Below are 144,179 nucleotides of genomic sequence, written 5' to 3'. Positions count from 1 at the left end.
AACAAGATAGATTTGACTCTCGCAAGTTGTCGCAAGGTTCCTTGTCTCTACTGCCACGCCTTTACAGGACACGCTTTTAAAATAAGCTGTTTATTAGTGATAAAATCTGGAAAAATGTAAATTTCGTACTCAAATATCTAACAGTTAAAAGAACAGGGAAGATGCTCCTAGTGTGTCTCCTCATCATACAACTGCTGTGGCCCCAGAGGAGCATCTTTCCTGCTCTTTTAACTTGTGGACATTTGAAAAAAGCAAATCCTCCAAATCCATGCGACACAAGTGGTCGTTTGTTTTGTCCCTGAATTACGACCATATAAGACGTCTAATTAAACAGTGCCCCCAAGCCCCCATTGAGGGTACGTATATTACATTTAACCCAATTCAGAAACGACTTTATGTAGTATATCTGACTAATTGCGATAACGACTCCAAATGAATCACAAGCTTGCAATAATGAGAGGGCAAATAGCAGTCTCAGATCTTCAGCCCTGCCACACCTGTGGAGGAACTGAACGTCCAGCTGTGCCAAAGGCTCTCCAAGCGCGCACTCCGCGCTATTAAGCATCACACCTTCCCAACCGCAGCAGCATCACAATTCACCTCTCTCCTATTATATTATATGGGTAGGCTAGGTTATCGTCATTTTACTCACAACAACAGCGACACCATAGCATTACTTACCATTGGTGTCTCCGTGAGTCCTTCTTCTCCTCCATAGCTCATCAGTCCGCTTCCATCGCTGTCCTCAAACGTCCTCGTGTTGTCAGACTCGTACGTCCGGTTGTTCGGTGACCGCTGCGAGCCTCGGATCCGCGCCGGGTTCCAGTCCGTCTGATGCGGGGAAACTCCTCACGTCATCCCGGCAAAGTCTGGCCTCGGCTCCGCAGCTGTTATTCACAAAGTCCTGAGTCTTTTTTAGAGTTCCTCTTGAGAACGTAGTGCCAAATGTCCATGAAGAAACTGATGTAGTTAATTTCTCCGCAGTATCGTAATTTAAGGATAAAAAAAAGATAGAACATTACAGCTGTGTTTAGCTCGCGGGTTTTTTCCAACTAGATTTGACGACACTCGCTCCGTCCAATAGAAGCACGTGAATCAGCGAGAGGGCGTTTGGGCAGGTGAGCCTGCGCCTCTGATTGACTGAAGGGTCAGCTATGTCATAATGCTTGTCATATCCAGTAGATATTCTTAATCATTATTATAATTATATTATAAACAATCTGAAATAAACGGCTGTAAAGCACTTCTTCTGATGCCTGTGATTTATATGGACTGAAGCAGAATTTTTGTAGAAAAAGGTGTACAGGTATATGGTATAGAGTAGTTTAATGATGGAAAGAAAAAAGAAGGAAAAAGAAAGGGGTCTATGTATTTGATTCTATTTATTTGTTTATTTATTTATTTATGCATTTATGCATTTATGTATTTACCACAGCAATAACTATTCTTCCTGGCATCCTTTTATTTGTATGTTTAACTGTTACTTGAGTTTATCACAATTTTTACCCAAAGAATTGGACAAAATTAGACTGTCCAGAAGTCCATGAAGCAAATCTGTCCCTGCAGCTCTTCATTAGATTAATACATCATAGGGAACAATGATTGTGTCCCTCTGCACAAAACAGATCAGAAATAATGCAACACCGTCATGCTGCTATTTGATAAAGTCATATGTTTACATTTCAATGTTTTATTAAAACACACTTGACAGTAGCCTTCCAGCAAGAGGGTCCTGGGTTAAATTCCCCTTGAGTGTGGAGTTTGCCTGCACCCCGACATAAGATAAGATACGATAAACGTTATTAGCCCCAGAGGGGGATTTGTCTTGGGCTACAGTGCCACTCATCTGCGCACACAGTACATACAATCGGACATGACAAAACACTCACACTGAACACAAAGTGCCACATCTACAGTGTCTCTGTTACATTTGTTTAAAACATAAACAATGTCCCAGAGCACATGTGCATGATGTGAATCCTCCAGCTGGTGATTCTGACCATCAGCCTGGCTCCATGAGATGGGTCCCCAGATGCTACACGCTCCTGCCCACTGCTTCAGACGGGTCGTCCCAGTCGAAAGAGGGGGCAAATGCAGAGGACACATTTTGTAATGACAAATGATCTTTATTTCTTTATTTCTTTATTTAACCTTTAATCTGCACTAATGTGTTTAGCCCATCATGTCATGCATAGAAACACATATAGGTATAATGATTATTATGAGCATTATTCTATTTTTAATAGAAACTTAATAAAATGTGTAATATTGTCCAGATAAATCAGCAAAGGCATCAGCAAAAATGCTTCACAGCAGTTTATTTCACACTGTTTATAATACATTGATGATAGTTATTAAGAAATATTTCTGAATATGACAAGCATTATGACGTTATAGACCCTTCAGCCCAAACGCCCTGTAGCTGATACACGTGTTTTAATTGGACGGAATGAGTGTCCGTCAAATCTAGTTTGAAAACCTGCGAGCTAAACACAGCTGTAATGTTTTATATTGATAATCCTTAAATGACAATGTGCAATTGTGGCTAATTTTGCAAGTTTGTTATTAGGCCCGAGCGCCATCAGTGCTGGTGAAGGGGCTCTTGAAATCGTATAGAGTGGAGCGCACAAAATGAGCGCGAATTGCTCGCCTCCTATCAAACACTCACTAATGCACTCCTCTTGTCATGCACATGCTGTGCACATACATATATAATGCAAAAATCAACACTGTAATTGTACAGAGTCCATAGAAGTCGATGGGCGACTGAGAGCCCTGGGTCACTGACAGGCACTTCGTGAAGCCATGGATGGAAGAGGCGGTGAAGGGGTGGAGGCGGATCACGGCACAGCTGGGAAGCTGACGAGCCATGTTGGATGGAGGCTTAAAAGCAGGACTGAGGGCGATGATTGGCTGCTCTGGAGTAAGTGAGTAAATTTAACATGCCAAGATCCCACTTTTTTATTTTATTTGTTGTTTTCTGATGGATATGGAGCCATTTGGCTTGTACACAACACAAATGCCAACACAAGTCCCCTTTGCTCCTCTTCGTCCCCCTTCTCTCTTTCTCTCCCCTCTAAATAAAATATATAATCTATCAGAAGTGCTGTTACTCCTGCGCCTGAGCCCTGGGCGCATGAAACACAGAGCCCCAGAATATTTATGATTATTGAATGCCATCCACTGTCAACAATAGGAAGTGTTTACCAACTTCCTGCCTATTAGCGCGCCACTGTACCCAGCGCTATCTGGGAAGCGCTCGCAGCATATGCAGTCGATATATTCCACTCTTATACATTTAATATTTCATAGCTTATCTTCCTAACTTTACCAATTAGGCTCGCCCTGGGGGGGAAGTGGAAGGACGGCTGGGGTGTCTTCCTCTGCTCTCTCCTCTCCTTTGGCACAGTGTCAATTAGAATGACATTTGCTGTCAATGTCACTGCTGTGGATGGGATGACATGCCCCTTCCATAAGCCGTAATAGGACCTGGGCGCCTCCACTCAATTCAAATCTCTGCCATAATTGTTCGGTATTCAGTCAAGAGCCACCGTTTGAAACTTTGCCTCACCGGTTTTATTCTATTCTATTCTTTTTTTTTTTTTTTAAGCCTCCTTTTTTGCATTAGACATCTCCCGCACATCTTTCTCTGCTGCAGACTGAAGTTGTCACGGGATTTTTCTTTTTTTTTTACTCCCAAAAAAATAATATTTCTTTCAACTGTGACACTGTGAGTTTGACATCTATTTCACTGCTCTATTCAAAAACAAACTTGAAGTGCATTGCGAGAAAATGGAGTGTCAATACAATTAGAGCATGTGGAAGAAAATATGTAAATATCATCATTCTTACTAGTTGTAGTCGTAGCAATAGCAGTAGCAGGGTTGGTATAGTAGCAGCAGTCGTTGAAATAGGGAGGACTTTAAAGGCCACAAATCGGAGTGAATGCTACGTGAGTTAAAGATATACGCAAATGAGTAGGGGTCGTACTAAAGTGACGGTGCAAGTTTTTGTGTATATTATTTTTATTTATAAGCTCCGTGGTGTGTGTCATGTGTATGAGGCACCCAAACACTTTATGTGTCGTCGTCACTTACCGTTAAAGTGAAGGCTGCAGACACTGAAGACTTGCAAAGTTACATCCTCCAAAAACACATCTGTGTCTTTGTAATGGCTTCTCCTGCAGATGACCAGGCTGTGCTGAATGAGAGATCTAGTGCACCGCACATCGTCAGAGGTGTAGACTTATGTTTAAGGTCCAATCTTGGTCATAATAACGCTTCAAAAACTTATTGCATCTTTGTGAATGAGTTTATAAAGTCCCATATCTTACTTTCAATGCAGGCTCCACTTTTACACATGCACCTCCTTTTATATGCGATAACTGACCCCCAAGGTATATCTGTTCCAGGCAAGGTGGATAAAAAGGCATTAGACTACGATGACTGAGAATTAGGACTAAATAGCTTAGTTAGGACCATGATGCATACATCAGACTTTAGTTATCAGATGGTCATGTTTTTGTACTTGTCCCTATCAAATAAACCAAATAAATAAAGTAAACAAAGATTTAGACAACAATAAATGGGGAAAGATAGAAGTGGGGGTACACACTAGCTATTGCCACTTCTTTCCAGAAAACCTTTAACCCTACTTTTACGGAACATGTTGCTTTGCGATGGAACCAGAATCAGAATCAGAATTGGTTTTATTGCAGTATCAGTGGACAGGTTCACAAACTAAGAATTTCTTTCGGTGCAATCGTGTAACATGAAACATATAACATAATAATCAACTATAGAAACTTTAGACCTTTAAAACTTTTTAAAATCTTTTTATATCTTCCACACTTTGCCTGAACGACCCTAGTCATTCTATAGAGTCTACGACCAGCAACATATGCGATAAGTAGTTTTACAAGTCTTTAACAGCAATTATTTCATTTTTTTCCTTCATGTAAATAAACTGAGCAACTTCTACTTCTACTGGTGTGATATTAGCTGTCACTCAAGTGATGAAATCAAGCACTTTGACCACCACTGCTTAAAACTGGCGCTCAGAAGTATAATAACGGCTGTCGAGTGGGTGTATATTTCGCAAATCTCCCTTCGAATGATCTGAGAGAGAAGACTTGCAGCTGTGTGGATTGTGACTTGAATTTGGTGAGCGCCTGACAGTGTTCCCCATCAGCACCACATGTCTTTGCCATGTCGTTATGTCGCTTTTTTATGTCTCTTTGGTGTTTCAGCGCAATTGAAGTGTCACAGGCTGCGACGGGACCCACGGCTGCTCTCTCTCAAACACGGAGGAGACACAGGAGGAAGTGTCTGGGGGAGAGGGAAGCTCCGGGCGATCGACTTGTGCTTCATCATGTCAGTGGAACGAGCGACACCGAGACAACACACAGTCAGGAGGGAGACGGTCACATTACAAAGAACAGGCGAAGAAGTGACCTGATTGTTTGGTGTCTTAAAATAAACTGTACCTTAAGGCCTCAAAGGTCATCAAAAAGCATTTATTCTGATCCTAAAGGGCATTCAATATCATTTGCTTCATAAAAATTACATGCCTCAACTGTTTTAATCCATAAATTCATGGAAATATGAAAGGAAATATGGTCCCAAGCACATGCAACTGCAGTTTTTGCTCACATTTTCTGCCAATTTTACAGACATTTTTGTAGCCCGTTTCCAATTTGCCTTTTAAAATCCAAAGTTCCCCTCACTCCTCTGTTTAGTGGATTGTTTTCAAATCTTTAAAAATAGTAAATGTGTCAATCTTATGCATGTGTTCTCCCTGTGCCAGCATGGGTTTCCGCCTGGTGCTCCTGCTTCAGTTAAACCCAAGAATCTACTGCAGGATGAGCCTAAATTTGTACCATCCAGCTGTTTGCAGCTTATAATTTTGGAGTTTATTAGTATATTTATGATTTGTATAGTTTTTGCTATTCATTGATCTTTTAAAATGTTGCACATATTTGTTCTTTCTGTACAGCAGACTGAATAACCTGGCCCACTTGACTCCACGCTTTTCCAATTCTGTACTGAGACATCAACTCAAACAAATGTGGTATGGGATTTAAAAATAATAATAATAATAATACCTGTAATGCATCGGTTTTATATAGCGCTTTTCTGGACACTCAAAGATGCTATACATTGCATTATTCATTCACTGTGTAGCCACAGCTGCCCTGGGGTAGACTAACGAAAGCGAGGTTAGGGAGTACGCGCCATCAGCCAAACGGTCTCCCATCCAAATACCGACCAGGCCCTTCCCTGCTTAGCTTCTGAGGGGATCGGGCAGAGCAAAGGTGGTATGGCCACCAATTTGCCATTGCTTCTGTGAACTTTTAAGGGCATTAATCGCAGGAGGGCCCCGGTCCCCATACTCCCAGTATGTGACTGTAGTCCCAGAATGGACCACCCATTTGTCTAAGGGCAGTCCGTTCCCTGTATGACCGCAGCAGGAGCTTGGTTCGCATTGCCTTTGTCACCTCTAGAGAGTTACTTATGCTTCAAAGACACTGGGGTAAAATGCAACGTTAAAATGTTTGAAATGAAATAAGTAATAAAGTATTTGGTTTATAGTGCTTTTCTGGACACTCAAAGACGCTTTACATTGCAAATCTGCGCCATCGGCCCCTCCGACCACCACCAACCACTCACTCACTCACTACATTCTGCTTAGCTTCCGAGATTTTGTGGGATCGGGCAGAGCAAAGGCGGTATGGCCTGTAAAATGTGTTCAACACGTTCAGAGTAAAAAGAACAAATCTAAATATGAGTCAACAAGAGGTGTTGAAATGTAGCAAGTCTTTGGCGACAGGGAGCTACTTGGAAAGTGCTGGAGATTCTTAAACAGGAAATCTCAGACATGCAGGTAGATACATGAGTAAAGTCAGTTGAAACTTTTGCAGCAGGACATTTCTCGACTTGGACGGCCGACAGAGCTCACCACTGCAGCGAGACGATGGCTCACTGTGCGACCTGTATTCCAAAATATCAGACATTTCTTGATATCTGTTGCTGCTCGTCTTTGGGTCATACGCCGGTTTTATATTCTGTCCCTGTCTCACTGTAAGACCTGAGACATGCATTTTCTTTTCTTGGACGGGCCAAAATCATATTATGACCACACGGCTTAAGTCAAGAAATGTCCATCTGCACAGTCTTTATTTATGCCCTGGATGCCTGACATTTCCTGCTCAAAAGGATTAAACCTATTTCTCCTATAATTTATTAAAACAATTCTTAGCAAATGTTTCAAATACCTCCATAGACACTGACAGAAACCCACACAAGACACTCACTCTTTCTACATCGCTGTCCTCCCTCTGTCTTTCCCTCTCTCACCTATCTGCCCCATTATTACCCCTTCCTCCTGTCCCCTTTGGGAATGGGCCAGTCCCCTGTCACCCATGACATGTCTCCCATGGGTGCCTAATGGTCTAAGCCCTACAGCCAAATCCTATGAGCTGTCAGAGTATCCCTGGCCAGAGGTATCCAATCCATACAACTTACTGCTTATGTGTGCTGCAAAAGAGAGTTAAAAAATAAAATAACCTAAATTTAAATTCTTTTGACACCGCTTGATCCGCCTGACACGTTTTAAGCCCGCAATGGACAGCGGTGTTTTTTTTTATGGTGAAAATTGAAACTAAATAAAAATAAAAATATATATATATAAGCGAGTGGTGTCTTCTGGGGATCGGTGTGGAAGTGATTGGCAGAAATCCTCCAGGGACCGAGAGGGGGAAAAGAGAGAGAAAAAAAGCCCCCAATGTGACACCTTTTTTTTAGGCTGGGAGTGAGCGGTCGTGATGGACATATTTCCTGAAGGCGTTATTGACACTTTGCCTGATAATGGTGCGCATTTAAGCAAAAGCTGAACTGAAGGAAATAAGGGGCCCGCCTTTTTTAGAGGCCTAATGTAGGTCAACTGTGGGCTTTTTTGAATGCTGTTGCAATGATGATGTTTTCATAGTCAAACTGTGTCACAGAATAAATAGAAAAACAAAAACGGGAGATTTTTTCACTAGTGCAAAAAGTAAATCTAAAATATTAGTAGCATTTTCTTGAAAAATAGAAAAATAAAATGGATGAAAACGCAACAAAAAGCAACAAGAAAGCCATGAAAGAGCGACAAAAACGTGCCGGAACAATAGCAAATTAAAAAGTGGCACACAAGGGACAAAAACAAGACAGAAAAGCAAAGGACGAAAATGGATGAAAAAGCCACAAATAAGTTAGAAAAGAAGCAACAACAAAAACTGACAAAAACACATTAAAAAAATACGAAAAAACTTCAAAAACGCGTCGAATATGTGACAATACCCGGTGACAACGCAACAATAAAACATACATCAGTTTTGTAGGACCGTAGCTTTCAAATTAGGCATTACACTGTTGCTTTCCAGTTGAGAAGCTTTTAGATTGGGGTAAAGCCGAACTGGAGAAAATGCCTCCAGTTCGAGGTTAAGTGCAAATAACGTGCCTTTAAAAAAATTTTTAAAAATGTGTCTTTGCAGGCTCTCCATCCTTAAGTCTTTAGTTAGGAGCTAGATAACAATCACAATAGTAATACTGCCCAGTTCCCAGTTTCAGTTTTATGCAGCTGAAATCTGGAGCAGACTCAAATCTATCTAACCGAAAACGGTTATGCCCATATGACACTGAAATTATTTTACCCTTCGCTTTTAATGTAGATTATCGATAATATCATTTATCTTTTATAGATTGATTTAATTTGCATTTGCAGTAATGTAATTTGTTGTCTCTTTTGATTTTCATCCTTATTTAGGTTTTGTTTTTTATCAAGATTTTGGTGAGGTCAGACTGGAGAAAATGTGCTCGGTTAAGGCAGGGGTTAAGAGGTTAAAAGATATTTGATCCCTGATTTATGTAGTAATATTAAAAATCATCTTCAGGTCCAGAACTTCTAAGCTGGAGGGCCACACTATTCATTCCCTCCAGACTCAGTGGTGGTTCAATGATATCACTAGAGATCGCTTTTCCTCTTCTCAGTCAGTCCGTTAGATTAATATTAGTGTGGCGACAATGTGACCTTCTGCTTGCTCAGCTCAATATATATATTTATACATTGTTTTGGTGGTTCAGTTGTTCGACTAAGCAACCGCCAACCTTCCAGCTTGAAGATGAGGTTCAAATAAATCAGTTTTCTCTTTTTATTATTTCTGGATGCGCTCTAAAATACATGAAAAGGACTAGTTTGAACCCCTTTAACGCCAACGGGGCAGTGAGTGAGACTCCCGGTGAGTGAGACTTCCTCCAAAACATAAACATAACTGACCCAACATCACTATCTACAGGCGTCCTAACATATATCACTATCTCTCCTCTGTGCACGTCCAAACAATCTCAATCTGGCATCCAACTTTCCAAACTACCGAGATAATGAAATTCACCAATCGTTGGGAAACTTTTAGAAACAGAGATTGCACCCAATTTCTTCACAAACCAATATGTCCGTCCTCGCCCTGTCTGCCGCTTGTTTGACGGGGTAACTTCGGGGCAGAGGCGGTTTGTATCATCGATCATGTGTTTTGAAGCTCGTCTCTCTGATGGCCCTGACAGCGCCTGCTGGTCGGCCGGCTGTGGATGGCTCCGTTTTGTTTTGTCATTGGCTGCTGTGGGGAAACACCTGGGCCCAGTCTGAGCTCTGAAAGAGGAGGACGTGTAGCTCCACAGAGACATGACCGCCCCCTGCTGACGGGGTAAGAAAGTTCAAAAAGGTCAAAGAGGGAAAATAAAGTGTAAAGCAGGATGGAATACACTGGTCCTTTGTGTTGATTCATGCTACGGCTGCAGCATTTTGACAGTCCTATAGCTCATGTAATAAAGGATCTCATCTGATCTCAGAAGCTATAAAGGTTTGGCTTGAGTAGTGTCAGGCTGCAAAAGGTGAGAATATCCAGTGCTTTGGTGAGCGATGTGTAATAACATGGGTGCCATGCATTGACATACTGAATTCAATTAGTTAAGGTTTTATGAACAAATAAAGCAGTGCCATCTTTTACAGAGTGGTGTGCTGGGGAGGTGGACTGAAAGCAACGGACACCAGCAGGTCAAAAAGGCTGGATCAGTGCTGGAGCCTGTCAGGGAAATGGCAGAGTGGAGGATGCTGGGGAATCTGCTCAGCATCTGAGGCAAAGCATCCCTCACCCTGCATGAAACCCTGCTCTCCTGCAAGAGCACATTCAGCAGGAGGCTCAGGATGCCTCGGTGCAGCACAGCACGCCATGGAAGGTCCTTTCCACCGGTTGCTTTTTGGACTGTTCAACTTTTCACTGTTAGGAAGGAGGGATAGGCATAACATCGTCATGTTATAGTTTCTCTGTATTGACTGTATATTCATATTAATTTACATGAATATTCACATGCATAATAAAGTTTAATCTCATACTATCTTGTGTTGCCCGCATGGTAGCGCAGCAGTTAGTGCTCGTGCTTCACAGCAAGAAGGTCTCAAGTTTGATCCCCGGTCGGGCAGGGCCTTTATATGTGGAGTTTGGATGTTTGGATAGGTTTCCTCTGGGTATACTCCGATTTCCCCTACCTCTAAAAACATGTGTCATACACTAAACTCTTTTGTAAAAAAAAAAAAAGAAAAAAGAGATGTAACATCTTGTTTGCACACAAAACAAATAAACATAAGAATATCTAACACACAGTTCCACAAAACATAATGAACATACAGAGAAACAAAACAATAACAAAACATTAATCTTGCTCGCACAACCCTCGCCCCTTCCCAAATATTAAAAAAACAGAATTATAGTATATCATAATTACAAACTTTTCAAATTACAGTTTTTTCAGGACAGCTTTGACAGAGATCTGATCTAATTAGCTGATCCAGCTTAAACACATTGCACTGGCCATATTACAAAGCTAAACATGCCGCATGTGGCCCCCAGGCCTTAGCTTGCTCACCCATGGACAATATCAATGGGTCTACTTAACTATAAAACCACTGTGTGCTGGGATAAGGGTTGAATCTTGCTCTCCTCTGTGCAGGGCTGGAAAAAGGAGTCCATCCCAGTGTGTGCCGGTGTCTGCGTGGCCCCATGTGTGTCTGCGGCCCCAAAGCTGCGATTGATCATTAATATTTGATTTCTCCAGGCTTCTGCAGGCCCCCGAGGAGAAAAACACATTGTTATTATTCAGCCTTCTCTCCCTCTCTCGAGAAAACCACACACGTACATAGACACACGCTGGCATACCCATGTACAGTCCAATTTGTCAGCTGGGGATGAGTGCTTTCAGATGGGGCGTCTGAGGCCTCCATGGCGCGACCCGCGGCCTTTTTGACGGGGACGGAGGGGGCATGCATGACAAAAGAAACCGCAGGGAGGGCTATAATGAAGGGGGTCAGGTTGATTTTTATGGGTTGGAAGTGTCAACTGTGCTCATGTGGTCGTTCATTGGTCGGGCAAAGTTGCGTGTAAAGCATATTTCTGCGGGCCTCAACTCCATCTAGTGGTGAAAAGGTGGAATGGCACAGATGGCAGGACAGACCTTAGTGGAAATTGAGCCTCAACTAGTGATGGGTCGATTGCGAGTCAAGAGTCGGTCTTTGCGTACAAAGCTCATTGATCGCTGCACTGCCACTTGAGAGGAGTGCACTGTACCAGAAGAAGCGTTTAGAGAACACAAAAACATAATGTCACATAAAATAAAGCTGTCGTATCGTGGAGGGTCGACAAGCAAGCAGCGTCACTCCCGGGACGAGGAAGCCCCCTCAATAACAATCCACGGATGGTGCACGGGAGACATGAGGGTTTTTTTACCCAATCTGTGGTAAATGACCCAAAAAACATCAACAGTAGGTGAGTTTTGTGATTCATAATCCTGTTAGAATATTAGTGCAGAACCGCTAACACCATTGCAACAACGACACACGTCCGGGGGCGGACTGGGACTGAAAAACGACCCTGGACTGGACTCAAATTAGCTTAAATGTGCACATCCACTGTGTAACACCTCATTTTGAAGCTGAGACCTAGGTTTTTTTTTTTGGTAGATCAACAATCGTAATTTTTTTTGTCGATTTTCTAAGTGGTCAAAAAAGGGCTTACCATTTTGTTAATGGCTAAATAGGACCACTTCGATGTCCGCGCAGTAAAATTGAAGTAGCCTACTCCTAATATTATTACGCCTTACAATATAGTACCCCTTTTTATCTGCTTAGAACATCGACATGTTTAATTTTGTGTAACTAGACTTGGATTGTGCAACTTTTCACGTAGCTGTATATAGATACACGTGGAAGAGCTAGCTTGGTAGCTTCTAACTTCACCCCAGTTTGGGGCTTTCCCTATGCTAGGAGAGGCTAAATGCTAACAACATTTGCGTGACTGAGCGCACGCACAAAGACCAGACAGGTACGCATCAACTCGTCTAAGCTCAGGTAAGACATTTCTCAGTATGTAAAAATGGTGGCCTATTCCTTTAAGGGCTGGTGCCTAATCTTAATTGTGCTCCTCCAGAATGGACATATGGCCAGTCCGCCCCTGCACACCCACCCTTCGACGATTGGTTCCTTCGCTCTTTTGCTCCCCCTCAGATCACGGTTGATGCCACAGTCAGACTAAAATTACCTTTTCCCTGTAGGTGAAGTAAATGTTGAAGTAAAAACTGTCCACAGCAGCTAAAATGCCCAAGAAAACTTTCATATTACTTCATGTAATATTAATGCGTGTACAGAAATATTTTCTTCTTTGTAAAGTTTTAAAGAAATTCTTTCGAGAGTTTAACAAGGCCGTGAAGTGATGATGGAATGTCAATATGAGCAGCAGCGCTCAGAAAAACCTCTTGTAAATTATAAAGTAAGAAAACACTCATAACTGTCTTGGTACGTTGTGAAAGGCCATGATAGAGTCCATGATGTCTATAATAAGAGCAACGTGCTGTTTGCTTTAAAGTACATAGATTTAACATTTAAATTCCGTCCCTTTAGTGTAATGTACGGACACAGGCCAAAGCAATTCACTCTTTTTCACACAAAAGGCCTGAGATTTGCCTGCACAAAGAAAAAAAAAAAAAAAGTTTCGATAAAGCTGAAAAATATTATTATGTTTGTGTTCATGGTGGCAACTGACTGGTCATTCAAAGGAGGTACACAGACTACTTTATAAATACAAGAAAAAGCCCATAATGGTCCAATTTATCACTGTCTGGGGCTGGGCAAACACTCCATTACCTCTGTATTGACAAACAGTGCATAAACTCACAAATTGATAACAGTGTAACTACTGAAAAGTTATCAACCAAGTTTGAACCACACAAACACAATTGCGGAGTGCCATCAGCCTAAATGCCACAGCGATATTTCACCTCTGAATGGACCGGTTTGTCCCGACCGATTATTACCCATTGAAATTGTGTTGGAATATGTTTCGTTCAACCACCTCCTGCTTAACAACGCAGACGCACACAAGCCTTTTCTTTCTTTGTCAACGCATCTGGCATATAATCGACTCTTTTTCCACCCCCATTCACTGTTTTCCTGTTTCCTACTGGCTAAGGTGAAGCACTTTTCGAGTGTCTATGTGCGCCATTGTCACAGTAATTGCCGGGCTCATGTCATGTGCTAAGCTACAGGGAGCCGAGATACAAATTCGCTTTATTTCGGCCTATTCTTCTAGACTCCCGCCTACAAGGGGCGCTAAGCATTGTCCTGACATCTGGTTTCCTGTGTCGACGACTTGGCAGTGCCGACGTATGTGCATTATGGGGTGCGGGGCGGGTGCTTGCGAGAGAGTTTATGTAAGATCTCCTCGGGGAAAAGCGGATTGTTCGAGCTGGCAAGAATGCAGGAAAATGGCGCGCTCATGTGGGTAGATTGAGGTGTTTGTTCCCCGCTCAATGGGGAGTGGAAATTACGACTTGGCTTGGCAGGTTCGACGCACTTGACAAAAATAAGACCACTCCAACGGTTGGGGGATAAATCTGAACCAGAACAGAATAAAGGTTATTGGGAAAGTTATGAAATGATTGTGTCAAAACAGAAAACAAAACAACACTGCGTTAAATTTACAACTTTACAACTTATAATGACTGTAAGATACTGGGCCAGATTTTGTGTTTCTAAATGTAGACTATGTCACTTTTTGGGCTTAGTAGGAGTGCACTTTGAGACCTGGCACATTAAGTGGCTGGAAGTGGCCAGGACAGACTCCCATGGCCAATGGCGATGTTCTTTTTCCCCCGACCAAACTCCCCGGCAGTGAGGGAGAAGGTGCAAGGGACAGAGGTGGTGGGGGAATGGGGGTCAACACGTTCTTTTGTTTGGGTCGCGTAACACAGTTACGGCTGAGTGCAGACTGGCATCACAGCGGGACTGGCTGTAGCTCAATCTCTTTCAAAGGACACGGACAGTGTTCAACTCAAGTTCCTAGTTTGACCTGATATAGCTTAAAAATCCCTATAATGCTGGCCCATTGTCATTCTTGGTATCCATGTATAGCACGAAAGGAGACCGAGATGACACAATGATTCAAATATGGTAATTTCCTTTCTAGGAGAAAGTGTGGTCAAAGAGGATCACAGGTATACAGGTGCAAAAATCTAAACAAACAAAACATCAGGCCCGTTTTCTCGTAACATTTACACTCTTGTAACAATATCTCCACTTTACTGGCTCTTGCAGACTCCAAACTTTCTAATCTTGCACTTTTTTGTTTTTCAGAACAAGCTTAGCCCTAAATGCAAATTTGATGAAACGTGCTTAGCATCCCTACGAAGCCGGCGTTTTGAGGGTCTGTAAACAATCATTTTTGAAGCAAGCAAGATTTAAAAATGCCATTTACGTGACTGAGCCTTTTCAAAGCATTTCCTCAAACAATGGCATCACAGAGCCTGCGTTGTGTCTTCTCTGCATGATCTGCTGACCTTCTGTTGATTGTAAATCCATGGAGCAGTTTCGATTCACACCAGGGCCTTTCTGTGGTGCATGTTTTCCCCTTGTCTGTGTAGGTTTCCTCCGGGTACTCTGGTTTCCCCTACCACAAAAACATGTGCAATAGGTGAATCCTCCAGCCAGGTGTTTCTGACCACCAGCCTGCCTCCACATCATGGAGCTGGGTCCCCGGACGCAGCACTGCCTCTGCCCACTGCTCCCCACGGGTCGTCCAGTGGCGTTGAGGGATGAGCTAAATGCAGAGGACAAATTCCATTGTACAGTTCATGTATAATGACAAATAAAGCAACAAACAAATATACTTTGTAGAGAACCTGTTTAAGTGTTTAGTACTTATATGGATATAGAGTGTCGTGCTTATAGGTTTTCGTAGCATTATGTAGTACCAAGTGAAAGAGGGATGAAGTCGACCTCATTGCAATAACAATGTCAACTTGGGGCAAAGTGCTGACAGCGACAAGAGGCCATTAACCGTGAGCTCCATAAATATTTCTGTGAATCTGACCACGCAGCTAAATGTCCAACCTATACTGCTGCTGCGTCAAAAATACGATAAACAATGGAACCGGGGAAATCATTCAACTAGCAATGAGTTTAGCAAAATGAGAAGGAAATGTAGGGTGTAAATATCAAATATATTTATTCTGCAACTAAACACAGATAAATAAGTGAATTGAACTGATACACTTTGAGACGACGATGCATAAGAGAATGGAGTGGTCAGTACGCTCATGTTTTCCTTGGAATCTCGGGAAAACTGCGCAACATTTCAACCCATAAAAGGCATTCAAGTGTATTTTATTACAGATATTTACCTTAAACAAGAAAAAGGTGTCTTTCCTGTGAGCCGCTCTGCTCTCCTCAGACCTGACTTGTAATTTTTACCAGGAGCGGGACGTCCCCAGCTCGTCTCCATGGATATGTCGACTAAAAGGAGCCAAATATGCTCATATAAGCTAGGACTAATTGATCTCGCAATGGAGAAATTCATCCGTTACATTAGCTCTTAACCCTCTTGTCCCTCACCTCCTCCACAGAGTCCAGTCTGTTCTTTTCCCGCTTTGGGCTGCCTGGGGCCCAGCAGAGGCTTCCACAGAGTCATAAGAAGTCACACATATTTATCCACAAAGATTCATATTGCAGAAATCCATCAGTTCCGGAGTTTATCGACCATAGTAGATCGCTATTTTCGCCACAGATCACGTGACTTCGCAAGCATCATGTGATCAGCAGCATGGAGAAAGTAGTGAGCCGTGTGTCTGAATCGAAACAGAGTGAGTGCACAACTATATAGTGAACTTTATCTAGTTTATTATGTACTGTTGTAGGATATTGAAGTTCATACTGCAGCCATTAACCACCAGGAGTCGGTTATTGTAGTTTAAGTTGATTTATTCCTCCAAGTTTAAATTAGCTGCCATGGTTCTGCAACAATATCAGTTTCAACGTAAGTTTCAACATACAGTAAGTTCACAAATGTATGTACAGACATAACTTTGCAAAACATCAAAGAAAGTATTACTCACATTTGAGGAGAACAAAGGATGCATGGACAAACAAACAGAAGGAGGAGAACAAAGGCTAGAAGCTCAGAAAGGCGTCCGAAACCATCAAATTATAGCCTCTAAGTACTAACACTAGCAACTAATCCTTAACCTTTCATGGGGTCAACTGTTAGACCTCGCAGTTAGTGAACTAGTGCTTGAGCAACATTATTGCTGCGTCCGAAACGAGCAGATTGGTAAGAGCTCTTACGCCAAACCGGATGTGCGTCAGCGTCCGCCATGGCAAGTTGCCTCCGAATTGGTCTGTCAGTTAGGAAGTAGTTAGGAAAAGGAGCCTTGATGCTAACTATCATGGCCACTTTAGCATAGGGACCTCTGATGCTAACTAACCGGTGATTAGGAGCTATGTGCCATCCCACAAGCCACTGCGCAGGGGAAGGGAAAGTGACATCACCAACAGCTGTTTTTCTTCTTCTTTAAAGTTATTGGTGGAGTGCAGGCTAAACAAAAGTGCATGTCGCCCCCTACTGTATAGTGTCCAACAACAACATAGTGGCCGAACAAAGACATTTAAAGGCATTAGAGAGGTTTCTGCGGTTTAAGATTTGTCCAACGGCTGTTTGTGTATGTTTGAATAGTGCGCATGCGTCAGAGCCCCCTCCTTCGCATTAGCTCCCTACGTAAGATTCGCCGTTGCATTCACTTTGTTGTAAACATACAACTTTATGAGTTTTCTACTTCACATGTTTCTTAAAGAGCTAAGTACAGTACTTACTCAACAATTAAACAGAATTTACCTGTCCAGCAGAAGTTTAGCGACCAAAGCATCCGTTTTAAGATTCTTTCGCACCTTCAGCGCTCGAAACAATCTCCCAGACAGACGCTTACTCGGCTCCGCTCTCTCGCAGTTTCTCTCTTCCTTTCAACCACCTCAAACAGTGGCTTTCTTTTTCGGTTAGTTTTTTCAGGGTTCTTTTCTGCCATTTCTGAAATAATTCTAAATACCAGGAGTACAGAACTAGGTGGTAGTGTATCCGTCGTCCTCGGCGTAATGGCGGACTGCTGGCCAAACTGCGTGAGAGTTACGCTTGGAGCCTACGTAAATAACGTACTTGGGGCATGTACGCTAAATGTTTGATTGACAAACCAGTAGCCAATCGACTTTGGAAAGGTGACAAAGTCGATTGGCTAATGTTTTCCAGGCCCCACTACGGCCACAGTTTAGGGATATTAATTTTTTTGTTTTGGGGAACCATAATTACAAGAGTGCCATCGATCAATCACATCTGCTTTGGCGTAAGACCTCTTACCAATTCACTGGTTTCGGACGCAGCACCAGCGTGCGGTTCCAGTGTGTGGTGTGGCAGGGCGGTCGCAGGTACCACCATCTTGTGGAGAAGACAAGTACTAGAGTTCATTGATTTGTTTCTTGTGTAGTTTCTGACAACTGTAGTAAAGTATTGTAAATATAGTATAGATTATGTAGTAGATGAAGCATTAAGGGCTAAAGTGGACATTTGGAATTCACCCCAGTGACAACTCAACCAAAAAAACTCTTTGAATTTGCTTGGTGCCCATTGCAGATAAATACGACATGAGTGCGAGTTTCGTCTGATAATCTCGGGAAATGTCACCTGTTTGAGAATGAAGCGCGAACGCAAAGCTAAATGTCAGAGAGGGCGGTGCGCTTTGACTGTAAAACCACTGGTCATGCGATAAAGGACAACACTATCGGCCCAGAATGTCGCGAAATGTCACTAAATTCGACGCAGGCCTCGCATTCCAGATGAAAATTTCACGGAGCGCACGTCGCTGATGTCGGAACGGGACTTGGATCAATTCAGCATCAGATGTGCTTTGTCGCTGCGTTTCTAATTCAGAGTTTTTCAAAAGAGGTGCTTTGTTTGAAGAAGAAAGAGAGGCACTTCTGAAGGCTTATCAGAACACATTCTGGCTTTTGGCTTTTTGTTTCATTACTGTCAGGATTGTTAAGAAGAAAAATTGCACACGCAGACATTTTAGTGCCTGCTTTACAATCTGGGAGTGACTGAACTGACTGGCTTTGAATATTTATTTGTCTAAATGTAATTCATTTTTATTTTTAGAAGAATATAATCCCAGTGGCTTTCAAAATGTGCTATTTGGGCTTCTTCAGGTGGTGCAGCTTTATTCAGTTTGGTTAGAGATAATTCAATTCATACTTTATTGCGTTTCGTTTAGGGATTTTTCTGGTTTAGACATTGTTTACCCCCAGTTTACACCAAATTTAGTCCACAGAGTCTTAAAAAGTCAAACAGTGCATCTGTATGTTTTATCAACAAAACTTTTCCATTGACTTCCGTTGCCGCCGCACTAAACCTTCTATAGCTTGTATGTGCTCCGCTGTGTGTGGCCTACTCCTTATTCAAAGTGACATTTTTAAGCCGTTTAGCTGTCACTCAGAGGCGCAGCGGCACGGTGCTGATGACCACCACCACCACCCCCGCCGGGACTTTGGTACGACCCACTGAAGCCTTGCCTGTTAATAAGGGCCCCGCCATGTCCGGAGGGCAGGGGGAGGGCTGACAGGATAAGTGGCTGTCCTGGTGGGGAGTGACACAGCTGAATAAACCCACAGTCAGTGATGTCTAATAAGACTCTAAAGCAGTGAGCGGGGAGCAGAGTGGAGGCACACAGGGCCACTTAAGTGCTAGTCATCTGAAGCTCTTTTGACGTTTGAGTTTTTTTTATTTTTCCTCTTTTTTGTGCGACAAGGGAACAACAGAGAGGCGTCTGAACTCAAGCCGCAGAAAGCAAAAGAGACTGAAGCAGAGCCGAGGGAGATGAGATGATGATGACACAAGTAACCAATACTATACGGCCGAGCCAGCTCATGCGAGAAGAGCTGCTTATTTGTACACAAACCCCCCACTTTTCACACTCGGAGAAGATACTTCCAGGACCTTAGTATTGAGTGCTGCTCAGTGGATTATGCGCATAAAAAATAAGGAAGGTGTTTTAGGGGCGGAGTGGGCTTCATAAAGTCAAGCCTTTAGCTCATTATGTACGTGTTTTGACAATTTCTCAGACTCTTGGGCTTCACGTCCTGCATGACACACATGTTTTCTTTTTAAATTGTGTTTTCATGTGTTTGTGACAGTATTCGTGTTTTAGGAAGGGAAAGGAGTTTTAGGAGGAAAAGTCGCGCTTTACATGGGTCAATTTGCCATCACTCTATACTCAGTGGTGGGAAGCTACCATAGTGGCCTCAGCTGCCCTGGGGTAGACTGATGCACTCACACACACACATATACACCTTTATGCTGTGAAGCATAAGTGTTAACAACTGCACCAGGGTGGCCGGAGGCAGAGCTACACGAAAGCAGGTAAAGACTATCTTCCATTCATCCCAAATAATTAGCCCTGATCAAAGCCATCCCTTGTAGTATTGCCTCATGCCGAATCCGACAGCAGCTGTAGATTGGACGTGTGGTTCCCCATGGTTCAGCGCTGAGCTCTGCACTTTCCCTGTAAACAGACAAGGGATGAGGTACATTGCCTGTGTCATCTCCTTGTTAGGTCAGTGGGCAGGCAGGCTGCAAACAAAACGTTTGTAATTCATTCGAATCTGCCTTATTTGAGCCCTGCTCCCAGCGCAGAAAGCCATGACTGCCTTGTACCTGCAACTTGCATGTCCAGTTCTACATAGAAGATGCTTAGAATATGAGAAATGGTTATGAATATGAACACATATTAAAACTGAATAGAAACAACATTTTCTTTTCTCTACAAATAAGTTGTGGTGACATGGTAGCCTGGCTAACACCAGACTAAAATCACAAGTGATATTTATTCTGGGGACCACCAATTCATTTTCTCGTTGGAGAGGTGTGGTTTACGAATGTCTATCATGCGTCTGCACGTAGCCACAGCCAATCGTATCATCGTATCAGATGACGTACGACGTACCCGCTGTAAACCTTTGAGCTAAACTGTTTAGAACAAGGTCTAAAGCTTGATCGAAAAATACCCCCTGCTGCTGCCATGTTTGATCCGTAAATAAACGTTTTATTTTTTATCCGTAAATAAACTACAAGCTTCCGTATATCGAATAGCGCGTCATCATCTTGCCGTCCCTCCTCGTTCTGTGATTGGTTGGTGATTGGTTCCCAAATCCATGCGAAAATTTCGGCCATGGTCCCCAGGCTGCTGTGCAGTTCGAAATGATTCGAGCGCACACAGCAGTCTGGCGTTAGCCAGGTTAGTTACGTGGTGCATTTTGTGCTTATTTATTTTACTGTGACAGCTAACTGAAACGAAGCCTCTGTGCGTGCGCCTATAGCTTAGTATCGGTCAATCCATTCATCTCTCCAATGTCCCGTTGGGCACTGCGCCTCTGCATCTGTTGCATCTGTTCAAAGAGTTGTGGAGTATATGAAGCCTTCCCTAGTTTGATGTTTCCCGTATCTTGATGGGGTGCCTCTTGATACTCCTGTTTCCCATATCAACCATTGACAAACTCTGGTTGTTACGGGAAGCAGTATATCAAGTGATGCAAGCGACCATGGAATACTGGGTCTCACTTCTTTGCCAATCTCAGCCTTTCGATGTTGTCTATTACAGTCCAGGCAGCAACACTCAGCAGGAGAGTTGTTCTTTACCTTCAAAGTGAGCTGATCCTCCTGCAACATACTCCTGTTCGGGACTCTGGAGAGGAATGCAGAGGTCCTCTTTTCAAAAATGTGTCAGTCTGTTACAAAAGGAACTACTTCAAGCAATATAAAATAACAGATGTAATTATTTCTTCAATCAATATGTGATGTGTTGTTTTTTTTGTTTTTTTGGTGTTTTGTTGTCCCCAGTTAATGTCACCACTTTCTCAGATTTCCACGGCTCTCATACTCATGTCATTTGGTGCGATTGGGCGCGTTTTCCGCTGGCTCGGCGGACGTTCGGGATCTTGGCGGCGCGTTCGGCTGCCTGTCTCTGCCTGTCTGTGTCTGGCAGCGTGGATGAGCTGCCCGCTGGACCACAGAAAGGAAAGAAGCTCGCGCTGACGTTAATCCCCCACAAACTTCAAATGTGGCCCGTATCGCGACCACTGCAGGGCTGTCTGCACCACCGCACGCATCATTCACAACACACGAGTGCAGAGGGGAGTTTTGGAGGGAGAGCGCGTGTTTTTGTAATGCAGTGTTTACCTTTGTATCCATTTACAGCAGTGAAAACCAAACCGGGCGGATTTCGATAAGTTATTTAGGATTCCCATAAAGTCAGCACTCACAAGCAGTTAAAGATGTGGTATTATCATTTCTTACAAGCACTTAGTAAAAATTCCAATCACATCTTGATCACTGTCTTTCAGTTCCTTGGCTAGAAATTACCATAATGATCTAAAACAGCAAATTCAAAGTTGCCCGGTCTTGGTTTTCCTGTCTGACATGTGCTGCTGCAAACTGGTTCTGATCCTTGTAAGACCTTCCTCTTACCTTACCTTCCGCTCCCCATCAAAACAAACCTCTGCCAGCTCAGCAGACGCAGCTGCAGTCGGATCAGCGAGTTTGTCAAGAAGCTAAAGGCTCACATTAATTTGATGAATTATTAATTATATAAAATTGCTGCAAATGTGAACCAATCTCCATAAACACAATCGTCTTGTCATTTTAATTTTATTTAGTTACTTCTTTTTACTGACATGAAAAACATTCACTGCCTTTCCTTACAGCAGTATTCGCCGTGGCATAGTTGCAATGACAAAAGATCCAGTGTCACCAACATCTTGTATTGATGATGAGAAAGTGTGACCACCGCGCAAAGCCTTGTCCAGCACATCCCTAAGAGTCTCAATGGGGTTAAGGTCTGGACCAGAGACGCAATAAAGAGTAGTCTCCTCGCTCCTCCCCGTTTACCATAATGACCACGTTCGAAAGGGAATCCATGGCGGATTTACAGACCCTGCTCTGACGGAGCATGTTCCTAAAATGGTCAAATGGGCAGGATCTTCACTTAGACTCGGCCCTCACGTGACGTGTTGTTAAGTTGTAGCCACGCCCACGCCCTAAAACATGTGCAAAGTGCAATGCTTTTTAATGGAAAACTAGCTTGTTTTGCCACCCATATAGGGAGGTACTACAGCAATGGTGGCCCTTAGTGTCGGTGTCATAAAGCAGAGGAACCAGCAGCCATTGGTCTGGACTCTGTTGTGGACAATCCATGTGTGAAAATGACGTCTAATGCTCCCTGATCCACTCTTTTACAATGTGAGCCCGATGAGTCCTGGGACTTAGGCAATACTGAACACTTTATTCATGTATTGATTTTAGCCGCACACACACAATTTCCTCTGATCTAGCACGTTGACGGCTCACTAACAATCAGAGCCTTGTGTTAAAGCAGGTTCCAAAAAACAAAAAAAGAAAGATTAGGAGTGGAAACGGATGCAGTGATTTGCCCTAAAGGAGGACTTCGAGAACAGAACAGAAGGAAGCTGCGATGGCACGTGGTGGACAAGTTGGCAAAAGGAACTTGGCAGAAAGATTCGTGTGTACTGTATGTAAACGGCGCTCGGCAGCTTCAAACAGATCCCAAATCAACAACAAACACTCATCAGGCACATTATCTTCCATGGAAGTTCATAAACCTTGTTCTTGTTTTTATTTTCATTGCTATTTTTTTTTTAACTATTCATTGACGCCTCACTTTCGTCAGTCAGTGCCAGCGGCCTCTCCAACCCGTCTCTCAAACACCACAAATATTAAAACAGGATTTCTGCGAGGATTTCAAAAGCAATACAAGTCAATAAACAAGCTGTGCAAAATGAAGGCCTTAAATGTCATTAGAAAGCATTACATTTGATTCCAATATGGCATGAAAAATCTTACATTTTTTGCTGAAAATTTTACACACCTGTCCTTGTTTATCGGACATCATGGAGCTTTCCCTAAGTGAGTTTTTGGGAGGGTTTTGCTCGAGTGTGGGTCGGTGTTTTTCCCCCATTTACCCAAAACATGTACAATCGGCTGAATCCTCCAGCAAATTGTCTTTTTGTAGGACAAGTAAAAGCTGTAATTTCATCCCACTTTCAAACATTTCCTTATGTGTACATACGGTAAAGCACATATCTTATAGTGTCTGTGACGGGGGCGACATAAAAGGGTTCCCAGGATTCTCTCTAGAGGCTCCTCTGTGTGCTCATATCCTTCGCAAGTGTGTTTTTCTATAGGATCCACGCAGCAAGCGGCCAACCAATTAAAAGCGGTACTGAAGCTATAAATAAGACTGGATTGGTGTCTGGCTGCAGCTAATCTTCAAGGAGTGGATTTTTAGATACATTTCTTAAACCTTACCCATCTGCGCAAATTTGACCTCAAACAAACTTTAATTATCTTCATTTTATTTACTTATTTCAATCAAAAGTGACATTGAAATATATACAGCAAAACTCCTGGTTCTTGAATAAGGAGCAGAAAGATGAGCAATGTTAGTGCAGTTCCGGTCAAAAGTTTTCTTTCATTTCAAGACATTGTAGATTCTCACTGAAAGCATTCATTTATGAATAACAACATGTGGAATTATGTTTTAAACAAAAAAAAAAAGGTGAAATGAATTCTTCCACATATCCGCCCCTTACTTTGATTACTTTGCACTTTTGATATTTTCTCATGACCTTCACAAATGAAAACCATTTCAGGGACGACCTTATGAAGCTTGTTAAGAAAATGCCAAAAATAAAGGATGACATTCATGAAGACTTTTAAATATGAAACATATTTTTGAGTTATTTCACTCTATTTTGTGTTCATTCATAGTTAAATGTCTTCAATGAGAATCGCACAATGGATATAATGTTGAAAATAAAGAAAAGCTGATACATATAAAGTGCTTCCAAACTTTATATAACAATAATTGCTATTTAAATATTAATCTTTGGTAACCCTTATCATGAAGAGTTTTACAAATACTCATGTTAAGTATAAGCTAATATTCCTGCTCACAAAATGCCACTGATATAAGGACAACAGTGTGAAGTGTGTGAAGAGTCGCTGCTCCTTCACGTTGAAAGGAGCCAGCTGAGGTGGCTCGGGCATCTGTTCCGGATGCCTCCTGGTCGCCTCCCGCGGGAGGTGTTCCAGGCATGTCCTAGTGGGACAAGGCCTCGTGGAAGGCCCAGGACACGGTGGTGGGACTATGTCTCCGAGCTGGCCTGGTGTCGCCTAGGGGTCCCCCCAGAACAGCTGGAGGAAGTGTGTGTGGACCGGGAAGTTTGGGCATCTCTGCTGAGACTGCTGCCCCCACGACCCGGCCCCGGATAAAGCGGAAGAAAATGGATGGATGGATGGAGTGTGAAGTGTAAAGTGTGAAATAACAAAAGGGGCAGATATTATAAGACTTGTTCTTCTCCTCTGCTCCGTTTCATTCATACTGTGTTGGCTTGGCGGTTTTATTGTGATTGCATAACATCACTTTTGAATGAAATAAATAAATAAAATGAAAAAAATGAAATGAAATTATATACTAAGATAATACTAAGATAATACTAAGGGTGCTGTGTAGTAAAGAGAATTGAAATGATATATATGAAGATAAAGTGGATCTATTATGCATAAAAACATTCTTTCAGGACTCAGGTCTCATACATTTTCAAATTTGGGCCAGTCAGGATTTCAAACTGGCCTGGTGAGCCCTCTGCAGGCAGCAGCATGAATGTCATGGTGCAGAACAGTGAATACAAGCTTCACTTTCAACTAACGGCATGCTAGCAAATCGGTGGCGCTGTGAAGAACACACCTTGAGCACAGAACTCATCAGAACGGGTTCAGTGATGGATTATGGGCTTTGAAAATGTGGTGAACAGTTTCGTGTTCGATCGGCGATGCAGGATGCAGGATTCAGAAAATAGTGATTCGAGTAGTTCACTTGTAGAAGAGGAAACGACCAAGTTGAACAGGATTACTCAAACCTGAATGAAAAGATGTTCCACTCCATATACGTTTGTGTCGACCGAAAAACGTTATAACATGGTTAAAAGTATTTTTTAAATGCTAAGTCTCCTTATAAAACAGGGAAAAGACAAACTTCCCCTTGACATCATCAGCTCTTTAGAAAGGCAGCTTAAATATTCCATGATTTCACAAGCAAAAATACATTTGAATGAAGCATATTCTACTCTGGGTAAGATTTTTCATAAGGGAACACTAATATAGCATGGATTAAAGCTGAAATAAGTCAGTTTACAGGAAAGTAAGTACAGTAACGGCTTTTTAACGATCCACCAGAATATGGCCTTGGTAAAATAGATGTGTGTGTTTGTGCATGCGACAGGTGTGCAATCTACAGAAGAAAGCGGTCAATAAAAGTGTTTGGAAATAGGAGGAGGCTTGCTCACAGTCCGTGTGCGGTCACAACCATCAGAGCTTTCACAAACATGCGGCAGACATGTTGAAAATACGTTTGGAGTTGTCAGAAATCAGCACGGACTGCTGCTGCTCAGGGTGAACTGGGGGGGTTGCTGAGTGAAGGAAAACTTCCGCTTACATGAAAGTCAAGGTTAAACTGGTCTCTAGGTGGAATCTGGTTTTATTTAAATCCATATGACACTAGATATCGGGATTGAACTAATGCTATGGGCAATATCTGCCATGTGTGTAGACAGCAGTATGTAACATCCATTGATTTGCAGCAACCAAGTTTATACCTTTCTGTGTGGAGTCCACATATTCTCCCCATATCTGGTGGGTGTCCTGTGGGTGCTCTGGATCCCCTCATCAACCTAAAACATGCATAAAACATGCACTGCAGTCGTCTGCTCTGCTCCTGACAGGACGTCCTGAGGCACTGGTTTATGGGTCAAATTTAGCCAGCATATTTTTTACGGGAACAATTAAGTCAAAATACACACTTTTGTCTTGAGTAAAACACAAAGCTTTACAGGAGCTGCTCTCGTCCTCCTTATTACTGGACAATGTTGACACTTTTAAAGAGAAATGGTCTGATCAGTTTCACAGCGGTTTGTTGAGCTGCAGCTGTCGTTACATCAGCTGGCCTCGTGTTCTCAAAGAGTGATCATGGGGGCCATGACGAAACACAAAAAAGAAAATAATTTAAAGAACTGTGGTTTCTGTCAAAAAGTCACTGGAGAGGAGGAAACGAAAGGGAGTCAGCCAGGACCAGTCATCGACTGTCTCTGCCAAATATGTTCTTATCCCCAAATCACATGGATTTTAGTTTGTGTACACTGGCAATAACTCATCAAAGCATGTTTGCAATGTCTAAAATAACCACTTGTGTAAACCAAATGCAGAGGTTTAAATCATGTAACCACACCTTCAGTTTGGTCTGGAACCTTGATCCCAGCTCTGTCTCAGGCACCGCTGGTGTAGACCATTTTGTTGAATGTTCTTTACCACTGTTGTTAGAATTACTCCATAAAAAACATGACAACTCCATCTAAAAGTAATCTTGATACTTCTTTAATGACTTTATTTCAAAAGTTATTAAATGACTGATTATTAGTTACTGTCTTGAAAAAAGATCAAGCCAGGCTGCTTTAGACAAGAAGAAGTCATGTCTGTATTTACAGCCTGACTTTGTACTTTTCTGAGGTTTTTCTAAATTTCTGAGATTTTATGGAGGAGGATTTTATTCAGCTGTCAAAATATTACAAAAAGCATCATCAATATTTATTATGAAATGACCTATTTTGCAATTGTAATCCTGTTAACCTTACTCTGTTTACTGTCCTTGACTTCTGGTATGCTCCACATTGTATCAAAACAAACTAAACGCTGTTAATCAGAGCTGAGAGAAATCAATAAAAGCCTGCCTTGCCTTGAGAAGTGCATTGCAAAAAACACCTTTTGTTAGGTTCTTTTCTTCCATTCGCAGTGGGGGGAGCGCAGTGCGGACCCGGCTCTTCCTCTGCAGACGCATGCATGTATGTGAGAGTATGCGCGGCCGCTAATGTCGGGGAACTAAATATTCCTGTGGTTATCGCCCCGTTGGGAAAGGCGGCTCTATGGAGTGTGTAAGCTGCTCAGTGCGTGCGTTTGGGGGTGAAAGGCCGTGACGAAGCCGCCTCTTCTCTCCCGCGCTCAGTCTCCTCTGCTCGCCGCGGATCTGACAGCGCCGCGGATCAATCAAACACTTCCGGGACGGGAATGTTGAGGAAGCAGGAAAACATGACGCGCTTCCCTGGGTTTACACTCGCGCGGACAGACGCAGCGGAGATCGAGCCAGGACTGTCGGCCCGCGCTGTTGCATCTCAAAGAGGATTCAGATTTTTTTTGGCACTTTTTACACACAGTTTTAAGGAGGTGGGATTTTTTTTGGTTTGGTAAAGTCGACGAGATCTCGAATTATGCCATACTCTTTATATGTTGTGCGTCCATTTAGTCTCCTCAAGAGCTAAAAACGCTTCTCCTCACCTGCTGAGGTCATGATGTGGCGCTCCGCTGTGACAAGAAGGTCCCAGGTTTCATTCCCGGGCAGCGTGAGGCCTTTCTGTGTGGATTCTGCATGTTCTCCCATTGTCTGGTTTCACCTACCACTACAAACATATACATTAGGCTGTGTTTCCACCTACTAGCGCATCTTTGAGTGATCTTTCATTCTTCCGGCTGGTCTAAGCAGCGCAGTGACATCTCCAAAAAATCTCCCTCTGAGGTCCTACGTATCCAGAAAATATAAACCTCTTGATCTTTTAATCTCAGTCCATTCATCGCAAAGTAAAAACCCTTTTTTTCTATTGAAACAGACAGTAAAAGGACAATGGGTGGGAATCAGTGAAACTCCTGGATATATTGTTACAGCTGTTTTAGATCAATAGAGCATGTTCTTCATGCAAGATAGTTTTAGATATTTTAATTTGATTTATATTCGCTTTCTTCTTAAAATGATTGTTCCTTGTCTTCAAAAGGGATGTCGTATTCGGTAGCCAGGTTTCTTGAAAGTATCGTATTAAATGTGTTGCGATCCACCAAAAGACTGCCATGAATCTGCGGTCCTAAATTTTCAGTCCTGAATTTGCTGCAGCTGCGTAGCTTGAACATTTACGGATAATGCTAAAAACATAATAATGGCGGAGAAAGGTTTCTTGTTTCTTGATGAAAGCTCTCCTAGGTGCGCACTTAATGCAAAATAATTAGCCACGTTGCTTATGTCTTTTACAGACATAATGTAGCAAACCTGGCCTTTAGAAGCAAATAAAGCTGAAACAATTATATATCTTACTTTGGTTGCTTTGTGATGAAATGCTGCGATCATAACACTTTTTTTTTATTATAATGTAAAAAGCCCATTTTAGCCTGTATTCACATTACTCTGCCCCGCCCACTTCTGGCTCTTTTTGCTTTGTCTCGGCACTTCCTTTGTATTGACCTTTCATTGAAATGGAGAACAAGGGAAAATGTTCACCACTAAAATCTAATGTTTAGTAGATTGATTTGTGTAAATGTCTAATGTTCATTTGCACCAACATGTCAACACTGCAACGTCACTCTGCGCGGCCTAAAAACGGCTTTATTTTCGTGTAGTGACTGATTTTATCTGGGCTTCTCCAGTCCCATGTTAACTGATAGGAGAAAAGTGGCGGGCACAATTCATGGCAGCGCCCACGCGAACTTCTGGAATAAGGTAAATATTTCTCAACATTACCTTATTCAAAATTCAATGCTTTTCCATACTGAGATATGTTCTTACCTGAGCTCAGACGAGTTTATACACCTGTCTGGTCTTTTTGCCCGTGGAAGAGCTTGGTCGCTTCTAATTTCACCCCGTTTGGGGCTATAGGAATATACTGGAACAGGCCAAATGCTAACAACATCTTGTTGTTTTGTGTGACTGAGCACACGCACAAAGACCAGACATGTACGCATCAACTCGTCTAAGCTCAGGTAACTGACTGTTCCAAAACATAAGGTCCAAAAAGAGAGAATTAAAGCATTTCTTTACCACTATTCACTTCTGTTTCAATTCTATGTTGATTATTTGTTTCATTGGTTTTATTTGCCTTCAGAGTGTAATTTGACTACACTCCCTTATTGATCTGTGAAACACTTTAATTCACTTTGTTCTCCAAAACTGAACTTGAAAATGTCCATTTCATAAAGTTGCCCATGCTCAGGTGATACATAAGTGTGCTCCGGCCCCCGCTCTTCCTCCCGATAACTCCCCTGTCAGCGTCGGGTGGAAGTTGCCGAGTGCCACAGGTCCTGCCCTCTGCGGTCGTTAGCCCGGGATTAGCTCGCGCTGATTGGGAACAGGGGCTATTACACGCCGCGCTCCAAGTGTGAAATCTCCTGATTGCCGCTCGAGGGGACGATGGTAATGACTCTGGATCTCCATTTGCACCCACCTTCTCCACAGTCACGAGAGATCAGTGTCAGGACAGAGCCAGGATGACCTCAGACACAAATACTATCAAAGTTTTTGATTTGAAGGAGTCAAAATGTCGCATTGTGCCAGCGCTTTATGAGGGTTGAAACCACACACACAAGGCACTGCCTTTGTAGCTGCAGTCAAGGCAGATTTAAATATTTTATTTCATAATTTTATTGTTAATTAAAAAGGACAAATAATTCATATTAGACAATACAGTTCATAATTCATATTTATATTTCATTGTTTTTTAATTTCTTAAAACTATGTAAAATAGGGAAGAATGTATTTTTGGTTCAGCTTTAATTTGAGTTGCTACGGGGACAGCATAGGCGTGGCACAGAGCAACATGAGGCCACCGGCACCCACATGAAGCAGAGTCCGAGAGAGAAGCCAATTAAGATTTTATCTTTATTTCCTTGGAGTTTAAGCGGCCAATAAGGTACTTTATTTAAGTTTTGTGATATTTTGTGATTATCTGTGACATTATTTTAAGTTTATTGTCTTTACTTTTTAGTTCTGACGGCATTGTACTGGCATTGTGACGGCAATACTGGCATGATTAAGGCATGTGAAGACATGATAGCCAAATAAATGTCTGTGGAAACCAAAGGATGACTTGAGCCTTGATTAACTCTGAGGGAGTAACAGCCTTTTTTAAAGATGAAATACTGTATCATGCAACTTCAATGATGTCTTTGTGTGGAAAAGATACACTGCCTGACCAAGAAAGAAGAAGTCTCTGCCTGGATTAAACTGTTATGATCTGACAGGGTTTATACAGGAAGCAGCAAGGCAAGTTTAATGCTTTTTGATGCCCAACTACTATATCTTAAACGCAAAAAAAATCGGGTGCATAAATGAATGAGGAGAAATCTCAATATTCAAAATCCAAAGGGAAACAACAGAATTTTTTAAGTAAATAATTGTGTACAATTTCAGCCAAAACATTTGCTGAATTTGTTTTGGACCATAATGTCTGTATTTCTGATGAACTTGTGCAGCAAATTTAGACGAGCAATGACATTATTTTCCTCAAAAATTTGATTAAATGCCAGTTTGAATCCAATTCAATGCTTTTTAAAGTGCATATGACAGGTTTTAATGCTTTTGAAAATATGACTTTTTTAGAAGAACAACATCAATTATAATTTTATAATTTTACTTCAGTGAAGCAGCAATTTTAATGAGGAAATGCAGGACAGTTATTTTCATTAGAATGTTTAAGCTGCTGACAGGAAGCGACATAGAAGAAGGTAACATTCCATAGCTGTTTGACTCATTTCCCTTTGACTTAACATGGTCGGCACGGCAACAGTTTAAAATTGTTTGCCTTCCTCTATGTCACTTCCTGTCAGTGTCCAATAAGGAAGTGAAACTACAAACATCACAAAAATGGTCAAACTAAAAAAAGCTGGGCACAATCTTTAGCAAAATCTTAAATCGTGTTAACTATGTGTGTCTAATGTGTCATAATGCACTTTAAGGCCTTAATTTTCGCATAATTCATTCAATTACTTTCAATGCTTTTTAATGCTCCTGGGTTTTTGGTCAGGTCTATGTTCAGCAACACAATGTGCCCAGAGAATGAGATCTGCTGATGGCCAGAATGACCATGTCCATTCCATCAATGGATTAAATCCAAATTAGAGCCCTATCTGCTGCACAAGAAGAAACTTCTGAAGTACAAACTATCCTTGTAGGTATGTGTATAATGAAGGGGGAAAGGTAATATTTGTATTTACTTTTCCTCTATTGAATGTGTTGACGCAAGCTCAAGCTCTCTATACCACTGCGGAGATACTCGTCATTCAGCCCCTGTTTACTGCCTGACCCCGAAACACCTGAAAAACACATTCAACTTTTGGGTTTCTTGATTTTCTTTTTCTCTTGTTCTTTGTTGCTGTTGCTCTGAAGGGGATGACCGCCCCTGACCCGACCATCACCTCTGATAATGGCTCCATCAGCACCAAACTCTTCGACAAAACAGTCTTTAGCTGCAGAGCGACCCGGCCTTTGTGCCTGTGTCTGAGTGGAAAACAGACTTGAACCGTGTTTTTTGGGATCCCTTAAAAGCACTTTGAAGATTTCGATATAGCTTTTAATGGTTTGAACTTCTCTGTTTATCTTCCACTTCTTGAAACAGTAAAAAAAAATGAAAGGGTAGCCTGTTATTGGGGGGAATTTATCCTGCGGTTCTTGAAGTGTACTTAATTTCAGATAGATGCAGATACTCCTGGTCAAATATTACTCCTGTATGTTAAAATCTGCTCTGTCAATTTATTACTTGAAATTGCTGTAGCATTTGCAGTAGAAAATACTTAATAATCAAAATAAATGAATTTGCGGCTTCAAAAACATACAAATTGTGCCCGAATCCCCCTCTGTACGGCAACACGACGGGGACAAACCTTCTTCCTTGTTGCGATACAATGGTATTTACACCAGTACATCTGCACAGCGCCGCCTACTGCTCTTTGAGTGTGCACTGACAGGCTTTTAAAATGAACAAAACACATGGACAAATTGACTTTGTCTTTGAAACGTAGTGGCGTAAAAGTCAAAAGTTCTCAACTAAAATACTATCCCATTCAAGTACAGGGGGAAACTAAAGGAAGTGGTGGTGGGCCGGTGATGTAGTGAGGTTGTTGTGCGGGGGGCGCTGTGTCTGTCACTTGTTGGAGGGAGGTTTGTGCGTCACTGGCTCGGCGGCTTTGGTGCGTTGCTGGTGTGTTGTTGCGTTGTCGTCCTGCTGCAGCTGGGATTGGCTGGGATGGTTGTGCTGACTGTTGCCATCAGGTTGTTTTGCATTGCTCTGCTACTGGCCAACCACATTAATGACATGATGATACTTACAGGGGTGGGAACTTATAAGTTATACTTCCTCCCACTCCATTTCGAGTTTATGTACAGCATTATGTATCAATGGAAGCGTGTGAACATGTCATGAATGCATGTTAAAATGTCGTAAAGCTGCACATGTTAATGTAAAAAAAATAGATGTGTGTATAGTGTACATTGAACTCGGATTAAACAATCAAACTGGATGCACCCTTCGAGATTGGGTGAGGAGTTCAGTCACCCGGGAGGAGCTTGGAGTAGAGTCGTTCCAGAGAGGTGTTCCAGGCATGGCCTATTGGGAGGAGGCCTCGTGGAAGGCCCAGGACACGCTGGTGGGACTATGTCTCCGAGCTGGCCTGGTGTCGCCTCGATGGATGGATGGATGGATGGATGGATGGATGGATGGATGGATGGATGGATGGACGGACAATCAATCTGTTCAGTAAATTTACTTTGTTACTGACCACCTCTGCATTTGACCCGATGCTTCAATGCAGCTGTGGTCAAATCTGAATCAGATCTTGGCCTCCAAAAGTCTCCACTCAAGTACAAGTAAAATGTTGTGACCGAAATAAGTACTCACGTAAGAGTAAAAAAAAAAAAGTGCTTGGAGAAAATGTCACTTGAGCACTGCGAGTACTGAGTAACTGTTTGAGTGTAAAAGTCTGATTTATGTGTCAGTTTTGACATAAATTACGAGAAACAAAACTTGTTACATAACAGTATACAGTACATCTGAAGAAAAGGGGGCAAGAAACACAAGCTACATATATTTTCGACATGAAACTTTTGGTACTTAAAAATTGACTCACAGTGGCACAAACATTTCTTTTAGAGTAAAGATGCTTTATTACAATGTTAAATCAAAAGTACCGGGTTATATACTCAATTGCGCTCACTTTCTCAAAAAGTTACTCTCAAGTAAACTACCCAGACAATACTCTTAATACATCATATTAACAGTTTATCTGCAGAAACTCATTGGTTCGGCGTTTAGTTGCACCTTAAAACGACACCCTTATCATCATTAATCCGCATATTTGTTTCTCACCAGGGAAAGTCAGAGCCACAGTCACAAACCACCTGGCTGCATATTTGGTGATGTTTATTATGTAAGTGTACATTTTGTATTATTCAAAGATTCACATGCAAACATCAAGCATCCAGCGACATCAGGTCTCCTCACACCGTTTTGGAAGGGGAAAAAGTGCATACACTCATAGGTCTATATATGTCTCAATGTTATTTGAAATATTGAATATATATAGAGATATTTACGTGTGTGAGAGTGTGTCAAAATATAACCTTAAAAAAATTACAAAAAAATAGAGTGTGAAACGATTGCATAAGTAAACTCACTTCTCTCTCTAGTTGTAGATTCAGTATTTGTCCACTTGGGGTCAGCATTGCAACGCTTTAGATCTATTTCTGACATGCAAAGCGCTGTTCAAAGACGCCTGATAAACCTTCTGTGTCATATAAATACAGCTCATAAGAAATCTAGCAAAAAAAAAGAAAAGCCTGCACCTCTCTCTATGTTTTGTTTTGATTGACACGTAAAAATGGCTGCTTTGCAAATGTATTATTCTGTATAATATCGGATCATGGGGACAGGAACAGTGACAAGTTCCCAGCTATAAAAAGTCTATTTATACCAAAGCGCCGTCTTCAGCCTGAGAGCATGCGTCACCGCTGTCTCATTATTTCATCTTCACTCACAGATTTAGAGAGGGTTTAAGTGGGACAGTCGCCTGGTCTGAGGGACGTCTGCGTGGACCACATGTTGTTAATGCACACACAGCAGGTCTGGGGGGGAATTTCAATGGGTCTATTATATAAAACGGGATGTGGCTCAGATAGTAGGGCGGTTGAGTGGCACGTGAGTCCTTGGGCAAGACACTTCAACATATCTGTGTGAATGGGGTTCTGTGAGTGAATGTTTGTGATCATTGGTGGCTGGTTCAAATGTACTCATAAAGGACATTTAAAACAGCCAAAACACAACAAAGTACTTGCAACAATATACAGAGTCCTGGGAACTTCCTTTTTAGTTTGTACATGTTTCAAAACTCTTTCCAGGAGTCAAAAAGCGTCTTGGCCAGTGCAACAGCTCATTTGAAAGCTAAGACCTGAGACCTTTTTTGCCGCTTTTTTATCCAATTTTTGTAGCAGTTTCGTTGTGTTTTCGTCTCTTTTTTAAAAATCTCTTTATTTGTTGTGTTTTCGTTGTTTTCTTGTTGTGTTTTTATTGTGTATTTGTTGCTTTGTCGTTGTTGTTTTTTTCATTCCTTTTTTGGCGGTCTTGTTGCATTTTCGTCAGTTTTTCATCGCATTCTTGTGGCTTTTTGTTGCGTTTTTGTCATGTTTTTTGTCCCTCTTTGTTGCTTTTTCATCACTCTTCAGTCGTGTTTTTGCCACTCTTTTTTTTTTTTTTTTTTACTTTTTTTTGTTGTGTTTTCATCCTCGTTTCCGTTGCTGTTTTGACACCTTTTTCCAGAAGCTTTTAGATTTGGGTAAAGCCAAACTGGAGAAACTGCACTTGAGTTAAGAGGTTTAATGTCAGCCTCAGTTGTTATTATTCAGACGATTTCTTTTTGATTCACTCCTTCAAGCATACTGACCGGTGTACTGTATGTGCAGTTTTGGTTCGGATGTTATCCTGTATAGTCTTCCAGGGTCAAAGATCAAAAGTTTAAGGCAACTTAATCCACAGCTGATCTACAGTGGATTCGAAAATGTACAAGGAGCCGATGTAAAGATTCAAGAACAGGTGTGATATAGTCCCTGCCTGCGCTTATTTGGACTTCTTCAGGTGGTACTCACTCTCATTTGCATCAGTATTTTTATTTATTTCGGTTTAAAATGTGTTTTGGTAAAGAGCTTAAAGCAGTACTAAGCAATTCATGCCCCTAGAGGCCATAAGCACCACTGCAGGTGTCATAGCATGTTGCGTTTTTTTACTCATTAATTGTCTGTGAGAGTAAATACTACGCTGACATAAAAGACAAAGTGAGAGAGGGATATTGTACATCCAATTACACAATGAAGATATTTTTTTTCCACTCAAACTTGGCTGTAAACACTGCTAAAGTGGTGCTGGCTCGCAGTTAGCTTTGTCCGTTAGCCTGTTAGCTTCTTCTTGGTGATTCTATTAGTGTGTATTTGGGCCTCCGACCGGGTTGTTTTCTGGCCAGGGACATCAGGGGAGATGAAAGATTCCCCGATCATGCCATTAACACTTGTATTAACCCCAGAGGGACTACGAAAAGGATTCATTAAGGTAAACAAGTTACTTAGTACTGCTTTAAGTTAGGTGTTTATTAGGTTTTGAGTCTACATCAAATTTAGGTTAATTTTAGATCTTTTATGGATTTTGTCTTTGATATTCTGAGCTAAAGCCAAAGTCACTGACAAGAGTTGATCCTCCCGGTGCCAAACCTCAGATCATGGGTGTAATCAGTCAGTCTCAAAGGTCACACTGAACTGTTTTACTTTTCATAGCATTTGGCGAAAGACGACACTGAGGCTTTTGTCAATTGCCAGAAGCACTAAACTGCAGGATGGAAGTGACTCTGCCCAGTCTGGTAAAAGATCCATTTAATAAAACCAAATGTAAACGTGACTTTGGGGTCAAATCAAGACACATTTCATCCACTTAGAATTACAAGGTTATTTGAGTTGTTCTGAGATATGTATGTCAAAAGTTTTGACCACTCGTTGAATATAATAGGTTTTAGCACATAAAAACTTAAAAATTGCACCATGGGTCCAGGACCAAGACGATACAGTGTGAAAACTTCAATTTCGGTCAGATGGAACCGTATGATGTTTTTGTGGCAAAAACATCATACATCTCTGTTCTTCTGGCTGATGTACCGGAAAAAACACTATTTCCTTCACATTTTCTCTGATTAGTGCTTGTCGATCACGGCCATCGGGAATTTGAAGGAATCATCTCTGATTCCAGATACACGGGTTTGTAAAGAATAGGAAAAGCCTGTATTCTGGCTGGCCAGTATATTACTAAAATAATTATTTACATAAGTTTAAAGCAGTACTAAGTCGCTTGTTAACCTTAATAAATCCTTTCCGTATTCCCTCTGGGGTAATACAAGTGTAAAGGGAAGATTGGGGGGTCTTTCATCTCCCCCTGGTGTCTCTGGCCAGAAAACCATGCTTGCAACTTTCCTGCACCGGGTCGGAGTCACCAATACACACTAATAGAATCACGAAGAAGGAGCTAGCGCCACTTAAACATATTTACAGCCAAGTTTCAGTGAAATAAATTATCTCCATTGTGTAATTGGATGTACAATATCCCTCTCTCCCTTATAAAGTAGTAATGGTAATATACAGTAGTTATCTAATAAAAAATAAAACGGATATCGGACCTTTAAAGGCACTTCCCGGAGAGCTGGATGCACCTTATGACATCAATGCCTGTAACAAGATGTTATCCACACTTGCGAAAAAGACAGACTTACAATCACACTTAAAGTGCTATATAATGGCTAAAAGCAAAGATTTTGAAGAGTTTAAGCAACTTAAAATGCACATGTGCTTCACAAACCACAGCTTTCATTAAATACTTCACATCTGGAGTGATGGACTGCCCCATTCCTCACTGTTTGGACATGGGAGCGAGCCTTATATAGAAAATGTGTGATGTCCAACCTGAGTTTTAATATTAGCGAGCCCCAGCGTCTGGCAGAGGCTGTGTTTTCTTTACCAGAGGAGAGGAGCGCGGCGAGGCACACACACAAGAGCAGGAATCGCTTCAAAGATGTTGCACCAAATGACATGGCCGTGATGAGTTGCAGTTTGACAGGCTGCAGGAGGTGAGCGGTGGGGCAGATGTTGTAGTTATTATATTGTATTAGTGGTGACATTATTTTCATTATTGGAAAGAATAAGACGGAAAGCAGATATAGCCACTCAAACCCCCAAACAACATGTCTTACCGAGTTATTTCATCCCATATCGCGAGACAAGATGGAAAGCATAAAAAGCCAACATAGCAACAAATCTACAAGTCTTTTTTTTTTTTTCAAATTAAATGTAGGTTTGTGGTTAGATCTTGCCATTAAAAGGACCAAGATTTGTTATGTAGAGTAATAAGGCAAATACACAAACCTCTTGGACAATATGCATAGGTGTTCTCAAGTTCTCAAGTAATTTCTCAAATGTACTTCAAATGGAGTGGGACTTTGTGGAGTGCTTTCTATATTACTATAAAGACTCAGAGAAAAAGTATTTTGTTTATTTATTAGTTTAGTTAAGGCACAGAGCACGTAAACGAACATTTCTGTAAACGTGTCAGTATGAGCTGCAGATGTTACTGGTTGTTACTGATATTTAAAAAAATGTCTATTGTTCTACAGAAAATGCTATTTGACTCAACAGCCGTTACTTTTATTGGAGTAATATTTGACCAGTAGTATCTGTACTGTCACTAAAGTAATGAAATCAAGTAGAACAAGAGCTTTATTTATATAGCTCCACACAGACATGGTCACAAAGCACTTTTACGTCCACTCCATACTTGAGATGCTGTCGCGACTGCACACATCTGCGCCAACGATCCCTCTGCCCACCATCATTTATTCACACATCATTCGTCCTGGCCTATTGTACATGTTTTCAGTGGTCAGGGAACCCGGAGGAAACCTACGCAGCCACAGGGAGAACATGCAAGCTCAGCACAGAAAGGCCCTGTCCTGGTGGTAATCGAACTTGGGACCTTCTTTCTGTGAAGCATGTTATATTATACCGTGCAGCCCAAAAGTACTTAAATACAGTATAAAGTACTTTGAAAACCACTGACGATATCCATATTCGAGATAGAGTTACTGGAACATCCTGCCAGGATCAGTAGGCAACATGCGGGATTTTCCTTATGGTTTGTGTGTGTTTTTAATTGATTTGGGGAAAATGTGAGCCTTTCAAGAGTGTCGAACTCGTTTGCGTCGAGGGTCGAAATTCAGACCCAACGGCAGGTCGTGGGCAGCATTTATTGTAAATGACTGTGGCCTCATAGACTGACCATTTACCACGTGGCTGTAATATGCTGTTTATATCCTGAGCAAACTGGTTATTTCATTAACCCTAACCCTAACTCCGCACAGGAATGGGCTAGAGACTTAGACTTAGACACATTTGCTTTACTGCATTTCCCCTACCACTAAAAACATGCACAATAGGTTTAGTTTAACATCATTAAGTTTTATTAACAGGATCGCAATTCTTCCAGGGGTCCAACATACAGTTTAAAACAATTTTCCTTTCATAGTTTATGCCGTCCATGTCCAGTCATTTCCACATCCAGATGATCAAATCTAGGTGCCATATCCTGATTTTTTGGGGAATTTTCTCTACCGGGATCAAAAAACCTTACATTTGACCATTCAAAGACAGAATATTTGATTCAGAATTCAAACAGTCCTCATATTTCAACCTGTGTGTAGCCTGGAAACCCTTCACTGTATACCATGACATTTCAATGCCATTTAGGTACCTGGTTATGCTTGTCCCGAAATATTTCAATCACTCGATCCAACAAAGACACATTTCCCCTCCTGACCTCGTCTCCGCTCCCGTCACTGACACGTTCATTGGCCGAGCTGCTACACATTGTTACGAACAGCTTTAACCGCTTACATGCGCCGTAGATCACTGTCCGTCGCCTCCATCAAAGCACGAGTGTAATCAATTCACACTGACCACAGGTTCGTGGAAGGGCAGCAGGTGTTTTCCATTGCGACGGCTTTGATAGTGTAATTGATAACATGAGGGCACATCGGTGTCGACCTGTTATAGTTACAAAGTCGTGCGTCAAAATGAATCCCTCCTGTGCGCGATTGTCACGTAATGATCAGCCTTTCAACCCTTCACCCCGATCGCTCTGGGCCATCTTGTTTCAATATTTGCAATTTGTATTCGAGTAGATTTGAATCGCAAAGTTGTAGGTGGTGTCCTATTGCTATGAAAGTGATCTTCTTCGACTAGATCAGGGGTTTCCAAACTTTTCATCATTTGACGTCAATTCACAAACCTTTGCTCTTTTCATTTGAGTAAACAGTTGGGGGACAGTTGCACAGGGTTTCCAGTTATTATCAGCAGCCAGAAATATCTCAAAAAGTGTCCAAAATCCTTCTCTGATGATACGGGACCGCTCCTTTCTCCTTCTCTTGCTGAAAAAGCTGAAGGGCCTTGGATTTGTGGTTTTGTCATTCGAAATGGTAATGTTTTATCAAGAAATAAGCTAAATATAAACAAATCTGCATAACAGCACCACTAAACTCTGCATGCAGCTTTTTTCACCTGGAGAAAAGCTTAAAAAGTCGCCTGTGATGGACCTGCCAACCCTGCAGCCCCTCCTGCCTTTTCTGCTCATATGCTGACTCAACCATGCCACATTTTATTGGTGATCAGCGGGGAAACACTAATCTAACACATGTTAAAGTCTTTAAAGGTGCAGCATTAAAATTAACATTTTAGAGCTTTTTATCACGTTAAGCCACTTGCGAATGTTTGACAAATATTTGGATCTTCACCCAGTGGCTATTTTCAGCAGCACCAAAAAGCTCCTCCTGAGGCCCTACGTATCCAGGAAGTGCTTTCCTCACATCGCCATCTCTTGCTAAGCTTAATCCTTTCATCAGTAAGTAAAAACGCTCGCCACATCTTCACTACAGCAAGGTCTACTTTCTAGTTCTCTTTGATAATGTCAAACCCATCTTTATGGGCCTGTAAATACTCTCTGTCACTGCATCCAACAGATCAGTTTGTGGATGCAAAACAACTTTCTCCAACTAAACTCAGACAAAACTGAGATCATTGTTTTTGGCCCACAGGCACAAAGACAAAGTGTTATCAGTCACCTTGAGTCTCTCTCTCTAAAACCCCAAAATCAGGTTAGAAATATAGGAGTAATCATGGACTCAGACCTGAACTTAAACAGCCACATCAAAGCAACAACATCAGCAGCTTTTTACCATCTGAAAAACATTGCTAAGATCAGAGGAATAGTGTCAAAACCAGACTTAGAGAGACTTATCCATGCATTTGTCTCCAGCAGGTTAGACTACTGTAACGGCCTACTCACTGGCCTCTCTAAACGAGCTATCAGACAGCTACAGTACATCCAGAACGCTGCTGCTCGAGTCCTGACAAGAACCAGGAAATACGACCATATTAGTCCAGTGCTCCGGTCTCTGCACTGGCTTCCTGTCACTCAGAGAATAGACTTTAAAACAGCTCTGCTTGTGTACAAGTCTTTTCATGGTTTAGCTCCAAAGTACATCTCTGACATGTTAGAGCCGTATGAACCATCTCGGGCCCTGAGAACTTCAGGGAGGGGCCTCCTGGTGGTTCCCAGAGTCAATAATAAACACGGTGAGGCTGCGTTTCAGTTTCATGCAGCTAAAATCTGGAACAGTCTTCACGAGGATGCGAGACAAGCCTCAACTCTGACAATGTTCAAATCCAGGCTGAAAACAGTTCTTTTTACCAATGCATATGACTGAAAGTATTTTATCTGCACTCTCGCCTTTTACTGTAATTGATTAATTTGATGTTGATGTTTTTATTGATTCTATTTGTTTTCTTGTAACTGTGAAGCACTTTGAATTGCCTTGTGTATGAATTGTGCTCTACAAATAAACTTGCCTTGCCTTGCCTTGCCTTGCCTTTATCTCAATCTCTTAAAGGAACACCATTTTTCCATACTGAGATATGTTCTTACCGGAGGTTAGACAAGTTGATACGTACCAGTCTGGTCTTGGTGCGTCCCCGTGGAAGAGCTTGGCAGCTTCCATCTTCACCCCGTTTGGAGCTATAGGAATACATTGGGAGAGGCTAAGTGCAAACAACATCTTTGGTCATTTTGCGTGACTGAGGGCACGCACAAAGACCACACAAGTACGCATCAATTCGTCTAAGCTCAGGTAAGAACATATCTCAGTATGGAAAAATGGTGGCCTGTTTCCTTTAACACTGTATTATAATTCTAAAAAAAAAAGTAAAACAATAAAGAGCTTTAAAAAGCCTGTGTGGCTCGTGCTGCTGTAGTGAAGCTATGGCCAGTGTTTTTACTTTGTGATGAAAGGATTAAGCTGAGCAACAGAACGAGAGGTGAGGAAAGTATTTCCTGGGACCTCAGGAGGACATGTCTCTGAGCTTTTGCCGTGCTGATAAGAACGGCCTCTGGAGAAGACTCAAAGATGAATCAAAGATACGTGAATCGGTCGGAACACATCTCCAGGTCTGTTTTTGATGAGAGACCACCATTGTAACTTGGTGAAAAGCTCTAATAAGTCTATTTCTACCCATCAAACGTCATAAAGTGATACAAAGTTAAACAACAAATGCATAAACAGTACAAAAGGACACATGATAATTACCTTTTTTTTTTAAACAGACCCTGCACTCAGACCACATTTATCACAGCGTCCTCGACTCTGTATAATGCCATCCGTTTGAAAATGTGATTTGTGACATTTATTACTGACATTTCTTACTCCTGTCTGCAGAAACCAAACAACTTGATACAAAGTCACGATTATGCACGATGTGTCTGCTTTAAAATAACTTTACAACATTTTTTCTTTTCCTTTTATAACTAGAATATTTAAAGAATGCCCGTCTACGCTTCCTGGAGGCCATTTCCGTCTCTGGGGCAACTCGGCGTAGCGGCATTCACAATCGCACAAATACACAGGCAGCGTTGCATTGTGTCTAAACAGTTTGGCACACCCTGAATTCTCCGTCGAACTCGCAGACCCACACAGACGCGGGTCATAAGTCAGACGGGCCCTGAATGGCAGGAAGGGAGTGGGGGGCGCAATATTGTACTTGAGGGTAATATATGGTGTGAACTGCTCTCCGTCGCGTTTTGTTTTTTGGCTGCGTTGGTTTTTCTCGTTCGAGCTTTCGACGCGCTGGAAATCGGCAAAATCTTATCTGGCGATCGGCAGACGGGGGCAGCTCCGGTCACTTCCTTCCACAGCGATGCAGGGAGTCGAAGGTGCGGACCGCAAGTGCAGGACGGAGGGTTTCATTCATTGCGATCAAATCACAATTTGAATGGACTGCGTTTATTTACTTTAGACTACAGTGGAAAACATCTCTACAGTTTTAGTTGACAAATATTTCATGTAGATTAAGTCGACTCAGTCCGAAATGAATGTGGTAAACTTTAAATGTGTCTTGTATTCAAACATATCTGATGATAAGGCATTGTTTCATGGAGGGACAAAGCTCGACTTGTTCCTCTAGCAGTGAATTTGAGACTCTTTCAAACCATCACTGGAAGTTTAGATGTTTTTAATCCTTTCTTTTCATTTTTTTTGCTTCCCTATGCTTCAACAAAGACTATATGGAGATTGTAGTACTAGCTTTAGTCTCGTTAACTACTTATAACTCAATGTTAATCAAATTTTAGCATGGATGTAACTTCAGAAGCAGAACTGAGCAACTTTTGCCCCTAGAGGCCACAAGCGCCACTACAGCTATGTCATATTGTGTTTTTTACTCATTAATTGTCCCCTGATTGGATTACTGACTAGATTATGCAATGGAGATATTTTTTTCCCACTCAAACTTGGCTGTAAATACTGCTACAGTTAGCTTTGTCTGTTAACCTGTTAGTCTCTTCTGATCGTGATAATCCAAGTAACGTTTTGCAAAATGTTCATCGGCAAACTGAAAGCTATAGACAGTCAGGACTCACTTGTCTGCCATGTCATAAACCTCAGAAATGCGAGCTAAAAGTGATTTTGTAAATAACTGAGAAAAGCGAGGGAGGGATATTTTCCGTTTGTGAGTATTGGGGGTGCCGGGTCGGAGGCAGAGAAAGTTGAAAGTGTGGTTTTCTGGCAAGAGACATCAGGGGGAGATGAAAGACCCCCCCCCAATCATCCCATTAACACTTGTATTGCCCCCAGAGTGACTATGAAAAGGATTCATTAAGGTAAAAAAAGGACAGGTGGACATGTCCTGGGACAGTCCTCACCAATATTTCGCACCATTGCCTTTTCGAGCATTTTCATTTGCGGACAGTGACTCGGGCGGCAGCGGCTGTGCAGTGTTCATAGCGTTTTTGGATGGGTCAAATATAAAAGGTTTCAACCAAATAACAAGCCCGATCCAAGCTGGACATTGATGCGCGGAGACAGGATGAATGAGGAAGAAAAATCACTCTTATATGATCCATTTGTTCCCAGCCTGACCCTCGTCTGTGGGTCAAAGTCCTGCTGTGAATTCACATATCGCCACTCAACATGCAGCCGCTGCGTCTGGCTGTGAGAGCTCGCGTCTGGGATGGTATTTAATGTCCGTCCAAGCAAAGGTTAACTGTTTCCTGCTATGGCACATTGCAATGTTTTCCCATAATATGTCATGTTATCATCGGTTTTCAAGGATTGTGCTGTAAGTTTTGAGTTTAGGGCTGGACAGCTTTAAGGGATGGATGGATGTATGATTGTTTATTCTGGTTTATAAAATATTCTTGACGCTGAACTTAAAATAATGTATAAGTGCAGTGGTGGAAGAAGAACTCAAATGGTTTACTTAACCAAAAGTACAGATGCATGATGGGAAAAAAAACACTTTATTTAGAGATATCAATTTTGCTGTCTGACATGAATATGAGGAAAAAGTGTATTGCAAGTTTTTTGTCATGTTGTGTTTTTGTATTAAAATTTTACCCCCCCCCAAAAAAAAACAGTAAGTAAAGTTTATTTCTAACGCGCTTTTCACAGATCAAATTACAAAGTTCTTTACAAAACATGGGTGAATTAAAACAACAGAAGAAACCACATAAAATAGATAACAAAAGTAAAATGCCTTTCAGCAGCAAAATCTAAATAATGGATTGAGTCAGGTTTAAAATTAATTTAGAATTTTGCCTGTTTATTACGGTTCAAAGCTCAGTGAATCAGGCCAAGAATGAAATATTAATAAATCCCTCAAAATATTATTAAATACAAGACTGGCAAGTTTGGGAGCAACTAAAGTGAAGATTTGTTTGCCACAGTGTAAAGAGAAAACAGGTCAGGTCTGTATGCCCCTGTATATTTCTCCCGTTTTTAGCTGTGGCTGTCTCCCAAAAGGAAATGTATGGACCATATTTGGATACTGCGTCCTCTCAGCCTTTCACAGCACATGGGGATTGTGGATAAACTAAACATGTCAATAATTATAAAAGTAGAAGGTCCGAGGCATGTCTGCTCTTAGAAGAAACGGCAACGCTTTTCGACTTAATCAGTCTTCATCAGGGCAATGTCGATCCCCGGGCGGGGCCTTTCTGTGTGGAGTTTGAATGTTCGACCCGTGTTTGTATATTTCCTCCGGGTACTCCGTTCTCCCCACCACTAAAAACATGTACAATAGGTTCATCTTCCAGCCATGTGTTTCTGACCATCATCCATGGCTCCACATCAGGAGATGGGTCACTCCTCCTACGGGTCGCCCCAGCGGCATTGAGGACGAGTGAAATGCAGAGAACGAATTCCCTACAGGGATGAATACAGTATTACTTCACCTTAACTCAGCCACGCTGTTGTAGGTATTTGCTGGAAATATCTGAAGCGCAACAAAATTAAAATAGGAATAGGAATATACGAATATTGCTGTAAATGAGCTGTTTCTGATCAGAACAGCTTTAGTTTCACCGACTGCGCGTCAACAACGAGGTCGCTGCAAAAATCAATGTGTTCAAACCACAATTCACATCACTTTTACTTACATAGCCAAAAGTCCAGACACAGGCTCCTCATCAAGACAACCAGTCAGATACGGGGCCTTTAATCTGCTCAGAAAACAGGTATTGTAAGTCTGACATCTTCCTCCACTTTTCCCTCGTGAATGTTTTCATATTTGTGTGAACACAGGAAGAGCAAGTCATCGCTCAAGAATTTAAGGAGGGATAATCTGATCACTTTTGATGATAACAGTGACTCATTTTCTGCAGAAAACTCTTGAGTGATGGAAGTTGTGTGGTCAGTGAAATCAAAATAGCATGAGTAAGAGGAACACGCGCTGGGCCTTTGGGGGGTTAGTGTTTGCAACATCACATTAGTCAATGTACCTGACAGAAGTCTCATGGAGGTCTTACGGATATTCATACTTTACTCTAATCATTCATCCTCTAATCACACTCATGCTGGATGAAATAAAAGCATGGCATGACAGCAGGGTGGTTTTTCCCGGGTCATGAAGGCAGCAGTCTGAGCAGAGATGCCCAGACTTCCTCCAGTTCTTCCCAAAGCGTTCCAAGGCCAGCCTGACCACACTAGCCTGGGACTGGGCTTGATTTCTTCGAGTTCCCGATGGCTGTGGTTAACAAGCATGTTATCTGGATATGACATTTTGTAAACAAGAAAGTTAGTGGTTTTACAAAGGTACAAAGGTAATAGAGCAGAGACAAATGTGAACAATGTAGTTTTGCCACGCAACTTAAGGATATAAAGGGTCATTATTGGGACAAGGCCTCGTGGAAGACCCAGGACACGCTGGTGGGACTATGTCTCCGAGCTGGCCTGGTGTCGCATCGGGGTCCCACCAGAACAGCTGGAGGAGGTGTGCGTGGATCGGGAAGTCTGGGCATCTCTGCTGAGACTGCTGCCCCCGCGACCCGGCCCCGGATAAAGCGGAAGAAAATGGATGGATTGATGGATGGATGGATGGATGGATGGATGGATGGATGGATGGTCCTTAGCAACTCGGTTCAGATTTATAATAGAAGTCAGGGTGACAAACCTCCTTTTAAAAGAATAGCGGACTTGGGTTTGTCATTACTGAAGAGTTCCAACAGGTCAGAACAATTGTGAAACGGCTGTCTCAATGTATTTACACCTTTAGAATGGGACAAAAATACGGTCTGTGATTGCATTGATAAAAACCTTTCTAGATATGATGGGTTGTTAGCAAAGTTCCAGACAGTCCTGCTTTTGAACTGTATAGGTTGGCCGAGAGATGTAGTCCTATAGGTCTTCCCTGGGGCTTCACGGTGGTGCGTACTCAGAAACCCTGGTCAAGGAGGTGACCAGGAGGCAAAATAGATGTCTGAGTCATTTCAGTTGGCTTCTCTCGATGACAAAGGAGCAGTGGCTCTACACCGAGCTCCTCACCTGACCAAAACCCTGCGTTGAGATCTGGGTCCCAGGACACAGCAACCTATTTGAAGTAATTCCTTATTAAGCGTCTAATACTTCTACTATACAGCTCAATAAAAGGCTACTTTATCAAATATTTTAGTGTCCGTTGTTTGGAATGTGAAAAAATTTCCCGCCCCTTCTCTCCTTAAAGAAATCAAATAGATACAAGATTAGAGACGACAAATATTGTAAAATAAATGTCAGTGCTTGCTCAAGTTCAGTCAAGTCAAATGATTCAAATAGACAATGTTTTCATTGAGTGTAATAAGATAATACTTTTTGGCTACTTCATATTCTACTTGAGAAATTATTTGGACTATAATTTCATGCTTTTAATTTAAAGTGACATTATTCTTAGTTCCCGATTTTCGTATCTTCAAAAACGGCACTGATCTGGCGTAACCTGTTGCCGTGGTTACATGTCTCAATCCCGTTCTTCTGTCTTCAGTCGGTCGGACACATCAGCAGCTTAACCTCGGAGGTGAAGCGTCAGGCTGACAACATCTGGACTGCGTTTAACACTCAGACCTCCTTTGGATTTGTGTTTCTGCACGTTCGAGACACTGGTAAGACATTTAAACCTGCGCATATTTGGCGAAATTGTTCTTCTCTTCAGCTTTTAACCAAGCGCTAATTTTCCTTTAAATAATCCCAACATTGATCACTGCACAGTTATCAGGTTGTGGACGACTGACAAAGTCTAATTTCAACATCCAGTATGTTTTATTTTCCATCATATACTTTACATGATACAAAAATAATAATAATCACAGTGTATTTCCATGAAAAATCTCCATAAACAGGCGGACAATAACATTTAATAAATTATATAACCCAAATCTGACATAAGAATACTGTGACAAATTAATAAGGACACATTTAAAATTATTTAGGCAATATTTCAAACAAATCAAAAGTCTTTCTTTCCCTTCCGGCTCCGATCTCCCGCGGTAAGTCCGTTTAAGTCAGTGCATTTCCACCTTCATTTGACCAGAGTCCGTTTCTCCATGAATGAAAGTCTCCCGTTCGGTAAAGGGTCCTGAGCTGCCACCACAGCAGGCTGGTTTGGGCGGATGGTTTTGTGAGAATAGTTTATTATACGTGGGTTATTTTTGGTTGGTGTTTGTTTAGTCCAGCCGCCTCCAGTGCGACGGTATACAGCGGCAAACTTCTTCACTGAAGGAGAATCCCGGTTCACAGCGCCGCCTCCGCACTTCACACGGAGGCCGGACACAACTGCAAAACAGAAAATAAGAACAGGGTTTAGCAGCAAATAATGCACTTATTTCCTCATTTCAAATACGGCTAAACAAATGCATGGATGAAACTATGAAATGTCTAACATGTTGCTGTGGAAAGTACAACTTTTCAGCACTTTTTGATGAGCCGGATCAATTGGATCGGCTCAAAATGGCTTTTCATTTAAATTTCAGATTTAGATTCATGACTTGTTGATTGAACCATTGTGCTACTCCCCGCACATAACACAACTATAGTGAAGCATGAAATGAAAAAGAACAAAAGAGTTTCCTCTTTCATTCAATATAATCTCTGTTGTTCTCTAAAATAACAAGTAACCTTACGCAGTACTATTACCAAATCAGTTATCAGATTTAGATCAGATCTAAGTCAATAAGAGCTAGCATATTTGTCATTTTACTGAGTAAAAGGATTTATTTGCTTTCTTCTTGTGTCTTGGGGAGTGACGTAGCGTATTGTCATTTGTATGATGAGGCGTTGGAGGTATTGCTGCTGAATGTAACTAGTAATAAACTAAATAATAATAAACTCGTAATAATAATCAAAGTAATTAATTTACTTTATAAAAGAGTAATCAGAATTCAATAATAAGATTACTTTTTCAAGGTAACTGTGCTAACACTGTTCTTTGTTGTCTTCCAAAGCTGACTTGAGGAGGTGCTGCAACCATTGTTTTTAGCAACACGCACACTATTAAATCTGGTATTACTTATTATTATATCTAGTATTTATCTCAATTTTCAAATTTAGTAAAAATCCTGTGTGAGTTTTTAAGTGGGGCACCCGAGCACCTCTGGTGTGGGGCCCCAGTCCCCCTGCTGCCTGTGTCAGCTGCGCCCCTGTTCCTCCTCCTGTCCCACCTGTGAGCTACAGCCTCGCACTGAGAGTGGAATGGACACAGATCACAAAAGTCAAAACTTTTGCCTGGACCCTTGTACCTCTGCTTTTGTTGCTTTTATAATGGGCTGTGCAGATGATCGTATTGTTTAATTTTCACTACATACATACCCAGCATAATTTAACCACAAAAACGAAAAGGCTGATTGTTGTTAAATAAAAAGTGGCTAAAATTCTGTGTTAAATGGCATTGAACTTTACTTAAACAAAGCTGTATAGAAAAGCTGAGGCACTCTGAATTTTCGTGAATGTTATTAACAACGCGTTTCGACTCACAGGGTCTTCATCGGGATTAGTGAGGAAACACAGGCGTGTGCCACTTTTATGCCCATGTGACCAGAATCACGTGACAATAAATTAAATATCTAAAAAATGTACAATATTTACATAAGAGACAGTACAAAGAAAACGGACCAGACTGGACATCACTTCTAACTTTGTTCACTTAAAAGATCTGGTTCTTTGCATGGACTCATTCACGACCAACCCATCACTCGTGGAAATGGGACAAAGAATTGAGGCTTGAGGTTTTTCAATAAATGGCTTGAGAAATTGTTCAAATGGTCTTTTTAAATGAAACGTTTTCATCACTTGTTCCTTAAAACTGAGGATTGACAGCGCTCTGGTGTGGAAACGGTCTGCACCTCCGAAGCCTCATGAAGACAAACGGCGAGGCCTCTGTGTGTTCGGGGTCAGAGGTCAGAGCCACGGTTTGGATTTCAGTGAAAACTCCAGTCTCCATCAGGACAACACTGATTTACAGCTGAAGCAACAGAGCCTCCGCTGAGCAGGAGGTTACACTTAGGACAGGGTTACCAGCTCCACGACAGTTCTCTGCGTATTATCTGCCACTCTGTCCTCCACAGAAATGTACTTTGATATTCTCAGTATCAACCAGTTCATTTCCAATTATCTGTTATACATCTTCAACACGTCCCAGGACTATGACTCAAGGACAACATAATGAATATCAATAGAACCACAAAGGTTTGCCCACACCTGTAATTTAGACACTATTAATCAATCATAAACGTTTGAAGTGAAATCTAAGAAATTGTAACAACAGCCTTCGCCAAATTTGACTGGAGATCACGGTTTGTTTTGTTGAACTCCCAAATCCTTGCATCATCCCTCTGACAAACCCCATACTTCCTGGTCTGCCGTATAGTTGTCAGTGTGAACCGAGAGTAATACAAACTGCTCAAGCCGCTAATGACTTCTGTGAGCTGTCACTTAACCATTTCCTCTCCTCTCACGAAGGAAACTCTCGCTCTCTCTCACATCCATCGAGCCTGTCCCTCGCTGACCCCTCGCGACCCCGCACCGCTGTGATTTATGAAGCCGACAGCACCGGAGGAATCCAGGCTTTGGGGTCTGGTTTAGGGACGTCGTGTTTGACTGAGCAGAAGTGAATGTGAAGAACGGCGGTCATTACAGCTACTTACTCTGTGACGTAAATGTTTGGGGCGTTTGACGTTGACCCCAAGCTACTATGAGGTTCAGCGTGGCAATTTTTCAAAACAATGTCACGATATTAGAAGTAAAATCATTAGCACTATGAAACTTCAGAAGACTTACAGAGCTCAAAGTATCTCATTGTTACGTTCCTGAGTGACGATAGGGTGTGAGATTCACAGACAGATTGATCAGCATCGAACAAAAAGAGGGCTGAGCTAAAATACAGAGCTCACAAATTATCATTCAATGTTTTTATTCAGCAAAAAATAATTTTCATGATTTCAGAGAGAATTACAAGCAGGCACTGATTTCTTTCATTGGCGCTTATCTGTTTTGGAAGATGAACTCTTATTTATTTTTATTTTTTTGTAGTCACTTGTTAGCCTATTAGCTTTGCATCAAACTTACTATATAGTATAATCAGTATAGTGTACGAATAAATAAAGTCTAATCTAAATCTCACCCATGACTGAAGGGTCAGGAGCCCATACACAAGCAGTCAAGATATTTTCTCTATGTCACTTTGGTGAAGCACAGAGTAGAGCCGCTGCTCCTTCATGTTGAGAGGAGTCAGTGGGACATGTGTTGCAGATGCTGCCTGGATGTCTCCATCAGGTGATACTTTCAGGGCTGTCCCACTGAGGGGATGGGCAAGACCAAGTCCAGCTAGAGGCAACCACTATCTTAAGAGCCACATGCTTTTGAGCCTCTGGTGCGGCTCTTTTGAGGTTTGATCAAGAAAAAAAAAGTGCAAAAAATTAGCTTCTCTGAAATATTACCTCTAAAACAGTGGTCCTCAACCACAGACAGTAAAACAGCGAGTGAGGGTGGCTTTACCCATAGCGTTCACCGTGGTGAACGCTATGTTCCTATATTTCGTCCTGATGTAGTCCTGATTTGATCTGGTGGTACTTGGAAGGTAAAATATTTTATGAAGTGGGATTTAGGGTTGAAAGCTTGAAAACCAATGCACCAATTACCATAATATGTTTGGTGGTCTGAAATTTCAATCTTTTAGACCATTTTGCTGATTTCAATCATTTTATCACATTTGGATCGGCGCTCAACCTTTGAAAGTGACCGAAAACATTTCTTTTTATTTGCTTTTTATAAACTCAGTGCCCAGCCCTCTCACCTGCACGAGGCCTGGTGGAAGCGTCTCCCCCTGAGGAAGCACTTGTTTGGCGACTCGTTACATTCGCACAAACACTTGGACTTGTTGAGCGGCTGGTGCCTGGGGCAGGACTTGGCGCAGGTGCATTGGCAGGTCTGTCTGTCGAAGGTGAAGTGCGCGGGGCAGGAGTGGCCGGGGTTCCCGCTGCAGACGCAACGGCACGAGCTTCGGTCCCAGCGGTGGTTCGGGCCACAGCTTTGGGCGTCTCCGTGGCGACACACACACTGGCACGTCTCTGAGTCGAGCTGTTTGTCGGGGCCACACACGTCAGAGGAGAACAGGTCTGTAGAGAGGAAAGGAAGTTTTCAAGTTTTCTATACACACACATTGTTTAGAACATCTCCCCCCCCTCGCTACTGCCCTACTAATATATTCAAGTCCAAATGGCACTGGCTCTGTGTGCACACAACAGCAGCAGACTCATTATGTGGTCCACGATAACCCCCGGACCGCCGTTTAAACTTTTGTCCAGTACAAGCACGGTGATTTTCCGGCAATAAATTCCCAAAGTGGCGTCAGTGATAAACTATGACACTGAGACATTCTTCAAATAGGCTCTTAATGCGTTTAGTTTCCTTTGAGAAAACACAGATGGTTTCTTTTCTGAATCTGGCTGATCTTTTTAAGCCCGTGCATGTTGTGCCGCGTAGGAATTTACTCTAACAAATACCACAGCATCCTTCAGCGTAATCCTGGCTCTAAATCTAAACCATGACTCCAAATGACCCATTAAGTGACTCTAGGAAAAACAGTTTAAACTATCTGTGCTAATTAATCACTAATGGCGTCAAGACGGAATAAATGGGCTCCTATTGGTTGGTCTAAATCCTTTGGCAAACAACCAGGATTTTGAGTATTTCCATGGTTGGGGGAAAAAGGGCTTTGGCAGAGCTATTGCCTGGGTCAAATATGTTAATATAATGTAGCCTAATTCTTCATGAAAATCCTTATTTCAGATGACAAATCTTCAAAGAGAAAGTGGGTTATTGAAGGAGCAAAATAGTATTCAAAACTATTAAAAATACATAAAAAATAATGTCCACTGGTTTTCAGAAAAGGCAAACGCACAACGCTGTGACGTATGGCAAAAATACCACGTCCATTATTTTCTATGACAGAATGCACACCGAGGTTGCAGCTAAGCTCAACCTTGCTCCACGATTCACAACTGCTGAATTAACTTTGTTTGGAGGGATGAGGGGAGCAGTGCAGACAGAGAAACCATCGTCAGGGCTCATGCGTCAGTACGAGTGTGTAAACTCGTGTCTGGGGCACTGTCTGGTGTGCACTGGCCTTTGATATGGCAAACACATAAATATAAACAACAGTGAATATATCAAAAACTCAAAGTTCTCTGGAAGTTTCTGTCAAATAATTATTCTGTGACAAGGTGCTCGTTGGTGTTTAGGGACAAAATAATATTGGTCAGAGCATTTTGATGTAGGAAAAGTGCCTTGATTTGCCTTTGTCCAAGATTCATTATGTTGGAGAAATTAGGTTCAAAATGAAGTGAATGCAAGTGAATTCACAGTATAGCAACGGCATGATTATCAAAACAAACTGGATTTTCTAACGTTTTGCTGAAGAACATGCAGCTTCTTCACAAGCTATAGTTCTGTGACTGTGTCCCGCAAGATCCAACAGTAAGGACAGTGCACAAGTGTTACAAATCTCCACAGTCACAAAGCAATCTCCTCTTCGGTCTGTTGATTTAAGCATCGATCTAAAGGCTGACTATAAAGAAATACACTAAAACTACTTGGCAAAGGCCCACAACCCCCCAAAACTAAACCTGCATCCCACTTTTGTGATGTGTGATGAAGTATATGTAATTCTCTTCTGCTTTGCTGTTTCGTTTGATTCATCATGGGGCAATTTTCAAGTCTATTTTCAAACAGAATATGTTTTTTCTCTCACGTAAGCGTTTTTCCCAGGGCTCATTTTCATGTGATATTTTGCCTGTTTTGACAGATCGGCCGTGTCAGTTACAACATTATGCAGATGGCTTTGTACTGATACACTGCGGCGATGACTCAAAGCGCTGATTCTGACTGAGTGTGACAGTTATGGCGCGGGTCAGGCCTTTAGATCCACCACGACAAGCGGCTGGATTCGTATCTTCTGGCCACAGTCACAGTGAGGGCTGTTGTGAGTGAATCGTCTTTATTGTTTTTGGAGGGCTTTGTTCCTTTTGTTGCGAACGGGGAAAAACTCGAGAAGGAAAACTGAAAGCGTTTCTCTAAATATAGCCGTGAAGAGTTAGTGGCCGCAGCTGTGCCCTGTAATAGAAGTCAAGGGAAAGTGTGTCAGGGGGAAAATGGTGGAAGCTGAAGGGTTTTGGCTCAAAGGGACAGTATTCCATGATCACACTGCTGGAGTTCATGACAAGAACTACTCTAGTTTGATTTACTGTGAGACTGATAGACACTATGGACAATGAGAGCTCTCGGTTGTGCACCAGGAAAAATACAGGACTTCATTCAATTTTATGGCAATGACAGCGTCTGTAACTGAAAACCAAGTGACTTCAGGTCTTGGTCACATCCGCACTTCGATGTGAGCGTTTAGCCGCTTCTAACACATCTGCAGTGAAAGTAAAAAACTAAATAGGCTTGTATTAACAGTCTGCAGTGTTGTTTATGTCAACAAGGGAGAAAATTATTTCAATGAAACGCTGACGGCCTAAAAATGGCTTTTTGGTGACTAAAACAAGAACATATGTTTGTTATGAGTTTTCGTTGAAGGAAACGAAAATGTGGGGGAAATGTTTGTCAGACGTTTGCGATCAGTTAGCCTGGTCAGCCGTCCACTCCTGCTTTTTATATCTGTTCAAAAGCGTCTCTGGAACTTTGATAACAGCCAATCAAATTTCATAAAGTTTTATATTGATCCAATCACAGACAGGAACCCAGTTAACCACTAGTAAAATATTTTCTTACTGTACTTAACAAGAATGTACCTGTGTAGATGTTGATGATTAATATTCTCCCACAGTATTTTCTTCCTGTTGCCATCTATCGAAATCATTTTTTGCAGCAAAATCAATAGAGCAAAATCAATAGAGTGTTCACATTTGTCTCCGCTCTTCCGGCGGATGCATCGTAAAACCACTAACTTCTTTGTTTACAAAACACGCCAAATGCGCTTTTCTCCGATTGGTTAATTCACCTTATTCGCCGCCATCAATTATTGGTGCGTTCATGTGGTCCTCGGGAACTCGGCCGAACGACTTCTCCCGTTGGGGAATGCACGTGAACGCTCGCTCAACTGGGGAAAACGACTGGGGAACTCGGGTCAAGACGAGCTTCCCGACTTCCACACCTGACTGTGAAAAATAGCTGATTTGTTCTTTTATTGTTTAATGTCAATGTCAATGTCAACTTTATTTGTATAGCACGTTTACAGCAACACTAGGTGCCCAAAGTGCTTCACATACAGTTACAATAGTCGAGACGCGACGATATAAACATATATAATTCTAAGCTGGAAGAAGCTGGCTTTTATCACAGAATTAATTTGTTTGTCAAACCCCAAGGTTTCTGGCAGAGGCTCGAAGATGAGAAGCCAGAGAACCAAGAGCGTCATGCGGGTCATTTGCAGATTTGCTGTTGTTAAAATAACAATAATATAACAATAACTTCTGTCTTTTTCTCATTAAGACTTAGGAAGTTCTGTGCCAACCACGTTTTTACTTCTTGCAGACACTTTAAGAGGGATTCAATTGTGTTTGGTTTTGCTGGAATGTATATCTGAACATCATCAGCAAAACAATAAAAAGCGATGTTGTATCTTTCAAATATTTCTCCAAGTGGCAGCAGATACAAGGAGAAGAGGGCAGGGCCCAGAACTGAACCTTGAGGAACTCCACAGTTTAGAGGAACTACATTTGACTCGTGAGAGCCGAGGTAATGTGAGCTTTTTAGTTAAACACTGCTACTTTTTTTGAGTTTAGTGTGAGCTGTCGTCATCCTTGTAGTAACAAAATTGCGAGTGAAATGCCTGACATCAATGCCAGCAAAAAGTGTTTTTTAGACGTTTAGCTTTTGAGACGCTAACAACATATTTAAATGATTTGATGAGCTAAGCGCTAATCAATGATTAAAGAATTTTATTGATGACATCAAAATCCCCACTTTCCCACATAAAAAACCACATGAACACAAACCAACTGGGGACAATGATGTCACATCTCGGGAAAACGAGCACCCCAGTCCACATGAATGCACCATATGCCCGCCCCTTCTCTCCTATTAGATTACATGAGACTGGAGAAGTCAAGATAAAATCAGTTTCTACAGGAGTACAAAGCCATTTTTTCGGCCGTGAAGAGAAACGGTGCAGTGTTGACATGTTGGTGCAAATGAAAATTGGACATTTTACACAAATCAATCTACTAAACATCAGATTTCAGGGGCGAACATTCTCCCTCGTTCTCCGCTTATTGAACGGACTTAGCGCTCTACTTGAAGTGTCAATACAAAGGAAGTGCCGAAAGCAAAAAGAGGCAAATGTGGGCAGGGCTGAATAAGGTGAATATGCTTGTTAATTAACGCCCATCGAGAATTCGATTGTACTACAGTGATGTCACAGGGCCTTTTTCTCCCCAATTAAATGCAGTATGAACAAAGAAAGCATGATCAAAGGATGAGGAGAGCGGCCGCTGTAGAGAAAAGCCTTTTTCACAATATTATCTCTGCATATTGTGGTGTAATGGTCTGTCAAAAGCTTGATACAGCCTGTCAACCTTCATCCAAACAAAAATACCGTAACTGAATAAAACGTTTTGAGATTTGTCAACTAAAACTGGACTGAAACTGTCACATATACAAATGACTACATGTGATTTTGCCCAGAAGACAAACTAAAACTAAGCTTCTAAATAGAAAAAGTATACATCCATCACGGTCAGAAATCATTCAAACGTCAAAATAATGGAACAGGGAAACGTTGCACTGATCGCAACAGTAAATGTATATTTTCTGTTTTGCTTGAATGGAACAGCTCCCACTGTCCGGCCGCTTGTTTGACACAACCAAACAGCTTAAATTTTGATTTGATTTTGATGGTTCGTGTTATTGCAAAATGATGATAAAACAACGTATGCACATTCTCAATAGAGCAGTGTGTCATACATTTAAGAGCAGTGGTTCCCGACCTTTATTCTGGATGTAAAAGCCATACAAAAATTCCGAAAGAGCCTTGGGTTACTCACAAGCACAACATGCTCGAATATCCACACTGTCCGATAACACACGTTGCACAATAATGATGATTTTGGCCGCCACATTCCTGTTCTCTCAAATCAAACTATTGCTAACATCTCCAGGCTCTTCTCACCGTTTCATAACCTGCCGACCCCCATCCGTCTTCCTCCCTCTCACTTGCCGCCTCTCCTCTCTCAGCCTCACGACGGAGGGTCAAGGTAATTTCATTTGCTCACACTTCAACACGTCCCAGGACCTCTGCCACGCCGCATTACGGGGGTAATATTTCCTCATATTCTGTTCTCTCCGACTGGATTTGGGCCACAGTCTGTCAGGGGGGCTTGCCAAAGTCCGCTGATGTTAGAACACTTGTGGGGTGACGCTCGGGTCTCGTTTCACCGCAAGGTGTCTGTTTCTAGGGTCGGCTTTATGCGTTTTGGCCAGTTGGGATTCCCACTTCAGCAGATGAGCTTCTGGGTGATTTTAGAGAGAGACTAACTTTTGCTGTTCTCCGCAAAAAAACTTTTAGGTACTCCTTTTGTTGATGAGAAAGAACTTGTTGGACACGGGGAGGGAGCAGAGAAGAGCTGCAAAAACATGTATTCTGTGGATGTAAAGCATTTGCAAGTCCGGGACATCATGGCCCCTTTCTCGATCTGAAAATCCCTCAATATTCCAATAATTACTGAAAAAGTTAAGGTTTTCTTCCCCCCATTTGTTTTCTGCATTTGACCAATCCTTCAGGGTCGTCATCTGAGCGCTTTACCCTGATTCTTTGTTAGAACTGGATGTTCCAGCACAGAGACAAGCCTGCGAGGTGGCTGTGGGCTACAAAAACTCCACCTCACAGGCTTCTCAAACTCAGAACTGGAGGGCGTCTGATCCCAGGTTTTATGTAGAGCGGGTCATCTCGTGATCGGATTGTCGGGGGTTCGAATCCCAGCTCCCACAAATGCACATGTCGTTGTGTCCTTGGGCAAGACACCCACCTTGCCTCCAGTGTCTGCGTACACTGGTGTATGAATGAGAGTGTAAATGGGTGACTGGTTCCTTGCATTAAAGCGCTTTGGGCCTGATTATGGTAGAAAAACGCTATATAAGTCCATTAGAGTTCATTTACCATTGACCATTGCCCCGTCAGCTCTGCCATGATGCCCCAATGTCCACAGCCTGAGGTAAGACCACAAATAGTCCGGTTCACTATGTAATTTCACCTGATTTTGTGGAAAGTATCAAAACTATACATTTTTGAAAACTTAGCAATCAGAAAGACAATGCTTCCATTTTCTCTGATATGTAAAAAAAAATAAAAAATCTGTGTTATAGGTTATAGGCCTATAGACTCTTGAAGTTTATGCGTGCTTATTTAAGTCCATTGAAGTGTCACTTGAAGAGGAAGTGTGCTTGTAACTGCTCTGTCTCACACGTCTGATTATCCTGTACGGTCCTTTATGCTTTCTGTAAGAGACTTTTGTTCCTGATGGGGGAGTGAGGGTTATGCACATTATATTGAACAGAGTGGAGTGCAGACATCTCATACTCGTGGATTTCTTTCTCATAACCGCAAATGTTAACAAATGCAGACAGTGCAGACAGAAGGAAGGCAGATGCGGCACTTAGACGACTAACAAACTTTTTTCCAATAAAGAAATGGACAAAGCACCATCGGACTGAAAGAGCAGGAACTTCTGAAACAGATGGAGACTGTCGGAACGTGAGGGGGGATTTATTTATTTTTGTTCAGCTAATCATGTTTCCATGATGTTTCCACATTGCATTTCAAAGCGAACATGTCATAATCCACATTTAAAAGCTTCAAGTCATAACATCGAAGTGAGGTGAGGAGTTGAAGACCGAACATGAGATTCATTACAAATCACTAAGTTTGTGGCCCATGAGTTGTAATTTCTAAGTTCTAAGCACAATAAATAGTCGGCTTTAAAAAGATAAGTAGCAAATTAGGGCTGCACGATTAACCACTATCGAATGAGCTGCTGTGGTAACGTAAGCTCTAGGAGCAAAGTGTTTTTTTTCTTACCTTGTGCCCCTGCTGTTTGAGTGATAGACATGAACACCAATCAGAATGATTGAGCCTCGTTTCATAAGGAGGAAGAGGCTCCAGAAGAATTGTCTGCTCTGCCGTCGCAAAAAACAGTGTCTCTATTCTCACCGCGAGGAACAAAGGAGTGTCCCGCGGCCTGCGAGTCGGATTAGGTCACAGAATTTTCCTTTCATCATGAAGCGGGTTATGTTGGTCAAAAAAAGCCCATTACTTTCACTCATTGCCATATGTACCATTGTATTAGCCTGCACTTTTGACATAATTTGGCGGATTGAAGCGGTTTTTCAAGCACTTTTATGTAGCTGAATAGAGAGGCACAAAGAGTGTGAGAGCTACTTTTATTAGAGAAGATAGATGAAGATATAAGAGAAGATGTGTTTTCTGACAACTCTATAAAATGCTATAATATTAAACTTGGAAAGCGAGTCACAATCTGAAAAATCAAAAAAAAATCGGCATTAGGTTTTTGTCAAAATTGTGCAGCCCTATAGCAAATAATAAAAAGTGGTTGAGAGTCGGGGGGCAACACAATTGCTCATGAAACTTTTGTACGGCAATAAGAAAATCGCAAAGGCTTTGATTATGTAGTAAGTAATACAGTAAAATATTAAGTGTCTTTTTTGCACATAAGCATAAAGATATCCCTTTGTTTCAATGGATTTCACAGCCCTGAGCCGCTCCACAGTTTACACAGTGCCTTTCACTTCCAAACGCAAACACACATGGACTTATGTTCTATTACATCCTGCAGCCGTCGGCCCGTGCACATAAACCGTAACACGTCCCTTTGGTGACAATTTACGAGTCAAAATAATCAGCCACGGTTTATCGGGGAGTTGGTCCAATAAAACCTCAAGCGTGAAATCTAAGGAACGGCTTCCTACAATAAATATGTCTACTTTACTGATCCCAGTGGATGAGAGAGGAGAGGGAACATGGTCTCAGATATATGTTTGTTAATCTCCCCTTGTTTGAAAAGTGCAAACAGAAAAGGTAAGTTGTTTCCAAACTCACCGCTGTGTTGTGTCGCTGGTCTTGGAGGCGGCAGGTGCAGAGGAGAGGGGGGAGGGCTGTAAAAGGCGTTTGAAGCCAAACCCACGCAGCGGCACACTCTGGAGCTCCAGGCCTGACCAGGGGGACACGTCCTGTTGGCTATGGGACATCTGCACAAGAGAGAGAGAAGGGGGTTCAATGTTCAGTCAAGAAATACAATATGTTAAGGTTTTGTGTGTTACGGTGGGAATGGAAGTTTTATCTTTTGTAGAAAGAGGTAGAAAATTCCAACAGTAAATATTACATTTTTTGTAGAGACAAATATTTATGGGTGATGTTTGTTTGCTGACGCTGTACCGGACAGCAGCAGCCATTTATTGTTAAACATAAAGTATAATTGGTGAAAGTGTGCATTCAGCTGTGAGGCGCAGGAGAAGATCCTGAGCATCAGACGTGGTTTTTACCTTGCTTCATGCGGACTATATTTTCCTAGAGATTATTTCTTGGACTTTGCCTTGGAGCGACTGGAGAGTGACGTGTGCGCAGCGTTTTTTGAGCATAATTTGTCATGCATGTTTTGTTCCCTTGGAAATATCAGAAAGACTGAGGATTCAGCGTGACTTTCACAGTTCCTGTTCTAAAAAATACAAAGCAAAGAGGAGCTCCAAACATAGGCAATGAAAGAGGACGAGTTTTTCATGTCTTTAAATTAGCAAAAATAATGTGCAGAAAATAAGCCAGGTTCAGGAAGCTTTTTGATGATAACTGTGTTTATCAAATGCCCCGTCTCTGTTGGAGCGGCCTAAATCCTAATTGGTTTGAGAAAGTAATTCCTTCAGATCTGAGTCTGAGAACAGTCTGGGTCTAAACAAACAGTGATCAAAGAGAGATTCCTGACTCCAGCTTCAGAAGACGGAAGTGTTATTATCTCTGCGCTCATATCAGCACAATTCAGTCAGATGGCGCTTTTCCACAAAACTTTCTGATAAAGTAAAAATGCACTTGATATAAAGACCCATCATCTTATGTGTTCAGTCGGGACAAGAGGATTAGCATGTTTTGAGTAACTGTATCACCGTACACTTATTCCTTCTTATGAGAGTATTTAGAATAATTCTTCCCGAAAGTTTTATTATAAAAATAAAAGAATACATCGCAGTGCTCATTCATTACATCATACACACACAGTTCTGAAAATAAGAATGTTAATAACAGTAACTCGTCCTTTTGGAGCCAAAATTCCGGCGATGCGCTGTTTTTCAACATAAATCTTCAAATGTGCGCGGAATGCATTGTTATGGGTTGAGCCAAATAGACAACGTTCTCATTTTCAAACAGTTTCCAATTCACACAATTATCTAGATTTCCAAGAACAATTTGGACAGTGTTGAGTTACGGCAGAAGGAAACAGAGCTCTTGTTTGGATGCACTACAACAACGAAGAAAAGGCCAAGAAAAATACACTTCCCCGATCGCACAAACAAACGCACGGCCAATTAAACGGTCGATCAGCGATGGGGAAACTGTTTGGACTCACAGCCAGAGGAGCGCACGGACAAAGTGTCTAAAGTTGGGACATTTTTTGGCAACAAAAGACGCCATGGTGTGTTTTCAATTAGAGCCGAAGTGGCACATTCGCGCTTGTCGGGGGATTCAAGGAGAGAGGGGTTCGTAACGTGGAACATGCGGGAGATTATGTGTAACTGAGGGGTCGATGATTTCAAAGTGTGAAAATGTTTACTCATTAATTGTCCGTGAGAGTAAATACTACGCTGACAGAGAAGACAAAGGGAGAGGGGAAATTGTACATTGTGCCACAACTTCTTCGTGATTCCATTATTGTGTATTGCGCCTCTGGGTAGGAGCAGGTAAAGTTGCAATAGTGGTTTTCTGGCCAGAGGCACCACGTTGCCATGACCCGAAGAAGAATTGAAATTGTTATATAAAATATGAAATATCACATTTATTATTGTATTAAAGAGGGGCTATTATGCTTTTTTCAGCCACATAGCACCAGTCTATAGCACACTACAATGATGACGAAACCTTCTGTTGGTCTGTAAATGCAGTAAATTAGAATAACTGCCTTGTATAAAATTGCTCTTTCAAAATGGCGGTAGCGAATGACTTGAAATAGGCCTCTGTCTCTTTAAGACGCTCTCTGACCCTTTCCGACACGCCCCCTCCACACGCTGTCTGTGGCATCACAACACTGCGCTCGTTGTCTCAGCTGTATTGAAACTACGATCGGTGCATTTTAATTTTTATTGTTGGAAAGGAGCTACTGTTTATCACTTTGTGAACAATGGCCACACAGGATATTATTTGGAGACGAACCTTCCACACCGGACGCTTGGAAGGGGCTCTTGCCTGAAAAATAACTGCTGTTTGGAGGCTATCTCTTTGCATCTGCCATGCCCTATGGATCTCTAACTATACCCCCATGGACGACACCAGGATCTGCAGGAGCCCATACGATTCAAAGACGGACATTATCTGTGCAGGTGGACAGTGGTTTTTCGAGGTTACCCCGTTAGCTTGTTATAATCGACTACAGCTCATTGTTGATGAAAAGTCTGTAATAAACCACAAATGTGTAAAGCCAGGCTCATTGTGTGATCATCGTAAAGGCTGCTTCAAGTAGTTGCCTGCTTTATTGACGTTATTTGTGCATAATATGCTGCCTGTTTTCAATGAATATTGTGAAGGTGAAGGTTGTTAGCTTGTGGCGGCTAATAGTGCCTTAGCTCCGGGAGAAACCACTCGGCTACGACTCACTGTAGATGACATGTGAGCAATAAACTACGAAATCAACAAGCCAGGCTCCGTGTGTGATCATTGTTAAACGGTTCTTTATGTGTGTGGTGGTTTTATTGACTTTATGTGTGCATATTTCTCGTTTTCACGTGATGACTCGAGGTTTAGCTTAGCATTAGCTTTCTCCGGAGGCTCTGTGCATCATCAAGGCCCAGCGCAGAACCAGACACTGAAATAAGTGTTCTTGTCACCGGTTTTAATCCTGGGTGTTTCGGTAACAGAAACACTGATGTGTGTCTTTGTAAAAGTCTGCTGTGGCTCCGTTCACAACACATGAAGCTAATCCTCCATGATGACTCTGTTTACATCTTAGGGCTAGACACTGCGGGGAGGGGGTTCTGCTGAGGAGCAGTGGTTGGTTACTCGGCTGGTGACGAAAGGTCGGAGGCGTATCCTGGAGGTCGGAGGCGTTTCCTGAAGGAATCAGGCGTTTTATCCCTAAAATGGCCGCCATCGGAGTTTTTACAGATTACTCGAAAATACGTGAATGTGCTAAGGCAACACTTCAGGCATGTTTTTAATGAGGGAATGACTTAATAACATGATGTAAAGCTTGAAAAAGTCGATTTTGCATAATACCCCCCCTTTAAATGAGTCAATAAAGTCAAAAATACAGTCCACATGAATGCAGCTATGTGGCTTAGGATGTGGTGCGTTCCAGGCAGATGGTAACTGGTAGATTTCCGACCTGCCACCTAGAAAAATGCCTTTGAACGCCGTTTGAACTCATACGACTTGTAAAGTTGGAGATGTCCAGAGAGCTCGGAGTTCGGATGCGAGATGAAGACAGTAATGGCGCCCCCCAGTGGAGGAGCACCACTAATGTTAAAACTTCACTGCACCAGTGAAGTGAACGTTACTATTGGCCATGGCCATATAATTTAGCATGTTTTGGATTGTATGTTTGTGGAGAAACATTCATGTAACGTTAGCATCTTATAAGCTGTTGTAGCATTAGCCGTTTTGTTAACATACAAGTTTATTCAGATGGAACGAGCTATCACAAGTCACAAGTCGTAATTCTCAAGTGGGTAAAATACCAATTACCAGTTGCCGGGAATGCACCAATAAAAGACTTTTCCGATGTAAACGAATAATATGTACAGAATGCCCATTTTTGCTTCCACGATCTGCACTCAAAAGCAACAGTCCATTCTTTCCCAGCTGTAGCTTACTTCTAAGAATAATAAAATGCATGTGAAACCCATTATTTCCCCCCTGTGTTACAAAGAATAACATTTACCAGTTAAACCAGAGTAATTTTGGTCGATAAAGTAGTTTAACTTGGGTATTTTCTTTTCTCTCTCTTCACCCACAACTTTGCCGAATCGTTTTAAAAAACACTAAGCACTGTCTCCCCCAAAGCTCTGTGGCACACACGATAGCACATTCCATATCGAGCATCGTTAGTCTTAATACCCACAAAAAATCCTCCCTTATTTGAGCAGTTCAGTTGTTTCCCCAGTCCGTAAAAGCCCTGTAAGGTTGACGGGAGGAGGAAGCACGTCTGCAGTGTCACCACCTGGAGAGTTAAATAAACTGCGTGTCGAGCTCGTAAGTTACACAGCCCAGAGACATTCCTGCTACCGCTGCTGCCTAAACGGGTTTGTCACTTTAATGCATGGCCTCTTTTTACATCCATTTTTCAAACCGTGCTGAAGACACACATACAATTCATGTGCAAAAAAAAAAACAGCGCCGCACTTCTAAAATGTTGCCAACTGTCGAAAAATGAAATCCCAGTCACATTTATTTGCATAAATAGCAATAGATGCGCAGATGAAGAGCGTTTGTGGTCTGCATCCCAGGACCTTTAATATCTTCTCCATCAGAGGTACATTTAAAGTGCTATAACTTTAAGTTTTTGTGGCTCTGTACATTTCTTGAGTAGTGTTTTTACTGTGAACTTGCTACTTTTACTCCACTACATTTCAGTACAGTAAAAATAAGCCTTATGATGCAATACCGCCTTTGCCATGCCCAATTCCGTCAGATCTCGGAAGCTAAAGGTCAGCACACACTAAACAATTTTTCCAGTCTTAAATGATTTTATAAAGAATGGGGGTTCACACGACTGGTTTTGTGCAATAATAGAACATCTGGGGGTTCACACATAACGACTGAGAATTGTAAGAGCAAACACACTACATGACTCCGTGAAACAGCTGATGTTTTATAACAGTGTGGCTGTGTCCTCTCTACGGCTTCATTTCTCCTTCGGCTTCAAAAACTGACACCAGATTAGAAAATATAGGCCTCTGTTTGTGAACGTGGGAAACATGTGCATCTCCCGATTGGTCAACAGTGTCAACAGTGTCATGTGATCACTGTCACAACAACACAGTTCAATGCTGCTACTGCTATTACAAGCCTTCAACTTGGCTATAGTTCTGTCAAAATGGAGATAAACGTCGGCGACATGAAGATGCGGGACGTATTTCTTTGGATTGAATAAGAAAAGGAGATGGACCATCAGTAGTATATGAAGCGAGATAATACTCCATGTTTGTTTGTACAATGATAAAAGCTAAAAGAAAAAGTTTATTCTGCATGACATGTTTCTCTTCCTTTTGCAACAAACCATTTAGTTTATTGTCCCAAACTATTTCTAATCTCAAGGGAGAATTAAAGTGAATTCTGTTGTTTGGCTACCAAGATATAGGCAAAAAATGTCTGTGTATAAACTTTGCTTTCTTGACAAATGGCCAGAAAACGTTAAAATGTAAATAACCATCCATTCCATTTAATACTCCCTGCTCCCCTACATGTACTCAATTAATTTTGCTTGCTTTGGCTGTCGGGGAAAGCAAAGAATGGGTAGACACGGATTATGAATTGAAAACAAAAGAGGCACATGGAAATAAATGTCAGGAGCTGGACATATAAAAATAAAACGTACAAATGAGAAACAAATGTTCACAGGGAGTTCATAAATCACTGCGTGTTCTTTCTGCGCGCACGCGGCTTCAACACGAGCCTCCGCCGTTTCCTGCAGACATGCCCCGACCCCGATCCTAACATTAACCTAACCCCAACCTGCCGTGACAACGCGGAGAGAAACCTGATCCTGTGTGGCGTAACGAGGACATGACCACACATACGATAGGCAGACAGCGGGGAGAGAGAGTGTACGGTGAGGGCATTATTAGGAAATTTGATCTCCAGAGTCTGGATATGAATAGCAATAGTGATTGACTTTGCTACCTGGCTAAGTGGAGCGATCCTATGGGGTGTATATAACTGTGTGCAGCATAGCTTAATGTGGCTATGCCTATTATTTACACTCATAGTCGAGTGAAATAAGTTTTGCCTCTGTGAGAGACCACTGTGAGTTAGCGGGGACCGGTCTTTAGTTTATTTTTGCTATTGTGCCCTAACTTGCTCCTAATTTGTCAATTCGAATCATGTGATTAAATCTTCCTGTTTTCGACATGATTAGTGGTAGATAGTCTGCTTAGGAGCCCTCCAGCTGTCTGCTGTGAAAGCCTCAGATTTCATGACACAAAGGCCAGGAATATGGTTAACCTTAAGGTTTGGGTTATTCATAGTTTTTTATATTGTATATTTATATTTTACGACAAATGAGCATGTGTTAAAAATAGCGTATGCTTCAACGTTGTCAGGATGCATGGCACAATCGATCCAAAAAATTGTGATGTGGGTAGACGTCAATGTTCTTCTTAGTAGGACGCTGAGTGATTATTTACATTAGCTGCTGCTAAACAAAAGAGTTTGCAGTAAGAAGATGGTGAACAGTTGTTGCATGAAAAGTTGCTTTTGCAGTTCGGACCAAAAATTACACAGAAACCTACATTTTTATAAGTTTCCTAGGTGGAAAAGATGCCATGGAGGACAATTTGAGCAAATTAGCAGAGGACGCTAGTTTGCCTGGATTTCAGTCGTGGAGCGCAATGATTTCCTTCTCTCCATGCTGCAAACCAATCAACCAAACGATTGACAGGTGTCATATGACATGCAGCCAAAATAGCAACTGCCAGAAGCAGAGAACAGATACCTAACAGCCATGATAAAAAGAAGTTCCCAAAAGACGATGTACTGGAAAACCATCTGATCACTTTTACTGCAATCGAAATCCTCATGAAATGTTCTTGTCTGCTTGTTTATTAGTCCAATATCTACAGGGAACTGCCAGGTCATTGATTCGTGCCTCTGTTTACAGACTCCAGCTGCTAAAACGCAAGGCACCACCCAGAGGCTTATGAGGCATTCAAGGGGTGTGTGTAAATTAGTTTGAAAAGGAACAATTATGTCCGCAAACCCAAGATAAAAGCTATCCAATAAATTGTAGCAGTGATTTTATATATATATAAAATCATTTATTTATTTATTTTTTTTTTTTCCTTAACCACGCTGGGTTTTGTATGTTAGAAATAAAAAGTGGAAGCCTAAATCTTTAAATCTTTTAAATTCTGGAGCACTGTGGAGGCTTGTAGCCAGTCCACTCGTCCTGCGAGGCCGGGGGTTCCTGCCTTTTTGCCCTTTAAAAGAACAGGCTTCGTAGGAGGAGATTGAGCAGCCATGTTCATTTCATGAATGGGGCTGAATGGTTGATACCGATCAGCTGCATAAGGAAGATGAAACCAATACCACCAACATGACATAAAAACACAGATTTGCAGAATAACTATTAGTGCACACATGGCTTCACCGCAGGACCCATATTTTCCGCTTCACACTAAATTAATTTCTGATTTTGACCAGATATTGCGACGTCTAGCTTCAGTTTTCCACCTGTCAGGCAGCTGTATAGACACAGACAACATCTTAGGAATTGCCCATATATGGTCAAGTTCGAAGCTGTCAGAGAGGAAGAACAAAGAAGAGAAAAAACTGAACTTGCTCCCATTTCTCCACCATTACTTTAACAAATGCTGAATTATAAATATAGTTTTCCCACTAAATAAAGATACAGAGACATGGAGAGGAGCAAAGTGGATCAACAGCCCATAAATACTTCAAAAACAGACAATTCTGACCAGGAAGTTGACATTATGTATTAGCAGCACATAATGAGATTTATGTTACTCACTCGGGCAGCGCTCTGCGGATGATGCTGTGCACTTGTTTGAAGACGTCCAGTTTGGAGAGGCAGTTGCACTGGGTGTGGTTGGCCACGCTGATGGTGACCGGCTTTGTGCCCTGAGTGATGGGCACCGTGATCTCAAACAGCTGCGGAGAAAACAGGAGAGGGACAGGTGGTCAGTTACAGTGAAATAATTATAGAACTACCAAATGTATCCGAAAGGAAAAGACATGAAAGGAGAGTATTTGTTTGATAATATCTACTGTAGCTTAAAGACAGACACGCGCCCACATTACAAGTTTAAGAGAAAGTGTGAATGTGACGTCATGAAGCCTGTTTGCTGTGGTCCTAATGAGGAGGAGATTAAAGCTGACCTCAGAGTGTGTGACCTGGCACTGAAACCTCCTTAGATAAAATACCAAACTGAGCACCCACATGATGAAAAGCTGGATCAAATATTGTTCAAGATGCTGATACTTATTAGTTTGTACACTGATTGTTTCTCAAATCCATGTGAAAAATGTGGGCATGGTCCCCAGGCTGGTGTGCAGTTTGAAATGATTCGAGCGCACACAGCAGCATGGGTATTCCCACGCCATCATAGGGCTGCAAGAAACGTTAAACAATAAAACAAAACAAAGATACACAAAACAATGCAATGTCCAAGCAAATGTAGCGTCCAGGCAAACATAATGTCCCAAAGGAGGATATCCCCCATCCTTAGACTCTCCTGAAAAAACTCAAGAACCCAGTGCGAGAAAAGAGAAACCTCAGGGAGAACCAGAGATCCACTCCCATGGACGGACAGGCAGATTGACCCAGGGCAGATGGGAGTCCCTCTGCAGACAGGGACGAAAAATGTCTAGTCCTTGTTGAAAATCTTCAAAACACAAAAAGCAGCATCGCACACTCCAGAATGAGGTCATGCCGCTTTTGCTCTGCCTGATCCCGTCAGACCTTGGAAGCTACGCAGGGAATGGCCTGGCAGTACTTGAATGGGAGACCGTTTGGGAAACACCTGGAAGCCTAGCGAATGTAGTGAGTGAGTGGGTGGTGGTGGCTGGTTTGCCTCACTTCCGTCAGTCTACCCCAGGGCAGCTGTGGCTACAATAGTAGATTATCACCACCAAGTATGGAGTGAATGAATAATGCAATGAAAAATCGTCTCGTGTCCAGAAAAGCGCTGTTTAAAAAAACTATGCATTATTATTATTATTATTATCATTATTATTATCATCATTATTATTATCATTGTCATTATTATTACTTCAAAAGCACTATGTCCAAAGTGATCATTTACTGAGATAACGTTACAACATTTCGAGTGTATTGTAATAATCAAGAGGTTGACGAGAGTGTAGCGCTTTGAGATTCTTGTGTGACACAGGGTTGTAAGCACAATAATAATGAAAGCCTTTTTAGGCAAACTGGCACCTGGAGCATACAAACAAAAAATGCTTTCCCAAGTTTAAAGAATGACTTTTGAACTTAAGCGAACCTCGCGACTCTGCAATTGGATTTAATGCCGTTTCAATAAATACCTTTGAGTTTCCTTTACTACGTTGGTGCTTCATTTGCCAACATTTCACTAATTGTGCCGCCAAACTATGAGGTGATATTTTAAGCAGACGGGTTTGGATCTAAATCTACTACGGTTCTGGCATTGAGAAAGTGCTAAACGTGAACACAGTGCCATGAGAATGACAGAATTCTGTGGAACCGCAGTAAACGGTCTGGCCTGAGATCACGGGGATCTGCCGTTTGGAAAAAACAACTTTCTCAACGTCATCACCCTTTGTTGGAATTTTAGAAGCAAACCAAGTGCAACAAAACCCTGACGTTACACAAACACTAGTAAATAACTGAGAAGATGCTGCAAAATGAATTGTTGTATTTGTATGAGTGCGACTGACGGTTCAAATCCCTCTTTTGGAAACTTTTTATGTCCTTGGGCGAGAAGCTTGTACGTCTGAATGACTGTGTGAGTGAAATCGTGCTGGACCGAAAAGCCACGCCAGTTCTGACAATTTCTCAACAGTTTGACTCAGATTTTCAAAGCAATCTCTTTCCCATTTGCATTTGAACAATCTAATATGTTTCCCACAATTTATAACTTTGGAAAGGGTTTTTGAAATCAGTTGGAGAAAATGTATGTCTAAAGAAGAGCGTGTGTGTGTGAAACATGGTGTGGTTAAGCAATAAAACAAACGTTGGGAGCTCTAATTACTCTGTGGACCTATATTACTGTGAATAATACCCATGTCTTTTTTACTTTAGTTCAGGGGTCCTGAAATAAAATTCATCAAGGTCCAATTTCAAAAAAAAAAAGTCTAACAAAGGTCCAGAACAGGGTTTATTTGCAGTTATATAGGGACAATAAATGTAGTCATTTTTTTAGCCTTCATTAAATCAAATAATAATGACTGTACTTTGAAAACTGTTAAAGCAGTACTAAGTCACGTGTTTACCTTAAAAAATCATTTCCGTAGTCCCTCTGGGGGTAATACAAGTGTTAATGGGATGATTGCAGGGTCTTTCATCTCCCACTGGTGTCTCTGGCCAGAAAACCACCCATGCAACGCCCCCTCCTCTGGGTCAGAAACACCAATAGGCCTACACACTAATAGAATCATGAAGAAGAAGCTAACAGGCTAACGGGCAAAGCTAGCTGTGGGCTAGCGCCTCTTTAACAGTATTTACAGCCAAATATGAGCGGAAAAAAATATCTCTATTGTGTAATTGGATGTACAATATCCCTCTCTCCCTTTGTCTTTTCTGTCAGCATAGTACATGCAGTGATGCTTATGGCCTGTAGGGGCATGAGTTACTTAGTTCTGCTTTAATATTATTATCATTTAATCCAATATAAATAAATGTTGACTCCTAAATAGCAGAATTCCTATATAAAATGACACAATGTTGACAGTGCAGTGCTGTTTCTCGCTTTTTACGCTGTACTTGACACTGAGCCCTAGATTACTGTAGTTCTGCAGATCTTCTCATCTTTTTAGAAAACGATCGGTAAACAGCGGCATTAATTGTGTGTGACTATTGCGCATATTAAATACGATCATTTAGGGTTTTCTCAGTTTTAAAACAAGCCATATTTCAGTCCTTGCCCATTTTCGAAAACATACAAAAGTGTCTGTCTCTTTCTGTTCACGCAGGCAACTCCACTGAGGGGATTTACAGTCGGATCCAAAGTTTGGATATAAGGTCCGGGTCCGCGCCTGTGTCCGGATCCGAACAGAGGTCCACCGTTCAGTGACCTTTGCTTTAGTTAGTTAGTGTCATACTGATCAGCTCAAAATTATTAATGATTAATGATTAAATTATTTCAAATATTATGAGTAGCTGCTGTTTTAAGGCACGATAATATTTTGTATTATTTATTGTGTACAGCACTTTGTAAAGTAAAGCACTTTAGAAATAAAACTTGATCTCCCCTTCCCTAAACTGTTAATTGAATGCTGATGAACAGAAACAGTAGATTTTGAGGTTTTTACTATATTTATTTTTGAAAAAAATACTGCTTTCACATCCTCTACCAGTTAAAGACTTGAAAATTATGCTGACTCTCATCTAAGTTGACAGTTTAGAAAATCAGAGAAAAATGTCATTTGCATAATAATTTGGAACGCGGTGTATGTTGGAGGGCTGAACTTGACGCTGCTGTACGGTACATAGGACCCAGTAGGAGCTTTTTGGGAGCCGTCGCCGCAATGCTAAAAATAGTCACTGGAGGAGTTTCATAGACTACTCAAATATGCGCAAGTTAAAACACAGTTCTGTTTTTGATGCTAGAACGACATCGTAACATGGTGAAAAGCTCTTAAAAGTACATTTTGCATAATACCTCCCCGTATAGTGTTGTTAAAAATAGCTTAACAAAATCTCTGTGCATCTCTCGAACCAGGTGGCCGGGCCTTTGTGCAAACAACCAGCAGACAGCCACAAACAGTTAGAGGCACTTAACGTCAGTCCAATAGCAAATGATGCATTTTAGCCCCACGTCTCCTGCTCCTGCTTCTTACCCAGTGCTGGAAATACCTTTAAAGCCTTGCCAAGGCACCTCCAGACTCTGCCAAGGCCCATCAACACGAAGCAACGGCGAGGGTGACGCGGCAATAACCGCGGAAACACCATCAGCACAGCCTCGGCCATCCACGAAAACCCTTCCATATGCTTTTCAGATCAACGCTATCGCGCATTTAAGAAGTAGGGTGAAATTGTAAAACATGCATCCATCTGCTATTGCCGTTACCCCAATGACGTACCGCGAAAGCCTATGTAAATCTCTAAAGCCGCGGTCGGTAGTCTAGGTGCGCTGCCAAGGATATCATTTAGGGAAAATTTGTAGAGTGAAAGAATGCGTTGTGAAACCACGAGAAAGATCGTGGTGAGCGTTCAAAGCGTTGTTACTGCTGCTGCTGCCAGGCGAGCGGCACTTAAGACTCGACCTTGGACCATTTTATGCCACAAACTGAAGGTAATGTGCTTCACGAGGTTTCCTCTCAACGAGAGCCAAAAGCAGTCAAGTACTATTGAGCGAATCGCAATGTCGGATAGTTTCAAGAGCACGGTCACAATAACAGGTGATGAGCTGATTGCTTTTTGTTAGTTTTGTGCTTTTAAAAGTGCTATCAAAGTGAACGTTTTAATGCACGATTAATCCAAACATAATTAGTGCATTAGTCAGGGATTCATCGCAAATTAATCTCAGCATATGTTTTGACTAACACCTGTATCTCACCTACACATAACCTGAATAGCCGTGCTAATGTTCTTGCATAAAGTCCTTCAGTCCTCTCATGGATATTGTCGCATGTACTTTGGCAATACATTTCACCAAGCTACTTGTGCAGATCACAAGTAGCAGGATGTTTTTGTCCTGGCAGTAAGTTTCAAGCCATAATCAACTACACTACAAAGGTCCATGCTCCAAACAAAGTGGTGTTTGGTCATGTATATATTTATCTTTGTACACATGGATTTAATATGCAGCACAGTGCAGAATTACAAATTATACTCCCACCAATATTTAACTACTTTTGATTACTTGTATATGTATGTCAGTGAGGATGAAAGACCGAGAGCTCGTTGTCACCTTTGAAACCCCAAAACTGCAATGGTTAATTAAGTCTATTTCCATCTATTTGAGGTTGTGGTCCTTGTGAGTAAATGCAACACTGGATCTTTTGAGTTTGGTGAAGCTTACTGAAACAATGGCACAGTGAATGTGTCCTGTAATCAAAGCTAAAGGTGCTATAATCAAATATTAAAGCGTGGGACCTTTTTTTTTTGGTCAGGCGTATTTGGTTTTGAAAAATGTCTTGTGTTTGTAAGTCGGTAGCAGCACTTTGTTGCAATAAAAGTTCCTTTTGTCGACAAATGTTGCACCGATGCTGAGGGTCAGTGTCAGCGAGAGGGCATATTCTGATTGCTTATTTCATCGCATGCTATTGTATATATTTTTTGTTTTTACCTGTTTCCCTTTGATTACATGTTGCTGTATATAATTCACGTAACCAGGGACTACTGAAAACTAGCCATTTAGCTATAATCTGCAGTACAAATCTGTCTTTGAGCTTAAAGGGATATTTAGAATAATTTTTGGAATATAACTGACCTTGCATCACATGAATGATCGCATTTTGAGGGACTATTTTCTAGCAGATCACTCCGCCGCTACGTAGCTTATACAACCACGAAGCTGATGCTGCTCAATTATAAATTATTTTAAATGCAAAATGGTTAAAAAATATTCTATCGACACAGACGTTTAAATCGTTAGTCTGGTGTTATAAGTGATTTGCCTCAGGTGCACTGTGGAGCGGGTCAGACTGTTTTTAATGCAGGCTAGCTGACATCGTAGAAATGCGCTAGCCTTGCACTAGCCTAGCGCCACGTAACTCTTCAAATATTAGAACTGCATGAATTACAAAAGAAATACCTCCAGAAATTAGCAACACTCTGGATAACTAGGAAATGAGGCCCTATGTGCACTGTCCCTTCAATAAAGACTAAACTAAACCTGCCCACTTATGGCAATACTGCCACACGATTGGCTCAAACCACTGCTGGTTCAGACACACAAATACCACGAGAATGCAGCTTGAAGGTGAAGTTAACGACTTGGCAAATCTAAACTCTAAACAACTGTAACAAAGATCACCAAAGTCACTTCTTATTTTGTTTTTGCAATGTGCTCATTGCTGGTGCCAGAGTGTGTTTCCTGCGCTGATTGAGTGGATGTAGTGAAGTTATCGGGCCTGTCTATCAGGAACAGCTCATTTCGGGGGAACGCTTTTCGGAAATGGACAAAGCAGCTGCGCTAAAACAATGCACTGTCAAACTGATGGAGGCAGTTCATTAACTACGAGTCCATACTGAGTAATGGACTAAACACCTGCACAAATGTCGACTGAGATAAAGGGAAACACTGCAAGAATATACAAGGAAATTCATTATAGCATTGAAAGAGCTTTATGTGAGGTAATGGTACAGCAGCGCATTCTGATGCTGAATAAGGATCTTTGATATGGAAGATTAGCCCACTGCATGTTTTAGGCTGCTGAAGTATCTCTCAATATTCAACACTGACAAGTATTGCCCAAAGTACATAAGTGATGTGTACGCTGGCGGAAGTGGAGACTGAAAAGCTAATCTTTGCATCATTGGGCAAATGTACCATCGTGGATGTTTGCATAAGCTCTTGGTCATACAGGAGTTTTCCATCGTGGATAAAGGCTCCTAATCTGTCTCTGTCTGTTCTGGGTTGCTTTTAGTTTCGAGGATGCTGTAGCCAAGGAGGAGAGATGGTTTTGAAGATGTGTGAAGGAGGTCATTTTAGTGAAGAAAGAGACTTTCACTCAATTTTCCCCAGTAAAATTGCGTATGAACGGTGAAAGCATGTCGATGAGCAAATGTGCAGACTGAGTTGTTAATACAAATCTCAAAGCGATGATCAGAGGATAAGGAGAGCAGCCGATTTTGGGAAAAATCATGTTCATGCTGACAAAGCTTAGTACAGCCTGTTAAAGTAGTACTAAGTAACTCTTCCCCCTAGAGGCCATAAGCGCAACTGCAGGTGTAGTAGCAAGTTACGATTTTTTAATTTATTAATTGTCTTGGAGAGTAAATACTACGCTGACAGGAAAGGCGAAGGGAGAGAGGGTGACTGTGCATCCAATTATACAACGGAAATATTTTTTTTCACTCAAACTTGGCTGTAAATACTGTTTAAAGTGACGTTTGCCCGCAGTTAGCTTTGCCCGTTAGCATGTTAGCTTCTTCTTCGTGATTACATTAGTGTGTATTGGTGGCTCCGCACCGGGGGCAGTCAAGTTGCAAACATGGTTTTCTGGCCAGAGACACCAGGGGGAGATGAAAGACCCTCCAATCATCCCATAAACACTTGTATTACCCGCACAGGGACTACGAAAAGGATTTATTAAGGTAAATAAGTTACTTAGTACTGCTTTAACCTTCATCTTCAAAAACAACACTGCTGCTGCCCATGTCTTTAATAGAAAGCTAATGAGCAAATACCAGGTCAGAGTAAACAGAGGTGTTAAGGCTGATACTTAGCAGAGTTTTATAATCGAAGTCAGTGGAAACAAGGTAAACCCTCTGTACTAGAACAACAACTACCAGCCAGTTCTGACGAAGCCTCTTGAGGCGGAAGGCCCTCACAAACAACCCAATAAAGATGACGGATTAAAACCTTTGTCTGTGCTCCACCACTGAGTTAAACCCCTCCTCAAAGGGCCCGGGCGCTGCACTATACTGCTCCTGAAAGGTTGACCCAGGGCATGGAAGCATTAGTTAAAGTCAGAGGACAAAAAAATCCCCAAAGAATTGTCTAGCACTTGCTTGTTTGGTAAGGAACTTGGACCTCACTAAATAATGGAAACAGCATTCCACTCAATGGCTTTTCTGTATTTTAGAAGAAGCCAAACGTAATCCACAGCAAAAGGTGAAAACGCTTAAATAAGAGAACATAAAATTGAGTATTAGCAAAGCTCACACAAGTGACATTCACAGCTTTAAATTGAAGAAAAAAAAAAAATTAACAAGAGTGATTTGACTTTAAAGGGGCTAGATGCAAGTACTACTGCCACCTCAGGTCATACGTGTAACTGCACCTTCCATATTAAGCTCATGCATGACAGCAATTCGGACCAGAAGTAACACATTTTGGAGTACCAGTGCAGATTTTAGAGGCAGTTGTGGTGAATAGGTCTGGGCTCATTCTACACATTAGGACATTGTTGGAACATGTAGGGGGAGGAAAATACATAATTTTAATTTTTTTTAACTTCGTATAGTCCCTTTAAAATAAATGATATATACATATATATACATATATATATATATATTATATAAGTGCAGAATATTGTTTTCTATCCTAAAGATCACACTGAAGGTTTATTTGATATATTTTCACCGATTGTTTTGGTGAAAATATATCACCAAAACAATCGGTTTTGGTGATATATTGGATTGATGTGACAATAAATCCAATATTGTGCTTTTATCAAACTTTCCACACATTTTTTCCCTTCATTTCCAAAATAAGAGATCACTTACAGAGTCACACTACTGCATGTTGTCCACTGCTGATTAGTCAGAGTTTTCCCCTTGATTTGGTCCCTGCTCTCTTCACTGTCTTTGGCTGCACCTCTGCTTCTTGACAGTGACTGTAACTGCTTTTGCTGTAAGTCACTCAGCTACTGCGGTGGACCCGAGCTTAATGAGCCTGCACTCTGTCCAACAACAACGAGTTTAATCTGCTGAGCTCACTTTGCCAGAGTTTGTAAAAGATTAGGACACAAGCTGAGCAAAATACTCCACTTCCCTTTGGTTCTAAACGTGCTGAGGTTTAGGTCAAACATTTAAAAACAGTAACACGAGGACACATCGGGGAAAAGTCCATTTCTGTACATTCTGTTCATAACAAGGTGTAAAACATCATCTGCAAATTGTTTTATTTTCAGGCGACCTAGGGCAAGACACTGCAGGAGAAATCACTATATTCAGAGATATCTAATTGAAACTTTGACATTTTCTCAGTGTTTCCTACATAATTCCACGTGTTCATTCATAGTTTAATGTCTTCAATAAGAATCACACGATGTAAATAGTGTTGAACATGTGGAAATACCAATACATAAAAAGTGTTTCCAAACTTTTGACGGGTACTGTATGCCCCCAGACGTTTGTCTTGTCAGGGGGGATTCCGTGCGTTACGTGAAAACCAAACATGTCAGTATTTGCGAAAGGATACGTGTGGGAAACACAGCAAAAGCACGGCCATGTTGTAGTGATGTCATGGGAAAATCCGAAGCGCAAGTCGGCAAAACGTCAAAAAATAAATATTGTAATGGATGAGTTTGGTCTATATTTTACTTTGACTAATGTGTTAAGGGAAACAAATCTCAAAATTGACCACTGCATGTTAGATATTTCACCTTGTCTCGCTTTAAAACGTTGCAGGAGGATAATCTTGACCCAGGATAACGCATGAGCCTATGCTGAATTCTACGACCTCACCAACCAGTCAATGTGGGTGTATTGTCCAAGGACATAACTACAACACGAGGACCGAGCTGTCAAATCTCTGGATTAGCTGTTAAATGTCTTTATCAACAGAGCTACTGCAGCTGCCCCACAGTGACTGTACAGTAATCATTTTGTCTTACAGTTGAGTAATTGCTTTACCGCTGCTGAGCTGTAACTCAATGCCTTTTCACATGATTCAGCGACAAAATATTAGCACATAAAATGACTTCTAAATCTGCGCTTTGGGCCACACCAGTTCCCAGTCCGGTCAATCCGTCTCAGTGATTTATGAGCAGGCAGCGAGCCGGGCAGCCGCAAGAGGACCCCAGCAGAGCGAGAGAACAGGCCGCAACTCCACCTGACCACACAGTCACACGGCAGAGCTGATGACCGCAGGACACAAACATTAAAGGGGCATTTTGTAACTTTTTATGCGGCTGTGTGGGTGGTTACCATGGTTCCTTCACTTTCCATCCCGGGGGCCTATAGGACAGTCCAGGATCAACTTTCTTTCAGGTTTCTGGTAGGTTTTCTGGATGGAACGTACATGTAACCATGGAGACAGTTCCATCAGCAGTGAAAACCTGCCATAAACCTTAAAAAGAATTGATCCTGGAGCGTCATAGAGTACCCTGGGGCGGAAAATAAAGGTGCCATATGGACACCCATACCACCACTGTGTCACAGACACGCACTAACTCTGCATAAAAAGTTACATGATGCACTTTTAACTTTAACCCTACGAGTATAAAAAACTAAAATGTTTTAGAATAGAACTTAAAAAGCCCCAGAAGGAGTGTCGTACAATGAGAAATTGGGGGTATGTGGCTTATGTCACAACTTGGATGGAGATAAGGATGAGGTTAGTGCATGTTCCACTCCTCGAATGCACCTTAACGTGGTGCAGAAGTTTGAGCTCCCGAATAGGAGCAAATGTATGTTGCCGGGGACTTCATGCTCCAGACGAAGAGCGGTTTAGAAGCTCCTTATGACAGACCAACAGATCCTGTTACGTAGCCCAAGCATCGTGAGGCTGTCCCCACAAGATGGATGGATGGATGGATGGATGGATGGATGGATGGAAAATGTTCTAAACTTATTCAAGCCAACAATGAAATCTACAACTGTGCTCATAGTCGTACTCACGGTTTTGCTGACGTATCCTGTGGAGATGTTTCGGCATTGTTTGTCCTCTGAGTGGCAGCAGCCCCCACACCGGAACACAGACACACAGGGCGGTTTGTAGAAGCGGTTCGTGGGGGCTGCGAACTCTCTGGCCACATCCACGCACACCTCCCGCGGCGCGCACTGCGTCTTCCTCCACTCAGACTCTATACCTGCGCACACGCGAAAGAAGAAGTCAGTTTATCGTCACTTCTGTGGAAGAGAACTCTTTAAGTATACAGTTTTACATATTGACTGCCTCCTAGCTTTGTAGAGCTCAATTCATACACTTTTGTACAAGCTGTAGCTGAAAAGTTATTGTTCACAACACTTTCCTAGATGATTTGTACTTCCTACTTTTACACTCTACTTGTTTTCTTACTTGAGCTATATTACTAACGCTTCTTCATCTCAACAGTTCCGCATAGCATTGGACAGAAATAAAGAACATGAAAAGCGCCGTACTTTTGAGCAGGTCTAGGTTGAGGTAGGCCGCGGCGTACGTGGGCTCGTCTGTCTCGGCGTGAGGCCTGGATCTCCGTGCCTGAACCTGGGCCTTGAGTCTGGAGCTCGACCCGGCGGCGGTCAGCTTGGACCTGCACTTGAGAGCCGCCCAGAAGGAGGGGTAGATGAGGCTCATGAGCTCATCCACCGTGGAAGCCGAACGCAACCGCTCCTCCATGTTGGGCTGTGGCGGGCTGTCCTGAGGAAGACACAGGGGACACAGATGAGCAGCTGGTCAGAGATCGAGAGCTTTTCTGTGCAGAAAACAAACCAAATGGCCATGTTGGGTCAAAATGTTGTAGAGTGATGATGATGATGTTACAGAATGTAGTTACACAATATGCTAGCAGTTTGATTAAAATTACTTACTCTGTGTGACATACACTGCCGTTAAAAAGTTGTGGGTCACTTAAAATGTCCTTGTTTTGAAAGAATAGATAACTTTACACGTCAGAAATACAGTATAGAGTCTAGACTGTATTTCTGACTGAAACAATGTCTAGTCTCTAAAGACATTGTTAATGTGGTAAATGACTATTCAAGCTGGTGATTTTTAATGGAGTAATAAGTGCACTGAGGCTCGTTTCCAGCAGCCATCACTCCAGTGTTCTAATGGTACATTGTGTTAGCTAATCATGTTAAAAGACGAACTGATGATTAGAAAGTCTATTCTCGTTTTTTTGTGACGATAAAAGCTCTGAATACACAGTAATATAAAATGGATAAATTACTATAAATAACTGAAAGAAATGTTCCCCAATGGCTCGCGACTTACAGAAATTGGTGCCGTAACCCACCGAGAGCAATCGGTCATATCGCTGCTTCTGGGATTGCATTTAACTGAAAAATGTGGCCCTCAAGGTCAAAAAGGTGGAGAGCAGCGTGTGTTTGAAAGGATGGAAGTGGAAGGCACTGTCGCAGCCAAATAAACAAAACAAAAAGAACCCGGCTACCAGGCAACACTTGTTTGAGCTGTTTCACTCCCCTCTGGGCCGGCACAGGTTGATGGGGAATACCAGAATAAAACCATCCAAACATGTCAAGAACAAACAAAGTCCAAACAGAAAGACCCCACACGGTCTTCGAGCAACTAAGCAACTTCTAAAACCCAATGAATCACACGGTAACTCCATCTGCGGCCTGACGTAGGCTGCAAAAACTTCAGCATAGCTCAAGTGCAGTGCTGTATATACATTTTGCCTGAGGTCCTAATGTGGTTGAGAAGGAAAGTTTTGGCTGAGCGCTGGTGTTGACAGGACGAATGGCTCAGGTTTGGCTCCGCTGTAGGAAGCAATCGGACAAATGTGACACCTGCCTGTTCGTGCACTCCCCACGCATCAACATCACATAAACACGCAGCACCCAGGGGAGGCGCTCTGAAGTGTGGAAACGAGAGAGAAAGGTGATACAGCCGAGCACATGTGCAGATCTGATGTACAGGCCGAGCACTGAGAGTTAATCGCAGATGAATCAAAATCAAGTTTTCAAAGGTTACAATTTGTATGTAGCCTATAAAAGTTGTGCATAAAAAAAGAGTTAAATTGGGGGTATACTGCAATGCTTTTTATAGGTATTTGGTAATATTTTTTTATCACCATCTTACACTTTGGGCCTGATTTACTAAGCCAGGTGCAAAATTGTGAGATTAGAGATGCAAAGGGTTGAAAGGACCAGCGTGTTGTGTATCCTTGAGAATCATCCAATTCAGAGAACACAGACCTTGAGCCTTTCATAAGGACTCCAAAAGGACGTGGGACAGACTCTGGAAGCCGTTTGATGAGCAGCTGCTGTGAACTGCTCCAGTGGAATACAGACGAGAGCCAAAGCAAAAGACTTGCAGGTAGCGTGTACTTTCTTAATAACCCCCAAAACAATATTTTGAATTTTATCTTTATAAATGAACCAGATGCAAACATTTGAACGCGGTTTTATTCCAATATTGGTACGCATTAAACTGCATTATAATGTCCTCTTTCTCAAACGTGTTAATTCTTCATGCAGTTTTACTCCTTGCAGTCATGATAAATATGACAGTACCCACTTAACAATATCATTTGTATTGTCTCCGCCTCAAATGTTGTACATTGTGGCAAAATCAGCCTGTTTTGCATATTTATTTGGTCACGCAGATCTCAACTGTACTTGCTACACCGCTTCACTACGCACTATCGTGTCAGGCCCTTGGTCTTTTAAAATTTCCCTTGGCTTTCCTTCCAGGTTCAGCATGCACTCTGGAGCGCCATTATCATGCTAGAAATTAAAGGTTTTTCTCTTCGTGCTTTGTCACCTTTCTCAAAAGATCAGCAGCCTGTAGGTACATTTACTTTTATAAATGTCTGTTAAGAACGCAAAAGCTAATACATTCGATTAGATTATTCTTTAAACCCTGAAGTGTTGAGTCAGACCAACGTGCTGTCTCGCAGTGGCTCTTCAAGGGAGTGTGGCCGGGTTAAGAGGCGCTTTCCTCAGCCTTTCTCCGTAGACAGCTCTGGCCTACCGGTGTTTGGAGCCGCTCTTGAGGGTGGCAGAGCTGGGTCAGTAGTGAATTGCTCTAGAGTTTTTATGATTTTAGCCCACCCTTCGCTCAGGTCAGAGATTGAATCCCTTATTTTGCACTTGAAGTTACGTTACAGGCGTGGGAGGACATCCTACAGCAAAATATTGCTCCAAATTCAGACAGATAATCTCCTGTGTCCTTTTCCCGAATGTATGCGACACCTTCCTCCTTACACCGCGTTCACCCGCTGCACTGTCCACACCGCCCTGACGTCACGCACAGTAATTAACCACACATGTGCGCTCCATTCACATTGACGATACATGAACTGCGGAATCTATGGGTCAGTTCCAGTCGACTGAGAAACAGCTTCATACAAAGGACCATCGGGAAGCTGAACTCCCTATTTTCTGTGTAACCTCGTACACCATGAAAACCACTCAATTATTATTTTATCTTTGTAAATGAGCCAGATACAAACATTTTGGACGCCCACTGGTGCGCAAACTGCAATATATTGTCCTGCACAAAAATGTATACCTGCCGTCATATTTGTTTTTTGCATTTTCTCATCCTCATATTGCTTGCTTTTTGCTACACTTTAGTACACACTACCGTGTTTGTATGTGTTCAAATGCTTAGTAAATTACCCCCTTTACGTTTAGTACAAGTGGGGCCCAAAGCAGTATAAGTTAAGACTAAATCGTGTCTAAAAGAGAAATGTCACCAGATAAAGACTAAAGCATGGGACGTATTAGTCTGGATTCAATGACTCCTCTGAAGAAACACTATGACATCACGTACTATTTCAATGTTATCTGACTTCCTGTCCTTCACAATAATAGTCTGGCGTTAAAACCGTCTCATCAACAATACAATGGCGCATATTTGAGCTCAATCGAAGGTCGTCTCATAGAGTTTGTATTAAGAGGCAGACAGTGAAGCAGCCTATTGTACTGAACGGAGCCTGTGACTGTTTACAGCGGGAATAACATTATTTCCCATGAGAAACAATACACGCGTCTTTATATGGTACATTTCTGTGAGAAAAGGGAGGTTTTTCTGCATAAAAGTGTCCAGTCTGTTTCCTCTGTGCTTCATGGTGTTTATGCATGTTTGTTCCTGTGCAATTTCATGTACAGTTTTCTCTCATGTGTTTGCCATGTTTGGGCAAGCTGTCACTTAAGCATATATTCTGCAAAAGGCTGTAAAAACATACTTTATTAAGGGAATATATAGATTATTGAGGCTTGAAAAATTACTTTTGGGTACCCTGGCAATGAAGTAAAGAGTGACGAACTGGGCAGGTCGGGATTTCGAATTTGTCTTGAGCGTCCTCTGCAGGCAGCAGTGGGAATGATACAGTGCCGATGACATGAGCATTGTCCCAATCCATGAGGTGGTTCCCCATCTTGCACACGAGCCACCAGACGACAAACAAATACCACAGCTGGATCAGAGAAGCCATCGAGGTTCGGCAGCGAGCTCCCCAGACTGTGAACCGGGACAAGGGGCGTACCAACTTTCCCACACCTTGGAAACATTTCTGAAGAGGTCGGAGCAGACGGCGCTGTCAGCCTGCTACTATGAGCAGGAAGACAGAGCCAAAAACTGTTGAAATCAGAAACACCACGTGCCGCCTCTGAGGAAGGCCACAGTTGTAGCCAAAACTGTCAGGTATGAATTAGGTCTGGCTATAAGAACATAATATTAGCAGCACAGTCCAATCCTCTTGCTGAAGAGGTGTTTACGCAAGAGCAAATAAGAGGACAAAAAAAGGCAGGTGACGCTGAAAAAGATAGGCAAGCGACCCATGTGTAAAAAGTGGATAAATAATATATATTTAATCTGCATAACTCCGTCTTCTGATTGTGGAGACATACATGTGGTGGCCCATGCGAAAAGAGGAAGTGCCATTTACTGGGAGCGATGCAATCCGAGAACCTCATAGTTTATACATTTAAAAGACATAAACTTTGGGAACAAGTGGGCCGGTCTTAATGATACAACTCCCGGAATGAACTCCCAGAGTTGATTCGAATATTACTCCGTGTAAATGTTTTTGACGAGGAAAGGATATTATGACATAGTTTGCAGCTCTAAATAGCAGATTTTACAGGATATGTCTCCTAAAGCAGACATTTTTGCTTTTTACCATTCAAAACAATCCTGGAGATTTTTTCTGTAATGGATGTTTTAGTGATCCTCCACTCAGAGATGTCGCCTTCTCAAGGGCAGAAATTCCTTCCATATACAAAAGACCAAATAAAGCATGTTTCCTTTAAAGAGGCTGAAACAAAAAATAGAGGAAATGGAAAGGTCCAGGTTTAACCGTGAGGTCACCCCACTTGAGAAAAGCTGCTTCCTGGCGGGCACTTTGGCGGATGACTTGGTCTGACGACAGTGTTTACCTGTCAATATCAAGTTCGTAACGTGAGTCAACAACCTCATAATGCTTTATATTACAACTGGCTTGTAAATTACTTTTTCTGATTGAGATTTGGACAGTGGGGAAAAAAGGTAATTTGGTCAGCTTCCTAGACTTTCTTTTGGATTTCGGCCAAATACAAACCCACTGTATATATGTAATGCCATAGTGCTGCCAGATCAACATATTAAAGTTGGAACTGTTACTGCTCCTATTTGTTGTTGTAAAAACTACAGGTTGTGATGTCATCTGAAACCCAGCAAACATCGGCGAGTGACGAACTTCGCCTTGGTCTCACAGTGATGATGTCATCAGCAGCTGCTGCTTATAGACTATAGATTATATTTTTAGCGTCTCTATCCATTGTTTTGCTTTTACAGCTGGTTCTCACTGAGAAAGGTCATTCACACGCTGCCCCATTTCCCTCCGTAAATACAACCAGAGATTTCACACTACACTCAGAAACTGCAAAGATATTGTGCTTTTATAAAGGCACATCCTATAGGTCCAATTCACCTTCTTCCGGAAGTTCGCATGGCCACCGCCATGAATTGTTGTCTATGTTTGGATTTGTGAATGTTATTACTCACGGCAAATTAATTTCCTAATGAGGACAATCATTTTCTACTACTACGAATACATATACAGTATGACCATTGGATGCAATTTTTATATCACGATTATGCACAGAATTTAAATTAACAATTTGATGAAATATAAAAACAGGCCTTTCATATATTAAGGTGCCCATTGTGGCGTGAATTCTTGGATTGAGCCATGACAGAGTAGAATATATGCATGCTCTACTAGAACAAGGACCACACTTCTCATATCTAGTTCTCACAATCCTTCACACACATCCAGATTATGTCAAATAAATGAATTATACGAGTGTGCTTGACAGATACTGCTTTGACTGACAGCAAAAGATTGCTCAATTTACTGCGTTTACATTATAGTCTATAGTGGCTAAAAGAAATTCCCTCCTCAAGAGCGTGGAGCTGCCATGTGCCATCACTGTGACACGTACCACAACTTGACGACCACTGATCTAAGGAGTCATTTGTTCTACTCGACCGTTTTGCTTCAGTTTAATCTTCTCCTCTGAAGGGGACCAACAGCTGCCCGACAGTTGCTGCGCGGTCAGACAGTGCAGGTGCAACCCCACGATTATGAGCTCCTCCGAGACTACAAAGTTAAACCCGTGAGTACGGGTTTAGAAATGGAGTCTACAGCCGACCCCCTCCTCTCTCCCAGTGAGGGATCAATGTGAGGCTTAACCCGGGATTACTTTAACACCGCATGGATTACAGATGTGATTTCAGCTTGTGATCGTCTGTCAGGAGAGATTCGGACAAATGAAGTCAATCAAAGGCCTTCAAGGACATTATAATCTTTATCTTGTGATGGTTGCACAGCCTCGTGGCCTCACAACAAGAAACTGTCCAGTTCGAATCCGTACGAGCCGATAGGGGATCATTAGGTGTGGATTTTTCAAACTCTTGTCAAGGTATCATACTTTCCTCCACAAAACTACAACTTATACAGGCAGCACGGTGCCTCACAGCATTTTTTACGATATACTGTGCAGCCCTTGTTCAATCCCCGGACCTTCTGGGCTTTCTGTGTGCAGTTTGCATGTTCTTCCAGAGTCAGGATGCCACGCCAGGCGCTACGCTGCAGTCCCTGGGCAACTGCAAATTCCATGGTGGTAAACTATAGTAACTGTTGAACTGCTCTTACTTTTTGGGTTATTTCTTTGCCGTTACTGGGAGAATCTACATGAAACAAAACCTATCTCATAGTTCATTGTCTTTTCTGTCATTGCACATAAACTAAGGTCCTATTATTTTCTATGAAAGGCATCCAAAAGTGGAGACAATATTTAAAAACATGTGCGTGATGTTGGCGAGTAGAGAGGACTTTCTGCTATAAAAAAAATAATACACTGGGCTTGTGAATTTTCTTACAAAACCTGACTTTCTACCATAGAGTTATATTGGTCCTCCACCAGAGATTATGACATGACCTATAAGTACTCCTTAACCTTAGTAGACTAGCCTCCAGCTCGGTATTCTTGACCAAGATCCTGCGGCTTCGCTCCAACCAAATACCTACACTTCTACACAGTGGAGGCCCGAGACTAGCACTGAACCTTCTGCACATGAGGCGTATTTAATGGTCAAAAGCAGGCGGCGCTGGACACCAAAGTTTGCAGTGTTGCCTTTTGTAAACAGCTTCACTCTTGTGTTTCACTCACTTTCATATCAACGAAGCCCTAACAGACACAGAACAAATCCAATCTAATCAATATTTTTCTTGTATGGAAGTTAAAGTTCCACCCAGATAAATCCTAGATATGCCTTTAGCGGTCTGAGCCTGTGCCAATACAAATGCGTGCATTTGTTGTCACGGACCTGATTAACATGAGCGCTCTATTCCTATACAAATTTTAAAATATTAGTCATACTATATCTATAATTTCTATGGTTTCTCCATCATAAACATATTATTAGATGATGTTTAGTGGCCATAGGACGTGTATCTAATCCCACAAAAAGCATGAAATTTAGTTTTTAGTTCAGAGGACACTTTTATACGCTACTTCTTATCTTAAAGGGGCTAGATGCAAGTTTGTGATTTTATACTCACTACTGCCACCTCAGGTGCGTAACTGCAGCTTCTGTATTAAAGGGGGGTATTATGCAAAATCGACTTTTTCAAGCTTCACATCATGTTATTATGTCATTCCCTCATTAAAAACATGCCTGAAGTTTTGCCTTGGCACATTCACGTATTTTTGAGTAATCTGTAAAAACTACACAAAATTAAACAATGTGGACTTTCTAAGCGGATAAACGAGGAACTATCTTGTAAGGCGTAATAATACCAGGAGTAGTTCGAAATTTGCGCAGTAATAGCTTCACTTTACTGTGTGGACGCCGAACTACTCCTGGTATTATTACGTCTTACAATATAGTTCCCCCTTTTATCCGCTTAGAAAATCTACATTGCTTAATTTTGTGTATTTATACTTTTGTAGTGTAACAGTTCACATAACCACATTTTTATTTTTATTTTGTCTTTATTTATACAGGGAAGGCCCAATGAGAGTACAAGACTCTCTTTTTCATGAGCGCCCTGTTTCATTGCAAAGAACAACAATACAATATTCACAATATTTAGAAAATGTTATAAATATCAATTAAAGCAGGTACAATTTTCTTCATACAAATCTAGTACTAAGCATTTTAGATGTGAAAGAGGCACTAAAGAGTTGAATTGTAAAAGTCTTTGTAGCTTGTTCCATTTGTGGGCAGCATAAAAAGAAAAGCATCTTTTTCCTGTGTCACTCTTTACGAGTCCATTTTTCAGAACTAAACAGTCATGTGACCTAGTGTTGTATCGACTTGAGCTGTAGTTTAGTTCACATGCGAGATAATCATTTAAAACATTTAAATAGGGAAAACGTGGAAGAGCTTGGTAGCTTCTATCTTCACCTCGTTTGGAGCTATAGTGGAGAGGAGGAGAGGCTAAATGCTAACGCCGTCTGTGCTGTGTTTACGTGACAGAAGGCACGGGTGAAGACCAGACAGGTACAAAACAACTCGTCTAAGCTAAGGTAAGAACATATCACAGTATGTAGAAACGGTGGCCTATTCCTTTAACAATAAAACACTGAATCTTTCATGATTTGCGATGTTTGATGGCTAAAAGCCAACGGGTATTGGAAAAATACATTAAGCAGCCTGTGCCCATTAATGAGTTTGTTGCCCGTATCGCTGCGTCTGCGATTTTACATATGACAACAAATCGTTTTTTGTCAGTACAGCAGGCTAACAAGAGTTTCCACGCGGCAAGAGCCAGGGCCAATTGAACGTAACTGCACAAGCGCTGGAGGCATGTGTTAAAGCACTTAGACTTGGAAATGGTCTGGTCGATCCCCAAACGCTGCACGCTTCAAAGCAAAGAAAACCAACATGGATTTGAGGATATCACATAAAGCAAGGCAATGTAATGTAATCGGGCTATATACAGACGGCAGACATGTGTTTCTGCACTGTGCTGTAACAGCTCCTTTGGGACGAGAACATACAAGAAACAGTATCCTTTTTTACATCATAATATAAATTTCATGGTCTGCTTGTTTCTGGGTGGGTTTCCTTGGGGTCCCCGCCAACTCAAAACATGCACAATAGGCTAATCCTCCAACTAGATAGATCTGCTAAAACAGTAGAAAGCACAATGAATACTGAGTAAAATTAATATCTCAATATTTTGGGGACTTTCTCAAAAACGATATTTTTGCAAACCATGGGAAATATGCAAAAGATGTGCTGCAAACACCTACATTTACATTGCTTTGCCGCTAAAAAAGATCTGTCTTGAACATGCTAAAAGGGTAAAGAAGAAACACACTTTCCACATTTTCTCCCATTTTTTTTTACAGCATTTTCCCACCATAAAAAAAATCACACTTTTTTTTTCAATTATGTCCCCATTATTTCCCGCTTTTTTCATCCACTTTTATTGAATTTATTTTTTAAACTTTTTCTTCACACTTTTTCCACATGTTTTCCAATTATATGCATGTCTCTCTCTTTTTTCCCCCCACATTTTTTGACATTGGAAATAGACCCGATATTGTACATTTTTGTGTTTTAGTGTTTCATAAAATATTTTTGTGTTTAGGCCTGAACTTGTCTTCGTTTTGATGGGGCTTATAGTATCTCTCTATGGGATTTTTCAGGGCAGTCCTGGCCCCAGGGGGAACACTAATGTACATGTTAGTGGTACTACACTTAAATGAAGAAAAAAGATCTTATCACACAAACACATTATGCAAACTCAATTCAAGACGCAGGACAAATTTATCTTGGGACAGTAAAATGTACAAGCACAAAGTAAAGATACAACAGGTTTCGATAGCTGCTGCTTTGGATGAATCAATAAACAGGACATGAACAAAACTTTTTTTTTTTTTCAATCAATGATTGTGCTACAACGTAACAATACGCAGCTTGGACATTGTATCCCATGATTATTATTATGAGCTGCAGTGGATTTTACACTTGGCAATCCAATAATGATGCCTTGCCAAGTACCACCAAATCTTTTAAGAATAAATCGCTGCTTCAAATGTGTGTGTGTGGAGTAACCAAGCCCTTCGTAGGTGGTCTGCATCAAAGCCTGTAGTTTGTGTTCCCTCCTCTGTGTGTTTTGGAGTTAAAAATTCATCATGGCCGCCTGTTTGTTTAGCAGTGCACTGTTTGATCGTCCGCACACAAACAATGGGGCTTGGGCCAATGTGTAACTGCCGCAGGAGAGCCCCCAATGACCGATGTCTCGTCCCGGAAAGAGAGCCATAGAACATGTCCGCAAAACCCAGACAGAGCAAGTGTGGCATGTGTGGAGAGGCGAGACTCAACAAGACTGTACCAAAACACCAAAACAAAACATTAATCACTTTTATTATCGTTGAACTAGACAGAGAGCCAACAACGCGGTGAAGAAGGTTCCAAAATGTCGATAGAGACTTGCCGTTTTTTGCAGTGGATAAAGCTCAGTCAGAGCCTAAAGGTGCATTCACACCAAACGCGGCAGGTTTACATTGAAAATACATAGAGGATGCACCTCAAAGGAGCGTCAAAATATCCCGCAGCGAGTCACACGCCTCCTGTGCGGCGCGTTTTGAAGCTTTTCGCAAATGGTAAGCTTTTAACGCGCCTCCAGCGCGGGCGACGCTAGAGTTGGCAAATGTTGAATTTTTATATCATGGTGAAAAAGTATGTAGACATGATCGGATCATCTCTGTTGTACGTACTAAACATGAATGTCCTGAATAAATCATACACCCCCTGCTGTCACAGTTCCAATACTGACATATTTTACAGAGATGAGACATTTTTAAATCGACCTCTAGTTAACACCATCAGCACCTTTTTATCCTCTACAAAAAACATTTCAGGAACAAAGGAGTGTCTAAAGCGGAGAGATTTATCCATGCATTTGTCTACATGCAGGTTACTGTAACGGCTGCTCACTGTTGCAGTACAGCCAGAACGCTGCTGCTCGAGTCCTGACTAGATACAGGAAATACGACCCTATTAGTCCAGTGCTCTGGTCTCTGCACTGGCTTTAAAACAGCTCTGCTTGAGCACAAGTCTATGTCCATACGAACCATCTCGGTCTTTGAGAACTTCAGGAAAATGGTCTCCTGCTGATCCTAGAGTAAGGACTAAACACGGTGTTTTTACGCAGCTAAAATCTAGACCAGTCTTCCAGAAAATATGAGACAGGCTGAAAACAGTTCTATTTAGCTGTGATTAAGACACTGAAAGCATTTTAGCTGCACTTCTGTCTTCACTTTTAATCTAATTTTGCAATGATTATTAGTATTCTATATACTTTCATTTCACTTTAACCCCAGTGTTATTGAAGGATGACTCAAATGCAGAGGACAAATCAGACAATACAGTCGACCATTCTCCTTTTATGTCTCTCATAGTAATAATGTACACTATATATTTTGAGTTACTGTGGAGTGATGGGGTCCGGCTGCCAAAACTCAGCGGGTAAAGATTTGCGTTTTCCTCTCGTGTTACTGTTCCCTGAATGCACCACTGCCTGTCCTAATGGTCTCTGTATGTCAAAGGTTTATGAAGTCATAAAAGCTACACATAGGAAAGTATATTTAGACGTATAGCGTACAGTTGATATGTTTCAACTAATGTAATTCATGATCCATCAATAAGAATTATCTTAAAAGGTCACTAATGTCCTTGGATTTTTTTCACAAAGCGATTAGTCTTGAGGAGGTTTTTTGTATTTCCTCCCCAAAAAATACATTTGTTTATTGAGTTGTTTCTTTATTCCCCCGAATAATAAAGTACTCAGACACTAATGATGTCAAAGCTACAAGTCTTAAGGTGATTTGTAATACATCCACAAGTCTCTGCTAATCTGCTAAGTCTACACTAGCCCACAGCTGGTGTAGGTTTCTATTTTAGATATAGATACTTTTTCATCCCGTGCACCAGCCACTTTGGCCAAATATTGTCATATTTGATCCTTGTAAAACTGAAGTCAACACACAAGTCTTTAACCATGGACTTTTAAGCAAAAAACACACAACTAATGAACCTGTAGCTAAGTGGCATTTGATGGACGTGTTTTAAAAGTTGAAATTTTAAAAAGGCGGGTGAAATAACATATTATAAAACTGTGCAAAACAAGCTTTCACTTTCAGCTGAACAGCCTGCTCTAGCAAACCGATTGCACCACGATGAACACACACAGGATTATGACGCTAAACACAAATCCAGGTACGTTTTTTGGCATCTCCTTTAACTTTTCTACTTTTGTACAAACTGATCAAACAAATTTCCCCCAGCTGCATCGCTTTCTGTCATCTCGTTTTACTTTCACCTGGACTTCCATTGTTCCCCATCTCCATCTAAGCGTAGAAATGGCCCTGCTCCAGCTCTCCTCTGGCCTGGAGTCCCTTATACTCCCATCCAAATCACCGCATGGGACAAAGAAAAAGTCTTATATTTCCGACAATAACCTCCTGACATGCAGCCTATACCTCCACGCTTCATTACTGCCCCACTGCTGAACTCCGCAGCGGTCAGCCTGTGCGCGGTTTCTATACGAGCGTTTCCAGGTTAATGTCGCCCGGGAGAGGGAGAGGCTCGCTGCCAGTACAACTATTAATGTGGATGAATGAGAGATGCTAACCTAATAATAAGTCCCCAACGGAATAACAGAGAAAATCATTATGCTACATTTATTAGCGCTGACAGCTTTAAAGCTAAACATTTGTGCGTTATTTCATTCCTGAGTGTAAAAGCCCACCCAAGTAATTCACTTTCAGGAGACATGTGATGCTTTATACTGGCTTTTGTGATGCACATTTTGATTGCGATGATTTGTCATGTTTTGTAACTTAAATACATTTTTAAGAAATCTTTGTAATTCCTTTTGAATGGATTGGATGGATGACAAAAGGATTGGTGGCGTCTAGTGTGACCAGTCATTCTTATTTTCCCCAAAGAACAACCGTAAGACATTTCTAATCTAACCTATCATGTTCAAAGTTTCAAATTCACCAGTCACCAGGTTTGTGCATGGCCAGAGGACATTTCTGTCTATTGGCAAGATTTCTGTTGCATCTTACGATCCGCTTGCTCCTGTCCATTGCGCCCTCACAACAGAGAACAGGAACAAGTAAGGATTAAACAAGGAGCAGCGCATTATACAGTTTTAACGCACGACATGGAGACAAGTGTTCTTTCACAAAGTGCTTTAAATCATGCCTGTTGTTTAATCTGCATATACCATGGTCCCACAAACTGAAACTGTTCATTTGTGCCTTTTTTTTTTTAAGTTGAGGGCAGGAGTTATTTCACTTTTTACGCTGTTTTACCCGAAGCTAGTTCCAGCTCTATAGGTCATTGTTAGTTTGCAAACAGCTGCAGTGGAGTGATATAGAAGGTATAGAGTTTGAAAAAAAGGTGAAACATACATTAAGGGGAGGCGGTGGCAAAAGTGGCAGAGCGGGTCGTCTCGGGATAGGAAGGTCGTGGGTTCGAATCCCAGCTCCCGCAAATGCACACTGTCTTTGTGTCCTTGGGCGAGACACTTCATCCTACTTGCCTCCAGTGTCTGCGTACATTGGTGTACGAATGAGAGAGTGCATGGGTGACTGGTTCCTTACTGTAAAGTGCCTTGGACCTGATAAAGGTAGAAAAGCACTATACAAGTTGAGTCCATTTTACTGTAAGTGTCAACTAAGACGTAGAAGAGGCAATACAATAGGATGGACATCCTCGCGGACATGGGACAAATATCTCTCTTGTAGCCACAAAAATACATGAAAAATAAAAGGCTTGTCAGTTTTTTTAAGGCTTTGTCCACATTGTCTGAGCATTTGATGTCTTTTCTGGCAAAGTGACATTGAAATATGGTCAGGGACCTTTAAAAAGCATCAGAATACAAGTGAATACATTGGTTTGGTTCAATATTTCCTCCCTGCTACAGTGCTAATAGTGGTAAAATAAAAGAAATAAAAACAATACAGAAATCTCCCGGTTACAAAGTACTAAAGGTTTCTTCATTTTTTAACAAGTCAAGTCAAGTCATCCCTCGCAGTGTGGCTATTGTCAACACAATGTTAACTAATAAAAGCCTCATAATGAAATACATTATAATAATAATAATAATAATAAATTTTATTTATAATGCACTTTACATTTGACACCAAATCTCAAAGTGCTAAACTAAAATTATAACCTTAATGCAATAGAAGCACTGAAAGATTCAGAGTGAGTCACCTAAAAACATTCTGTCTTGGTCCTACATTTGACCCATTCTTAAAGGAACAGGCCACTGTTTTTCCATAGTGAGATATGTTCTTGTTCCTAAGCTTATACGAGTTGATGCATACCTGACTGATCTTCAACCTCGTCTGGCCCCATAGAGGAGATCAGGAGAGGATAAATGCTAACAACATCTCTGGTCTTTTTGCGTGACTGAGTGCACGCACAAAGACCAGACTCGTCTAAGCTCAGGAAAGAACATACATCTCAGTATACAAAAACGGTGGCCTGTTCCTTTAAGAGCAGCTGAGCCAGGATAAGGAGTACCTTGCTGCAGAATTACCTTCATGTTTTAGGAGCCCTTATGCTTGCAGTTGCCAAAACAGTCCCTATTTTTCTGATCACATAAAACGCCTGGTCTTTATTAAAGCTTTAAGCTGTTAGATATGTCAAGACTCCACAAACATGCAAAAATTAAGCAAAACAACTACAAAAAAGATCATTTAGCTCCAATGGGCAACTGCACTGCTGCCATCTTTTGCTACAGGAGAGTGGATTTAATGCCACTCACGCACAACGAAAGCATCTAAAATGAGTGAGAAGTGCTGATTTTATGATTTATCAGAGTGGTCTCATAAGGATTCGCTGACATGAGCTGTGGCAGGTACTGCAGTTACATGCATTAATCAGAGGGAGTGCGCGATTGGCTTGGACTACCTCCAGTCTGTCACTCAAAGTCTGGACTGAAGCCAGGACTGGATATCTGACCATTCAATTAGAGCCAGATGACAGAACTATGGCCTATTAGAAACAATGTCATCAGTTGGTCTCATTCATTTTTGATTTTGTTTACATTAAAGGAACAGACCACAGTTTTTCCATGCTGAGATATGTTCTTGCCTGAGCTTAGACAAGTTGATACGCACCTGTCTGCTCTTTGTGCGCTTCCGTGGAAGAGCGTGGTCACTTCTAGCTTCACCCCATTTGGGGCCATTGGAATATACTGGGGGAGGCCAAATGCAAACAACATCGTTTTGTGGGACTGAGCGCACGCACAAAGACCAGACAGGTACGAATCAAGTCGTCTAAGCTCAGGAAAGAACATATCTCAGTATGGAAAAACGATGGCCTGTTCCTTTTAAAAGAAAAATCATATGATTGTATTCTATTTGTGAATTACGACAAAAAAATTATCTCAATCATTCAGGTAGATACAACACAGAAGGCTAAATTCAACCGGACATTTTTATACATACAGTAGTTCCCGACATTTCAAGAATCATCCAATTCTCTTCTTCAAAAGCTGTTAGATTGAGTGGTGACATATAAGTGCCACAGGTGTTGTAGATTGAAACGTCACCAGATAACATTGGTGGCAAGTTTTGCTTGGGGACTTCCCTGGTAACACCACCCAAAACATCAGCAGTATAAAAATGTCCAGTTGAATTTAGCCTTCTGTGTTCATTTGTTGAATGTTTGAGAAAATTAGTCAATCCTGCGTGTTCTGGCTGTCCACGATCCTGCTTCCTAAGGGAGGAATCACTGTGTCTCTGATTGCTAGTTTAACATCCTTATTATTCAGTTGTAATATGTTTTCAAAACAAAAACAAAAAAGACATTGAAATGAGGACAAAAGCTATAGATTATCATAGCTTTGAATGATTATTGAGCTCTCAAGCTTGAGGACTAGCTCAAACTGTCAGCTGGTCAGTTGGGGTTGGTTGTCACAGGGGAAAATTTTTGCGTCTCTATTTATGATCATATTACTTAGTTTATAAGCATTGGGTGAAGGGTATTATTCCTGATATTTTTTCTAGAGGTGGAACAAAAACGCCGTGGATATAAATATAAAGCATTCGTAACAATTTCATGAACTTTCAGGCTAGTTTTTTAGCATTTCTGTGGCAGTGACCCTGAAAAGTGAAATGTGCCAATAAACTCGTCCCTGGGAAGAATTTGGATGATGCATTAGGAAACTTAGTAATGGGTTTGGAAACAACTGACATTTTAATATAGTGGTTTCCTATTTATTGTTTGTAATTCAAAAAGAAAATCAGGTATAGGGCCTAAACAACAGGGACTTAATGGAGTAATGTATGAAAATGGAAGAAATGGTCACTTCAACTCAAGGGTTTAGGAAGGAAGTGTGGCTCTTGTAGGACGTTCTGTTGATAAGCTCTGGATTCTTGGGGAAAAAACACAACCACAACGCACTGAACTTTTTGGGTTAAACTTTTCAATCAGTGCATATTTTCTTGAAGCTGCGAATAAACGTCTTAAAAAGGTTTTTGCATAATACAGTATGTCCTGCGAATGACATGTCTTCAAAGGAGCAGAAATATCCCCCTGTGACAAACGGAGTAGAGTTCTGCGAATCATGTGCAAACCATGAACAAGGTTCTCACAAAAGCTCACTAAAGTCTGTCCCGTTTACTGAACTACCACAACTAGCCAACCTCAAACACAAGCCTGTCCCGCGCCGTTATCGATACCTCCGCTCTCCACGACACTCTCCGAATCCCAGGCGTCCCGGAGGAGAGGGCGCCTTTTGGCCTCTCTTTGAAACTCTCTCTCCTCTCGCTCTTTATTCCCGCTGACCCCCGCCCGCCCGCTGCCCCTCCTCCCTTCATCCTGTCAGCTCCCAAAACAACAGCGTGTCAACTGGTTAACCTTAGCACGTCAAATCTGGCCACCACCAGTTCCTCGCGGTGTTTGGAGATCACAGTGGCAGAAGAACAGCCGATTTGAAGAGAGCCCCATTCATTTTCAGGACATTAGATGGAAGAATGGATGGATATGGCCCAGCCTTGTATGGGTTGCTAAAGGGATTTTAATAGTTCCTCTTAAGACTCTCACTAATTCCTAATCATATCCGAAACCGGTGTCCTTGAAGTTCTACTAGTTATGTGATTTCAGTGTTTTTACAAGCTTCTGCAATGTCAAAATACCCAGTGTTTTTTCACCAAGAGGGAGAGCATGACCACTACGCAAAGCCTTCTCCAGCACATCCTAAAGATTCTCAATGAGTTTAAGATCTAGACTCTGTGGCGGCCGATCCATCCTGTACTCCCTGAACCACTGTTTCACAACATGAGCCAATGAATGCTGGCACTGTCATTTTGTAATATGTCAGTGCCATAAGGGAAGAAGAAATCCATTGATGGAAAATTCAGTGTGTTCAGGTCGTCAGATGATTTAGTTCTTTAGGCAACTGCAGCAACCCCAGATAACCAAGCACATTGTCTCCAGTGTGGCTTTACCCAAATCTAGAAGCCTCTTGAAAAAAGTGTCAAAATAGCAACAAAAAAGAGCTGAGAACGAGGATTAAAATGCAACAAAACAGAGACAAAAGCGTGACGACAAAGTGACAGAAACACAACAGAAAAGCAACCAAAGAAAAAGAGAAAAGTGACAAAAATGTGCAATGAAAAAGCTACAAAGAAACAACAAAAAATCCACAATGAGCAACAAAACAGCAATGAAAAGAAGTGTCAAAAAAGGTTGCGACAACATGACAACAATGCGAGGAAACAGATCAGTTTAAATCAGTTTTATAGGTCTTAGCTTTCAAATGAGGTGCTACACTGGCGCTCGATAGGCTGTAAACTTTTAGATTTGGGTAAAGCTGAACTTTTTTTTCCCCCTCTTTTTGTTCAGCACATTGAGCTGCTGTTTCGTACGAAATGTGCTCAACAAAGAACAGAGCCGTGGGAAGATGTTTTCGTTAGGGGGTGCTGAGGGACAAAATTTACCCCAAATATGCTTTTTTGTGCATATTTCCAATGTATTAATATTGTCTGCAGTTCCTAAACTATCCACCAGGGGGTGCTGCAGCCCCCTCAGCACCCTGGGTTCCCACGGCCTTGACAAAGAAACACTTTGTCTGAGAAAATTCAAGTTGAATATGATTTGTGACAGAAATCTTTATTCGCGTGTGCCGCCAAATTAGTTGCCCTCGGGAGCCCTTAGTCATCAACACGGTGTGCCTCAACAACATGTGAGACATACATTTACACTCAATCTTTGCTCTTGTTTCATGTATATTCATTGAGATGAATAAGTCTGTGCTTAATTGTCATTGGCTCATGTATCAGATAAAAGGGAAAAGTCTCCGGAAACACATCAGACCAAATTATAGCATTTATAACTAGATAATGACCTAGATAATGAGCTCAACAGCTGTGGATTCACAAAGAATTACATTGTGTTCTTTTCTTCATGGTCTGCTGCCAACAAGTGCAATATAATCACGTTTTGGAGAAGTTCCTAATTACCGAGTCAATAAACCTGGCACATTATAATGAGTATTTTAAAGTATCTATTGTGTTTTTATAGAGATTAAACACCTGAACAAACGCCCTCGTATGGACCGCCTTCATCCTTGATTATGGGATACACTGCCATGTTTTGATGAGCTTCTGCGACATCACATGTAATTATATATTTTTTCTGGCTGGCCTCTTATAAGTGGGTGTTTTGCTTTTTGCAGGTTTGGTAATCATCTTAAGCATTTCATAACTGGCTTACACATTGTTGGTTAGAAATTGCAATATTGATATAAAGCAGCTAAAACAAAACATCCAGTGGTTTCACTTCCTGATTTTCACTGTCCTCCATAAGCCCCTCCTCTTGCTCCCCTTCGCCATGCAGCTGTTTCAATAACATGCTGCACGGAGCATGGGGCTTGTGGGGCTGTGGTTGAAGCTGTGCTTCAACCACAGCTTTACCACAGCTTTACTTTGCAATGAAATTATTAAACTTAGAAGAACTTAGAAGATTCAATGGTTAATCAAAGATGCGCTAGTGCAGGGGTGTCAAACTCATTTTGGGTCGCGGGCCGAAATTCAGCTCCCACGGCGGGTCGTGGGCCGCATATAACAGAACACACACGGTGTGATTTGGTCAAAGACCCAACTTGACTGTAGCTTCATTAATAACAACGGCTTATACTTGTATTGCACTTTACAAGCCTGTGTCACAAGTTCCTCAAAGTACTACATAGTAGTCATTATTCATTCACTCCACACTCGGTGGTGGTAAGCTGTTATTGAAGCCACAGCCGCCCTGGGGCAGACTGTCCATTTACCACGTGGCTATATAATGTGTTGTTCATTTCCTGAGCTCTTATTATGTCAGTGCCCTCTGCTGGACACATTTATGACCATTAATGACCATTCTGGTTATTCTTTAAAAGTTCATAACTCCGCACAGGAATGGGCTAAAGACTGGGCAGGGGCCGGATTAAATCATCTCTCTGGCCTTATACGGCCTCATTGAAACCCCTGCGCTAGTGTGTCTTGTAACATAAAAAGTTGATTTTGCAATTTAATCTAATGTACCTAACTTGGTGCTGGCAAAGGAAAACTGAACTTGAGAAAGACTTTGATTTGTAGAAACTAACTTTGTGGTAATTGAGTGAAGGTTTTAGGGTATTTTTGTTTGTGTATGTGTGTGTTTTATGTAGCTATGTTTTGTCCCTAAAAGTGCATTATGCAACTTTTTATGTGGACAAAAAAACCTTGACATTTGTGCATAAAAAGTTCCATAATGCCCCTTTAAAATCGATAAGTAGTTTAGTTAGTTAGAATAGTTTTCATCCCTAATCTAGTCTGCACTTCCAATCCATGTGTGGCAATGATGAATACTGGCATCTTGAAATATGCCCACACCATCAGGGAAGAAACAATCCTTTGATGGGGATTCAGTATTTTCACGTAGTCTGGTGACTTCCGTACTTTGGCCACATAATGTTGCTGAACCTGCCTGACCAACTGCAGCGATCTTCTATGGTGGAGACTTTTATCCATCTCCCGTTTCACCATTTCACCCTCTGTATCATTTGCAGTTCTATTTAAAAGAAGCATGCACAGGCTGGCTCTCCTCTCAGACATAACACAGGGGTCAGACTGCGCGTTCCACCGAGACATCGCACAAAGAAAACCCCCGAAAAGACTTTTAATTACACAATGCATTCTTCTGCCAACTCTGGGGGGTTGAGAAATGTTCGGACGACGCACGAGACGAGATGGACAGGAAGGAGAGAGCAGACAAATGGGTAGACTTTCGCCAGAAATATAACACAGATATTGCTCTATTATTAGTTTAAATGTGGTGAAGCAACATGTGTCTAAAATAAAACAGTGCAGATGAGTAAGTGAGATAAGTTGGCCGTGTTTCCAGTGTTTCTCCATCTCAGCCTGTGCAGATAAGCGAGTGTTGTAATCTATAGCGGCGGCTCAAATTAGACGTGTTTGTTGAATCTGGATGGATTTAAGGGATTTGCGTAATGTTACAAAGTTAATGACCTGTGTTTGTCCATCTTGAGATTCTCATGGTGGGGGTTTATCCTCATTCTTAATGTTTTTTTTTTTTAGATATTCAACAGTAGAGTGCGAAAGTTTAGGCGCATTCAATTTCTATTCATGTGGACAACGAAGCGAAGAGAAGGTAAAATTATCTCCAAAAATCATAAAGTTACAGATGAGACATTCCCGTGACGGAGGGGACGCCACAGCAAAGCAGAGATGGGCACCTGCGACATGACTTGGACTCATCCCTACTATACAAAAATGTTAAAATGATGTATTTTCGTCCCCCTACATGTTCCAGTAATGTCCTAATGTGTAGAAGGAGCCCAGACCTGTTCACCACAACTGCCTCTAAAATCCTGCACTGTCACTCAATAAGGTGTTATTCCGGTCCAAAGTACCGTCATGCACGATCTAATATTGAAGGTGCAGTTACACGTATGACCTGAGGTGGCAGTAATGAGTAGAAAATGGCCGACTTGCATCGAGCTCCTTTAAAGACCTTATAGCCCCTCCCAATATGGTAAGTATCACAGCTTTAAACACTTTTCTCGGCTTTCAATTCTAGGTTTTGCCCTTTGTTCCTTACAACAATCTTCCAGAGCTGATAGATTTCAGGTCTTGCACCCACTGGTCTTTGGAGGCCCATCCACAAATCTTCAATGATGTTATTTCAACTTCCTTTATCTTCAGCTTTCTCATAGTGCTACGTTTTCGTCTAGAATTTGTTGGAAATTAATCAAGTGCATTCTTCGTTCTATCCAAGAAATGTCCCCTGTGGCGCTAAAACAACTCTAAAGGAAGGTCAATCCACCCCTAGGTTTAACAGTTGGACCGTTCCTTTTCATGAAATTCTGTGCCTTTCTTCTCCACAGGCCAATGCTCACTCCGGCCAAATCTTTCCCGGCTTAGTCCATTATTCACATCAATAGAAATTTAGATCCGGGGTGCCTAAACTTTCACATCGCACTGTAGCTACATGTGTTGGACCATGAAAAACCATATAAACCAGCCAGACCGAAATGAAAACAATAAAATGATCTGTTCTCTAATAAGGCGAAACTTTCCCTGGCCAGCCAGAATACACGCTTTTCCTAATCTTTACGACGTGGGTTCAGGGGTGATTTCTTCAAATTCCCGATGAGCGTAATTGACAAGTGCATTAACCAATCAGAGAAAAGCTGGACACATAAGGTGTATTTTGTGAGCAAGGAAGCTAGTGGGTTTACGATGCATCGGCCAGAAGAGCGGAGACAAATGTGACCATCTTTGTTGTTTGCTGTTGCCACAAAAAACGTATGGATATAAGGGGTCACTAGCAACGTGGTTTGATTTTTAACATAGGATAAATCAACACATGCTCGGCTGTTTCAAACAATGCACCTTTGGAACGGGACGAAAAAGCTTTCAATGTACGGAAATGGTGAATGGTTTCAACTCATATAGCGCTTTTCTACCTTTATCAGGCCCAAAGTCTCACCCATTCACTCTCTCATTCATACACCACTGTACGCAGACACTGGAGGCAAGGTGGGTAAAGTGTCTTGCCCAAGGACACAACAATAGTGGGCACCTTCAGGAGCAAGAAGAACCTCCTTTCAAGAAGATTTATCAAGGGCAAGGACATTGAAGAAACTATTTTGACAAGTGGTTGATTCGGGATCAATTTAAAACATTTAGAGATTTGATTGGCTGTTGCCAAAGTTCCAGACGGCCCTGACCAGTCAAGCCAAAGCTACATCTACTTGAGGTATTTGGTAGTGATAGGATTCATGAGTCTTTACTTGGTCTGGACTGTCTAGATTTAGATGCCATGACAAAAATCATTGTGTTGCCTGCCCTGATGCTCCCTCGATATCAGAGAATTGAACTTGCAGCCTTATATTTCGTTTTCTATTAACCAAACCCTTTGCTTCCACTGCACAACGAGCACAAACAAAGAAAATACACACTGTTACCATTAAGGAGATTGATCCACAGCCCCGTTTTAAACCACGCGCATCATATTTTTCAGAGTTTTTTGGCCTCGAAGCAGGAAATTGCACGTCGCTAAATCCTAGGCCTAGTGTATGTCGACCCGCCACAGGGACGACCAAAAAACAACTGCACGATCTTTAAATATTTTCCTCTCAAAAAAGTTATAATAAAGTGTATGGCGCACAGCGTTAATGGTCTGAAACTAGAAAAACACACGAGGGGCTTTTGGAGCGCTTTTGTTGCACAAGAACGTCAGGTACACAGGAAACAGTGAGTATTTTCACCTGAAAGATAAGAATTTCAGAAAGCAAGCCAAGTGCAGTTAAGGCAACAGTGCAATGTTTTGTTAAAGGTCTTATTATGCTTTATTCAGGCTTTTAAAGTGGGCCGGTCTGCTTTTTACAGGTATTTCTAAATCATTTCAAACAAATCTTGATCACTATCTTCCATTTTGTTGGTTTTATTATTATTATTATTTATTATTGGCTTGAGTAATGCAAGCAAGTTTGATGGTTTGGACCTAGTGTATATTGACATAGTATTTTGGACCAATGGTTCTCAAATAGTGGTTTGAGACCCAAAAGTGGGTCGTGAAACCATTTACAGAGGGTTTCCCAGGGAACATTTCTAACAATATTTATCTACTAAATAAGTATATTAAAAGATAAGATAAGATAAGATAAGATAAGATAAGATAAGATAAGATAAGATAAGATAAGATAAGATAAGATAAGATAAGATAAGATAAGATAAGATAAGATAAGATAAGATAAGATAAGATAAGATAAGATAAGATAAGATAAGATAAGATAAGATAAGATAAGATAAGATAAGATAAGATAAGATAAGATAAGATAAGATAAGATAAGATGGTACTTTATTGATCTCATAGATGGAGAAATTGCATTCGATGAGAGAGCATCCGGCAGCAGCACCCATTCAGTGCGCACCACTCTTTTTTTTCTTTTTTTTTTTTCTTTGGTGAACGAATCATAAGTTCAGTTTTATGGGCTCATAATGCAATGATTTGTGTGAAATACTTTTCACACAAACTCTGTTCTTATTTGGACTTCACAGCTTGTCATCCTTGGATTACGGTGGGTCCTAACAGCCCACCAGTCAAGAACCATTGTAATTAAGTATATTTAGACCGGGAAAATCGTACGGCCCAAGGATGGCATCTGGCCAATATCGAGTAAAAAATCTTTGGTGACATTTGGGCTTATTTAAGATCCATGAAGAAAAAAACAGAACACAGTGATGAATAAAAGCCACATTTCTCCACAGCAAAGTGTGGACGCTATAAAAATCCGGGCCTGTTTTGAGTAATAATTCTACAATGGTAAAGTCTGGTCCATTTGAATTTTGGAAAGATATGCCTCATTGATTTAAACAACTGAGAATTAAACCATTTAAAAACAACTTAAAGTAGCTGTATTAATGAGTAAAGTGGCGCAGAGAGCGGGTCGTCTTGTGACCCTACTGGTCAGAGGTTCAAATTGATATCGCAATTGCTGCACACAGTTGATATAAGCGATACTTTTCACTTCAGACAACTCTAAATGGACTGAACTGTCTGAAGGAGGCTAAATGAATTAAAGTTCACACTGTGAGTTTAATGAATCAACTTGAATCAACTTCAAATCGACTAAACTTGTAAATGATTTAACGTCAGATTTCTCAGCAGCCCTTTGCATTTTTTTAGTTTGAATATTTTTGCTGAAACAATAGTTTACATTTTATGTTGCAGATTTATAGACTACAGTCCTGTTTAACACCTGATTGTTTTGTTATTCTAAGATATGAATGAAATGTGAATTATTACAGTGGTTATATATCAATTATGGAAAAGTCTTTCCTTGCTTTGAGGAATAAAATGCTGAACCAAAAGTGTCCTCAGCTGCTCCTTTAATCCACAGACACCGAACACTGCATCCTTTTGACACTAACAACGATTCCTCTGATAATTCCCCGAAACAAAGATTATCTTCAGTCACAATGATCAAAAACGTCTCCTCCTCCTCTGTCCTCTGCTTTAGAGAGTCATGATTCAGAAAGACGAGTAGTTAGTTAGAGCAAGGGACTTTAGTCGTTTTTTCCCCTGTGAGTTACTTTTACGCAACAAAAATGGCAGAGAGCTACTTGTGCATCGAAGACAATTGTGTAACTCTGCGGTTGTGGAGTTCACCAAGTTATATTTCAATATTAAGGAAAATAACTGCAGTTTTTGTAAAGTCTTAACATAGAGGTCGTCAGTAACACAGTAAATAAGTGCTGTAGAGTTTTTGAGGATTTATACTTTACTTGAGTAGTGTTTTGTTTGAGAACGTATTACTTTTACCGCATTTAAAAGCTCTACAGTAAAAAGTTCATTTATTTCAAGAGCCTGATAATACACACTTTATGAAAGGTATGTGGCGCTGTGCAGATGCACTGTCAATGCCACTGACACACAACAAGGAAGACGATTTGTCCCTGTTTTGTTCCTGTACAGAGGGTGAATTGGGTGCAAGTTTCATATTTTATATTAGTGCTGTTGTGCACTCAAACTGCTTTAATTGCAGCGTAATGCATTTGTCAGTATGCCGTTGGCTGAAAATGCAGGTTCATTTATTGTTTTAAGCTAATTTAGTTCTGGAGCCAGCAGAGGGTGCTTCAACTGGTGCCAACACAACATCAACAAAACAAAGGGGCTCATAGTGGACTTTCGCAAGAGCAAGCCAGAGCACTAACATCAATGTCGAGGGAACACCAGTGGAGAGAGTGGACGGTTTTAAATAGGACCCCCATGAAAACGAGATGATTCATCTCTTGGGGCTGATCCTCTAATAAAATGTTCATGAATAAATAAATCAATAAATCAATAAATAGCTGGGGGTTCACACATCCCAGGACCTCAGCTGGACGACACACACTCATTTTTAGTTAAAAAGGCTCGCCAACTCCTGTACCATCTCAGACGACTGAGAGACTTTAGACTCTCACCACAGGTGCTACAAAACTTTTACAGCGGCACCAGAGAGTATCCTGACCAGCAGCATCACAGTGTGGATGGGGCGGCTGCACTAAGAAGGATCTTCTGGCTCTCGGGAGAGTAGTCAACTCGGCAGAGAGGATCCTGAACATCAGCTTTTTTCAAGACTAAAACTAACGATGAGGAGAAGCTTCTATCCTGAGGCTATTAGACTGCTTACTAAATGTGACTCCTATGCACCTCCTGCCATATTAGTATATTGTGTCTTGTCTTTTATGTATCAAAAGCTTCTCACAAAATTAGCGAGTTTACATTGATGATGGGATTTATAGTTTTTTTCAATGAGAGCCGAATTGTTAGGATCCATTCCTGTAAAAGACCTGTTCAAAGACTGGCTCATTTATTTATTTTCGATCTTGCGTTTCTAGGCAGTAGACTAGACATTTGCGCTGACAGGCGTCTGCACTGTGAAATCTTCAACCTGGCGCAGTAAGTGGCTGGACAGGGGCTAGACAGGGGCTGGACAGACTTCCATGACTATGTTGTATACAGCAGTGATCCTTTCCCAAGTCTTACCTCCTATACCATAGCAGACTGGAATATTTTCTGCTATACTGTGGGGGGTGGGGGACTCGCACGCTGGTGTTTTGGTCACCTTTCTACGGCATGCAGAGCCCTCTTTAATACTTGCGCTAGAATGGGACCCATTGATATATTCGGGAGTTGGACAGTGTTTAACTCACAGTGGAAGAAATAGTTTGTAGTTTGTCCTGCGAACACGTGCGAACATCAAGTGTTTGTGCAAAATCACATAAATAAGAAATAGAAAAGAATAGCTTAGTCACTAGTTTAACTTCTCCTATTCAGACGTCAGCTCATCTAAACATGTGGATATTCCCTTTAAAGAGTCTCCCATTCAAAAACCAACTCCTTCAGGAAGCCACACACACACTTGACCCCGCCTTCATTGGACCCTTTGTAGAGCTAATTTGAAAACACTTGGCCCTAATCCTCCCCCTCTCCTCTCCATCTCTCTCTTACCTTTCCCATCTCTTCTTAGACGAACTTCATTTCAGCCGAGTTCAAGCCCGAGAAGCTGGCAGCACTTTAAAGGGAGGCGTGATTTCAATGGTGTTATCAATCCCACCATTATGAGCTCTGACATCACAAGGGATTTGTTCACACAGGGAGCAAACGCTGTGCTCAAGGACCCCAGTTAGGTCATAAGGTTGGTTTTCTAAGTAGTTTGTATGAACATGTAAATGTTAATATAAATTAATATTGAAATAATAATTAAAAAAACTCCAATAATGTTTGGACACCATAATAATTCACTGAAACAAGACTTTTTGAGCTTTTATCATGTTATGCTGGTCAAAGTACTTAATTTTGTCACTTTAGTGAAAGTACTGAAACTGCAGGTAACATATTCCAATAAGAGTCAGGTTATAATTTAAGTGAAATTACTGAAGAAAATATGCATGAAAAATAACTTTGAGGCATACGGCAACACAACAGGGACAAACTTTTCCTTGTAAGTCGCATTGACAGTACATCTGCACAGCACCACCTATTGGTCCAGAGTAGTATTTTTAGAATTAACAAAACACATGACCAGATTAAATTTTAGAGCCTTTATAGAAATGTAGTATTTTATTTCCCTTTCAAATAAAAATAGAAAAGACACTACTTCTCAAGTACAAACGGATTGTTAAAAACTCTGTGTAGAAGCTTAGAAGTTAAGAAAATTAGCTTCATTCCTGACCACTTTTGGATATAACATACTTGGAGGATTCACGCCGTTTTGAGTAATCCTGTTCACTTTGGTTTCTTCATCAACTACTGGAGCGCTCTAGTCTGTACTTCCTGGATTCAGTTGCTTCGTTGGAAACATAAAACAGTCTTTTATACTTTTTCATAGCCCATAATCCATCCATCACCAGACCCTTCCTCAGCTGAGTGTTCATCCCGGCGCCGTCGATTTGCTATCTGAAAGTGAAAGCTTGTTTTTGCAGTTTTAACCATGTCACTCCCATTGCTGCCTGCAGAGGGCACTCCAGGCAAATTCCCTTGCATTGTGCACCTCTTTTTGGAGAAGCAGCGTGAGCAATGATCCCAGCTTTGTGTTATGTTGTGGTCGCCGAGCAGGGGCCACGGAAAACACCATTTATAACATCCAACGTCACAACTCAAACTAAATATTTTTGTATGTCACAGGCCAAGGGTTCTGCGTACAGCGTATTGCACATAGGTAGTACTCAGGGTCATCTTCTTTCTCAATGCACTGTGGGGCTGTTTCTGGTTTTGACAAGGTTCACAGACAGACAGACAGACAGACAGACAGACAGACAGACAGACCTCTAATCCTAGTGTTTGACCAAATTAACCTAGAATGTTGTACTAAATTGACAGATTGATTAGATTATTACATGAATTACAAAAAACCCTATCCTAAATATTGACAATGGAGATTATAAATGAACTTATGTAGGATTTTGCATTTCATTCATTCATTTCCTTTTATTTATCTAATCATCACCACAAAACCACCAAGCAAATATAATATGAATGATGAAACGGAGAAGAGAAGATCAAGTCTTATAATATCTGGCCCGTTACTTCACACTTCACCTGTTGTATTATTCATTTATTTTTGTCATTCATTCAACACTTTGAAACAGACTCTTAACAATACCAGTGTAAAATTAAAACCTGAAGAAATAGTCTTTTATTGAGTAAATTAACATGATTCTCTTTAGCATAGGTATCGAAAAGTATTGTTCAAGTATTGATATCCTAAACTAAGTATCACTAAAGTATGTGTATTGAAAAAGAATTGAACAATACCCAGGCCAAACATTTTGTGACTCTCCTTAAACTCTCCAAGCAACTCTTCAGTCCAACTCTGGTTTGGACATGTTTAAAGCAATAAATTGGAAAAGAGGTTATCACAAAATGCTTAATGATCTTCCAAGTACCACCAGGCCAAGATCAAGATCAAAACCCGCATTGAAGAGAAAAGATGACCCCAAGCACCATCTGAAGAAGCCCAAGTCCCCGTACCACAGTTTGTGAATCACTGCACTAAGGAAAACCCTTTGGCAGTGACTACATCTCTCAAAACCTGTCAACATTTGGACCTCATAAAGCCTCTACTTCTCTGCAACTTACGCACAACCCAGGCACCAAATACTGTGTTCTTCCAAAAGAAAATTACAAACCACATTGTAGTTCACAGCAGTTAATCTCCAAACCAAAATCTGTCAGATCACATGCAAACACGGTTAATCCCAGTGGTATAATCGTAACCCGTTCAGTAGCCCCGCGCATTCTTGACTAACACTAATCCAACGAGGTCAAATCACTCACACAGAAACTGTTCACTTAAAGCGAACTTAAATGGAGTTAATTTATCTCTGATTTAGGATATAAACTCACCGGGTCGTCACTCGGCTCCTGCTCGTAGTAATCATAGTCTGAATGGGTCGAGTCCGTGGCGAGGTTTGCGTAAAGCAGGTAAGCCAGTAAAAGAGATATTCCCAATAGGTGCATGTTTATAAAGTCATCAAAGAGTTTACAATCCACGATAAAGAAGCAGGGAAAAAAGAAGTAGAGGAAGGGGGAGATTTTCACAAAAGACTCCCCGGCGTGCGCGCTCCCCTCGCCGTGTGCCGCTCTCCAGACGCTTCGCTCATTTCATCTGCCCCCCGCGCTGCGTGCGTAAAGTCTCACTGAAAACGAGTCTGGCTAGCGCTACTGTGGAGTCCACCGGAGTCTTGTCTTTCCAAATGCGCTCTGCTCGTGTCAGTGCGTAATGTGATATGAAATGATGAAGCGCTCATGTGGAAACACGAGGGATCTGGAGGACGCAAGCTGTGCGCGTGAATGTGTCTGTGGTTCAAACTAACAGGAGAATCAATGGGCTGCCTTCAAAACGATCCGCGACTGTGTTCGCAGGTTGAAAAAAAAAACAACGATGCTGTGTTTGGCAAAGTCCGTGCGTAAAAGGGATTTTGTGCTGACCCCTGTCGTTAGTATCCACAACTGTGCAGACGATGAGCTGAAGTTTCCCAACAGCCTGTAGTACAATTACCAACAAGTCCTTTGGAGGACAGTCTCACAATGACTCACGTTTTTGTTTTTTCAAATAGTAGACTTCTTCTTGAGTATTATTTTGATGTACATCAATACTCTTACTGCTCTTCACTCTACATATTTTTATATTTCCCAATTTGTAATACATTAATTGGAAAAATCTGAATTTCTACATTTGTTTTGTCTGTTGGATTATGTTGGAACATAAGTACATTTTTTACGCCCCGTACTTCCCTGTACTTGTGTAATTATTTTGGTCAATATTTGTTACTTAATTCATTAAAAAGTAATTAAAAAGTAACATTACTTTTACTTGCATAGACATCTCTCTCCTGGCAAACAGCGTTCATTATTTTTGCTTTGTTCATGGGAGAAAAAACCTGAAGCAGAGGACTTTTAATAAATAGGATTATGAAACTAAAACAAGACACAGATTGAAGAGATTTCTAACTACATTACATTTTCTTCAAAAAACTAAATTCAAACAAATTCAACAATAAATTCAAAATTAACACTTCTGCCAAATGTTTTTCTTTACTTGAGAACCATTTTACATGGCTTGGTTTGATGAAACTTGACTTTGCTCCAGAGCTGTGTGGGTGCATATTTTGTCGGAAAATAGTTAAAATAAATAAATAAATAAAATAGTATTTTTTTTCTTTTCTTCACATTTCTGTCTTCAATACATATCAAAATCATATTTTTTGTTCTTAAAAGCCCTATATTTCACTTTTGGTCTCTTCTTGTGGGGTATCATTCTTTTTACCCCATGAAAGTATGGTGTAAATGTAGTAGTTTGTGGGGGGGAAATCCTAATGCCTGAGGCTGTATAATGACCTTTTTTGTCATATATTGACTCTGAAGTCCGGGCATGATGGTAAAAAAAAACTTTATGTCACATTTTCACTAAAAAGGCTAAAAATCAGGTAAGGTGCCTATACATTATCCGGTTGCAGTCTGCCTTTGCTTTTGCCAGCTTCACCTCATTCACTGCATCATTTTAAAAGTAAGGTCTTCATTTTTTATGTCCTCTTGTGTTATTGGGTGAAAGTGGCTCTTACATACTTTAGTCACCTGTATGTTCGTATCTCAGTGTTTTATTTCTATGAGAACATACAAATACCAAAAAAAGACTGTTATGTTTTGCATACGCTGATCGAATTACCGCTGAGTCCAGGGCCTCAGGTTGTCTGCAGGATGTTGTGTTTTTGCTCTATAAAGGAGCCAAACTTGGAGCATTGTCTCCAGCTGCCAACAAACCAACCATTTGGACAAACGTCTGGACGAGCTACATTTATCCACAACAGCAGCAAAATAGTTCAAAATCTGGGATGCAAATCTAATCTCAAAATGGCTAAATTTATGGCACACATTTGCGTAACCACGACAACCGCAGTGCAGGGAGCAGAAACACAGGGCTTTGCGGGGGTCGACTTTCCATCTCCAGGTCTTTATCGAGGAACAACTATGTGTCAGGAAGCGGCAAAATGCTCTGGGAAAATTCATTTTCCAAAGTAGATCGATGTATTTGTCATAAGAAACAATGGAGGCTATTAACTTTGGCTGCAATCTGCTCTATTTTATTGTTACTTTAAGCATTGCTTCCAAAATGTCAATGCAATCTTGATAAAATGGTGAGTAATTTAGAATAATATTACTCAAGTAGAAGCAAAAAGTACAGTATGAAAATCACTTCAAAAGGTTACTTAAGTATGTGTACTTGAGTAAATGTAACTGACGACTACCCACCTCTGGAAAAGATAAAAGTATCAAAAGCAGGTACCGAAAAAACTACAAGCGCACTTTGTTGTAAAAAAGTGAACCTTGTTGTGAAAGTCTTAAGGAGACAGAGACAATTGGGAATAGTTTTAGGCACACAAAAGGTTTTATATCAAGTAACCGTACTCCTAAATATCCATAGTAGAGGCAATGAAGAGTCTCGCCCAATGGCACAATCAAAGAATACCAATAGTTGGGATTTGACTTACAATGTTTACCTAATTTGGTAATTTGCTCATCATTTACTTGGTCGTGACAGTGCATCTTAAAGCAGTACTAAATAACTTGTTTACCTTAATAAATCATTTTCGTAGTCCCTCTGGGGATAATACAAGTGTTGATGAGATGATTGGGGGTCTTTCATCTCCCCCGGTGTCTATGGCCAGAAAACCACAATTGCAACTTTCCTGCACCGGGTCGGAGGCCTCAAAACACACTAATAGAATCACGAAGAAGAAGCTAACAGGCAAAGCTAACTGTGGGCTAGCGCCACTTAAACAGTATTTACAGCCAAGGAACGTGGTCGGGAGTGCTGCACTGGGTCCGAAAAAAAGTTATTTAAAAATGTATTAAGTGCTAAAAATCAGGTGCTCTTTCGGGATGACAAACAAAATGAGCAGAGAAATAGACTTAAGTGGTGATAAGGATAAATGTCCTTTATTTGGAGGGACACGCCACACGGATATTTTTGCCACACGCACCTCACCACTCAAGGCAAGTCTATTCAATGCTTACAGCCAAGTTTGAGTGGAAAAAATGATCTCCATTGTATAATTGGATGTACAATATCCCTCTCCTTTGTCTTTTCTGTCTGCGCAGTATTTACTCTCACGGACAATTAATGAGTAAAAAAAACGTAACATGCTACGACACCTGCAGTGGTGCTTATGTCCTCTAGGGGCATGAGTTACTTAGTGCTGCTTTAATGAATGCACTAGAGACTCAGCACTTTCATTTATCCAGGCCCTGGGGAGAACCCTAATATACATGTTTTTAGTGTCAGGGAAACCAGAGCACCTGGAGAGACACACAGAAAGACACCACCTGGCCCTTCTTACATGACACCCACACACACAGGTTAGTAGCTATGATGGTATACATATATTCACTACTTATACTGTTACCTTTTTATAACTCAAAGTATCCCGGTGAGAGGAACTACAAAAGCTTTTCCTTAAGGTAGACTCCGGGCTGTTGTTTGCCAGAGTATCCCCCCTCACTAACCTTGGCCTGTTTGGATGCAGTATGACGGGATACTTGGCCTAAACAATAAATTTTTTTAAAAGACTGAATCAGCCAATAAGAAAGACGTGTCTGTGTTTCTTTTTCACTTACATACTTCCCATTTCAGCAACAGTGAATGTGTTAGCTGATTAATCTTTTGTATATTCATTTAAAAAAAAAAGATAAAGATCACAACGGCAACAAGAAAGACATGTCTGTGTTTCTTTTAACTTACGGGATTATTCAAGAAACAGATCCAATCTTCTTCAGTCATAAATGCAGATGTTCAGCGACGTTTTTGGCCAGAGGAATCGTCCACTGCTTCCGTCGTCTTCCCTCTCTTTTCGTTTAGTTTCCACACTGCAAAAAGTAATCAAGAAATAAGTCAAATGTTCTTGAATTAAGTCAAGAATATGTCCATGGGTAGTTTTTTAAAACGTAAAAAGAAAATTATTTCATCTCACTTAAAACTAGGTACAAAAATCTGAATTCACGTTTTTTTTTATTCAAGAACACATTTCTTAAAATGAGTTACACTAATCAAGAAACGTTTTTTTTTTTTTTACTTAATTCTAGATTACTTTTTGGTTTTCATTCTACTCTTTTAAAGCTCAGAGTTTTAGTTTTAATGCTAGATCATAAAGGCCCCGTGCTTGATTTTTTTGTCGTAGAATAAAATAATTTTTGTCCTTTACATGGATTCACAAACTGTGGTGATTGCAATTGCATGTATGCTGTTTGTTTTTGTTACTGTTAACATGGTTTACAGCCAGTTTAGACATTATTTATAGGCTCTGCTCGACCCGGTTTAGTCCTGATTTTTTTTATTGCTAGGCCTGATACTTCAAAGGTCAAATACTTAATGTGAAAAGTTTGAGAACCGCAGCTTTAGTTTATTGTAAAAGCTGACACTTGTGCACTGCATTTAACTATAGAGCCTTTATATTGATTGTGAATGAGCAGCTCATTGTTTTACTTCACTGTGACATTGTTGCTCCCTGAAAAATGTATTAGGAAAGTTAGGAATGAGTTTGGACCGCAACTAACTTTCATTGTTTGTTCTTGTTTTGTTTAACTAAGAAAGTCCCACTACGATTCTGAAATTGCACTCTGCATTTATAGTTGAAGGCCTGTATGTTTCAGCTGGTGTGCACGTCTCTCTTTCTCACACGGAGCTAAAGCCGACACAGAAAGGCAGATGTGGGGCACCGGTCTGCTCCAGTGGTCCCAGCTTAATTAATGGAGTCCTCAGTGTCAGGAGAGTTAACAAAGAGAGCTTATCTCAGGGCGAACATGCTTCCCTCGACCACCGCGTGTTTGGCTACGTTACTCATTCATCAGAGCACCGATGCGGTGCTTAGGCTTGAACCAGACTTTATTGATCCGTAACGGGAAATACAAGGTCAGCGTTGCTAATGATACTATGACACACAAAGGACAGCTTCAACCACCAATGCTGAACTCTCTCCTTCCCTCCCTCTACAGTCCCCTACTGTTCATGTTGGCAGGATTTTGCCAATCAATTCATCTATGTTTGAAGAAGAAAGGCAATGATAACAGTGCCCTAAGCCCTTTGGGGAGGGAAAAACGCTTATGATTTTGTTCTGTATAAATGTAACATGAGGAAGCAGGAGGTAAGACTAAGTTAAACTACTATAAAGTTATAACTTGTAATGTCCTAATGTCCTTTTGTGTGTTTGGGTGCAAGAATAAGTGGAAAAACATACTAGGGCTGTAAAATTAAAGTTATATGGGATTTATTTAATAACAGAAGCTCATATGTTTATCGTTAGTATCGATATTTTTGAGGGTACTAGCAAACATTGTCTATTAAGCTAGACGTTTTCTGGTTTATATATGGTTTACACTAGCCTGGCCTTACCATACCCTCGTACTCATTTCGTACAGAGGGTCTGGAACTTCGTTTTCAGGTGTGAGGGGTGAACTAATTTGAAACGATTGGATCTGTTTTCACTTATAAACTTCGTAACGTTCATTGAGTCTACTTGTGTTCTAGTATCACTTTTTAGGTTTGTTTTGTCAGACACTAAGTGTCTGATAAAACGAACCTAAAAAGGGATCTGTTTTCATACTACAACCAGCAAATCCAGTGCAAATGCTTAACGTCACCTACAACACTCAACAATGCTTCACATGGAGGGAGTTGGTGTGAGACATTTGACAAACACTGGTGTGGTCAAAGCAAAGCAGCCACATTTCCAAAGAGGCGCGCAGGTGATGTCCTGCACCCAATACAGTTACTGATCAGTGTTAGAGAAATAACATGGTGTTCGAGAGGATAAATGAAGAATGGGCAGCAGTCTGGATGTCAGGAGATGTTTATTGACCATCCGTGCGGGACCCGGAGACATGAACTCGAGACATTGCGCTAGAGATACCGTCGATGTCTGTCTATGCTTCCACAGACAGAGCGTCATACTAATACGCAAGCAAACATTCAGTGGCTGAGAGTGGTGCCTGCCACCACAGTCAAGGCTACGACAGAGATAGTACAACTGTACAGCTTGACCCAGTATGGTTAATAGCGATTTAATGTTATCCTCTAACAGTCAGGTTGTGAGGAAAGTGGAGCCCATCTCAACAAAGAATCTCGGATTCTTACCGATTTGTCATCCAGTTTAGTAATCGGATTTATGGCCCTTCATAGAGAGCTGGATCTTTGGAAGCAGTGGTCACACTCTCCCATCATCAATACAAGAAAAATTAATGCAACACTTGATCTTTTGACAATGAAACAATGCCACAGCGAAAGCGTTCTGTAATACAATCTTAAGGCGTTCAACAAAATATTAAGAATGTATAAAATACTACTTAATGCCATTACTGAAAACAAATAATGTTTCATTCAAAACGATTCCCTCGTGGTTTCTGCTCGTGTGATGTTTCTAGCATTTGCTCAGTTAGTTTTGTGTAAAATTGTATAAAACAGCCGGTGAATGCTCCATCTCGTTTCAAAAATTAGATCTGGTTTGAACCTTTCACTCTTCACAAAAGAGCCTGCAACAAAGAGCTCACAAACATCACATCACTGTTGGCTTTAAGTGGACACAAAGCAGAGGCAGCAGCTGTAATAGTTCTAGAAAGTCTAATATTATAATTTGTTTTCCTTGTCGTGCTGCTCTCTCAAACCCGTCTCCTGCCCGGGTTACGTCAACAAGAGCTGGCCTCAACATTGACCTCTCTCTTCAGCAATTAATCGAGCACAGAGCCACTACAGGAGCCCATCCAAACAGTAACAGGCAGGACCCCCCACAGGCACGGGTCAAGGTTGTCCCCTCTCACCCCCCCTTTTCTCTCTCCTAATGTCTCTGAACGTGGAGAGTTTGACCTTCCCTCGCAGCCCGTGTTTGTGTGCGTCCGCTAAATTGGACGGCTACGCTCTCTGGCCGCGCGTTAGCTCACAGACGTCTGAGGAATTTGAGCTGATATGAAAATAATTGCTCTGCTCTGGCAAAGTTTGACGCTAACGAGTGTTGTGTTTCGTAACATGCAAACGCGTAACCCGATATGTTGAAATGTTTAGGAGCAAATTTGTCGTGGCTAATCGCATAAGCAGGAGTGGTTCAGACAACTTTGAACTCATGTTAGTTGTTTGTTTGCAAGGTTTACCACAACGGGACACAGCGTTTGGGGGGGGGGCGCTTCTTCTGCCTGGGCGATAAATGGAATTATTTCAATTAATCCATGCTTTTAATAACAGACGATTTTGAAAATGGCTAAATCGTCAAATCGAGTCCGCTGCTCCATGCCCCCCAATGTGCGGCCAATTTAGCAGCGCAGAAGCCAGAGACTTTCTGACGATCTCCGCTGCTTTTTTGTTAACCTCTTACCCCGTGCCTTAACTTAGCGCATTTTCTCTAGTTCAGCTTTACCCAAATCTAAAAGCTTCAGGACTGGAGAGCAAAAGTGTAAAGTCTCGGTTGAAAGAAATCTGTCCGTAACTTTTTTGTCACGTTGTTGCCACAGTTTTGTCACAGTTTTGAAGCATTTTTGTTGTTTTTTTGTCTCTTTTTTATTGTTGCTTTTCCTGCATGTTTTTGTCGCTCTTTTGTCACATTTTTGTTGCATTTTCAACCTCGCTATTTTGGCGGTTTGTTCAAGAAGTTTTTAGATTTGGGTAAAGCCAAACTGGAGAAATGTGCTCTGTTCAGGTGGGGGTTAAAAGGTTAATTGATTTTATTAACTTCAGTTATCTATTTTATGTTGTGTTATTTCTGTTGTTTTTAATTCACCTTGGTCCTGTACAGCACCTTGTGATTATTATCAGTGAAAAGTGCTTTACAAGTAAACTTAATTTAAAAATTTAAAAATGATATCCTTCAAGTTGAAGGCTGAAAGACTGGAAGATAGGCTCCAGTAACCTCCAACTCCAGTGGGAATAAACAACTGGAATGCAATATTGTGTAATACAGAATTGTTCTGTAAATATTTCAAAAACATGCTCTGTCTGTGTCTCCACATCTGAGATAAACATGTTCAAATGAAATATCTGTTTTTACTGAAAACAATGGCATTTATTCTCTTGACGATTATCCGATCAGAAACAGAATGAGCCCTACACTTTGGGTTGCCAGATACTACGGCTAAAATGAGTTTGGAAATGGACATAAAAGGAACTCTCTCCAACAGATCTGTCCCCAATCAACTCCTAATTAATGCCAGTGCTAGTACTTAAAGCTCAGAGACTGGATTCTGGAGGTTCTCCGCTTTCAAATGAGGAATGGCACACTCACAGATAATGAAGCTTGTTTTATAATGAAGTATCTTTGCACTCTTCGTATCAAACCAGTCAGTATCAATAATAAAAGTGCACTGACTAATCCATTTAAGCTTGTGCTACTTTTATCCTTTTATGGTCTTATGCGATTGTGTCATCCATTTCTGACACATTTAAAGTGAAAAACATCTCCAGCTGGAAACATGGAAGTGACACAGCAACAACAGGAAAAACTCCAGCAATCCCAGGAATCCTCTGACAATTGAACGTATGACTGAGAGTGCTGTCACTGGAAAACGAACATGAAACGGTGATGCCTTTAAGTTAGGGAATGCTGTTTTGGGGGGGAAACTCTCCCCAAAAACAGCATTCTTGTCTTGTTTTGTCACATTGTCTCCAACACTACAGGCGTAAAAGAGGAACGCTCCCTGACAAACAACACCTGTTCATGAGGAGACACCTGCTGCTCCGACAACAAGCCTACGTCACCCTGGAGGCGTCGAGAGAAATGGCACAGAAAGACAGGAAAACCCTGAAAACGAATAACGTAAAGCAAATGTAATGTGTGAAATGTGGGAACTCTCCAAAACACTCTTACAAATGAAGACGAACAATGCAGCGTGACCTTCAGAGACCATGTTTGGGATTTTGAAAAGCTCTTGGACGCTTCAAAGATCATGTCCTTGCTTCATTGTGGAGATTTCTGTGAAAAAACAAGAAGACACAAATAGGTTCATTAATGATAAGAGATAAGAATGGAATGTGACCATCTCTCAAATAGGTTTTCTTGTTACATGGGCTTCAAGTTTTAGGGATGGAAAAACTAGCTGTAATTTTTCTGACAAGTATAGGGCCTATAGTGGTGTTTAAAATTTAAAATTTAGGAGAAGGTCAGAAATATGAACTGCAAAAGCCGAAATTGTAAAAGTAATTAAAACCTTTGTGACCTTTGTGACCATTCATATATAAATTTTGATCAGACTGATTGCATCTATTTACAGTATAGTCAGAATCAGAAATCTAAATAATGTTAATAATGGCTTACACTTGTATTGCACTTCATGAGCCTGTGTTACCAAGTTCCTCAAAGCGCTACACTGTAATCATTATTCATTCACAACATACTCAGGGGTGGTAAGCTGCTACTGTAACCATTAAGGTAGACAGAGGGAAGCGAGGCTGCCAATCTCTGATCACCACACACCACTCACTCACACTCTCATTTATTCTGGCCTATTGTACATGTTTTTAGCAGCAAGGGACACCAGAGGCAGGACACCAGTTAAAAACCTCTCTGCAAAGATGATGTGTTGCCATCTATTAGGCCTGTCGCGATAATTACTATATCGACTTATGGTTCAATAAATGACAGATAAACAATACATTTTGGGCTCAATATTTATTATCTGTAAATCTATTTGTATTTTCCCCATTTTTCTTATGTTATAGTACTTTTTTTTTCTTTTACCCAAAATAAATTGTGTCTCATTGTATTTCATGTTTATTGTGGGATATTTTAATATTAAGTGCTTTTCGAACAGAGCTTAAAGGAACAGGCCACCGTTTTCCATACTGAGATATGTTCTTACCTGAGCTTAGACGAGTTGATACGCACCTGTCTGGTCTGTGTGCGTGCCCGTGGAAGAGCTTGGTCGCTTCTAACTTTACCCTGTTTGGAGCTATAGGAATATACTGGGAGAGGCCAAACGCTAACAACATCATTGGTCGTTTTGCGTAACTGAGGGCACACAGTTCTTCCATACTGGGATATGTTCTTACCTGAGCTTAGACGAGTTGAAACGCACCTATCTTGTCTTTGTGTGCGTGCCCATGGAAGAGTGTGGTAGCTTTCAACTTCACCCCTGTTTGGAGCTATAGGAATATCTTGGAAGAGGCCAAATGCTAACAACATCTTTGGTCTTTTTGTGTGACTGAGTGTAGCGTAAAGTCCAGACAGTTAGGTATCAACTCGTCTAAGCTCAGGTAAGAACATATCTCAGTCTGTAAAAACGGTGGCCTGTTCCTTTAACTTTAAGTTTCTGTGGCGTTCTAAGGCTTTCAATTATATTGTTTTCACAATAGTTTCCTGCCTAAATATAAATATATCGAACTTTAGATTTTAGCGATGCCTAATGCAGAGTTTGAAGAAAGAGTTGTATGGGATGCTGCCCTCTGCTGGTTGCTCTTGGTAACAGCCTGTCACTTGTCTGGTTTATGGTCTTGAAGGCAGCAGCCAAGGGGCAAGACACACATTATAACAAATAAAATGTCAAGGGGCACAGTGTTCTTCATTTTGTAAACTAGAAGCAGGGGTGGATAGAGTAACCAAAATATTTACTCGAGTAAGAGTAACGTTACTTTGAAATAATTAGCAAAAGCAAAAAAGTACTTGGAGAAATGTTGCTTGAGTACTGTGAGTAGTTGATTGAGTAACTGCTTGAGTGAAAAGGGCTGATTTATTTTCAATGGCCCCATAAACTGTGTGATAGGCCTACAAAACATAAAATCATGTGGTAATCATGAACATTCCAGGAAAATGGCAAAAAATACTGATTTTTTTTTTCTAAAAAACAAGGATCACAAGACAATAAACATCTATTTGTTTGATCAAAATGAACCATTTGCCGCTTAAATGTTCCCTCACAGTGGAAAAGGACAATTACTTTTACTCAGACAGAGTACAGACACTATAATTTAACTCAGGAAGTAAAAAGTTCTCCATAAAAAAACTGCTCTAAGAAGTACAACTTCTTCAAAAGGTTAGTCAAGTACATGTATTTGAGTAAATGTATGTAGCCTACTACCCACCTCTGACTAAAAGTCACATAGATAGTTAGTGGAAGACTTTTTAATATGCTTACAAGAGTAGGTGTAACTTGATGAATTGGTGGCGACAGGTGGCAAGAAGACTAAACTGAAAGACTCAGTTTCAGTTGTAACATCAATGTATTTCAACGACGAGATCTCTATATTTGCAATCTTTGGAAACTAAACGCACCCTCGAGCAGCCACAGCATTGGATGCGCATCGTGACTGCGCAAACGAGGAAAAACACAGCCCACATGTTTAACCCATGCATGTTGCAGAAACGAGGCCGAGCCGTGTTGGTCAAGATTTCCAAACTACCCACAATGACACCGGAAATGTGTCTTCAAAGTAAAGGTATTTAAGAAAAGATGAGTTAAGATATGACTTTATTGATCTAACAATGGAGAAATTCACTTTTTACATTAGCTCAAGAAACACTCAAGTAATAGTCATAGTAAGTTATTTTATATCTATAATTAACATATGAAAATATGAAGGAAAAAACATTAAACAGTTTTTCTTTCATTTCAAGTAGTTCACTTTATTCCAATCATATTTTTGGGCTTTACTTATTAAGACTACAATTCACCATATTAAAACCAATTATACCCCAATTATAGGCGAAACGCTCGCATTTTAATAAATGTTAACATCCCTTTTGTTTTATTTTGAATGTCTGTACCGGAAATGCTTTGACAGCTTGATGCTAACATTTGCTAGCTCTTCACATGCATTCCCAGTAGCCTCGTTGTGCCTGGTTTTTTGAAAAGTGAGTGCGTTTATTTAATAAACCGATGAAATTTCTGAGCTAATGTATTGTTATGAGCATGCCGATATAATATGGCTGTTGTCATTTACATTTAAACGTGTTAGTTTGTAGTTTTAGCTTTGTACGTGGCTAAAAACAAACAGATGCTAATGTGTCTAGCATGTGTGTGCTGTGCATTTTCAGTGTGACTAACTTTTCTATGTTGTTTGATCGTTTTCATGCAGTAATTAATATAAGTGTTTATTTGTGAATTCATTTGTGATGCTGGATGCAAATATGGTGGCGAAGTTTGTCTTGTCTTTGGGTAAATGGCACCGTTAAAGCCACTCTCTGCGTTGTTGTATTTCATCAAGCAAGCAGGGGAAAATACAAGCATTATTTTCAGTGTATGTAGAAAATACTATTATAAAACTCGCGTCTTTGCTGTGAGAGGGATCGTCACTCCTCAGACGCGACTCGAGACTTTGCTGGGAGCGGGACATCAACTCGTCTCTAAGATGTTGCTGCTTTACCAGAGTTAAAATAAAGCTTGAATTCCAATGCCAGTATAATAAGTCGGTACATATGAAACTAAATGATTAGGCATGTGAGTTGATGTTGTTTTTTTTAAAATCAAAATCAATGCCATTGATCCGGTTCTTTAGCGATTCTTTTATCGATTCTAAATAATGAAACAGGTTATATAATATGTGCATGCTTCTTGTTCTTTTCATTGAAACAGTATGGATAATGAATTGCAATTCTCATTCGATGGCTACTTTTTGTGTCATTTTCAGATGAATGAACAAACGCCAGACGACACTTCCCAGACCCCATCCTCTCCGAAAGCAGACACTTTACCACCAGTAAATCCCCCAATCGAACCAAGTGGCACAGAGGAACAAGTCTCACAGGCATCACAGACTCTAAAAGCAAGGGAGATGGAGGTACTTACTGAAAAATGGCTCATAATACGTAACACACCCCTGCTGCACAAATGGCATTGTCTACATCACCATATACTTTATACAGTTCAGTTCCTCTTGTAACATATCATTTTTGAGCATGTAGTCTAATGAACAAACTTTGTCATGATTTGTAGATGGATGAAAAAGCATCAGACGACACCTTACACACCCTACTCTCCCCTAAAGCAGACAGTTCGCTTCCAAATCTCCCAAACGGCACAGAGGAAGAAGTCTCACAAAAGTCACAGACAACAGAAAAAAGCGTGATACTGGTAATTATATGTGTTTTGTAAAATTGCCCACTTAATGCTTTAATATGGAGCTAAAATAATATGAAATCTCTTCAGAATAATCTGTAGCATAAGTGGCTCTCTGATGGTTTTATGCAAAAGTATGTCCCCAGGTATTAAAGGTTGGAGACCCCGGTTTACCCTGTAGTTTAGACCACGACCATTTACATTTCTAAAACTTTCTTGTCCTTTTTATGTCGTAACTTTCAGACAGATCAGACATCAGACGATGCTTCACTCTTCCCCAAAGTAACTTCACATCCTCCAAATCTCCCTGTGGTGCAAAATGCGACGACGGAGGAAGGATCCCAGACGTTACTTGTCCCTAAAGAAGAGGAGACGGAGATGGACGTGGAAGTCACGGCGCAGATGGAAAATCTTAATGTGACGCTCGATCATTCGGACGCTGCTTCGCAAGTCACTCAGGTCAAATGTGAAGAAGTGACTGAAGAGACACAGGCCACAGCAACGGACGCAACGGACGCCATTTTACCACAGGAATGCAGCTCGGACGACTCGGAGGAAGACTCAGACAGGTGAAGATATACAGGGTTTATCCGCATTATAAAGCATCAAGGTATCCAGACCTAGTCCCATTGCCTTTTTACTTCTTTTTCTGTCACATAGAAGTTTGTAACATTACATTTATCAAGTGTGCCTCAAGTATGACAAGGGTAGCAAAATTAGCACGAGGAAGCCCAATTTGGCGAGTCCAGCAACTCCAAAACACAGGAGAAAAGCTCACTCGACAAATGAAGTTCGATCTCCCTCCACAATCCAGCGGATCACACCCCAGAACTGGCTCTCCCCCAGTCCTCAGTTTAATGGAATAGCTATAAATCTTTATGTTAATAAGAGTTTTGTTTGTTCTCCTCTGGTTCACAGTGACAGCTCGTCTTCCTCCTCCTCATCATCCTCCTCCTCTTCCTCTTCCTCGTCTCCCTCTCTGCGAATCCTGGGGGAAGACGACGATGAAGGCTTCAGTCAACCTGCCCCCGTCCGGATACAGGGAGAGGTCCTGCTGGAGGTCAGGGCGGGCACCATAACAGAATTTGAAGTTTGATATATATTGAACCATGAAAATATTATATTACTTAAACTTGAAATATCCCATTATAAACTAATAAATATAATGAAATACAGTCTACTTTGGGTAAAATATAGTATAAATATAGTAGAAAAATGTGACAAAAATGCACTCCCCATCCTCCTTCCATTAGATCTGGAGAAATTCATAAAACAAAATGTAATGAGTCACGTCGGCGGCACAGTGTGATGGAAAAGGCGATGCTGTCTTGAACACATTGCAATAACAATATTACTGCAATATTTTTCTAAACCATTTCAACACTCTCCGTTGTTTTTTAATTTAATTGTTTCCAAAATTAAGACAAAGCAAAACATATTTTCTGCATGTGTACATCACGTTAACTGATGTAACGAAAATCTGTCAGTTGTGCTGCCCTGAAGTCGTTATTCAGTGGATTTGGTGCAGGGGCATCCAGCGTAATAATCTGCCATATCTAAGTCTGGCGTGGTTGCGGTGCCCCCAGACGAAAAGTGTTGCAACAAAAGACGACTAAAAACAACTGAACAATTCCCTCTTATTGCTTTTGAAACTTTAAGGACACTTCGAGGCCAGTTCAAAGAGTGAGTCCTGAAAGTATGTGTGTCTGAACAGGAGCTGCCGGAGGTGGAGATGGTGAGTGTGACTTTACCGGACGATGCAGAGCTGCTGCCAGCGGGAACCGTCGCCAGCATTTTACAGGGTCTTGGTAATTATTGAACACAAACTTTGTTTGAGGAACCGGTCAAATATAAATGTTCATATTAGAGCCACAACCCGAGACAGTCAATATAGTTCCTGTTGTTTATCTTCACGCCAAGTTCGTTTCCATGACCCTGAGAGCAGAAACAATAGAGCTAAAGGCTTTTATTAACCATAAACGACTGTGCTTTGTGAGTGAAGCACATGTATCGCTCAAGCTGCCGCCCTGTGTCCTCACGGCTCGACCCTTTCATACTAACGGGTTTAAGTCAGTCCTAGATTTTTAACCTGGTCCCATTTTACATGTGGCAACATCCAGGGAAAAAAAAGGAAAAGACACGGTTTCAAACTTCTTTTAAATATCTTTTGCATTAAAGAAGTGATCTACAGCTTCAACTTCACAACATTTGTTTTTTACCACATTTTACTCCGACTTGCACAAGAGGCACTTGAGACTCTTAGAGCATTGCTTTTAAATGAATCTTAACTCATATAAAGTCTGTGTTGGTTTATGATTTTAGAATGGAAAACAGAAACAGAAATCTCTTTAACAGCAGGAGCTTAGTTCAAGCTTTACTACAGATGAACTGGGCGCAGCCTCCTGCTTCCAGGTGTCACCCTCTTGTGGGGAAAAGGGGAAACTACATGTGCAGAGTTTTTGACGAAACAATTTTCTCTTGCTCCACAGTTGTGATTCACTCACCTAAGGATGCGCCGCCTCTGAAAGAAGAGAGCCTTCTCTTCACACCTGACAGAGTCTCAGTGGGAAAGGTCAGTGCGAGTGTTGCATTCAGTGATACTGACCTTTTTTTGTGTTTCTCTGAAATCAATGTTGTACAGTGTAAATCATATAATGTAAAGACACACAGCAGCTGGTCACCACACACTCAAACATGGACTTTTGGCACTAGTTTAGTTTAGAGATCTCTGTAGAATATCTTAAAGAATAATTATTTATTATTTATCATTTATTCATATGTTGTAATAATAATGTATTAATGAACTTTCCACTGGCTAACTCAGGCGTTCATGATGTCCTTTAAAGTGAACAGAATTTAAAAGAAAAGTAATATCCATAGAGTTTTAGATTTATTACCTTTTGTTTCTGGCCCATGAGTTCATCTTATCTGCCTCCTCTGTGTGTGTGTGTGTGTGTTCCAGGTGTTTGAAGTGTTCGGGCCGGTCTGCAGTCCCTTCTACCTCCTGCGCTTTAACTCGGAGCAGCAGATCAGTGACAGAGGCATCTCTCTGGGCCTGACTCTGTACTACGCTCCCAACATTAAGGAGTACACAGACTACATCCTCACACAGCAGCTACGACTGTGAGTGCACAACATTTTCATTCACCTTGTTTGTTGAAAGACTGTGGGGGGAAATATAAGACTCTATGAGGCCACTCTACTTTTTTAGAAGCATCGCACTCTATTGTAATATAATGATAAGAAAAAAGAACGAATAATATTTATGAAACCATTGTGTAATTGTTGCTTTTTCTGATTAAAGTGATAAGGGATCTGATGCTTCCTGGAGAAACGATGATGAGCCACCGAAGGAGGTAAATGCTTGTCTTTCCCACACATATTCATTCACAAATAATGACATGTTTTGTAACCCTCTGTCCTGTATGAAAGGCGACCGAGATGGCACTGTAGTCTAAATATGGTCATTTCCTTTCTGGGAGACTATAGAGCAACTACAGAGTGCAATCTTGCATCTTCACTTTAGTCCAGTAATTCTCAAAGTGTGGTCCGCCATCGCCCCCTAGTGGTCTGCAAACCCCTTTTTCCCGACCCCTACACAGTTGCCTGGCTCTGCCATACTCTTCCCTGTTCATTCCATGCAGGGAGTTAGTCTGGTCACGGAGCAATTGGAGCAGTTTGAAGGGGCGGGCCTAACGCGCACAGATTGTAAGTGAAATAAACCAATTAGCGATTAGCGGACGTGACGACAACTGTGTCCAATTTAAAAAATATGAAGTGAATATAAACTCACGCGAAGAACGCGAGGCAAAATCCTTGACTACTTCATCCAATGGTTAGTTTTGGCTGATGTTAACGTTAATTGAACTAAAAACACAGAGGTGCAGCGAATGACGTAACCTTCTCATTTCTCTGTGACAGTCGTGATTGGTTCGGCTCGGCCTTAGCCGCCAATCAACAACTTGTCTACCGTGCGTGGCCAGACCCACCTTCTTTCGTGCAGAAAGAAGGTGGGTGTGGTTTATCAGGCTACCTACACAGCGCACGTTGCACAGGGAGTTGGGCTGTTTTTGCCAACTCTTACCATTTGATCAAACTTGAAGAGTAACCAGCGCAGTTTGACCAGGGCGAAGTCTTTCCTTTTTGATCGACAGAGCTGGAAGTGTTATGGATGCACATGGATGTCCATGGCTGGCAGAACCAAATGCGTAATCTTTCCTCATCCTGTTTGTCAATATGTAGCTATTATTAAACGTGCAGGATTTCTCACATGGCTGGGGGCATAACGCCAGTAGCGTACCTGATGCGCGGGTTGCGGGTTTCCCTGCGGTCTCTGCAGCCATGCCTTCAGATCGGGTCATAAAATTGTCCTTGGATCGTGGGGCGGGTTGGGGTGGGTCGAACGGCCAGCTGCCGAGCGCCGCCGCTCACCGCGGCCGTACGTTCACTGTATGCAGCCATGACTCATTCCATCATCTTTACAGCAGGAGTTTCACGTTAATATGCAACGGATTTTCATTAAATAAGCAGCGTTTTGTTGCCTATGATCCAGAGAACGCTTTTGTGGAGCAAAATGTCTCCTATTTTCCACGGCCTGTGCGTCTGTGCACAAGTTTGCGTTACCAAACATCCAAAGCTTGCAGAGTCTGCCCTCAAAGTGCTCATGCCCTTCCCAATACTGTACATCTGTGAAGTTCAGTTTTCCACACTGGTTGGTTTGAGACTGAAATTATTTTTGTTTAATGTGTAAAATCCCAGTAGTTTCAGTGATGTTGGACATTAAGGGGAACATTTTTTCCCAGCATTATTTTCAGACTTCTTATAGCCACTACCTCAGTTTGAAACTATTGGCTCTTTAGAATGACATTAAGTGGGTCCTATAGGCTGTTACAGCAGCTTTTTTGCACACGTTTTGTTTTTCATATTAAGCTGCAGCTCATTTCACATTTACTTTTTCAAATTAAAAGAAATTCATATAAGAATTTCTGATCATATCATTGCATTTGTTTTTGAATAATTTGTTTTTGACTTGAAACAGTTACATATTTAACATCAATTTAGCTTATCCTTCCTATTTTGTTGTTTTTTGGGGGGCGTGTTGGAGTGGGATTCTGTTAGGTGGTCCTCAGAAAAAAATTGGAAGTTAAAGTGGTCTGAAACACTGCTTTAGTCGCTCCTACAGCCTCCCATCTTTCCAGTCCATCCTTTCAGTGACTATTTAATATCTAATTCCTAGCCTGATTTACTTCGTTTTTTCTCTTATTACTAGCATATTTCTAAACTAAACACGATCTGAAAAGCCTTAGCTATTGTATAAACAAAATAAAACTGGCTCAATCCATTATTTATATTTTGTTGATTTCGTAAATTTTGGCTTGCGTTAAGAACATTTATTAGATATTACGATGAACAAAAAGGCACGGTCTGTGTATAGAAGTGTAGGCACGTCACTGATGCAGGAGGAAACGGCTGCACCACCCGAAGAGCTTCAGGGGAAAACATGCACCTGCCCGAATTAAACCTCTGATGACCCTGGCCATTGATCGTCGTTGCTTGGATTCTGGCTTGTACTGTAATTGTACCTTGTCTAAATATGGTTTTGTCTTCAGCTCTTAGAATACAGCGATGATGAAAAGGAGCATGAAGCCAAGAGGAAAGGAAGAAGGAAGAGAAACCATAACAATACAGGTTTGAGCCATTTTAAAACAGTGATTTTTGTAGCTTTAAGAGAAAGGTTTTGCAGTTTATACTTCATCAATGAGGCACTATGTTGTAAATATTGCGATAGCGGTAATGTGCGATGTTGTGTGTCTTTTTCCAGATGGTCAGGCTCCCCAGAATGTGTCCGAGCATCAACCGCGTGACATGGGCAGTTTCCCCCCGAGGCAGCGAGGAGCGCCTCCATTCAGGCAACACAACCAGAGGAACCCCGCCTTCCGGCCCTCCAGACCCCAACAGCCCCCTCGCCACCCTCCTCATCGCCCCGATCGTCCTCCTGCCCCGGGACAAAACCACTGGCCGCCCACGTACATGCCCCCGCCCTGCCCCTACCCACCTCCCCCAAACATGCCTCCAAACATGCCCCCAAACTTCCACATGTACCCCCCTCCTCCTGCCTTCTTCAACCCGGCCTTCGCGCCTCCTTTCTGGCCCCCGAACGCGATGTCCTACCTGGATCTGCCGCCTCCGCCCCCTCCACCCCCACCGCCCCAGTGATTTTGTAACACTTCCTAGTTTAACAATTCTAGTCTTTGTGATTAAAAACGGTGTCACGGTCAGTTCGGTTTAGTTCTCTTCCCCATGTAAAGCACACAATGTTTCAAAGACATGGCACATTTTTTTTAAAAACACCAAAATAGCAAAAAATTTACCAGAGTTAATGCCCCGAATAGTGATGCGCGGGTTAGGCTTTTTTCAAATTTTGTCCAGTTTCTAACCCGCCCCACAACCTTGTTTCTATTTTTACAACCCGCTCCACCCCATAACCATTAAATTATGCATTATAGGTCTGAAAGGATTGCGGCTTTTATTCACTTTTGCATAACTTCAATTCATGACAACACCGCCCAAGAAGTGACTTCCTGTTTCGATCCGGCATGCCAAAATAAAAGCACCATCTTATTCATTAGCTCAACAATTCATTAGTTCCACTTAAATACTAACAGACAAAACACTTAAAATGTGTGTATTTAATTATCTTCTTGTAATGTTGCAAGTGCCTGCTGAGCTAATCAATGAGACGAGCTGTGTGCTTTTATTTTGGCGTGCTGGATCGAAACAGGAAGTCACTTCTTGGGTGGTATTGTTATGATTTGAAGAGTCAATTCCATCCCAAATAAAAAGTTGCTTGAAAGTTGCCTAAAATGCACAACAAGATGCAAATATTTAGTCTGGGAACCACCTATTCATTTTCTCACAGGAGAGATGTGGTCTACGATTGTCCATAGCCGTTTATTGGGCGCTACAAATGTCCATCATATGTGTCTGCACGTAGCCGTAGCCAATCGTATCAGATGACGTATGACGTACCCGCTGTAAACTTTCAAGCTAAACTATGTAGAACACGGTCTAAAGCTTGATCAAAAGATGGAGTTGCTGCTGTCATGTTGGATCTGAAAATAAGCTTTAAAAAAAGAAAACATCCGTAAACAAACTAAAAGCTTCCGTATATAGAACAGTGCGTCATTGTTTTGCCGTCCCTCCTCGTTCTGTGATTGGTTCCCAAATCCATGCAAAAATTTCGGCAGCATGGGTGTTCCCAGGCTGACAATGAGGTGTAATAAGGAGTAGTTTTTTAAATTTATTCAATGAACGGGACTGCCGTGTCTTGTCTCCTCGCACAGTCTCTCCTGGGCAGACGGGGCAAAGAACAGAGGTAACACAAAAATGGGACATATCGTGATGACAGGAGACATGGACACAAGCTGCAAAACACTGCTTGTTTTATGAAAATCCCCACTGTAAAGATGTCACAATTAGACGCAGCTGAATACAATGATATGTGTGTACAAGACCCGACCCCCGCATCACTATGCCCAAAGGTTTTTTATTTGGTTTCTCTACATTTTTTAATTATCTTTTACTTAAGTTTCAACATGGTCTTTAACGTTCCAAATGATGAGATTTTGTAATTGTTGGCACCTTACGCGCGGTTACTATCACCTCGGTACATTTCACACCACATTCACGAGCTGCCTCTTCACGGGGCTGAATAACTTTATGTGCATTGTAGGCACACTGTTGTGTAAAATGTGTAGCCCTCCGCTAGTATTGGCATCTGTGGGAAAACATCAGACTTCAAAGCTCGGGTGCATGTGTTTTCAGATAGTGATATAGTCAATTAAAGTGTTTCATCATAGTTTGTAGTCGACTTGATATTTCCACTGACTAAAACAAGAAACAAGAAAATATTTGGATAATTTAACCATAGTCCAAATGAAGAGCAGGGACTAAAAACTTACAGTGAATGAGCCTCAAATCATTTAAATTCATTGCCAAAGCAAGAGATCTGTGCTTTGTCCATGTGGGAAAAGATCCATGAAACTGCAAAATATGATTTAATATATTTGAATTCAATTATACAAATGTAAAGTTGACTCCATTCATTTTTGTTTTAGCTCCAAATCCAGATGTTTTTCTGGCCAAATTCATTCAAAGATGCCAATATTTGCTCAGGGCGCTACTATCTTTGTTTTGTTTTTTTTTGTCAAAATGTTGTTAAATCTGTCAATGTTACGCCTTTTTTTTCTTCTTTTTTACTAATTAAAAATATATAACTTGTACAGCACAAAATAAATGTTTTAAAATGTTGCACCACTTAAAATAGTGAAATGTTTTTGAGACTTTCGGAAATATGCGCAAGTGTTTCTCAAGAGAACATTTCCACATGAGTCAAAGTGCAAGTACAATTGTTCACCGTCAGTCAAAAAGAAAAAACAGTTCACATTTTTAACAATAATGATTACAATGTATATTGATTTACAAAGCCCTCTCAAAGTGCTTTACTGCTCCCAACCTTTTTTGCATCAAAACATGACCAAAAACATTTAAAATGCAACAAAATAAAGGAAATGTGTTTTTTTTTTGTACATGTAGGCCTTCCTTAGTGATACGTAAGTACTTTTTACCTTAATGTGCCAAAATGAAATCTTTTATGACTTTACCCTCGGTCCAGACCTTGATTTATTCATTTTTTGATTGATTGATTTGATTGATTTGAGTTATTATAGTTATAGTTTACATTAATTACATTACATAGTCACAGAACAGAAAAACTCAAAGGGAGTAGGCCGAAGCAAGAAAGCTTATAGGTGCCTACCCCGAATTCAAGATGAGTTTACTATCCAGCTGCAGTCCCCAATAGGGGTGATGATAATAGTGTTACAGCAGCATCTCGTGTTCATGAAATAAAGAAAAAATCATTAATACCTGAGTTATCCAGGCACAAAACACTCTTACCAGGCGCATGGATAGCAGTAGCGTGCATGTGCCTTTGAGTTCAAGTAATTAGTGGATGACAAGTTCTTATTTCATTCTCTCAGTACAGTTTTTCAGCATTATCAATGAGATTAACAGCATTGATAATGAAAAAGCATGTACATTTTGCAGGATAGAAATCTGATGAGACTTGCAGGACAACTTTCAAGGAAGTGAGACGTAGAATCAAAAACAATAGTATGTGGCTACAGACCAGTTATTTCTTAGTATTATTTATGGTTATTTTTATTATTATTGAAGAAACTGACAGAGGCTTGGATGCCAAATGTTTGTTACTTTTCTTAAACAGATTTTAATATTATTCATTTTCATTCAAAAAGTGACACCAACACGTTCACAACAAAACTACCAAGTCATTGCAACTAGAATAAAAGGGAGCCGAAAAGAAGATCAATGTTATTATAGTACCCCTTGCTACTTTACATTGTTCCGTCTTTCAACAATATTCACAATTTCCATTAAGTTTTTTTCCATAATATAATTCAGTACAAACAGTGTTTTGCGTTCCTCAGTTGTTGCAAATGTTTCTTCCTGTTGCCAAAACATTTCACCATTATTGTCTGCGGTGTCCTGTTCTGTTGTGATTTAGACGTGGGTCCAGTGGCCAAGATATTCTATACTAACGCTCAAATAATTTTATTGAAGTAGAAGTTAGAGACAGTTAATTTCGTAAACACAAGTAACTGTTTGAGCGTAACAAGTGTGAAAGTAATGGGACATAATGTGCAATAACATGAACATTTATTCTTATCACAAAGAATTCTTCCTAAAATTGAGATGAAAGGAACAATAGCAGGATTTCTGCGTCATTAAATTAATTTAACCAAAATTAAGGCCTTAAATGTCACTGAAAAGTAAATTGGATTCAAACTAGAATTAAATCAAATCTTGGAAATTAATGGCATTGCTTGACTATTTTTACTTGAGGTGGAAACCTCTTGGTACCTCACGATTCGATACTTTCCCCGATACATGGCTCACGATAACAATAACCTCACGATTCTGATGATTCTGCCGATACTGCGATAATCGAGATATTCCCAAAATAATAACATAACGATATATCACGATTATAAAGAAACATATGTGATTTTTAACCTTTCTGAACATTGTTACTTTCTAAACAACGACATGCTCCATAGTTCATATAATTAACAGCATCTAAATTCTGGGAGAATAGTAAGAGCTTTTTCAAGGAGCAAAACAAATCTTGAACTTTACCTTTTGTTGCATCCAAACCTGCAACAAAATGGGAAGTTACGCAAACGTACAAGTGTTGACCCACAGACATGCTGAAGACACATCTGTTTTTTCTTCAGTGTTTCGGACGTGTAAATGAGAGATGGCCGTGTATTTCCACTCCAGCACGTCTGAAATCAGCGTCGAAGTGGGAGAATATGAAGAGTTTACTCCATCTGAGCCCAGGACATCTTCAAAAACAAGCAAGACATTAAGTATGGACATTCTTGAGCCTTTTCCCACGAGAAAACTGCACTCAACTGTCCTCAACCATGTGGTGCAGGTCATTTATGATGGAGATTGTCTGTTTTTTGTTGTTTTCAGGGTTCAAACAGCTCCACCTGGTCGGGCTGAGCTTTGGCGTCCTCTGTGTGGTCCAGGCCGTCCTCAATATCACTCTCAGGCTGACGCTCCGTGAGTTCAAATATGACTTATTACTATTTAATATGGCCTGAAATCCACTGTGCTTACTAATATCAAACCGGAGCGTTGCGTGTTTATGAGCGGCTCAACAAATTAAAATATATCAGTGTTTCTCAACTAGTATGTTGTCAGGATCCATAAAATCACGACTTAAAACAGAATTTAAAGCAATACTAAGTAACTTGTTCCCGTTAATAAATCCTCTTCTTAGTCCCTCTGGGGGTTATACAAGTGTTGATGGGATGATTGGGGGGTCTTTCATCTCCCCCTTGTGTCTCTGGCCAGAAAACCACAATTGCAACTTCGCCGCCTCCGGGTCGGAGTCACCAATACACACTAATGGAATCACGAAGAAGAAGCTAGCAGGCTAATGGGCAAAGCTAGCGCCACTTAAACAGTATTTACAGCCAAGTTTGAGTGAAAAAAATGATCTCCATTGTGTAATTGGATGTACAATATCCCTCTCTCCCTTTCTTTTCTGTCAGCCTTGTATTTACTCTCATGGATTATTTAATTAATGTGTAAAAAACACGCAACATGATGGGGCTACGACACCTGCAGTGGCACTTATGGCCTCTAGGGGCATGAGTTAATAAGCCTAAATAGCTGGAATCATGATAAAAAAAAAATCATAATGTGAGCGTTCTCCGTTGTCGGCCCTAAGCTGTGGAACGCTCTGCCCCTCCACGTTCGAACGGCCCCCACAGTGGAGTGTTTTAAATCTCGTCTTAAGACCCATTTTTATTCTCAGGCTTTCAACACCGCGTGAGTTGTATGGTCCCCGTGTCTTTTATTTATTTTATCTTGTTGATTTTATTTTTTTATTCAATGTTTTTAATTATTTTATTGTTTTATCTATTTTATTGTTTTGTTTTATGCAGGTTTTAGTTATTTTTATTTATTTATTTTGTGGTAGAGCTAATAAGTATTGTATCTGTTTTTAAGATCTCATGTGCAGCACTTTGGAAACATTTTGTTGGTTAAATGTGCTATACAAATAAAGTGGATTGGATTGGATTGGATTGGATAATCAAAAATAATGAAATAACAGTCATTTTCAGCAGATATTTTTTTGAAAGAAATGTTTACTGAGAAAGGCTTGCAAACCACTTTTGGCTCCCGACCCACCAGTTGAGAAACACTGTTCTATATGACAAACATTTTAATATCGGTATCGGAAAAAGTATCGTTCAGTATCAGTATGAAAACTAAGTATCGTCAAAGTACTGGTATCAAAAAAATATTTCATGGTACCAAGCTCTACCCATCCAACATCCAAATCCATCATTTGAAAGAGCCGCATATTAAAGTCTGTTTCCTTGTTCATGCGGGAGATGCTCCAAGTAGCGCTGAATAAGATTAATTATGATTATATGCAATATTATAAATTTAAAGTTGACTAAATCCATTTCTAAATCAGTCTAAAAGAACTGTTCCACTGAACAATTGCCTCGACCGTTTTTGGTGACCCTTTTTGGCAATGAAAAACTTGAAATATGTCTTTAAAATTAAACCTGTCTAAACTCATTCTTTCCTAACGCACATCCCAGTTGTCACATAATAAAACTGCTTTACATTTCACAGCACAGGAAGTGTCAGCGTCTGAATCTTTTACTACACAAACACCTGCGCTCCTCAACACCACCGCAGGTGCGTGGAAGTTCACACTGGGATTCCTCTTGTCCCTGTTGAGTGCATTACGACGTGTGTTTTTGTCTTGTTTTTGCAGTGGCGAGGGACAGGCAGTGTCCCGCAAACTGGCTCCGCTTTGAGTCCAGCTGCTACTTCGTTTCTTCGCAGAGAGCAGACTTTGACTCGAGCCGCAGAGACTGTGAGCGGAGACAGGCTCAGCTCGTCAAAATCGAGACCAGCCGGGAGCAGGTAAGAGAAAAATACGCTTTATTAAAGGTAGAGCATGTTTGTTTATCTATGTCTCCAGATCAGTAAGCAAAATCAGATCAAATGTTGGTTTCACTGATAAAAATGTTGAATTATTCACAAAAAAAGAACATTTTGCATGATGTAAAAGTTGTTTATGTTTTCAATTTTTTTGTTTTGATTCTTGAGGTGATTATCCGATGAGAGAACATGATGAGTCACACACTTGCCAGATGCTATGGCTAATTCCAGCTCGGAAAACATGCACAGGGCATCAGCGTCTTAACCCCTGCCTTAACAGAGCACATTTTCTCCAGTGCGGCTTTACCCAAATCTAAAGGTTTCTTGATAGAAGAGCTTATAGGCCAGTATAACATTTGAAAGCTAAGACTTGCCAACCTGATATAAATTGATCTTTTTCCTTGCGTTGTTGCCGTCACTTTTTTTCCATTGCTTTTTTATTGCTCTTTTGTTGCATTTTTGCCATTTTTGCTACATTTTTATCACTTTTTCGTTGCATTTTTTGTCACATTTTCTTCACTCATTCATCAGTTTTTTGTCGCTCTTTTGATGCTTTTTTGCTTTATTTTTTATTTTTTTTAGTTTTTCTGTTTTGTTTTCATTCTTGTTTTTGTTCCTATTTTGGCACTTTTTTCAAGAATCTTGGGTAAGGCCAAACTGTAGAAAATGTGCTCTGTTCAGGCGGGGGTTAAGAGGTTAAAAAGCATTAAAAGTCATTAAATATCATTAAAGGCTTTAATTTTAATTTTAATTCAATTTCTATGAAAATAACATTGCTCAACTTTTTTACTTCGTAAGTTCATAAAAAATGGGAAGGCACAAATTATTCATTAGAGATTAATTTGTATTATTATTATCAGTGTTTTTCATACATATTTAATTTTAATTTTAATTTATACTTCAATTTTAATTTATGTAGCTGAATCTGTATTTCACCAACCATATTAAGAGAAAAATTCTGTGTAATTTTTTTCATTTTTTTCCCCCTGTATTTTAATCAGTTTGATTTTGTTACTTGATGTTCTCATATGAAATGTGTTTGTATCCATTGTACTTCTTCAGACGTTTCTCACTGGATTTCTCACCGGTGCAGTGTGGATTGGGATGACGGACAGGAACAAGGAGGGGACCTGGGTTTGGCTGGACGGGACACTCGTTGATAAAACAGAGTAAGAGCTATGGACGGCGAGGACGCATCACCTAAACATTAACTTAACACCATTACTTCACAATATATTAGGCTATACCTGAATTAAGTTTTTTTTCTTATTTTTTTTTATCTTTGGTAAACAATTTTCATACTTTTATCAAGTGAAAAGCTGTTTGGATATAGGATATTTTTTTTATTTTTGTTTTGATTTATGTGATCTCATTAGGCTATGCATTTGCGCTGACTTGCAACTGTTCAGCACTCTGTAAACATTGTTTTTAAACGTGCTCTATAAATTCAGATTTATTATTATTATTATAGTACTTTTACTCAAATTATGAAATCAAGTACTTTGGCTACTACTGAGAAAGTGTTACTTGATATTATCCGTATTTGAACAACAGCTTTAACTAACCCCTGGTGGTCGGTTCTCCGCACAGGCTGCAGTGGGCTCCTGGGCAGCCCGACAACGCCCTCATCAACGGGGAAGAGGACTGTGGGGACATCCGCAACATGCTGAACTTTATCGGCCTGAACGACTCCAACTGTTCCAACAAGGAGCAATGGATCTGTGAGAAAATGAACACGGCAGAGCCGGTACAGGGGAAATTTTTATAATAAACATGGTGGTCCATATTATTATTAAAACACCTTAAATGTTCAAGAAAAAGGTGTATCTTTCATGGGAATGCAGTTTGTTTACAACTGAATAAGAATATTTTATGGTTGTTGTCGTTTTAACAATGGGTTTGTTATAATGGTGCAATGTTTTCACATTATAACCATGCAAATTAGCCCATGGCTACAATCCGGTGTGGTGTGTAAATAAACCAATAAATAATAATAAAAATAACAATAAAATACACAGCTTTGGGCGTTGTAATTCTGTGTTTCCTGCAATATAATGTACATTAAAATGTGTTGAGAAAACTGGGTGTCTCCAGGACTATACTAGAGAAAGAAAGCCTCATTAATCGCAATATATCATTATAACGGTGTTAAAAAGTCCTTCCTTTTTTATATGTAGGGGATAAGATAAGATAAGATGGTACTTTATTGATCTCACAGATGGAGAAATTGCATTCGATGAGAGAGCATCCGGCAGCAGCACCCATTCAGTGCGCACCACTCTTTTTTTCTTTGGTGAAAGATGGTTGTGTCGCGGCCGCCATCTTCACTGTTTTGGTCACAGGAGGAGCACTGGTTGATGGGAAATTCGTAGACGATGACCACGGCGGTGGAGCTCTTGCGCTTGGCCACGATGTTCTTGGCCACACAGGTGTAGTTGGCCGTGTGGGACAGACGCGCCTGCTTGATGATCAGGTTGTGTCAACGGTGATGTAGAAGTTCCTGTCCTCGGCCGGGTCGATGATCTCGTTGTCCTTCAGCCACTCCACCCGCATGACCTTGGAGGATGGAGAAACTGTAGCTGCCCTCTGTCTCCTCTGATCATCTGAAACGGTGCACCGCCTCCTGGGCTTGTCCCCGTCTCAGAGCGTGATGTACCTATATTGGACCCTTAAAGTCAAAATGTGTATAATGATACACACGCATTTGTGTGTCAGTGCATGAGTTACAATAAGTGCTCTATGCATTCAAGATAGAAGTTTGTCAAATATTATATTATTGCAGTAAGTTTTTTTTTTTTTAATTGGTCCAATTTGGGGACACTGTGACCTACTTTGGACCAGGTAAATCCCGATATTGGACCAGGTGGAAAACTGTGTATAATTAAGCCTAAACAAATAAAATTAGGATGAAATACTTTTGTACCTATACTCACAGCACACCCCACAGTACCCCCCCTCTCCCCATAAATAACGAGTTCAAATCATGCATGTAAAGATCAAATTTATAATCAAATATAAATAAATATAAAAATGTTTTATTTTAAAAATAAGGGTTGTACAACTTACCCCACTCTCCCCTACATTCATGTTCAGTTTTTCCACATCATCGATTTTATCAAGTCCAGTTACTGCTTTATTTTCATTCAGTTTAATACATTTTTGTTACTTCGACCCCTCATACATGTAGGCCGATGCCAACTGTAGGCGGGTAGAGAAGCAAAAAATATGTAGGATACTCAAATGAGTAAAAGTTTTATAGGCTACTTTTAAATAACTTCACTTTAAAACTTGAGTGAAGTAATACACTTTTTTTGGTTTCTTTTTAAAAGACACTAGGTTGGAACAAACAAAAGCTGTTCAAATTACCTTACGCGTTTCGACGTTTATAATAGATCCATGGTTTCGACGGACAAGGAACCACTTCCGTCTTCGTCAGAGGCGTCTCCCGACGTGCATGATTATGGAGGACCGTGGCTGCCAAAACTATAAATATATACATAAATAAATAAATAAATAAATAAATTTAAAAAAGATAAAATTTGCAAAGAAATGCGTGCAATTATGAGAATAAGTGCATTTATTTCTGTATTTATTTATTTATATATTTATTTATTTCTGTATTTATTTATTTATTTACATATTTATTTATTTTTGTATTTATTTATACATTTATTTCTGTATTTCTCTATTTATTTCTCTATTTCTCTATTTATTTTTGTATTTATTTATTTATTTATATATTTATTTATTTCTCTATTTATTTATTTATTTATATATTTATTTATTTATTTTTGTATGTATTTATTTATTTTTGTATGTATTTATTTATTTCTCTATTTATTTATTTATTTCTCTATTTATTTTTTTATTTATGCATTTATTTATTTATTTCTGTATTTATTTATTTATTTCTGTATTTATTTATTTATTTCTGTATTTATTTATTTATTTCTGTATTTATTTATTTATTTCTGTATTTATTTCTGTATTTATTTCTGTATTTCTCTTAATGAGATGCAAATCATGGGGTGGGTCGGGATGCCTCTGCTGTCAGCTCATTGGTCAATCTTTTTCCTTGCTCCAGAGCTTGTCCAGCATAGACGGCCATGTTGAGATCACTGTGTTCTCGCTATAGCCATGTCAGAACGAAAAGAAAAAAAAAGCATTCTTCCATATGCAGCAATTGCATTGTGTGTGTGTTTTTTAAACAAATAAGTAAATTATCCTTTGCTCTGGGTCGCTGAACAGCCTCCATTTTGGAGTGGTGAACGGTTGCATGTTGGACCTCAAGCATATCTAGTTGGGGACTGCTGTGCTATGTTCTAATGAGCTGAGAAGACTGGCGGACAGGAGAATCTGTAGTGTTGACTATATTATTTTCCGTTTGGATCAGTTACGTAAAGTCCCGTCGCCAGACGTCAGTCTTAAGGTGGCATTAGTACTACTATAAAGTACATATTTTTCGGTATTCGCGTAGCCCTGGCGCACACTGATCATTACATTAAACATAATCAACAGCAAATATGACCAGACCAACTACAGCTGTAACATCAGTCCTCGTGGCGGAAACGTCAGTAGGCCTACATGCGTTTCTCCGAGCTGAGCCTCCTCATCAACACATCCTACTCAGACTTGAACTTATGAGTGAGGCGGACTTCAGCGCTTTGTAGTAAAATACACAGGAGCACCTGTCACTGCCTTTGCCAAAAGTCTCTCACGAGCATCGTGGACTCTCAGGGCGGAGGATGATCGTTGATGCCCCTCTATCATATCACCTATATTTTATTTTGAGCCCAGACAACACGGGAGCCGTGCGCAATTCCCGTGGAGGGAACCGTGCCAGAGAAAGAGAGAGAGGGATTAAATGCCGCCGCTCCTCTCTCTCCGTGAGGAGGAAATAGTTAGGTTACTTGTTGTGGAGTTTGGGCTGGTCTAATCGGGCAGAAAGCGCGAAAGTAACACTGTGCAAATGAGTGATCTTTGCCCAATTTGTAGTGGTTATACAGCAGTTCTGCAGGCCTTCTCGTGGTTATACGGCGTATGTCTGCGTATCACGTAGTCTACTACACCACATCTGTGTCAGGGGGGGCGGGCATGGCCCCGTATGGCCAGCCCATAGCGACGGGTATAACCACTAGAAAACATGCAGGATGGCCGGATAACCACGACAAACCGGGCCAAGATACGTATCACTCATGTGCGAAGTGTTACTTTGCGCTTTCAATCGGTTTAATACACCGCACGCGACGAGCTCTCGCGCAAAGTGCGTACATGTACATTACAGGCGTGCGCTGAGAAGCGCCATGCTGTCAAGATGCGTGTGCCCACTACAAACCACTACAAATTGGGCAAAGATCACTCAATTGCACAGTGTTACTTTCGCGCTTTCTGCCCGATTAGAGACCAGCCCAAACTCCACAACAAGTAGCCTAACTATTTCCTCCTCTAGCACGGAGGCGGCATTTCATCCCTCTCTCTCTTTCTCTGGCACGGTTCCTTCCAAGCTGCGCTCGTGCGCAATTGCGCACGGCTCCCGTGTTGTCTGGGCACAAAATAAAATATAGCTGATATGATAGAGGGGCATCAACGATCATCCTCCGCCCTGAGAGTCCACGATGCTCGTGAGAGGCAAAGGCAGTGACAGGTGCTCGTGTGTATTTTACTACAAAGCGCTGAAGTCCGCCGAAAAGTCCCCGCGTTCGAAGTGTGCGTTTTACACTCAGACACTGGAGCTTTCAGTGAAGGCTGAGAGAGACTGAAAAGTGGACGCGGCCACAGCACTGACCGAGCCATATTCATGGTACAAACGGTGGCGCGAGTGTGGGGGTGTGTGTGGGGGGAGTGTGGGGGTGCAGGCGCTCGTTCTACAGCCCCAGAGTCCGGTCGTTTTCCACGCTCGGAAACGTGTTTTCGTTGCATCGGCGCAGTATTCTGCACAGACGCAAGACCCAGCTCATTCAGCTGCTTTTGAAAAGGACCTCACTCATAAGTTCAAGTCTGAGTAGAAGGATGTGTTGATGAGGAGGCTCAGCTCGGAGAAACGCATGTAGGCCTACTGACGTTTCCGCCACGAGGACTGATGTTACAGCTGTAGTTGGTCTGGTCATATTTGCTGTTGATTATGTTTAATGTAATGATCAGTGTGCGCCAGGGCTACGCGAATACCGAAAAATATGTACTTTATAGTAATACTAAATGTGCCCCTGCGTGGATTTCATATGCCCCCCTGAAGACTGACGTCTGGCGACGGGACTTTACGTAACTGATCCAAACGGAAAATAATATAGTCAACGCTACAGTTTCTCGTATGCCTGTCCGCCAGGCTTCTCAGCTCATTAGAAATTTCACTCCAAAGCGAATCCATTTCTATCTCGAGTCTCCGACTTGTTTGGCTAGCTACTAGTTGTTGTAAGGGGTAGTAACATAGCACAGCAGTCCCCAACTAGATATGCTTGAGGTCCAACATGCAACCGTTCACCACTCCAAAATGGAGGCTGTTCAGCGACCCAGAGCAAAGGATAATTTACTTATTTGTTTAAAAAACACACACACAATGCAATTGCTGCATATCGAAGAATGCTTTTTTTTTCTTTTCGTTCTGACATGGCTATAGCGAGAACACAGTGATCTCAACATGGCCGTCTATGCTGGACAAGCTCTGGAGCAAGGAAAAAGATTGACCAATGAGCTGACAGCAGAGGCATCCCGACCCACCCCATGATTTGCATCTCATTAAGAGAAATACAGAAATAAATAAATAAATACAGAAATAAATAAATAAATACAGAAATAAATAAATAAATACAGAAATAAATAAATAAATAGAGAAATAAATAAATAAATAGAGAAATAAATAAATAAATGCATAAATAAATAAATAAATAGAGAAATAAATAAATAAATACAGAAATAAATAAATACATACACAAATAAATAAATAAATATATAAATAAATAAATAAATAGCGAAATAAATAAATATATAAATAAATAAATAAATACAAAAATAAATACAGAAATAGAGAAATAAATAGAGAAATACAGAAATAAATGTATAAATAAATATAAAAATAAATAAATAAATATATAAATACAGAAATACAGAAATAAATAAATATATAAATAAATAAATACAGAAATAAATGCACTTATTCTCATAATTGCACGCATTTCTTTGCAAATTTTATCTTTTTAAAATTTATTTATTTATTTATTTATTTATGTATATATTTATAGTTTTGGCAGCCACGGTCCTCCATACATGATGCGTCTCTTATTGGGAAAGTTTTTTTTTTTAATTTTTTTTTTTTTTTTTTTTTTTTCACTGTTTTTTTTTTTTTTATTATTATTAAAGTCAATTTACAACAATCGTCAAAGACGAGACATCTGAAAATTGAAAAAGAGAGCTCATGTCAAAACAACACAACACAAATAATTACAATATAATAAGAAAATAAATGAAAAACAGAAAGTTCATTTAGTTCACTTCAGGGGATTTCATTGAAGAAGTCTTTGTAACAGTCTTGGAGTCGTGAGCTTTTCTTATTCATTACATACAACATTGAGTTCATAAATTTTTTTACATCACTTAAAAACAGGGAGAGATACAATCGTGACTTCAAAAACTTTTGTTTGTGAATAAAAAATTTACCAAACAGAATGAAAAAATTAACTACATATTGAAATGATTTCGTGTTTGTGTTGTCTTCAAAATAGCAAATAATATCTTTTAATGTAAAACAATGACTCTTTTGACAATTCTTGAAAATATAGTTACTCAATTCAGCCCAAAATGTTTGAACAATTTTACAAAAGAAAAACAAGTGCTCAAGCGTCTCTTCCTGTGTTTGACAGAAAGTACAGAATTTATCAACATCTGCATACCTTGAGACCACTAAGTTGACAGGATAGATTTTGTGAATGATCTTAAAATGAACTTCCTTCATTTTGTTTGTTATACAGTATTTATAAGGCAATAGCCAGGTCCTCTTCCAATCTATTTCCTCTATCAAGGGGTTCCAAAAAAATTTACCTCTAGGGGTGATTTTATTTGAATTTTGAAAAATTTTACGGATATGGTGATTATTGCATTTTCTATCAAGTAAATTAATGCCATTTAAGGTGAGCACAATAGAGCTATCACCAATGTTGTTGATGTTGTAAAAGGATAAATGGCATTTTATAAGATGGAGTAACTCTGGAGGGATGGCTTTGATCACAGAGTTGTATTCTCTAAATGGAATAGGGAATTCATACTTCACCATAAAGTATTCATAAGGTAAAAAAGAACCATGTTCATCCAATAGTGATACAATCTTATTAATATTTTTTTGGAACCATTTGGGAAAAAACAAAGACCGATTTCTTATTGTAATGTGTTCATTGTTCCACAAGGAATATTTATGTGGAGAGAAATTATGATTAAAGCACAATTTCCAAGCAAGCAGACATTGCTGGTGAAAATTAGCCAATGCAACAGGAAGTTTTGTGGGCGCGTAATTACATGTTAAAAGAAAGGAAAGTCCACCAATTGACTCAAAAATATAATTGGGGATAAAGTACCAGATAGAATCTGAATTTGCAAGGCATCTTTTTAACCAGTTAATTCGGAATGTATTTACAGTATCGGAAAACTCTAAAACTTCTAGCCCTCCTTCCACTTTTGCATTCGAGAGTACAGCCTTTTTGAGCTTATGCGGTTTATTTTTCCAAATGAAGTTTAAAAAAAGAGTGTTAATTTCCTTGGATATGCGTTCATCTACATATAATGACAATAAAGGATAAACAAAGCGAGACAGACCCTCTGCCTTGGACAGAAGAACTCTGCCATACAAAGTTAAATCTCTCTGAAGCCAGAGGTTAAATATACTTTTGGTTTTAACAATTCTATGATGAAAATTTAATTGTTGTCTAGTTGCCTTGTTTCTTGTAATTTGAATACCCAAATATTTAACAGACTGTTTGACTGGAATATTTTCTAGAAATAGATCTTCACAACTATGAATTGGCATCAGCTCACATTTGGATACATTGAGTTTCAAGCCTGAGGCCTTAGTGAATTCTTCAATTAATGAAATAGCATTCTGCAACTGATTTTTATCTTTCAGAAAAAGAGCTGTGTCATCAGCAAGTTGTGAAATTCGTATTTCTCTATTGAAAATCGAAATACCCTTCAATTCCGGACTACTGACAATATTTATAGATAACAATTCAACAACCAAAACAAAAATGAAAGGACTTATCGGACATCCTTGTCTTACACCACGTGTTATATCAAACCTTTTAGTAGTGTTGTAATTAACAATAACAGAGCTATTGATACCATTGTATAACATATCGACCATATGTGTAAAAGAGTTTCCAAATTGAAATAACTGAAGACATTCTCGAATAAATCTGTGTTCAATGGTATCAAAAGCTTTGTAGAAATCCACAAACAAGATAAATGCGTCTGAATGCACATGGTCAGAATAATCCAATAAATCCAATACTAAGCGAATATTATTACTAATGTGGCGACCTTTGATAAAACCACACTGGGTTTCTGCTATAATTTTGTTTAGATATTTTTTCAGTCTATTGGCATACACAAGGGATAATATTTTGTAGTCTGTTGTTAAGAGAGTGATGGGCCTCCAATTTTCTATCAATAAAGTATCTTTATCCGCTTTTGGGATGAGTGAAATAACACCCTGTTTCATTGTTGGAGTCATTTCTCCTTCATCTATGCACTGTTTGTACATATAAAATAGAGGTTCTTTAAGAGTATCCCAAAAGTGCAAAAAGAATTCAACTGGCAGACCATCAATTCCTGGAGTTTTTCTCTTTTTCATTGAAAACAGAGCTTCTTTAATGTCATTTAGTGTCAAATCTGAATCACACAATTCTTTAAAACTATCACCTATTACTGGACAATATTGTCTTATTTTACTAATAAACTCTACGCAAACTTTTGAATCAAATTCAGAAGTGTACAATTTACTATAAAATGAGGCCACGTGATTAGAGATCACTTTTGCATCTGTGGTTAATGTATCATTAACCTTAAGAGCAATCAAAGATTTATGTTTTCCATTTCTTTTTTCAAGGGCAAAAAAGTAAGAGGAGTTGGTCTCCCCTTCCTCGATCCATCTAGCTCTGGACCGAATATATGCACCTTTTGCTAAATCTAAATAAAACTGATCCAGATTTGTTTGTATTTCTTTTAATTCAACCTGTTCCAGTTCAGATATAGAGTTCCTGGAAAGGAGATCATTTATTCTCTCAATTAATTCCATCTCTTTTTGTTTTTTTAGTCTTTTAAGATTTTTACTTCTTTGTATTGCAACTGTTCTCAGCTTATATTTAAAATATTCCCACTTTTGCTTGTGATTACCACTTTCAATGTCTAAAAATATTTCACTTATTAGCCTTTTAACCTTATCATTGAACTCCTCATCCTGCAGAAGGGTATTATTGAATTTCCAATAGCCTCTTAGTTTGGGCTGGTGCAATTCACCACATAGTTCAAGTGTAATTTGCATATGATCTGATAAAGGAGCAGAAGAATGAGAAACCTCTTT

The 144,179-nt window shown here is 40.8% G+C and overlaps 3 protein-coding genes and 1 long non-coding RNA gene across 5 annotated transcripts; 3 read left to right on the top strand and 1 right to left on the bottom strand.

Moving 5' to 3' along the window:
• Nucleotides 1–47,594: 47,594 nt before the first annotated feature.
• On the bottom strand, nt 47,595–108,244 carry vegfc (vascular endothelial growth factor c). 2 transcript variants are annotated; one of them, XM_079553449.1, is made up of 7 exons: nt 107,882–108,244; nt 78,901–79,138; nt 78,418–78,608; nt 67,714–67,853; nt 59,868–60,016; nt 51,549–51,870; nt 47,595–48,034 (listed from the first exon to the last, which is right to left on the bottom strand). In XM_079553449.1, exons 1-7 carry the CDS (start codon nt 107,993–107,995, stop codon nt 47,926–47,928), a joined length of 1,263 nt encoding a protein of 420 aa, XP_079409575.1. In that variant the 5' UTR covers nt 107,996–108,244; the 3' UTR covers nt 47,595–47,925. The 2 variants fall into 2 exon arrangements, with proteins under 2 accessions (XP_079409575.1, XP_079409576.1); XM_079553450.1 differs by having other exon boundaries at nt 78,901–79,133.
• Nucleotides 108,245–119,769: 11,525 nt separating this feature from the next.
• LOC306960923 lies at nt 119,770–121,329 on the top strand. Its single transcript, XR_013792716.1, has 4 exons — nt 119,770–119,856; nt 120,633–120,782; nt 120,938–121,075; nt 121,304–121,329. It is a non-coding gene; the product is annotated as an uncharacterized lncRNA (long non-coding RNA).
• On the top strand, nt 121,324–127,596 carry naf1 (nuclear assembly factor 1 homolog). Its single transcript, XM_079553464.1, has 8 exons — nt 121,324–121,629; nt 121,979–122,120; nt 122,775–122,868; nt 123,550–123,632; nt 124,023–124,183; nt 124,365–124,416; nt 126,670–126,748; nt 126,882–127,596. The coding sequence occupies exons 1-8, from the start codon at nt 121,439–121,441 to the stop codon at nt 127,274–127,276; spliced, it is 1,197 nt and encodes a 398-aa protein (XP_079409590.1). The 5' UTR covers nt 121,324–121,438; the 3' UTR covers nt 127,277–127,596.
• A 3,751-nt stretch (nt 127,597–131,347) lies between these two features.
• LOC306961078 (CD209 antigen-like protein A) lies at nt 131,348–142,754 on the top strand (the record flags this gene model as incomplete). The annotated part of the gene is made up of 7 exons (XM_079553689.1): nt 131,348–131,511; nt 131,621–131,710; nt 133,304–133,369; nt 133,449–133,600; nt 134,681–134,787; nt 135,209–135,365; nt 142,725–142,754. Exons 1-7 carry the CDS (start codon nt 131,400–131,402, stop codon nt 142,752–142,754), a joined length of 714 nt encoding a protein of 237 aa, XP_079409815.1. The 5' UTR covers nt 131,348–131,399.
• Between the last annotated feature and the right edge of the window lie 1,425 nt (nt 142,755–144,179).

This window comes from Gobius niger, assembly GCF_951799975.1.
Source record: "Gobius niger genome assembly, chromosome: 3".
NCBI classification, from domain to species: Eukaryota; Metazoa; Chordata; class Actinopteri; order Gobiiformes; family Gobiidae; genus Gobius; species Gobius niger.
This window is presented reverse-complemented; position numbering and strand designations above follow the sequence as displayed.

Coding starts and splice junctions, on each gene's coding strand:
- vegfc (XM_079553449.1), bottom strand. CDS start 107,995: ATGCACCTATTGGGAATATCTCTTTTACTGGCTTACCTGCTTTACGCA. Junction 51,871..59,867: donor ACCAGCGACACAACACAGCG/GTGAGTTTGGAA, acceptor TCCTCTCTACAG/ACCTGTTCTCCTCTGACGTG. Junction 48,035..51,548: donor TTCCACCAGGCCTCGTGCAG/GTGAGAGGGCTG, acceptor TCTGTTTTGCAG/TTGTGTCCGGCCTCCGTGTG.
- naf1 (XM_079553464.1), top strand. CDS start 121,439: ATGGACGTGGAAGTCACGGCGCAGATGGAAAATCTTAATGTGACGCTC. Junction 122,869..123,549: donor CAGCATTTTACAGGGTCTTG/GTAATTATTGAA, acceptor CTTGCTCCACAG/TTGTGATTCACTCACCTAAG. Junction 123,633..124,022: donor ACAGAGTCTCAGTGGGAAAG/GTCAGTGCGAGT, acceptor TGTGTGTTCCAG/GTGTTTGAAGTGTTCGGGCC.